This window comes from Procambarus clarkii, chromosome 57, assembly GCF_040958095.1.
Source record: "Procambarus clarkii isolate CNS0578487 chromosome 57, FALCON_Pclarkii_2.0, whole genome shotgun sequence".
Lineage (NCBI taxonomy): Eukaryota > Metazoa > Arthropoda > Malacostraca > Decapoda > Cambaridae > Procambarus > Procambarus clarkii.
Genome location: NC_091206.1, coordinates 10,071,542 through 10,215,720, shown reverse-complemented (window position 1 = coordinate 10,215,720; position 144,179 = coordinate 10,071,542). Strand labels below are relative to the sequence as shown.

At 46.4% G+C, this 144,179-nt stretch overlaps 5 protein-coding genes across 5 annotated transcripts; 3 read left to right on the top strand and 2 right to left on the bottom strand.

Moving 5' to 3' along the window:
• The first annotated feature begins 47,920 nt into the window (after positions 1 to 47,920).
• LOC138353316 (small ribosomal subunit protein bS6-like) lies at positions 47,921 to 88,543 on the top strand. Its single transcript, XM_069306191.1, has 3 exons — positions 47,921 to 47,991; positions 81,103 to 81,763; positions 88,535 to 88,543. The coding sequence occupies exons 1-3, from the start codon at positions 47,921 to 47,923 to the stop codon at positions 88,541 to 88,543; spliced, it is 741 nt and encodes a 246-aa protein (XP_069162292.1).
• Positions 88,544 to 91,398: 2,855 nt separating this feature from the next.
• On the top strand, positions 91,399 to 92,520 carry LOC123744978 (involucrin-like). The gene has a single exon (XM_045725203.2). The coding sequence runs from the start codon at positions 91,399 to 91,401 to the stop codon at positions 92,518 to 92,520; it is 1,122 nt and encodes a 373-aa protein (XP_045581159.2).
• A 5,795-nt stretch (positions 92,521 to 98,315) lies between these two features.
• Positions 98,316 to 115,974, bottom strand: LOC138353315 (prophage side tail fiber protein homolog StfR-like). The gene is made up of 2 exons (XM_069306190.1): positions 115,351 to 115,974; positions 98,316 to 98,336 (listed from the first exon to the last, which is right to left on the bottom strand). Exons 1-2 carry the CDS (start codon positions 115,972 to 115,974, stop codon positions 98,316 to 98,318), a joined length of 645 nt encoding a protein of 214 aa, XP_069162291.1.
• Positions 115,975 to 116,063: 89 nt separating this feature from the next.
• Positions 116,064 to 122,868, top strand: LOC138353314 (uncharacterized). Its single transcript, XM_069306188.1, has 4 exons — positions 116,064 to 116,149; positions 121,240 to 121,420; positions 122,186 to 122,520; positions 122,670 to 122,868. The coding sequence occupies exons 1-4, from the start codon at positions 116,064 to 116,066 to the stop codon at positions 122,866 to 122,868; spliced, it is 801 nt and encodes a 266-aa protein (XP_069162289.1).
• Positions 122,869 to 126,288: 3,420 nt separating this feature from the next.
• On the bottom strand, positions 126,289 to 134,830 carry LOC123744977 (polycystin-1-like protein 3). Its single transcript, XM_069306187.1, has 2 exons — positions 132,880 to 134,830; positions 126,289 to 126,755 (listed from the first exon to the last, which is right to left on the bottom strand). Exons 1-2 carry the CDS (start codon positions 134,828 to 134,830, stop codon positions 126,289 to 126,291), a joined length of 2,418 nt encoding a protein of 805 aa, XP_069162288.1.
• Between the last annotated feature and the right edge of the window lie 9,349 nt (positions 134,831 to 144,179).

Below are 144,179 nucleotides of genomic sequence, written 5' to 3'. Positions count from 1 at the left end.
TCTGCTGCAAGAAGAACGTCCTCTATCCCGTTTTTCCTTTAGTAGGAGGGATATTGGTGCTGTAACGAGGAGGCGAGGTGCTGACGGAGATGCAGAAGAGAAGACTTGGGGAGACTGGAAAAACCAATAAGAAATAGTAAGAAAAGACGAAGAAGGACATGGTGACGAAGCAATCAAAAGAGGGGAGAGGCACTCTGAGGGTCACTTCTTAATTCCCAGTTTCACAAATGCTTCCTAGGATTTGGTTTGTAATTAGAGTTAAAGCTTGTTAACCTCTAGAGGGTTAATACGACCAGAACAAAACCTTAGTGACCAACCAGAAGTATACTTTAGAACGGAACAAACATCAAGACAAAAGAAAACTGGCAATGTATATAACATGAGAAGCAGGGAATATCTTTATGTATACATATATGTATCCCTCGATCCCAGGGAATTCTCTATGGATGACATATTTTAACTTAAATATAAACAAATTTCCTGTCGTTTAAAAAAATATACAATTATATTTACTGAAGAATAAATGTATTATATTTCATATTACATATATTTCGTTGTCCTTTCGATCCTGATTAACAAACACGTATCGTTTAACTATTTGTTCACGTATCGTTTAATCTTGGACACTGTTGAGGGTTACAGTAAACTCTACACAGAGTTTATATGTTAACCAAGAAGAGGGATACCCAATTTCCGATATTGGAATCAAATGTGTGGTTTACTCTAAATATGAAATGCTACAAAAGTATGTTTATAATATATGTATTTAGAACTTTAAAATTCATGATGATGGCAATGGAAAAGCTCTGATATATGCGTTGTTTTATATACATATTTTAGATTAAAGCTTTGACAGGGTATTACCTAGTTCTCAAAAAACTTCAAACAGGCGTATTGGATCTAGCAGATAAAAATATTTGTTTACTGTTTCTAAGTATTTAAGTCCGAATGGGAAACGGTTTCAAGTCGAGTTCCCCGTGGCTCTGTCCTAAGACTGTTGAAGATTACCAAACAATATTTGCAAATTTGCAGACGATCCAAAAAGGAGCGGGAACTAAATTCGGAAGAACACTTTAAATCGTTAAAAGACTATTCAAATTAGCTTTAAAAAATGACAAAAGATTAATTGTGACAAGCGGAAGGCTCTGAACCTACCAAATTATAATATAATTACTCTCAGCTGAACAATACTGAAAGGCCAAAATCTGAATGTGAAAAAGAATAAGAATCTTAGAATTAATAAGAATAAGAATAAATAAGAATAAATAAGAATAAATAAGAATAAAGTCAAAAAATAAATATCTATATAAATAAAAATGGAAATGTTCGTTTGTTCAAAATCGTTAATCTCCGAAAGTTCTTCACCGATTGCTTTGAAATTTTCACACAACGTTCCATTCGAATACGCGTGTTTTTATATACCTAGTATATAGATGCCACACCTGTGACAGGTAAAAATATGTTTGGTTGAAAAACAGCGCCATCTGTTGCACATAAGAGCAACACACGCTATGTTAAACATGTTATGATTCCACTTCAATGTTTCCAGTTATATTGATAAATTGAATTTTCATACATTTCGATTTATTTTCATTTTGATTTAATTATTTTGTGTGACATTGCATTGGAATTGAGCTGTGTTGTTTACCATGCCGTTTATTTCGTAAGTATAAATATTGATGTCACACCTGTGACAGGTAAAACCATACTTAAAAAAAACGACATCTGTTACACATAAGAGCAACACACATTATACTAAATATGTTATGATTCCATTTCAATGTTTTCGATTGCACTGATAAAAATAGAATTTTCATGGATTTTGATTTATTTTTATTTTTATTTAATTATTTTGTGAGATATTGACATGGAATTGAGCTGTGTTGTTTACCATGTATTTCATTTCGTAGGTATTGTTTATTATGTATTTTTTTCATTGTTTTCTTTTATGTTATTCTTATTTTTCAGGGATGGAAACATCAGATCATTTGGTGTTCCCAATTTTCTGATGGGAACATCAGATCATTTGGGAATGCATCGGACGAGGGAGTGGGATAAGGTTGGGAGGACAAGGGGATAGGGGAGGGAGGTAATGGTGGGGAGGAAGAGGGGACAGGGGAGGGGGAAATGAAGGGAGGACGAGGGGACGGGGGAGTGGGAGATGGTGGGGAGGATGAGAGAATGGTGGAGTGGGTAATGATGGGGAGGACGAGGGGACGGGAGAGGGGGGAATGGTGGGGAGGACTGGGGAGCAGGGAAAGGTTGCTGAGCCACAGCAACGCGTGGCCGGGTATAGCTAGTATATTTATATAGATGTACGGAATAAGGGAACTAGAATGCATTAGAAATAAGATATCATCTGCTATTCATCAACTTTAGCTTGCCCTTGTTAGGCTCATTCATTTATTGCAATTTAGGTTTGATCACTGTACTACAAAATGATTATATCCATTCATATGAAACCCTACTGAGAAGGATGATAGAGTTAATTGCAGTAATTTAAAACCTCTCCTATGAAGATGGATTTATATAGCTTAATTTACATTCTCAAGAAAGACGAGGAGTAGGGGAAGAGAAAATTAAATATACAAATGAGATGAAAGGGAATAACAAAGGGGGATATAAATAACTCAATCCACACGTGAAATTCAATGAAAGAGACGTTATCGCTTTCATTGAATTTCACATGTGTGGCTTTTGTCTCCCGTCACGATATTGTTACGGATTGTCTGCAAAAGGGATATTAATATGGTATTAAAAACATCACTCAAAATAGACCACGGAACAATGGATACAAATTTGAAAAAAATGATTAAAGAAAGACCTGGGTAGATATTCGTTAAGAAAATAAGACTGTTGATTTATGACAAAATGTATCAAGTAACACAATAGACGATAGACTGTTTCATGCCCATGTTAGACATGTATATGTATGAGATTGGGTGAAAATACATGGAAGCGGCCTCGACTGAGCCAATATGCCATATGCAGTTTACTTTATTCTCATGTTATTGTTCCTAAATTGCTTGCAGTATTTCTTGACTTTTTTCTTTAAAATATTATTATCATATACAAATAATATTTGCTCACCTTGAATACTGTTTTGTAATGGTAACGATACTATGATTACCTCTGATAAAAATGTTCATAGAACATATTAAATCGATTTTGATATGCAAAATTGCAATTTGTAATGCATAGGCATTTTTGATGATAATCTGTTGGTATATTTTTATTACACAATTCATATTTCCTATTATGTGAATATCCAGCTATGAATATTCGAGTGGATTTAGAAAAAACAAGTCTATCACGTTTCAGGAACATATCTTCTTCATCTTAGACTTCACAACTCTTTACGGGAAGATGTTAGACCGAGTAACCGAGTACTTAACACAAGATATTTATTCATATTTCATTACTTAGTTTATGTTAAGATATGAAAAATGGACAAACAGTATTGGATTATGTTGGTGTTCTCTTCTGCACGGGGAGACAACGAGAGTCGTGCACGGGTCGTCCTCGACCTGTAGCCCCTTCTCGTCACTGTTCCCAACGTCAAGAAACTGTCGTACTAAAATGCCTCATAGTAAAGTGCCTTATCAGACGACCTTCGTAGGTCCTCGGAGAGTTTTCTGACTATCTTCCTGCGTTGATCAGCCAGTCTTCTCTGAGTCTTTGTTTCTCTATGTAGATTTGTCTATCTCTGTGAGTTTGTGTTTATCAGTGTTTCCTCTCTCTCTCTCTCTCTCTCTCTCTCTCTCTCTCTCTCTCTCTCTCTCTCTCTCTCTCTCTCTCTCTCTCTCTCTCTGTCTCTCTGTCTCTCTCTCTCTCTCTCTCTCTCTCTCTCTTTCTCTCTCTCTCTCTCTCTCTCTCTCTCTCTCTCTCTCTCTCTCTCTCTCTCTCTCTCTCTCTCTCTCTCTATCTCTCTTTCTCTCTCTCTTTCTCTCTCTCTCTCTCTCTCTCTCTCTCTCTCTCTCTCTCTCTCTCTCTCTCTCTCTCTCTCTCTCTCTCTCTCTCTGTCTCTCTGTCTCTCTGTCTCTCTGTCTCTCTCTGTCTCTCTCTCTCTCTCTCTCTCTCTCTCTCTCTCTCTCTCTCTCTCTCTCTCTCTCTCTCTCTCTCTCTCTCTCTCTCTCTCTCTCTCTCTCTCTCTGTCTCTCTCTGTCTCTCTCTGTCTCTCTCTCTCTCTCTCTCTCTCTCTCTCTCTCTCTCTCTCTCTCTCTCTCTCTCTCTCTCTCTCTCTCTCTCTCTCTCTCTCTCTCTCTCTCTCTCTCTTACATTTCCTTTCCCCTCACACAAGCCTTTCTCCCCTCCTCCTATGCTCCTTATCACTCACCCAACTTTTCCCATCCCTTCCATCTCTGTCTCTCTCTTTCACCTCTTTTTTCCACCTTCTATCCCTCCCTTCCTTTACACCCTCCCTGCGTCCCTCCGTCACTCCCTTCTCCAACATTGACCGCTTCAACAGGGTGGAAATGTGACGTTGGAGCCAAGTTTCGCGGCGGCGTGGCCGCCTACGACACTCCCGCAGTTTTACGAGGCGGAAGAGATTCTGGCAAGTGACACCGTGACTCCCATCAAGAACCTACTCGATAGAGAAGGATAGAGGATAGGATGGTTGGGAGCGCAAGAGAAGGTTAATGGTGGAAGTCGGATGGGTGTGAGCGGGGAAAGGGTAGGGGAGTGGAAACGTTTAAAAGAGGGGATTGGGATGAGGGTTATGACAGTAGGAACACGGGAGTGAGTGGGTACGTCAGTCGCCCCATAACTGACCCAGACAATCCATACAACTGTCCCAGACAGTCCACACAACTGACTCGGACAGTCCACACAACTGTCCCAGACAATCCACACAACTGCCTGGTGTGTGTATTCACCTAGTTGTGCTTGCGGGGGTTGAGCTCTGCTTTTTCGGCCCGCCTCTCAACTGTCAATCTACTGTTACTAACTACTATTTTTTTCTCCCACATCACACACACCCCAGGAAGCAGCTGGTGACAGCTGACTAAATCCCGGGTAACAGGGGCATCCGGATGAAAGAAACGCTGCCCATTCTTTCTAGCCTTCGGCGGGAATCGAACCCGCGACCACAGGATCACGCGTCCAGTGTGCTGTCCAGTCAGGCACCGGCCCCTGCGTGTGTTTACTAGTTGTGTTTTTGCGGGGTTGAGCTTTGCTCTTTCGGCCCGCCTCTCAACTGTCAATCAACTGTTTACTAACTAACTACTAACTTACTACTTTTTTTTTTCCCCACACACACCCCAGGAAGCAGCCCGTGACAGCTGACTAACTCCCAGGTACCTATTTACTGCTAGGTAACAGGGGCACTTAGGGTGAAAGAAACTTTGCCCATTTGTTTCTGCCTCGTGCGGGAATCGAACCCGCGCCACAGAATTACGAGTCCTGCTCGCTATCCACCAGGCTACGAGGCCCCTACGTTTGTGTGTGTGTGTGTGTGTGTGTGTGTGTGTGTGTGTGTGTGTGTGTGTGTGTGTGTGTGTGTGTGTGTGTGTGTGTGTGTGTAGCATTTTAGCGAAATTAAAATACCGCCATTCTACTATTTTACCTGGTGTGTGTGTGTGTACGCTTGCTGTTGAAAAATAAATACACCTATGTATAGATATAGTCTGGACAAAACATCGCTCACTGGTTTGTTTGTATTTTTTAATGTCGTATTTGAAGTGTCGGTGTGTGTTACACGAGATAAAACACCAGCTCTCTCTCTATTGTTTGCATTGTTTCAGTGTTCCTGTTCAGTGTGTTGTGTTTTTTTTGGTTCAGTATGACTTGTATTTTTTGTTCAGTATATTTTTATCTTTCTGTTCAGTGTAGTGTGTCTTTTTCTTTATTGAGCTGTGTTCTGTTGTTTTTTGGTAAAACATGATTCGCAAAAACTGTTCTTTTTCGTAATTAATTTTTTTTAAAGAACTCTTGTAATTATGGACAATGCGAGAAAATCGAAATGTTTATTTGGTTTCTAATCATTTTTATAGATGTAATTGCATGTTAACATTACATATAAGCCAGACTACAACAACCCGCAGCCACAACACATCATGATACAATATTTATCTCATTCAAAACATTACTCTGACTTCTTTGAGAATCATACTCACCCAGACCCAGAATGAAGGACTGTCAGGGAGTATTTTATGTTAGGAAGTAAACTTATGTGATGAGTCTAATATCAGATTGTGTCTATATTTACATATTTTTGGTCCAGCATAAGAGCGCCTGGTATAGCTTTGTACTATAGTCAGTCGATGTCTCTTTAAAAGTCACATGACCTAATGACCCAGTGAGAGGACACCTATGACGTCACGCAGATGGTTCATGACTGGGATGTGACATGCAATTGGGTCGTCTGACGCCAGACAGAGAGGGTACTTGACCTAGCTGTTCTGCTATAGTTGTGGCTTTGATTAGTTGAAGCCTTATGAACAATACCGACCCAAGCGATCTCATGGTGAGGCCTGAATAACCTGAGGGTCACACCTCCATGCAGACCTGGTTGTTGGTAAGATATATAATGTGTTACACTGACAGGAAGTCGACAGCACAGTCATACGACAGGAATTACTTCCCGGTGACGGTCAATGACCTGTTTTCCTGACATTTTGATTTTGTTTTAATTCAGCAACAAATCTAAAGCCTTGAGGACATTGACTTTGACTTTGAGGACAAGCCTTGCCAGCCTTGAGGGTACCGAGGAATGTGGTCGTATTGAGTTTGGGAGGAGAAGCCCTATTGTTAATGCTTATCAACGTTAGTTGCAACATCTGGATTGCTACCCTGATGTTCATCTGGACGAGAAGAAACAGACCCATCTGGTTCTGTGTCGAGGACCATTGATCAACATGTACTGGACTGACGTGAAAGCTTATTGGGGGTCATGATGAGTGACTCAGAAGTCACCACCATCTACAGGGTGATAAAGGAGGCGCGCTGGTCTGTGGTCAAGTCACTAGACTACCGTTGGTTACAAAGGCGGGGCTCAGAAGCTGAAGCTCGATCCCTCAGTCACACATAGGTGCGTATACACGTAATTTATTTTTAGGCAATTTACAAGCAGCAAGTGAGGCTGAATGCTTGCGAAACCCGATAATTGCTCATTGCTCGCTTGTTGCAGGAGGGGGCATGGAGGGGAGGGAAGTGAGAGGAGGAGGTAGAGATGAGAGGAGTCAGAGAGCGATGTGAGAAGTAAAAGAGAGGTGAGAAAGCGGTGAGTGAAAAGAGAGAAAGGAGAATATGTGATAGGAGTTATAAAAAAGTGAAAGTTCCTTGGCCCAACCGCTTTGACTGGACGGTAGAGAGCCGGTCTCGTTTCATGCAAGTCGGCGTTCAATTCCCGACCGTCCAAGTGGTTGAGCACCATTTCTTCCCTCCGTCCCATCCCAAATCCTTATCCTGATCCCCTTCCATGTGCAATATAGTCGTGATGGCTTGGAGCACTCGCCTCATAATTCTATTCCCTTCACCTGACCCACCATAACGTCAGGAGTATTGAATGATCTGAAAACGGGTTACGGGCTATTCATGCCCGTGCCACCTCTTGGAGTGGCTTAATGTTCATCAATCAATCTGAAAACTGGCACTAATAATAAGTGTTCTCTCCACACGTGCAGCTTGAGTGCTTAGAGGTCTAATCACCTAACAATACTTATGACAGCACTTAACTGGCACAGAGAACACTTAAGAGACAGGAGACAAAATGATAACGAGGAAGGTAGAGAATCAAACTCGGACTGGCGCCGGGAAACACGCGGATTTCCGCTACGATCTGTCCTACGACTTACACTATTTTTCATATATATCAATGATTAAATCATGGCGGTAGATTCTTAGATGTTAATGTTAGCAGATGACGCCATATTGATGAGAAGAGTCGGAACAAAAGAAGATGGCATGAAGGTACAAGACAATATAGACATACTTCAGAACTATACCAAGAAATGGCCTCTAGAATTTCGTATCAGCAAATGCAAGATCGTGAAAATGAAAACAGAGAGCATAAGAACTGCATACCATTGCATAATGACTGGAAGTCACTTGCCAGATTCCAAATCTAAAGGAAAAATTCTTTAGAATATCTGTATCACATTTTCTAGTCCCAGACGCATACAAATAAATAACGTCAGTTCAGTAGCCTAAATAAGCAGGGGAATTCAGTGCACTGTACGCTACCTACGTGAGACCAGTTCTTGAATTTGCAGCCCAGCCCCAGCCTCAAAAACCACGTAAAAATCTTGACCTAGGAAACAGAGTTTGCAACAAGTCGTACGTCAAATGGGGTACAAAGAAAAGTTTTTCGAACCAGACTTAAAGACTAGTAGGAGCCAGTTAACTAGCCGAGAAATAAGTTATAAGCGAGAGAGAGAGAGAGAATAAACAATAAACTTACAATATACTAGGTAACTGATAAGATGGAAACGATAAAAGTATTGCAATGAATGCCATAGAAGGAGAGAATATAGCCGGCCTCTGGAGAGACAGCCGGGCCATAGAGGTGTGAGGAAATCATTCCTTTGCGTACAAGTGACAAAAACCAATTCCTTTCCCATTTTAAAAGCACGTATGATATTAGTCATGTGGGTCAGGAAACACGGAGCCCAAGAGCTGAAGCTCAGTCCTACCGGTGAGCAGAAGCTGGTGAGCACGCGAGCGCGCGCACTCACACACACTGCGCCGCTTAGATAGTCAGCATGCAAACTAAAGTATAATATAATGGACGAGATCACAAAGCTTTAGAAAAGTTATAAAAGTAAAAAAAAAATTCAGCTGTAGTGAAGAATATATGAATATTCTTTACCATATTTTTCCTTATTTAATATTCAGATTTCTTTTGTCACATAAATTATTCGAGGAAATTAAGAACAAATTATGTTATCATAAACCAGTTGTAGACTAAAAATTTCTCTCGTATTATAGAGCTAATTATTAAGTTGAATTAACACGAACAAAAAAAATTAATAAAATTAGTGGACAGGTTTTGGGTGCGGGGAGAAATGGTTGACTGTGGCAGGGAAACTGTCCTGAATTAGAGTGTAAAGTGTCGTATCTCCCCTCCCGGCCTCCCTGCCGAGGCGGACACTCGTCTCTATGACCTCTTCTCCAGAGTCGACTTTGGTTTTTTCTGTGAGCGACGATGAGGAGCAAAGCATACTCTTGCCCCTGAATGTCGGCGGGCTGGTGGCAGGAGGAAGAGAGGGAACCTAGGGAGAGTGGGGGGGGGAACCTAGGGAGAGTTGGGGGAACCTAGGGAGAGTGGGGGGGGAACCTAGGGAGAGTTGGGGGAACCTAGGGAGAGTGGGGGGGGAACCTAGGGAGAGTGGGGGAACCTAGGGAGAGTGGGGGGGGAACCTAGGGAGAGTGGGGGAACCTAGGGAGAGTGGGGGGGAACCTAGGGAGAGTTGGGGGAACCTAGGGAGAGTTGGGAACCTAGGGAGAGTTGGGGGAACCTAGGGAGAGTTGGGAACCTAGGGAGAGTTGGGGGAATCTAGGGAGAGTGGGGGAACCTAGGGAGAGTTGGGGGAATCTAGGGAGAGTGGGGGAACCTAGGAAGAGTTGGGGGAATCTAGGGAGAGTGGGGGAACCTAGGAAGAGTTGGGGGAATCTAGGGAGAGTGGGGGAACCTAGGGAGAGTAGGGGGAACCTAGGGAGAGTGGGGGGAACCAGAGGAAGGGGGAAGGGGAACACCAGGAAAAGAGGCACCAGGGTAGAGTCGGGGGGGATGCAAGGAACATGGGTACACCGGGGAGGGGTACCATGGGGGGAGCCAGGGGGTGGTAGGGGAGGTGGCACAGGGGAAAGCCAGGGGGTGGTAGGGGAGGTAGCACAGGGGGAAGCCAGGGGGTGGTAGGGGAGGTGGCACAGCGGGGAGCTAGAGGGTGGTAGGGGAGGTGGTGCAATAGTGGCGCCTCTGCTTCTGTTCCACAGATATGACACTCTTTAACTATTGGGTTCATTACCTCACAGCAGCACTTGTAACCAAGTCTGAGTCTGTGTATGGCTACTGCAATGTCTCTGGATATCTTTTTGTCAGGCTTGAAAGAGGAGTACCCAGTGGCTTGTTCATACCATATCGCAGTGGATCTTCCATCCGCTACTTTGGCTCTGTGGCGACTTTTGATAGTTGGGAGTATTTTATTCTTGATTTGCTCCTTAATTTGTGAACTTTCTGAACCCTTATGGCTGGTGTTATACTTCTCTTCCTCTTCCATGTTCTTCACCAATCTCTGATTAATTATTTAATTAATAATTAATCAAAAATAATTAATTATTTAATTCTTAATTAATCACCCCACACCCACCACCCCCACATCCACCACTCCCACACCCACCATATCCACACTCACACTCCCCACCACCCCCACACTCACCACAGCACACTCACCACGCCTGACGCCTGACAGCTGGGTGGACAGCACTTCGTATTCGTAGTCCTGAGGTTCCGGGTTCGATCCCGGGTGGAGGCGGAGACAAATGGGCAAAATGTTTCATTCACCCTGAGGCCCCTGTTACCTAGCAGTAGATAGGTACCTGGGAGTTATACAGCTGTTACGGGCTGCTTCCTGGGGGTGGAGGCCTGGTCGAGGACCGGGCCACGGGGACACTAAGCCCCGAAATCACCTCAAGATAATCTCGAGATATAACCCCCACACACCACAGCACACTCACCACCCCCACACCCACCACACCCACACCCACACCCCCCCACTCCTAACCCCCCCACCCCCCCCCACCCACCACTCCCCCCCACCTACCACCCTCCCCTTAACAACGATCCCAAACACGTACCAACTCAGTAATTAATTCTGAAACTTAGCTCCGATATTTTAGGATCAGTTTACGAAGATTTGAGAGCTAATGTAACTGCCGTTTTTATCCCAATTAATCACTTTCCCTTTGTGATATCTGATACTTCCCCCCCCCCTCCTCCTTCCCCTAGAGTGTTGATAATTACTTAGCAAATTTACAATGATTTACACCAGAACTTTATCTTCCTGAAAATTATGCTGTAGGAATAGATTATGTTATATATAGCAACATTGTGTTTAGTCATGACCCGAGGGCCTGTTATCAGGTTATATTTTTGGTGATCTATTGAGACCTGGAGAATTAATTTATATATTAAAAAAAACATGTATCAATTAAGATGTGTGTATATTTACCTGTTTATATTAACCCATTTGTGCCTCCAGGATAGAATTGTTAGCTCCTGGATGAGTCATGGTAAATAGGAATCTTATGTTAAAAAATGTACGGAGTGTACGAAAAAAAAAACAGAACACTGGGATTTGTTCCCGACGTGTACGCAACAATGTGTACAGTTATATTTGTCAGCTATTTATTGGGCTGGACCCATTTGGATAATGAAGTTCAGAGTTGGTCTCCGTACTATAGACTAAACATAAATTCCCTTGAACACGTACAGAGAAGAAAACCAGCGTTATTCCCAGTGTTCAGAACCTCCCATTAGGAAGACAGTTTAAAAATACTTAATTTGCATTCTGTAGAGAGAGAGAATAAGAGATGACATGACTGTAGCGTATAAATGGACGGAAGGTATAACAAGCGGGCTATATATATAAGCTTTTAAATTAATCTCCACAAAATAGAACACGAAACAATGGATATAAATTGAAAAAATAGTTAGATTCAGGAATATCCGGGAAAAATACTGGTTTGGAAACAGGGTTGTTGATTTATGGTACAAATTACCGAGTTGTATAATAGATGTAGGAACGCTGGATTATTTCTAGGGTTGGTTAAATATATATATGAATGAGTTTATGTGGATATAAATAGCTGCCGCGTGTGGGCGAATACACCTTCTGCAGCTTCCTATATTTTTGCGTTCTTTGGTTTGTGTTCTGTATTGGTGTTGCAATCTCTTGTTCTGCCAGTGTTGCAGTCTATTTTCAATTTATATGGTATACTGCGTTCCTGTCCTTTGCTTAGAATGTTTTTAAATAAGTTATATTTTGAATCCACATCGAAATCTCTTTTTACTTCACCTATCGCTAGGTTGACGTCTCGCTCCAAGACCGGCCCACACCCCATGCCCAAGACTTTCCAATCTATTTGACCCAAAAAATATCTTAGGCTATTAAAATCACCTTTCCGAAAATCTGGCACTTTAACAGAATTTACTCCTACAGACCTATTCCATTCTATGCTAAATCTGATTTTTTTATGATCACTGTTCCCTAGCTCACTCCCTATTTCGATGTCATTAATTTGTGTTTCCCTGTTATGTAACATTAAATCTAAAATATTATTTTCCCACGTTGGTTCCCTAATGTGTTGTGAAAGCAAGCAATCGTCAATTAATTCTAACAAATCTTCTGCTTCATTATTACCTGTTCTGTTAAATCAGTTTATTCCACTAAAATTATAGTTACCCATGACAGAAATACTCTTAGACCTAGATGCTCTAGATATTTCATCCCATAGATGTTTTGCTTCCGTCCTGTCTAAGTTTGGTGGCCTGAATATAACTCTTATTATAAAATTATTTGCTTTTTCGTTTAATTCTATCCAAATAGTTTCTGTGTGTGGCTCAGTTTTGATTCCAATGGTTGATCAACCAATTGTTTTCCCTGTTGAACCCAAATCAACAGGGTTGTTGATTTGTGGAACCAATTACCACGTAACGTAGTTGAGGTGGAAACAATCCCTTGGTGGTTTTAAGCGTGGGTTGAACATGTATTTGAATGAGATCGGATGGTTATAAATAAGAACTGCCTCGTATGGGCTAATAGGCCTTCTGCAGTTACCTCTATTCTTCTGTTATTATGAGAGAAACCAAAGCAGCCCAGTAGTTTTTTCAGTGATAGTTCTGCGCGGGCCCCTAAGCCTCTGGCTGGCTCCCTAAGTTTTACTCGTTTCTGTTTTACTTAGGCGGAGTATGAGTATTTATGATTCGTATGGTCGCTTCAGTAAGATTTTGTCCCATATGTTTTAAGAACTTGTTCTGCTCTATTGAATCTAAGTTGAAATGATAATGGGTTTGTAACTGTGCACCGTGTTAGATAATGTTCCAGTAGTCTGGCATTTCTCCACAGTTCTGAGCCCAGTAGTGGTGAGAAGTATTAAGGTCATGAACACAAATACAGATGGAAATACAAATAAAGAGGTAGAGTTACAGGAAAGAGTGATGGAAGATCAGGCACATATTCCAGTTCATTCCATATATTCCGGTTCGTTCAGAACACAGCTTTGAGTACTAACATTAAATATCAACGATACGGCTTATAATAACTACTATCTAGAGCCCGTTGGAATAGATTTTCCAGCGGTCCAGTTCATGTGTTTCCAGTATTACCTTGACGGGTGTTTATCTCCCTCTGATCCCAGTAACCCAGCTCCTCTGCTTCCAGCGTAGCCTTGTCCTTAGGTCGAGCTCCTCGTTCTCCAAGTCAGCCACATCGCAACATCTCCGTGTCTCTACCAATTACAAAACATTATTTGCCTCTAAATATTAACCACAAAACATCCAGGTTTTGAACTCATCTACTCATCGTCGTCATGGAACATGTTGATCTTCATTCACTGTCACCAGGGAACTGTGTGAATGGTAATGGCCGATAATAACAAGGAGATGAATGATAATCGCAGCTTTGGAGAGAGAAAGTGAGGGGAAGTGGGGGTGTGGAGGGAATTGTCATCGTGTGATAGCGTGTGACTGGGGTGATAGCGTGTGACTGGTGTGATAGCGTGTGATTGGTGTCATAGCGTGTGACTGGGGTGATAGCGTGTGACTGGTGTGATAGCGTGTGACTGGGGTGATAGCGTGTGACTGGTGTGATAGCATGTGACTGGTGTGATAGCATGTGACTGGTGTGATAGCGTGTGACTGGTGTGATAGCGTGTGACTGGTGTGATAGCGTGTGACTGGGATGATAGCGTGTGACTGGTGTGATAGCGTGTGACTGGTGTCATAGCGTGTGACTGGGGTGATAGCGTGTGACTGGTGTGATAGCGTGTCACTGGTGTGATAGCGTGTGACTGGTGTGATAGCGTGTGACTGGTGTGATAGCGTGTGACTGGTGTGATAGCGGGTGACTGATGTGATAGCGTGTGACTGGGGTGATAGCATGTGACTGGTGTGATAGCGTGTGACTGGTGTGATAGCATGTGACTGGTGTGATAGCGTGTGACTGGTGTGATAGCGTGTGACTGGTGTGATAGCGTGTGACTGGGGTGATAGCGTATGACTGGTGTGATAGCGTGTGACTGGGGTGATAGCGTATGACTGGTGTGATAGCGTGTGACTGGTGTGATAGCGTGTGACTGGTGTGATAGCGTATGACTGGTGTGATAGCGTATGACTGGTGTGATAGCGTATGACTGGTGTGATAGCGTGTGACTGGGGTGATAGCGTGTGACTGGTGTGATAGCGTGTGACTGGTGTGATAGCGTATGACTGGTGTGATAGCGTATGACTGGTGTGATAGCGTGTGACTGGGGTGATAGCGTGTGACTGGTGTGATAGCGTATGACTGGTGTGATAGCGTGTGACTGGTGTGATAACGTATGACTGGTGTGATAGCGTGTGACTGGTGTGATAGCGTATGACTGGTGTGATAGCATGTGACTGGTGTGATAGCGTGTGACTGGGGTGATAGCGTGTGACTGGTGTGATAGCGTGTGACTGGTGTGATAGCGTGTGACTGGTGTGATAGCGTGTGACTGGGGTGATAGCGTGTGACTGGGGTGATAGCGTGTGACTGGGGTGATAGCGTGTGACTGGGGTGATAGCGTGTGACTGGGGTGATAGCGTGTGACTGTGAAGGCGGTTGTCAGTGTGAAGCTGAAATGCAGCGGAATATATCATGTGGTAATATAGTCATTACTGGCCTTACTGCGGGGCTCATCACGGCATGGAACCCGATAGCAGGAGCCTGAGGTGAGGGTGAGGTAGGAGGGAGGCTCACTGGTGAGGTGAAGAGGGAGGCTCACTGGTGAGGTGATGAGGGAGGCTCACTGGTGAGGTGATGAGGGAGGCTCACTGGTGAGGTGATGAGGGGGGCTCACTGGTGAGGTGATGAGGGAGGCTCACTGGTGAGGTGATGAGGGAGGCTCACTGGTGAGGTGATGAGGGAGGCTCACTGGTGAGGTGATGAGGGAGGCTCACTGGTGAGGTGATGAGGGAGGCTCACTGGTGAGGTGATGAGGGGGGCTCACTGGTGAGGTGATGAGGGAGGCTCACTGGTGAGGTGATGAGGGAGGCTCACTGGTGAGGTGATGAGGGAGGCTCACTGGTGAGGTTTTGAGGGAGGCTCACTGGTGAGGTGATGAGGGAAGCTCACTGGTGAGGTTTTGAGGGGGGCTCACTGGTGAGGTTTTGAGGGGGACTCACTGGTGAGGTGATGAGGGAGGCTCACTGGTGAGGTGATGAGGGAAGCTCACTGGTGAGGTGATGAGGGAGGCTCACTGGTGAGGTGATGAGGGAGGCTCACTGGTGAGGTTTTGAGGGGGACTCACTGGTGAGGTGATGAGGGAGGCTCACTGGTGAGGTTTTGAGGGGGACTCACTGGTGAGGTGATGAGGGAGGCTCACTGGTGAGGTGATGAGGGAGGCTCACTGGTGAGGTGATGAGGGAAGCTCACTGGTGAGGTGATGAGGGAGGCTCACTGGTGAGGTGATGAGGGAGGCTCACTGGTGAGGTGATGAGGGAGGCTCACTGGTGAGGTGATGAGGGAGGCTCACTGGTGAGGTGATGAGGGAAGCTCACTGGTGAGGTTTTGAGGGGGGCTCACTGGTGAGGTGATGAGGGAGGCTGACTGGTGAGGTGATGAGGGAGGCTCACTGGTGAGGTTTTGAGGGGGGCTCACTGGTGAGGTTTTGAGGGGGACTCACTGGTGAGGTGATGAGGGAGGCTCACTGGTGAGGTGATGAGGGAGGCTCACTGGTGAGGTGATGAGGGAGGCTCACTGGTGAGGTGATGAGGGAGGCTCACTGGTGAGGTGATGAGGGAGGCTCACTGGTGAGGTGATGAGGGAGGCTCACTGGTGAGGTGATGAGGGGGGCTCACTGGTGAGGTGATGAGGGGGGCTCACTGGTGAGGTGATGAGGGAGGCTCACTGGTGAGGTAGGAGGGGAGCTCACTGGTGAGGTGATGAGGGAGGCTCACTGGTGAGGTGATGAGGGAGGCTCACTGGTGAGGTGATGAGGGAAGCTCACTGGTGAGATGATGAGGGGAGGGCTCACTGGTGAGGTGATGAGGGAGGCTCACTGGTGAGGTGATGAGGGAGGCTCACTGGTGAGGTGGTGAGGAAGGAGAGTCAAATTATACTGACGACCCCAAAATTATGAGGTCCCAAGAAGTGAAGTTCGATCACTGTAAACAAAGATATAATTTGTACACAAAATCTCTCTGTGTTTGCACTGTATTTGTACTCAGATATGCACAGTGTTACATTACAAGCACCAATCAAGACCTAATTTATTAAATAGGGAAGAAAAGACATATATTCCCGCTTCCTTATTATAATAAGCAGCGAGAATGCTCAAGTAATTGGAGATTATTTTACTAATGGCAGCTCCGTCAATGGATGGTTTTTGTTGTTGTTATTATACGCCTAAGGTAATTATATAACTTGTTATGGTAATAACATGCACCTTGGTTAATGATGCGTCATTTTGGAAACAACAAAATTTGCGGAAAAGATAGGGATAAAATATAATATTATTTTAAGAAATTAAAGTACAACATTGGTCATATGTATATGTATATATATATATATATATATATATATATATATATATATATATATATATATATATATATATATATTATGACCATATGAGTCATAAGTACTCATACTCCGCTTAAGTAAAACAGAAACAATCAAAACTTAGTGGGCCAGCCAGAGGCTTAGGGCCCGCGCATGAATAGCCACGAAAAAAATCACCACCATCACCACATCACCACCACCACCATCACCACCACCACCACCATCACCACCACCACCACCATCACCACCACCATCATCATCATCACCACTACCACCATCATCATCATCACCACCGCCACCGCCCCATCACTATCATTACCACCACCACCATCCCCATCACAACTATCACCGTGACCACCATCACCATGACCACCATCACCACCACCACCACCATCAACACCATGACCACCACCATCACCACCACCACCGCCCCATGACCACCACCATCACCACCACGACCACCACCGTCACCATACAGACGTGAACGTGGTCAGAACAATTCTCTCATCACTAGGAGCCAGGTCTGCCTCCCTACACAACATGGCCCGGGTGCCAATTAAGTGTTACAGCTTCACGACAAGTCCCTAGACAGGGTTAACGAGCCTAGTCCACCTTACTGCTCTGGTAACGCTGAATATGGACCCTGACAATAATAGGTTTGTGAAACAGTGAGTATATAGGGTTCTGGGAACAATGAATGTTGGGTTATGGGAACAATGAGTACGGAGTTCTGGGAACAGTGAAAATAAGATTCAGACAACAGTGTACATTCTGCTGTGGCAACAGTGGATGTTCTCTGATAACAACAGTGAGTATATCTAAGTGGCAACAGTTGATATTCTGCTGTGGCAACAGTACATGTTCTGCTCTGGAGGCAACGGTGGATATTTATTTTTGGCAGCAATGGATATGGATCTTGTGACCCTGCCTGAGCATGGAGCCTTTGCCCTTGCATGAGTAAGGAGCTATTGAGTTCATGTACACGTATGGGGCTCATTTTTTTATTAACACATTTAGGTACATCTGTATTTGTGCAGCTACCCTAGACTATATGAAGGGGAGTAGTGTCAAAAAGCTAGCTACGTGATGCTGAAAATCCCCATCACACAGGATGGTTAGTCATACAGAGGCAAGTGATAAGTAGTCTGCACTGGCAGACTCTTGGTGCATTATGAGGATATCATCATGAACACAAAATGTTCATGATGGTTACCTTACCTTCACCTTGAGGTGCTTTCGGGGCTTAGCGTCCTCGTAACCCGGTCGTCGACCATGCCTCCTGGTTGTTGGATTGGTCGACCAGGCAGTTGGACGCGGCTGCTCGCAGTCTGACGTATGAGTCACAGCCTGGTTGATCATGTATCCTTTGGAGGTGCTTGTCAAGTTCTCTCTTAAATACTGTGAGGGGGTCGGCCAGTTATGCCCCTTACGTGTAGAGGAAGCGTGTTGAACAGTCTCGGGCCTCTGATGTTGATAGTTCTCTCTCAGAGTTCTGGAGGTTAGTCCGAAGGTTAGTCATACAGGGCCATACGTTCATTAGCCAGCATTGACAAATTTTGGGTGCATTATGAGGATATGTTCAAGAACACGAGAGTGAATAAAGTAATTGCAAAGCTCCAGGTACCTCATGCCAATGGGTCTGAATGGTCTAATAACTGGACATTCGGTGATGTAGTGTGGGAGATCATGCCGCAGTTCCTGCTCACAGAGTTTGCACCTGGAGTGCTCAGGATTGGGAGATCCGTCACCTGCAGCCACCTGTCACAGGTGGCATGTGTGCGTATCCTGCATGTATGTGACCGTGTGTGTATCCTGCATGTGTGTGACCGTGTGTGTGTATCTGCATGTGTGTGTGACCGTGTGTGTATCCTGCATGTGTGTGACCGTGTGTGTGTATCTGCATGTGTGTGTGATCGTGTGTGTATCCTGCATGTGTGTGACCGTGTGTGTATCGTGCATGTGTGTGTGTATCTGCATGTGTGTGTGACCGTGTGTGTATCGTGCATGTGTGTGTGTATCTGCATGTGTGTGTGACCGTGTGTGTATCCTGCATGGTGACCGTGTGTGTATCCTGCATGTGTGTGGCCGTGTGTGTATCGTAGGTGAGTGTACGCGTGCTGTGAGTGTTCCTCCCGTGTACACAGGTGAGGACCTACACACAGACGTGAACTAAGTGTCGCGTGGTGTGAGCTCATTATAGCACCTCAGACTACCACTCCCCCCAACCCTTACCCTTACCCTTACCCCTCCCCTTATTTTCGTCTCTCACACCTTTCTCCTCACCCCCATCCCCCTCAACCTCATCACTCATGCCACTACCCCACCTTGACCCTCCCACACCTCTCACCCCCCGCCCCCCCTCCTCCTCAACTCTCACAACCAATCTCTCATACCCCCCCCCCCCCCACCACCCTAACTTCTCACTCTCACCTCACCAAAATTGTCACACCCTTCATTACCTCCCTCAATCCCCTCCTAGCACTTCCCTCACCTTCCCTCACTCACACCCACCTCTCACAATACACCGTCCCCTACCCATTTTCACATCAATCCCTCCCCCCACCTCTCACCCCACTCCACTCCCCCCACCTCTCACAACACCTACTCCCCCACCTGTATAACTGCTGTGCCTCGTCTTCCTGGTTAATCTTTATCTTTCTTCCCTCCCCCCCCCCCCCTCCTCCTCCTCTTCTTCCTCTTTTCATCCTCCTTCGCTCTTTTCTTCCTCGTTTGCCTCTTACTGTTTTCTCTTCTCTCATTTCTTCTTCCTCCTTCTCATTCTGAATCTTTATTCTTCTACAACAATCTCTTCTTTTTCATTATCCTTTTCTGGTCTTTATTCTTTACTATCTTCCTTCTTCCTCCTCCCTTCCTCACTTCCTTCCCTCATATAACTTACTCATTCTCCTCCTCCTCCTCCTCCTTTTTTTTAAACTAAATCTAGGGTTCATTAGGGGAGTCCAGTGAGCTTCCTGGGGAAAACTGCAAGCAAGAGCGGTAATCCTACCTCAGCTCAGTTGAAACCTGCTCCTAGAGACCATTTAGTTCATAAGCCTATTATATGCATCATTAGGAAGAAACTTTATTCATTAGGTAACAGTCATATAAGGAACCGGATGAGTCCATAGTCAACTGTGTTCCAGAGCCTTCATGTGATCAGTTGATCTCTCGTGTATCAACCTGTTAAGTGAACATGTTCCAGATGCGAGTCAGCCTACGAATGAATGATCGCTGATATTCTTGAGAAAGGCAGTTCCAACATGAGACTGTTGAAGGTTGAGAGCCTGGTGCTACGTGTGCCAACTACTGGTTGTCCACGGAGTTGGGCCAAGTGAAGAACTTTGAGAATGTTGGCCTTGTACATGACAGTAAGACCACCAACGTCACGACGGTGTTGCAAGCTGTTCCCACCAGATTTGGTCAAGTCTAGAGATGAGCCTTCTTGCACGGGTCTCCACTTTCTCCAAAATTCTCTTGAATAATGGGTGGCAGGCGATCCAGGAGAGGGGTGCATACTCTAGATGAGAGCGGACGTGTGCTTCATGTAAGGTTCAGCAGCCCGAGCTGTCAGGAAGGTGTGAGATGCGCCGTAGGGCTGTAAGTTTCCCGGCTGCCTTTTGGGCTAGGTAAAGCACGTGACATTTCATTGCCATTGAAGTGTCGAACTTCATTCCCAAAATGTCAGTTTCATCTGGGAACTCTAGGTTTTTTTGCCCCATATTTGCAAGCTTGTCCGGTTTGCCATGTGCAGTTTAGTTATCATCATCGCCTGTGTTTTCTCAGCCACAAATGTGACCTGCCACATCCTACCTCAGGTAAAAGATGGCAGGTCTCTCTCTTCCTCTCTCTCTATCTGTCTTTCTGTTTCTCCGTCTCTCCTCTCAATCTCTCTCTCTCTCCACTCTTCCTCTCTCTTCCGAACGTCGTTTGAGTAAAGGAGAGAGAGGTGACATGATACTTATAAAATACTCTGGATGATTGACAGAGACGAAAAGAGATGTTCAAAGTGAACACCAATTGAAAATAAAGGAATGGATGGATGCTTATCAGAAGAGTCAGGCCAATATATGGAAGTTTTCTTTTAACGTAAGATTAGTGGAAAATGGAGAAAACTTCATGAGCAAAATGTGGAAACGAAATCTATTCATAATTTTAAATTAAACATGACACGAATAAGGCAGAAGTCATTGCATTAGACAACCACCAGCTAGAAAGGCGGTGTCCAAGAGCTTCAGCTCTATCCTGTAGTCACATATAGATGAGTACAAACAGGCAAGTACACTAAACAGGGGTACAGGGGGTCAACGCCCTCGGCTTACAGTCGAGAGACCCGGGTTCATACCCCGGCTTGATCCTGCAGGCATAAATAGTAATTACACAAAAAGTAAGTATACACACCATTGTCAGCCATGAGAGCCTTAGCAACAAAGAAGACGGCTTTCTATCTTATTTTTCTATCTTCTTTCCCTCTTCTTTCTAAGATGGCTACAAAGAAGAGGGAATGAGCTGTAGATGAGACGAAGCGTCACTGGTAAGAAACGGATAAAACAGAGGCAAAAGATATGTAGACATCCATGGGTCGGGAACTACTGTATTATGGGTCGGGAACTACTGTATTATGGGTCGGGAACTACTGCATAATGGGTCGGGAACTACTGCATAATGGGTCGGGAACTACTGCATTATGGGTCGGGAACTACAGCATTATGGGTCGGGAACTACTGCATTATGGGTCGGGAACTACTGCATTATGGGTCGGGAACTACTGCATTATGGGTCGGGAACTACAGCATTGTGGGTCGGGAACTACTGCATTATGGGTCGGGAACTACTGCACTATGGGTCGGGAACTACAGCATTATGGGTCGGGAACTACTACATTAGATGACCAACAGCTGGTGAGGTCCAAACACCTGATGTTATATAGGTCCTGCTGGCACGTTTAGATTAGTACACACACACACACAACTATGTAATTACTCAACAACTATTCTGACAACCTATTTATAAAACAACTTAACTACAATAATACCAGCAATCAAGCTGCATAACTACCTTAACTACCTGTATCTCTACTTGCAAAATTACCATACCACCAAACTCCATACTTGCTCAACTGTCTTATTTCCCATCTTTACTACTTCTTGACAACATAATATCGCGAGTGTTGCCAATTTAACCAACTACTACACACCTAAACTACCCGATTGCCTAATTACCGCCAAACCTACCACATGACTTCCCAGCTCCCAAAATACACAGTCCATTACCAGACATAATTTACACAAATTGCCCCATTAGGCATATTAACATTCACAAACAAAAACATGGTTCACTAATTGCCCATATTCTACTGTTTATCATAGAGAGGTTAACTACCAGCTACAGTAAAATATTTAGGGCACGTAACTATTATAATTACGCATCCAAGGGTATCGTTAACAGGGGAAACAAAGGGTCGTTGATTAATGGACGCTCAATATCAGAGATACGGATAATGGTAGAGACACGGAATCGTTAACAGGAAAACTGTTAGTCCAGAAACGAAGAATCGTTAACAAGGACTCTCATGGGTGTTAACGAAGCATCGGCAATAGGGAATCACATAATCCTGAACGAGTGGCCCGGGCCCGTAGCAGAGCAGCGTGGCCCGGACTCGTAGCAGGGCAGCGTGGCCCGGACTCGTAGCAGGGCAGCGTGGCCCGGACCCGTAGCAGGGCAGCGTGGCCCGGACTCGTAGCAGGGCAGCGTGGCCTGGACTCGTAGCAGGGCAGCGTGGCCCGGACTCGTAGCAGGGCAGCGTGGCCCGGACCCGTAGCAGGGCAGCGTGACCCGGACTCGTAGCAGGGCAGCGTGGCCCGGACCCGTAGCAGGGCAGCGTGGCCCGGACTCGTAGCAGGGCAGCGTGGCCCGGACCCGAAGCAGGGCAGCGTATGGGACCATGAGCCGGGAAGCGCGGGAAAGACAGTGGAGATCACTGGCGGGTTCGAAGCCGAGCCATGAGGTATATCGCTGCTGTGGTCCCCGGCGAGGCCCGCTGGATTAATTTTTCATCTTTGCCAATTTTTGTGGTGAGGTGAGAGTGGTGTAATGGACAGGTGGAGTGACAGGTGATAACGCACCTGAGGGGAGGGTGTGGAGGGGAGCTGGGGTGGGGGATGTGGGGTATCAGAAGTAGGGGAGAGGTTTTACGGGGGAACGGGAGGACAGGAGAGTGGGTGGGACAGGAGTTTGGTAGAGGGAAAGGGGGGAAACAAAATAGGGAGGAGGGGCGGGTAGGGGAACCGGGAAGGAGCGAACATGAGTGGTGGAGGAAGGCGAAGATGAGAAGAACAAGAAAGTGGAAGGGTAATGGTGAAAGAGGTGGGAAGGGGAACAAAAGAGGGAAGGGGGAGGCTGGTGAACTAGCAGGAAGTGGGAGAAGAGAAGTAATGGTAAAGGAGAAAGGAGTTGGGCAAATTGGAATAGTAATTGAGGAAAATAAATTGTATAGTGATAGGGATACAATGAACACGGAGCGGGGAAGAGGTTTAAAAAGAAAAAAATATAAAAATGTAGGGAGAACGAAATGAACTGATGGAGGGGGAGAGAGATCAAACAGGAGAGAGGCGAAGGAACCAGAGGAAGGTGAAAAAGGAACAGGCGAGAGAGGGAAGGGAGATGAGACAGGAAAAGTAAAGAAAGTAAAAGTTGTCTCAACGAGGCAACAAAAGAGACTGACTTTACTAGAAACCTTAGACAACCCGGTTGACAGGAGCCCGCCACACACACACACACACACACACACACACACACACACACACACACACACACACACACACACACACGGATCTATCCTGTGACAAATGGAATGCATTAGGCAGTGATGTGGTGGAGGCTGACTCCATACACAGTTTCCAGTGTAGATATGATAGAGCCCAATAGGCTCAGGAACCTGTACACCTGTTGATTGACGGTTGAGAGGCGGGACGAAAGAGCCAAAGCTCAATCCCCGCAAGCACAAATAGGTGTAGGGAGAAGGAGGCCAGATACATGATACCATTTGGATGATGAAAACATTCAAGAATCAGAGATAGAGAGAAAGACCTGGGGGTTGACGCCAGACCTGTCCCCTAAAGCCCCTATCAATAGTCCATATCTAGTCTAGCATAAGATTAAACTGGGAAAGGTTCAAAGGTTTGCCACAAGACTACCCGAACTGAGGGGTATGAGCTACGAGGACAGACTACGGGAATTAAACCTCACGTCACTGGAAGACAGAGGAGTAAGAAGGGACATGATTACCACATACAAGATTCTCCGAGGAATTGATACGGTAGATAAAGACAGACTATTTAACTTAAGGAGTACATGCTCTAGGTGGCACATGTGGAAATTGAGTGCCCAAATGAGCTATAGACATTATAAAAAACTTGCTTAGTGTCAGAGTAGTTGACAAATGGAATGCATTAGAAAGTGATATGGTGCAGGCCGACCCCATACACAGTTTCATGTGTAGATATGATAGAGCCCGGTAGGCTCAGGAACCTGTACATCTGTTGACTGACAGTTGAGAGGGGGGTCTCAAAAGCCAGAGGTCAACCCCCGCAAGCACAACTAGGAGAGTTCAACTAGGTGAGTACATATACACACATAGGGCGGGGTACAAGAGCTAATAGCTCGATTCTGCAGACACAAATAGTAAATACACAACTACCATGTATTATGAATTAAGCGAACAAGACCGGTGAGGTATATAATAAAGATATAAACTACTTTTTATTCGTCTCGCGTGCTAGTAAGCTGATAAACCTGTCACGCTGAATTAGCTGCGACATGTCACACACACACACACACACCCACACACACACACACACACACACACACACACACACACACACACACACACACACACACACACACACACACACACACACATACACACACACACACATGGACGGGAGGAAGGGAAGAAGGGAGAGAGAATTGGAGGGAGAACGGGGGGGGCGAGAGTGTGGGTAAGAGGAAGGGATGGAGGGAGAATGGGAGAGGAGGAGGAGAGAAAAGGTGGGAGGGAGTAAGAGAGAATGGAAGGGTGAAAGAGTATGGGAGCGAGAAAGGGAGAGAGAAGCGAAGGATGAGCAAACAGAAGGCAGAGAGAACCAGAAGAAGGTTGAGAGAGAGAGAGAGAGAGAGAGAGAGAGAGAGAGAGAGAGAGAGAGAGAGAGACCCAAATTAAACCAGTGGACGGGTTGGTGACTTTTCTTCGTGTATTAGAATTTAAAATCAAGGAAAATTATTAATAAAAACTGCTACATGTATATCAATTGAAAAATAAATAAATTGAAGACAGAAATAAATGCGGTGAAGAATATTTTAACTCACAGCTGTGAAATTAGTAACTAAATTTTCTTCCACAAAAAAGGCAATTAATAGAAAAGACACAGGACACAGGGAGAGGCCTACTTAACTAGGTCATTAGTAATTACATCGTTGTCTACAACAGTAATGATTTATATGATTCTTCCTGATTTTATGTTTATAAATTGTTTACCACACACTCCTCACATCTCCAGCAACCTGTCCTCTTAAAAATAACGTCGCTTTTGGCCGTTTGCCCGTATGGCCGAAAGTGGACGTAATTTGAAATTGAAAATAAAATTGGGATTTTTTTTCAACAACAGATAGTTAAGGGTCCTCTGGTAGGTTAGGTGGGCAGGAAATTCTCATAAAGTTTCAAATTTGTATGAAAAATGTTAATTGAAAGTTTCCTCTCCTAACCTTACCGAGTAGGCCGGACGACTCAAACGGAAATCGGGACAGTACGTCACATTTGTGAGTCGATTTCAGTTCAAATTACGTCCACTTTTGGCCATAGCGCGCATACGAGCGAAAAGCGGCGCTATTTTTAAGAGGACGGGTTTCTCCAGAGGCTCAGAGCCTTACCCAAGAATACATTTCTAGCTTAAAATCTTAAATCTTCCTATTTCCAGGGGAAGCCAATCCAAACACTTCTACATAGTGAACCAATTACATCCTCTCTCAAGGCACTCAAAACTGTGTGAGTGTGCTTGTACATCATGTGTCAGCTCATCAGCTTATGTGAGCGTGTGTGCATGTATGCGGACTTGTGTGTTATAGTAGTATGCTATTGTTTGGGACAGGAAATCTGGTAGCCTTATAAAAGTCCCCTTAGCCAATGGGCTGAAACAGTAAGCGTTGCTTCCCCATCCAGACACTGACCAGACACAGTAGTGTTTAACCTGACCGACTAAGGCGTCTTCCTTTGCATGTATCCGTGCGTGTGAGAGAATTATTTGTTGTGATGACCAAACCACACATTAGAAAATGGGGGAAAACGACGACGTTTCGGTCCGTCTTGGACCATTATCAAGTCATTACACGGCTTGATAAGGGTCCACGATGGACCGAAACGTCGTCGTTTTCCCCCATTTTCTAATGTGGTTTGGTCATCATGTCTTCAGCTCCGTTGTTGTGACTCATCGTCTGTTTGTAGTGAATATCTAAATATGTTTACATATCTGTATACATGCTTGCCTCTGTATATGTATCCAGCTTGCTTGTGTATATGTATCCTTCTTGCTTGCGCATATGTATACTGTTTGTCTGTGTATATATCCAGTTTGTCTGTGCATATGTATCCAGTTTGCCTGAGCATATGTATCCAGCTTGCCTGCGCATATGTATCCAGCTTCCCTGGGAATATGTATCTACTTTGCCTGAGCATATGTATCCATTTTGTCTGAGCATATGTATCCAGCTTGCCTGTGCATATGTATCCAGCTTCTCTGAGCATATGTATCCAGTTTCCCTGGGCATATGTATCCAGCAAACTGAATACATATGTATCCAGTTTGCCTGTACATATGTATCCAGCTTGCCTGCGTTAGCAAGCAATACGCTGTTGCTATAATACATGGTCAATAAACCCTTTCAAGTTCATCGATAGATTACCCTGTATAATTAACTGAGCTTTTGACTCGACATCGTATATTCGTATTTATACAAATATTAAATATGAATTTATTATATTTTTGCAGAATTTCAAATTAAATATTTAAAATTTTACTTCCTGTAGTTTTAGTAGTTTATCTGTTATTAGGTGGAAAACGTGAAATAAATCTACAATCCTTCTTAATACAATATATATATATATATATATATATATATATATATATATATATATATATATATATATATATATATATATATATATATATATATATATATATATATATATAGTAATTGTTCACGTATGAACACGACTATGTAAACGGCTTCTTCACTTTCACAGAAACCAGCAATTATGTTTTTTGCGCCCCAGAATTAGCGTGTCGCTGGATGATTGTGAAGGTGTTGTATTTCTCACAGTCTGGGCGCCCCAAGTTGAGTGTGCAACTAACTGGGTTGAAAAATGAATAGACAAATATGCCGCCGACGAGGGAATGGGTGGTTGGCTGGATGGATGAATCGACATACAGCGAAAAGGGTCCATACGGAAAGATCTTGGCCTAATCATTGGCAATATAAATGGTCATAAATCGTTGAGCCAACGGACTTACCAATCCTCTGGGTTCATCTCTGGACGAGGATTGGTAAAGTTTATATACCACATATATTTCCCCTCGTTCACCCGACGATGACTTGGCCCCCACGAGTGTCTAACTTGACACAATAGGTTTCAGGCCATTTATGCTAAGATCACACTTAACACGGGTATTGAATTATCAGGGGAATGCGCCAAGCAATTACGACTATAAAGCACTGAGAAGGGGTCAGGATAAGGATTTGGGATGGGACGAGGGGAAGGAATTGTGCCCAACCACTTGGACGGTTGGGGATTGAACGCCGACCTTCATGGAGCTAGACCGTTGCTCTACCGGCCAGCCCGAGTGGTTAGACACTTAACATAGGAGATGAAGCCCAAAATGTGTCTTATCCTTTCTTGCCCTTACAGGACTATTAACCGTTATTTCAAGCCAGCGAGCTCACCTCGCAGTCCTCGTTAGTGTCACTTGTGATATTAAACTAGTCACTTGTGGCTGGACGGTAGAGCGACGGTCTCGTTTCCTGCAGGTCGGCGTTCAGTCCCCAACCGTCCAAGTGGTTGGGCACCATTCCTTCCCTCTGTCCCATCCCAAAACCTTATCCTGACCCCTTCCCAGTGCTATGTAGTCGTAATGGCTTCTCGCTTTCTGCCGATAGTTTCCTTTCCTTGTGATACTTGAATGCTTTGTAAGATACTGGAGTGTCTCCTGTGATACTGGAGTGTCTCCTGTGATACTGGAGTGTCTCCTGTGATACTGGAGTGTCTCCTGTGATACTGGAGTGTCTCCCATGATACTGGAGTGTCTCCTGTGATACTGGAGTGTCACTTGTGATACTGGAGTGGCTCCTGTGATACTGGAGTGTCTCCTGTGATACTGGAGTGTCACCTGTGATACTGGAGTGTCTCCTGTGATACTGGAGTGTCACTTGTGATACTGGAGTGGCTCCTGTGATACTGGAGTGTCTCCTGTGATACTGGAGTGTCACCTGTGATACTGGAGTGTCTCCTGTGATACCGGAGTGTCTCCTGTGGAACTGGAGTGTCTCCTGTGATACTGGAGTGGCTCATGTGATACTGGAGTGTCTCCTGTGGTACTGGAGTGTGACATGTGATACTGGAGTGTCACCTGTGATACTGGAGTGTCACCTGTGATACTGGAGTGTCACCTGTGATACTGGAGTGTCACCTGTGGTACTGGAGTGTCACCTGTGATACTGGAGTGTCTCCTGTGATACTGGAGAGTCTCCTGTGGTACTGGAGTGTGACCTGTGATACTGGAGTGTCACCTGTGATACTGGAGTGTCACCTGTGATACTGGAGTGTCACCTGTGATACTGGAGTGTCACCTGTGGTACTGGAGTGTCACCTGTGGTACTGGAGTGTCACCTGTGATACTGGAGTGTCACCTGTGATACTGGAGTGTCACCTGTGATACTGGAGTGTCACCTGTGATACTGGAGTGTCACCTGTGGTACTGGAGTGTCACCTGTGATACTGGAGTGTCTCCTGTGATACTGGAGTGTCACCTGTGATACTGGAGTGTCACCTGTGATACTGGAGTTTCACCTGTGAATCTGGAGTGTCTCCTGTGATACTGGAGTGTCTCCTGTGATACTGGAGTGTCACCTGTGATACTGGAGTGTCTCCTGTGATACTGGAGTGGCTCCTGTGATACTGGAGTGTCTCCTGTGATACTGGAGTGTCTCCTGTGATACTGGAGTGTCACCTGTGATACTGGAGTGTCACCTGTGATACTGGAGTGTCACCTGTGATACTGGAGTGTCACCTGTGATACTGGAGTGTCACCTGTGATACTGGAGTGTCTCCTGTGATACTGGAGTGTCTCCTGTGATACTGGAGTGTCTCCTGTGATACTGGAGTGTCTCCTGTGATACTGGAGTGTCACCTGTGATACTGGAGTGTCACCTGTGATACTGGAGTGTCACCTGTGATACTGGAGTGTCTCCTGTGATACTGGAGTGTCTCCTGTGATACTGGAGTGTCTCCTGTGATACTGGAGTGTCACCTGTGATACTGGAGTGTCTCCTGTGATACTGGAGTGTCTCCTGTGATACTGGAGTGTCTCCTGTGATACTGGAGTGTCTCCTGTGATACTGGAGTGTCTCCTGTGATACTGGAGTGTCACCTGTGATACTGGAGTGTCACCTGTGATACTGGAGTGTCTCCTGTGATACTGGAGTGTCACCTGTGATACTGGAGTGTCTCCTGTGATACTGGAGTGTCACCTGTGATACTGGAGTGTCACCTGTGATACTGGAGTGTCTCCTGTGATACTGGAGTGTCTCCTGTGATACTGGAGTGTCTCCTGTGATACTGGAGTGTCTCCTGTGATACTGGAGTGTCACCTGTGATACTGGAGTGTCACCTGTGATACTGGAGTGTCTCCTGTGATACTGGAGTGGCTCCTGTGATACTGGAGTGTCTCCTGTGATACTGGAGTGTCTCCTGTGATACTGGAGTGTCTCCTGTGATACTGGAGTGTCTCCTGTGATACTGGAGTGTCTCCTGTGATACTGGAGTGTCTCCTGTGATACTGGAGTGGTTCCTGTGGTGCTAATGTCTCGTTATAAATACCAGTGTCTCGTTTAAGAGTAGAGTTCGTCGCAAGAGACTACGAGCACCTCGTAAGAGACTTCAAGCACCTCGTCTGAGACTACGAGCACCTCGCAAAAAACAACGAGCACCTCGCAAAAGACTACGAGCACCTCGCAAGAGACTACGAGCACCTCGCAAAAGACTACGAGCACCTCGCAAGAGACTACGAGCACCTCGCAAGAGACTACGAGCACCTCGCAAGAGACTACGAGCACCTCGCAAGAGACTACGAGCACCTCGCAAGAGACTACGAGCGTCACAAGTTCCCTGGCATCGTCACTATACCATAAATTAAGAGGAGGGAACTGGCTCGCGCTCCATTTGAACTGAATTGAATTGGATCAGATCGGATTACCTTTGAAGGCGGGGTTATTAGGATAAACAGGATTGGACAGGATCATGAATGGCGTCGTTATTAGTAGCTCTGAGCCCCATCCTGTTACCTGCGAGGGGGTCAACACACACATAATGAAAACACACGCGGTTAAACTAGCTTAAACGCCACTTGGAGATCAAAAGAAGTGTTCGAGTAGAGATTATTTAGAGCTACGAACAGCTGTCGTAGCTGCAACTTGACAGCTTGGAGGAAAGTGCGAGCGAGTCCCACAGAGGGACAACCTTGTGACACTTTTTTCTAGTGAATCTTAGGCAAGACAACAAAAAAGTCAACTCTGAAATAATCTCAAGGCGTTGGGAATAGCAATGTATTTTTTTAAGCAAGAAAGTCACCAACCGTAGTAAAACAATGACATATATATATATATATATATATATATATATATATATATATATATATATATATATATATATATATATATATATATATATATATATATATATATATATAATCACTCTGGTAACATTACACAGAGACCGTCAGGTCACATAACATAGATCACGATCCGACTCAATAACAGTAACACAACAGATATCACAAGAGAATCAGGCCTCAGGGCTCAGCTCACAGAATACAGATAACATGATCAAATGTCGAAAAATGTTTGTTAAAACCATTTTCATTTTTCTGAAAGCTGACGTTGAAGTCAAGCGAGGCGAGAGTAACGAGGCCCCAGCATGCCTTGGAAATATATATAAACCTTCCATGAAGTACAGTTTTGAAGCAGGCAGTGGCGCGAGAGGTTGTTATATCACAAAAATAATGTTTAAAAGATTGTTTTGATGTTGAGGGCGGCGAGGAGGGCGGGTACATGTTAGAGAAGTTGGTCTTCTCACCAACGTTCTCGCCACAGTGACTGCTGCCTGGGATAACTACCTCGTGCTCATATTTAATTGACTTAATTATAATGGTGATTCGCTCTCTCGGGGACGGGAAGCTTGTGTATATATACATACTTTAGGGTTGTATCAAGGTCTACTCACACGTGGTCGAACTACAGATCGTTCTCAGGATACAACCCAAAAAACAGTTGCCTCTCTCCCGGGTACTTATTGACCGCAAGGTGAAGTGGTACATTAGCTGAGAGGAGACGTGCCCAAGCATGCGGCCTGTCCCGCCCGATACTCCAACCTGGGATTCCCGAGTGTGAATCAAGAACGAAGCCAACTGTACATAACTCGTCCGTAAAGAGATCCGAATGTTGACCTGAGGGACCCGATACATTTTCTGAGGACCTGACTCTTGACCTCAAGGACCCGATACATTCTCTGAGGGACCTGACTCGTGATCTGAGAGACCTAAAGTGCCTCACATTTCATCTTAAACGTGGAACGGAGCAGCAGCTGATATGGCTGTTACTCCGGGCCTCTCACCAATGAAGGGCTTTGAGTGTTCCATGCTCCCTCTAACATGCTCTCTCTAACATGCTCCCTCTAACATGCTCCTTCTAACATGCTCCCTCTAACATGAATTCCATCTTCAAAGGCTTTCCTGGGAATAGAAGCCCCCCCCCCACAGGCGCCCTCCATGACCCTCCTTCTGAGGTTGTCTGGGATTAATCCAAAGACCTTCCTTGAAACTAACGCACCATGAGGCTGCTTTAAGGACACTACAAGTGAATGGCATCGAGCACTTTTAATTATGACTCCCGAAACTAAACTGAAGGCTGAACATCCACAGTCCGGTGTTCAACAAGATCAGTGAGCTCACTTCAAGTGTGCAGAGTCCATTGTTCCATATGGTCTCAGGGCCAACTGGAACTACCCAAGAAAATCCTCCTGCAAAACCTGTTTTTATGAAACATGAAAATAAGAAACATTGCGAAAGGTCATTTGAAAGCCCCTTCATACCCCGATACCACCTGATGTGATCTTCCAGTATCTCCTGAAAAAGATCATAAGTGAGAACGCTAGATTGTTTCAAGCGTAGGTGAGACAAATACGTCAATGAGTTTGGTGTCAAAATAAACTAGAACTGCCTCACATGGGTCAAACAAGCCTGCTGCTCTTAATTCTTTTGTTCTTATTTCCCTGAAATTACGTGAAAAAATATTGCACTCTAAGGTTCTTCTCTATATTGAAGATCGTTGCTAAAATTAAATTCAAGATATTAGTATTTGTGGACAAATGATTTAAAATTTTAGTAAAAAAGTTAGACAGCTGCTACGGTTTGCTCCTGAGGGTATGTAACTAAAAGGAGGCCTGCTCGAGGACCGGGCCGCGGGGACGCTAGGCCCCGAAATCATCTCAAGATAACCTCATGATAGCAATCAGGTTTACAGCGCTTGAAGGAGCGTATACTAATAAATGAATATTGAGAGTTACGAATATTTCCCAGTGAGAAAGAGTGAAATGAAACGCAACAATTCAGATTGTCTGAATCCATGTTTCCGTTAAAAGGCCTTCCTGAAGCACAACACACGAATGTTGATGTTATTGCTTCATTAATGCCAGTTGGTTTTAGTGCATCATTCATGTCAGGTGTTGTTAGTGTTTCATGTCAGGTGTTGTTAGTGTTTCATGTCAGGTGTTGTTAGTGTTTCATGTCAGGTGTTGTTAGTGTTTCATGTCAGGTGTTGTTAGTGTTTCATGTCAGGTGTTGTTAGTGTTTCATGTATGCTAGTTGTCGCTAGTTCTTCATTCACGACAGGTAATGTTATCGCTTCCTTCATGCAAGTTGTTGGTATTGCTTCAATCATGACAGTTGCTGGCAGAAATGCAGCACGTAGACTGGTTTGTGATAGATCGTGCCACAAGCAGCCAACTTTAGTCAAATGATCTTCCAATTGGTAATAAGCTTTTGACAGAAAAGAAATACCAGGTGTGGACGGGTCTCCATCTCGCTCCATCATGGTACCCGTCAATGTCTAGGGTTTCTGGTCGTTACATTTGATTAGGTTAGATTAGGAACTGTGTGGTTAGGTTAGGTTACTTAAGGATATTTTAGGTCGCCACAGAATTTGAAGAGAAATATCATGACTCTCGTCAACCCCTCGTCAAGATTTTCAAGTGAGGAGAATTGACAGGAAGACTGGTACAGAGATTGACAGGAAGATTGGTACAGAGATTGACAGGAAGATTGGTACAGAGATTGACAGGAAGATTGGTAGGGTGTTAGTGGCCAGAGCCGAGAGGCCTGGGGTCCCATGGGATCTGGGAATGCATACTGACTCCCCACAAAGAAAAGTGCTCTGAATACCTGACACAGTAGAGGACCACTGGTCGGTCATTTTTGAGTTGGATCATAAAGCATTGAAATACATATATCGGCAGTGCAGGATCAGTCGTGGCTCAGGGGGATGGGGTTGAATGGGTGACGATTCAGGGGGAAAGAGTGGTTGAAGGCTCGGGGGGGGGGGAAAGAATGGGTGACGGCTCAGGGAAAGATTGAAAGAGACCAAAAATGTACTTATAGACAAAAAGAATGATTGAAAGGTGTTTGGTGTTTGAGGAAGGAGGGGGGGGGGTAAGGTCGGGGAATGGGGGAGGGGGGTGGAGAGTCGGAGAAATAAAAAAGTTAAGGAGGGGGGGAAAGGGAGGATACATGGGGAGAAGGGGGGGGGGGGGTATACATCGCTAGCCAGTTCATCGACCTCCATGGCTCCTCCCTCTCTCCCTAGCTCCACCTACCACCAATACCATTCACCACACCAACTACCACCACCAATCACCACACCAACTACCACCACCAGTCACCACACCAACTACCACCACCAATCACCACACCAACTACCACCACCAGTCACCACACCAACTACCACCACCAGTCACCACACCAACTACCACCACCAATCACCACACCAACTACCACCACTAGTCACCACACCAACTACCACCACCAGTCACCACACCAACTACCACCACCAGTCACCACACCAACTACCACCACCAATCACCACACCAACTACCACCACTAGTCACCACACCAACTACCACCACCAATCACCACACCAACTACCACCACCAGTCACCACACCAACTACCACCACCAGTCACCACACCAACTACCACCACCAGTCACCACACCAACTACCACCACCAGTCACCACACCAACTACCACCACCAATCACCACACCAACTACCACCACCAATCACCACACCAACTACCACCACCAGTCACCACACCAACTACCACCACCAGTCTCCACACCAACTACCACCACCAGTCACCACACCAACTACCACCACCTGTCACCACACCAACTACCACCACCAATCACCACACCAACTACCACCACCAATCACCACACCAACTACCACCACCAGTCACCACACCAACTACCACCACCAGTCACCACACCAACTACCACCACCAATCACCACACCAACTACCACCACCAGTCACCACACCAACTACCACCACCAGTCTCCACACCAACTACCACCACCAGTCACCACACCAACTACCACCACCTGTCACCACACCAACTACCACCACCAATCACCACACCAACTACCACCACCAATCACCACACCAACTACCACCACCAGTCACCACACCAACTACCACCACCAGTCACCACACCAACTACCACCACCAATCACCACACCAACTACCACCACCAGTCACCACACCAACTACCACCACCAGTCACCACACCAACTACCACCACCAATCACCACACCAACTACCACCACCAGTCACCACACCAACTACCACCACCAGTCACCATGTCATCCCACAACAGAAGCACTTGATTAGCTCCCTCTGGCAGCTGCTGTACTCTGATCTAAAGTGTTCTTCAGCAGTGTGGACACTATGCTGCCAGTCTGGTCTAGACACGGTGCTGCCAGTCTGGTCTAGACACGATGCTGCCAGTCAGGTCTAGACACGATGCTGCCAGTCTGGTCTAGACACGATGCTGCCAGTCTGGTCTAGACACTATGCTGCCAGTCTGGTCTAGACACGATGCTGCCAGTCAGGTCTAGACACGATGCTGCCAGTCTGGTCTAGACACGATGCTGCCAGTCTGGTCTAGACACTATGCTGCCAGTCTGGTCTAGACACGATGCTGCCAGTCAGGTCTAGACACGATGCTGCCAGTCTGGTCTAGACACGATGCTGCCAGTCTGGCCTAGACACGGTGCTGCCAGTCTGGCCTAGACACGGTGCTGCCAGTCTGGTCTAGACACGGTGCTGCCAGCCTGGTCTAGACACGGTGCTGCCAGTCTGGTCTAGACACGATGCTGCCAGTCTGGTCTAGACACGATGCTGCCAGTCTGGTCTAGACACGGTGCTGCCAGTCTGGTCTAGACACGGTGCTGCCAGTCTGGTCTAGACACGATGCTGCCAGTCTGGTCTAGACACGGTGCTGCCAGTCTGGTCTAGACACGGTGCTGCCAGTCTGGCCTAGACACGGTGCTGTCAGTCTGGTCTAGACACGGTGCTGCCAGTCTGGTCTAGACACGATGCTGCCAGTCTGGTCTAGACACGATGCTGCCAGTCTGGTCTAGACACGGTGCTGCCAGTCTGGTCTAGACACGGTGCTGCCAGTCTGGTCTAGACACGGTGCTGCCAGTCTGGTCTAGACACGGTGCTGCCAGTCTGGTCTAGACACTGTGCTGCCAGTCTGGTCTAGACACGGTGCTGCCAGTCTGGTCTAGACACGGTGTTGCCAGTCTGGTCTAGACACGGTGCTGCCAGTCTGGTCTAGACACGGTGCTGCCAGCCTGGTCTAGACACGGTGCTGCCAGTCTGGTCTAGACACGATGCTGCCAGTCTGGTCTAGACACGATGCTGCCAGTCTGGTCTAGACACGGTGCAGCCAGTCTGGTCTAGACACGGTGTTGCCAGTCTGGTCTAGACACGATGCTGCCAGTCTGGTCTAGACACGGTGTTGCCAGTCTGGTCTAGACACGGTGCTGCCAGTCTGGTCTAGACACGGTGCTGCCAGTCTGGTCTAGACACGGTGCTGCCAGTCTGGTCTAGACAAGTCGACTCCGACACATTGTCCGCCGAACACTGTCGAAGGCCCATTAACGGTGATTGGTTGAGGTGAAGACGATAATATCCCCCCCCCCCCCGCACGGGGGGAATGGGGAGGGGTGGATGGGGGAAAGGGAGATGGAAGGGGGGAAGGGAAGGCATGGGGGAGGGAGGGAGCGATTGGGAATACCGCATTCATGACGGTAATATCTGATTTACATCTCTCGTGGTGGTGTAGGTGTCTGACACCCTCAGCTGGTGGTGGTGTAGGTGTCTGACACCCTCAGTTGGTGGTGGTGTAGGTGTCTGACACCCTCAGCTGGTGGTGGTGTAGGTGTCTGACACCCTCAGCTGGTGGTGGTGTAGGTGTCTGACACCCGCAGCTGGTGGTGGTGTAGGTGTCTGACACCCTCAGCTGGTGGTGGTGTAGGTGTCTGACACCCTCAGCTGGTGGTGGTGTAGGTGTCTGACACCCTCAGCTGGTGGTGGTGTAGGTGTCAGACACCCTCAGCTGGTGGTGGTGTAGGTGTCTGACACCCTCAGCTGGTGGTGGTGTAGGTGTCAGACACCCTCAGCTGGTGGTGGTGTAGGGTGTCAGACACCCTCGGTATGTCGAAGTTCCGTTCTCGGTGAATTGTCACACACACACACACACACACACACACACACACACACACACACACACACACACACACACACACACACACACACACACACACACACACACACACACATATACAATGCGTGAACCTCCATAAAGCAAATCAGGTGTGAAGTCCTAATACCATATTCACGTTTTCGATGATGAAGTTAGCAATGACATGAATTTTTGTGTGTACGTGTACGCGCGCGCTCTTGTGTGTGTGTGTGTGTGTGTGTGTGTGTGTGTGTGTGTGTGTGTGTGTGTGTGTGTGTGTGTGTTTACTAGTTGTGTTTTGCGGGGGTTGAGCTTTGCTCTTTCGGCCCGCCTCTCAACTGTCAATCAACTGTTTACTAACTACTTTTTTTTTCCCCCACACCACACACACACACACACCCCAGGAAGCAGCCCGTGACAGCTGACTAACTCCCAGGTACCTATTTACTGCTAGGTAACAGGGGCACTTATGGTGAAAGAAACTTTGCCCATTTGTTTCTGCCTCGTGCGGGAATCGAACCCGCGCCACAGAATTACGAGTCCTGCGCGCTATCCACCAGTGTGTGTGTGTGACTGTGTGCGATGCGACTGCGCATCTGTGTGCGTGTTCACTTCATTATATGCACGCTGGTTTAATCTGTCTATTGTGCCGCACGACTCCACACAAATCATCTTTTCCTCACCAGACACAATACACAGCAATCCTCCAAGCTTGGCACAGCACGAGGATTAACCGAGAATAACCCAGCGAATCCAGGACACAGCTACAGCCAGCATTTGAATGTCATATGTATTTAATCCTTCGTAGTTACATCCCCGCTTCTGTGCCAGGTAAGTCCACTACGGGCTCACCATAGCCCGTGCTACTGGGAACTTTTGTTTAGAGTTGCTGAATCTAAAACAACAACAACAACAACAACATCTAATCCTTCCACTGATTAATCAGAAACCACGAGTATATTCTAGCATACAGATATACGCAGACGGGTTGCGATAGAGATGTACAAACATGAATATATTACATTTGGTCTATGCTAATGCAACGTAGGGAATAACAGACTCAAAGGTGCCTGATAAATGCTCTTCGAAGGGGAATTCCAGCGCAAACACGCTTAAACTGAAGCGATTATATCTACTTTTACGTGAATGTTTAAATAGTAGTTTAGTGATACTAATGGAAACGAACAACGGACAGCTTCCCGTCGTACACAAGCACCTATATTGCACCCACATCAAAAGAATGTGGATCAGCGACATATGCAACATTTGCCAACATATGAACTGCCTTTAGAATCTTATGTAAGGAATCGTTCAGGACCCTGTATACCATCTATGTCAGACTACTCCTGGAATATGCTACTCCAGCATGGAGTCCATACCTAGTTAAACACAAGGCAAATTTAGAAAATATTTAGAGGTATGCCACCAGACCGGTCCCGAAGGTATGAGCTACGAGCAAGAGGCTAAGGGAGCTGAACCTCGGGTCCCTGGAAGCCAGAAGAGTAGGGGCAGACATGATAACCACCTACAAAATTCTCAGGGAAATTGACAGGGTGGACAAAGACAAACTCTTCAGCACGGGTGGAACACGAACAAGGGGACACAGGTGGAAACTTAGTACCCAGATGAGTCACAGAGACGTTAGAAAGAATTTTTTCAGTGTCAGAGTAGTTAATATATGGAATGCACTAGGAAGTGACGTGGTGGAGGCTGACTCCACACACAGTTTCAAATGCAGATATGATAGAGCCCAGTAGGCTCAGGAATCTGTACACCAGTTGATTGACAGTTGAGAGGCGGGATCAAAGAGCCAAAGCTCAACCCCCGCAAGCACAATTAGGTGAGTACACACACACACACACACACACACACACACACACACACACACACACACACACACACACACACACACACACACACACACACACACACACACACACACCGACACACACTTAATACAGTGTTACACACACACTGAACCACGGTCGTATTAAACATTCATGCCAGAGACTCAACCAAGAGCTGGGACTCAGGGCAAGAACAACCCTAATGCCACGACACCATAGAGCTTAAAGCGATAATATCGAATATTTTGTGGTTCGGGTGTATACAGTGGAATGTGTGGCGGTATTGACCATATATCTATTATTGCAGTTATGTCTTAATTTTGCGAAGGAAAATGATCACTAGAGATTGTGTTTGGAGGTAAGAGAAGTGTGAGGTGAATGGGGCTGTGTTTGGGGTAGGGAGGAGCCTTTTTTAGTGGGGGTGGGCAAAGATGAGGGGTTTGGTGGGGGGAATGATGTTTTAAGGTGGAGATGGGTGTTTGCAGCCCACGAGCTGCCTTTTAGCTGCCTAAGAGCTGTTTTCTGGCTGCCGTCTAGCAGCCGTCCATTTGCCTGCAAGCTGCCTTCTAGGTGTCTTCTATCTGTTATCAATATATCATCCAGCTGCCAACCAGTTGCTTACCAACTGCTTAATAACTGTCGTCCAACTGCCTCTTAACTGCCTACTATATTCTTTTCCGCTGCATTCCATCCGCCTCTCAGGTAATTTCCATCTATTGTCCGGCTCCCTCAGGGTTGTCTTCCAGCTGTCTTCCATCTAGCTTACATTTGCTTTCTAGCTGCCAGTAAGCTGCTTTCCAGCTACTTACCATGCAGCTGCCTTCCAGCTGCCGATTGAAATTTTACACAGGCAGACGGCCAGAGCGTCATTCCATTGTCAAGGCACTACGGGCTCACAATAGCCCGTGCTGCTTGGAACGTTGTTCCAGGTAGCAAATCTTTAACAACAACAACAGTTACAGGCGTTCCAACCGAACCCAAAATTGTAGTTCAATCCTCTCCATCCCCTTGCCTTCACCAGCAGCAGACCAGTGCCACCCTCCCTCCCACACCAGCAGCAGACCAGTGCCACCCTCCCTCCCACACCAGCAGCAGACCAGTGCAACCCTCCCTCCCACACCAGCAGCAGACCAGTGCCACCCTCCCTCCCACACCAGCAGCAGACCAGTGCCACCCTCCCTCTCACACCAGCAGCAGACCAGTGCCACCCTCCCTCCCACACCAGCAGCAGACCAGTGGCACCCTCCCTCCCACACCAGCAGCAGACCAGTGCCACCCTCCCTCCCACACCAGCAGCAGACCAGTGCCACCCTCCCTCTCACACCAGCAGCAGACCAGTGCCACCCTCCCTACCACACCAGCAGCAGACCAGTGGCACCCTCCCTCCCACACCAGCAGCAGACCAGTGCCACTCTCCCTCCCACACCAGCAGCAGACCAGTGCCACCCTCCCTCCCACACCAGCAGCAGACATGTGCCACCCTCCCTCCCACACCAGCAGCAGACCAGTGCCACCCTCCCTCCCACACCAGCAGCAGACCAGTGCCACTCTCCCTCCCACACCAGCAGTAGTTTAGTGGCACTCCAGTACTGCTCTAAGTACCATTACGTATCACTCTGGCTGAGGCACTAAACATCGCTCCATAACATAAACACTTGAGGCCTGGATCTGCCACTCAACTGCACATCTCATGTTGAAGATGGAGAATATGCAAATAGAACTATAATGCATATATTTTGTAGGAGTAATATATTTTATTTTATAGGTGGCGCTCAAGAATGACACTCCACTGGTTCTCAAGTGCCATTCCACTAGCTCTCAAGTGTCACTCAACTAGCTCTCAAGTGCCACTCCAAAGTTTTTCTAGTTGTACTTCACCGTCATGCCAGGGAGACGGGGCATATTGCCTACTCCCACTCAGCCTGCTGGGAGAGGCAGTGTTCCAGCTATCGAGTAGCTTTTAAATGGTTCTATATTGGCAGACCTTCGGCCCTCCAGGGAAGCTCCAACTACACACTAATTACACATCACTGTCAATTAAGCCACCAATTAAAGTCGTTGTGCCTCGGCTGTACAACGTCACTATGTACGGCTCGGGCGAGCCTTCACAAAAATTATAAATTCATATTATAATTGCCTACATCGGAAAATTACTCGACTATAGCCTATTAGTAGAACAAAATTCACATACATTTACGAATGTATTAATTACAAAATCCGTAGGAGGAGCAGTGATGTGGGTTCGAACCTATGTGGTGGGTGTTCCCACGCACACGCTGCTACCGACTAGACCACGACGTGGTTGAAGGATATATGGCATGGTATAAGGATACTTTCTCATTGATGTAATTACCTTAGAGTGATTACTGGCTGCGTTATGTATTAACTGTCTCTAGCCTGCCCACCACCACCACCTGGCGACTGTGCTAACATGCAACATTGTGGTCTAGAGGTTGTCCTTCTCCCAAGATGGAAGGTGGGTTGTTGACGGTCGTCTGGGTGGAAAGGGGTCTCCCTTCCGAGGGGAACACGTGTTCTCACTTCCGAGGGGAACACAGGAACCTGTGTAATGTCAAAAAACATGCCTTCTTAAGGCTTTGTAACTCCCACTGGTACAGTTATTACACCACTCTCACTGGTACAGTTATTACACCACTCTCACTGGTACAGTTATTACACCACTCTCACTGGTACAGTTATTACACCACTCTCACTGGTACAGTTATTACACCACTCTCACTGGTACAGTTATTACACCACTCTCACTGGTGCAGTTATTACACCACTCTCACTGGTACAGTTATTATACCACTCACTGGTACAGTTATTACACCACTCTCACTGGTACAGTTATTACACCACTCTCACTGGTACAGTTATTACACCACTCTCACTGGTACAGTTATTACACCACTCTCACTGGTACAGTTATTACACCACTCCCACTGGTACAGTTATTACACCACTCTCACTGGTACAGTTATTACACCACTCTCACTGGTACAGTTATTACACCACTCTCACTGGTACAGTTATTACACCACTCTCACTGGTACAGTTATTACACCACTCTCACTGGTACAGTTATTACACCACTCTCACTGGTACAGTTATTACACCACTCTCACTGGTACAGTTATTACACCACTCCCACTGGTACAGTTATTACACCACTCCCACTGGTACAGTTATTACACCACTCCCACTGGTACAGTTATTACACCACTCCCACTGGTACAGTTATTACACCACTCCCACTGGTACAGTTATTACACCACTCCCACTGGTACAGTTATTACACCACTCCCACTGGTACAGTTATTACACCACTCCCACTGGTACAGTTATTACACCACTCCCACTGGTACAGTTATTACACCACTCCCACTGGTACAGTTATTACACCACTCCCACTGGTACAGTTATTACACCACTCTCACTGGTACAGTTATTACACCACTCCCACTGGTACAGTTATTACACCACTCCCACTGGTACAGTTATTACACCACTCCCACTGGTACAGTTATTACACCACTCTCACTGGTACAGTTATTACACCACTCCCACTGGTACAGTTATTACACCACTCCCACTGGTACAGTTATTACACCACTCCCACTGGTACAGTTATTACACCACTCCCACTGGTACAGTTATTACACCACTCCCACTGGTACAGTTATTACACCACTCCCACTGGTACAGTTATTACACCACTCCCACTGGTACAGTTATTACACCACTCTCACTGGTACAGTTATTACACCACTCTCACTCATATCACACCGAACACTAACATTTTACAGTGGCTTTGCTTCCATGACAGTTCTTGGTAAACTGTTCTAACTATCAATGATTTTCAACATCTTTAACAACTATTTATACATCTGTCAAGCTCATTCATGTATTTGTTGAGGTGGGTCACGTCCGTGCTCACTCTCCGCCTGTCATAGGGATGCAAATTGTGTTTCTTTAGTCTCTCTTCATTAGAGAGGATGCTAATGGGGCAAATTTACTTTGTCAATCCCTCTCCGAATGTCTCAAGCGAATCTACATATATTATATTGAGCGACGCTCTAAGTTGTTGAAGCCTAATCCAACTAAGGTCTTATAGAAGGGAGACAGAGTAGTTCCTATAAGGGGCGAGATAGAGTTAAAGGATATCATTTGAGTTTATATTCTTTATTTTTCTGTACACAATCTAGGAGTTTTTCGAGTAATTCACTACTAAAAATGTCACGCCCACTACACCTGATTAATCTTTGTATGCGCTTCCTTCCCTTTTCCCGCTTTATTCGTCCCAATTTACCTCCCCCATTTATGCCCTATTCTCCCCCCCCCTTAACGCCGTACTCCTCACCAATTTGTATTATGTACCTGATCTCCCTTATGTTATAAATCCAATACGTCCTGTACAGTCCCATCTTATATTACGGGCTATTCCTGCCCGTGCCACCTCTTGGGTGGCTTAACTTTCATCAATTAATCACAGTCCCATCACGTGAGAATTTATCAGGTAGGTTCGAAACGTTGTAAATTTATAATTAGTGTAATACATTCAACAGCTAATTATTTTTTTAATTTACCTCGATCGAAGATAAATTTGGAGAAATCCTCTTCCAAATCCACACCATGTGACGTGATATAATAAATATATATATATATATATATATATATATATATATATATATATATATATATATATATATATATATATATATATATATATATATATATATATATATATATATTGTGACGATAATCTCCTTCAAGAGATTGAGCCTGCTCTTCCCTCCACAATTACGTCATTGTGGTTATATAAAACTACTATGGAAGAAATGTCCAACAACGACAACAACACCCTCAAGGTTTGCCAGAGCGCAAAACGTTGCAGCCAGACACCTGTTCGGACTCAAACCGCCAAACTACCCGTTGATCGCTACCGGCCCCGCTGATTGGTCGCCGGTCTGGCTGCACCTGCACTCGCCCCCCCATACTACTTGATGTCTGGGGTCGCCACGACCTCAGACCTCAGAATGTTCAGTGCTCTCGAAGTTATCACTCCTCCCGGCTAGACGTTAGCGTGTACTGAGAGAGGTGATAGCTTAAAGCCAATATTCAAGCACCTCCCTTTAATTTTGTGTTGCACTTCTTGTTATTTTATCTTAACGTAACTTTTCATTGTGTCATTTAATTATTCTTACTATTTTGATTGATTGATTTTATTATAAGAATTTGTTTGTCCATTTTTTTTCATGTTTTGATTTATTTAACGTAATTAAAATTTCATTGTTAAAGTTTACTTGTGTTTTGTGTGTCTTCTCCTTACCTTACCACAGACGAAGTTCCAGTTTTTCTATTTTTTTTTATAACTATGTGACGAGGCCATACCCCTAGCCTTAAACAGCCGAACACCAACGCGTTACCGTCACAATATATATATATATATATATATATATATATATATATATATATATATATATATATATATATATATATATATATATATATATATATATATATATATATAACTGAAAACTCACACCCCAGAAGTGACTCGAACCCATACTGCCAGGAGCAACGCAACTGGTATGTACAGGGACACCTTAATCCGCTTGACCATCACGACCGGACAAAAGGAAGTGATAGCCGAAGCTATTTGAACCACTTCCCCGCCGGCACTCGGATGGTAATCTTGGGCATAGCATTTTATCAAATCACCTCATTCTTTGGGGCACACGTGAGGAACACAAATGCAAACAAGCCTGAATGGTCCCCAGGACTATATACAACTGAAAACAACGGGGAAGTGGTTCAAATAGCTTCGGCTATCACTTCCTTTTGTCCGGTCGTGATGGTCAAGCGGATTAAGGCGTCCCTGTACATACCAATTGCGTTGCTCCTGGCAGTATGGGTTCGAGTCACTTCTGGGGTGTGAGTTTTCAGTTGTATATAGTCCTGGGGACCATTCAGGCTTGTTTGCATATATATATATATATATATATATATATATATATATATATATATATATATATATATATATATATATATATATATATATATATTTATACTTTTAAACGCCATACAGCTCAGTAACAAATTTTGCCGGGAGGTGAGCTGAGAAAGTTGACGCATAAACAGAAGAGTTTTGCTGCAGCTTCCCAAACTTACCAAACTTAGGCGGCGTCCCCAAGTTACTCAGTGATTATTCATGTCGCTAAACTCGGGCTTATCTAATCTTGATGTGGAGTCTCTGATCCTTTATCTTTTTGTAAGGAGTTTCCACTGCCTAAAATGGGAGATGGAGCTCTGAGAGACGGTCTTGCTCTTACAAGAGTGCATATCATAGATTATTTTGGGCAAGAGTGCATACCATAGATTGTTTTGGGCATGAGTGCATATCATAGATTATTTTGGGCAGGAGTGCATTCCATAGATTGTTTTGGGCAGGAGTACATACCATAGATTGTTTTGGACAAGCGTACATACCATTGATTGTTTTTGGCAAGAGTGCATACCATAGATTGTTTTGGGCACGAGTGCATTCCATAGATTGTTTTGGGCAGGAGTGCATTCCATAGATTGTTTTGGGCAGGAGTGCATTCCATAGATTGTTTTGGGCAGGAGTGCATTCCATAGATTGTTTTGGGCAGGAGTACATACCATAGATTGTTTTGGACAAGCGTACATACCATTGATTGTTTTTGGCAAGAGTGCATACCATAGATTGTTTTTAGTGTGTGTATGTTTGTGAGATAGTTACAATGGTTCCTGTTGACGAAAGTGAATAATTATATCCAGTTCGCGTGAAAAAAGTTAAAAAAAAATTTACAACACAAACATTATGCTGGATAAGGAGCGAGTTTTCAACATTTGAGACATTAAGATACGATAATACACCCACATTAACTTGATGAACGGGAAAAAACACGCTTAAAATCATTCAGAATTTATTAAAGTTCATACATTAAAAGTTTGATAGTCATTTTTTAAATTCAAGCTAAAGCCAAAAATACAACAAGTTTTAGGTAAAGTAATATAGAAGCTGGAAGGAAAATGACAAGAGAATATGGGAATGTGGAAAGACCGTGAAGGGCTGGTATCTCCCCTCCCCCTGGTGTCTCCCCTTCCCCTGGTGTCTCCCCTTCCCTGGTGTCTCCCCTCCCCCTGGTGTCTCCCCTCCCCCTGGTGTCTCCCCTCCCCCTGGTGTCTCCCCTCCCCCTGGTGTCTCCCCTCCCCCTGGTGTCTCCCCTCCCCCTGGTGTCTCCCCTCCCCCTGGTGTCTCCCCTTCCCTGGTGTCTCCCCTCCCCCTGGTGTCTCCCCTCCCCCTGGTGTCTCCCCTCCCCCTGGTGTCTCCCCTCCCCTGGTGTCTCCCCTCTTTCCTCCCCTGGTGTCTCCCCTCCCCCTGGTGTCTCCCCACCCCCTGGTGTCTCCCCTCCCCCTGGTGTCTCCCCTCCCCCTGGTGTCTCCCCTCCCCCTGGTGTCTCCCCTTCCCTGGTGTCTCCCCACCCCCTGGTGTCTCCCCTCCCCCTGGTGTCTCCCCTCCCCTGGTGTCTCCCCTCTTTCCTCCCCTGGTGTCTCCCCTCCCCCTGGTGTCTCCCCACCCCCTGGTGTCTCCCCTCCCCTGGTGTCTCCCCTCCCCCTGGTGTCTCCCCTTTCCCTGGTGTCTCCACTTGTAAGTCCAAGCAGCCACGAAGGAGTACCACCGGATGACACCTTCAATCACCCGAGTTATGGGGGCGTGGCTACAGCTGCCTGCTGTTGTTGCTCTCTCTCTGCTGCTGTTGTTGTAGTTGTAGTCTCTCTCTCTCTCTCTCTCTCTCTCTCTCTCTCTCTCTCTCTCTCTCTCTCTCTCTCTCTCTCTCTCTCTCTCTCTCTCTCTCTCTCTCTCTCTCTCTTATTATCTAGGCTTATTCCCCAGGACGCCCACATGGATAATAATACAGGTGCGGGTCTATTGGTGGGAACAAATAGGGGCTCCCTCGCATGGGCCAATAGGTATTCTGCAGTTCTTATACGGCTCTTATTTGTATCCACCTGGTTCCCATTCATTTTTCATTGTACCTCACCTCACTCTCCTGCCTATATATATATGTCCAATACTTTCCATACCATACAATACTTTATATATATATATATATATATATATATATATATATATATATATATATATATATATATATATATATATATATATATATATATATATATGTGTGTGTGTGTATATCACGAAAATAAACACGTGATTAAGAATGTGACAATGTCAGACCACGGAGGAAAATGAAACAGGAAATTTCCTTAAGTACTTTCGTATATTAAATACATCTTCAGAAGGAATGAAGATTCCTTCTGAAGATGTATTTAATATACGAAAGTACTTAAGGAAATTTCCTGTTTCATTTTCCTCCGTGGTCTGACATTGTCATATATATATATATATATATATATATATATATATATATATATATATATATATATATATATATATATATATATATATATATATATATATATATATATATAGATATAAGGTCATAGTAGTTCCTGGGTTGAATAGCTTTTTAGCATGTCGAAGCTCAGGGGTATTGCTCGCGTCTGGGATTCCCCTGGACGCTGGTTCAATCTCCGCCCTAATACACAGATTTTCTCATTAGCTAATCATAATAATAATAAAATAATATAATAATAATAATAATAATAATAATATTATTATTATTATTATTATTATTATTATTTTTAAGTAATGTTTATTTCTTCTCTCAGACATAATAACGTGGGATAAAAACCCACACTTATGTATTTTGAAATTTATGTAAAGAATTACAGCAAGTCTTTCCCATTCTCCTGAGTGCTTTGTCAAGGTCTGAGTGTGTGGTTAGGACGAGACTTACATATCAACGACTAATCGTTGATATGTAAGTGATAAAGCAACTCTAAATATTAGAAACAGGTAAACTAAGACAATCCACATATCACACATGGCCACGCTGCATAAAACCCTCACTTTTGTTTTTCACCAATACATAAGTGAGAGTTTTTATCCTCTGTTATTATGTCAGTGACAAGGCATTACCATTATTTATTATTGTTATTACTTATTATTATTCAACTGAGCTGTAACTAACGAAGAAGAGTACAACACAATTATGTAGAAGCCTAAGGGATGGGGGATAGGTCAGGGGTCATGGGGGAAGGGTAGAGGGATGTCGGAGGATAGCGGGACTGCTGCACCGGTCAACAGGGACAGCGTCAGTGGGAATTCTGTTGGCGGAGGGTAAGTTGCGTCGTGGTGGAGGGAAGGGGGAGTCAGGGGTAGGGAGAAGTGTAGATGTGCCCACTGGACATTAAAGCCAGCACGAGCAAATAGGGACACAAGCGTACCGTGGAGAGGCCGGATTTAAACCAAATTAACGTCTGGTAGGGACATCTGCTGCGTCTGCGCGTCTGGTAGGCAGAGGAACTTGATGCTCTGGGGCGAGTTACCTCAAGCTGGTGTTTTGGGAAGGACCAGAAACTCTGCACGACTCTCACAGGTTAAATATTATTCTGGAGAAGTGAGAGGAAGTTGGCAGAAGGAACGTTGTCTGCCAAGGAGTAAATTCAAATTTATTCAATTCAGGTGGAGGTTCCTCGCGCGAGCAGGGCTGGGAGAGTGGCCAGGCCGCGAGCAGGGCTGGGAGAGTGGCCAGGCAGCGAGCAGGGCTGACACAGCTTTGGGGAAATCGTGTCGCTCGAACTCAGGACGGGAATCATAAGTTTAGAAATTGTGAGCTCGCCAAATTGTAAAGTTTGGCTCTACATTAACTGACGTACATACAGCGTTATCATTTATTTCTACGTCGGGCTTATCTATGGTCCGTAGTCACGTGTACAGTGTTCCTGTAATGGGAGATGAGGAAGACAGAGGGACAGATGGGAGGGAGAGGGAGCTATAGAAGCTTCAACACTCTACGGACAACACATGTTCGATTTCACCCAGTTTCCATTTCAGATCATGAATATCGCTCGGGGGTGTTAGGTTACAGGTTATATTTCTTTAGGTATTTAGCTTACACCTACCCAGAGCCTCGTTACTCTTACAAATTGAAGTGAGGCTAGCCCCGAACGTCTGGCCTTCGACTTCAGACAGACATATGAGAAATATGGAGGCCAGGTCGAGGACCGGGCCTTGGAGACGGTTGCCCCGAAATCATCGCAAGGTAACTGCAAGGTAAGGTAACATATATGAGAAAATATTGGGACATTTCTGAGAAAATATTGAGCCGGAGGTGGAAACGAGAGATAAGGATCGAGGTCTACTGGTAAACAGTTCTTGTTAAAACTTTGAGCAGTATCAACAGTATCGTCTCATCTCCGCCAGTGGGGGAAGCCGGATAGAAGCTTCAATTTACCTCCTTAAGGTGAAAAGTTCTTGGCCAATCAACTTCTTGTTTAGATGAAGAGTTGAAAAGTAATGGTCACATTCCCCATCCGGCTCAGTCACTCCGGCTATGGGAGGGGTCCCATCCTCTCACCATGATGTGGGAGGGGTCCCATCCTCTCACCCTGCTGTGGGAGGCGTCCGACCTCCTCACCCTGCTGTGGGAGGGGTCCGACCTCCTCACCCTGCTGTGGGAAGGGTCCGACCTCCTCACCCTGCTGTGGGAAGGGTCCGACCTCCTCACTCTGCTGTTTGAAGGGTCCGACCTCTTCTCCCTTCTGTGGGAAGGGTCCGACCTCCTCACCCTGCTGTGGGAAGGGTTCGACCTCCTCACCCTGCTTGATACCTGCTTACCTGCTTGATGGGGTTCTGGGAGTCCTCTCCCTGCTGTGGGAAGGGTCCGACCTCCTCTCCCTGCTGTGGGAAGGGTCCGACCTCCTCACCCTGCTGTGGGAAGGGTCCGACCTCCTCACCCTGCTGTGGGAAGGGTCCGACCTCCTCACCCTGCTGTGGGAAGGGTCCGACCTCCTCACCCTGCTGTGGGAAGGGTCCGACCTCCTCACCCTGCTGTGGGAAGGGTCCGACCTCCTCACCCTGCTGTGGGAAGGGTCCGACCTCCTCACCCTGCTGTGGGAAGGGTCCGACCTCCTCACCCTGCTGTGGGAAGGGTCCGACCTCCTCACCCTGCTGTGGGAAGGGTCCGACCTCCTCACCCTGCTGTGGGAAGGGTCCGACCTCCTCACCCTACTGTGGGAAGGGTCCGACCTCCTCACCCTGCTATGGGAAGGGTCCGACCTCCTCACCCTCCTGTGGGAAGAGATGGTAGGATCTGTTCTTGGCGATAATTATTGATCATCTAGTCCTTTTCGTCTCCTCCTTCTCTTTTTTTTGCCTCTATTCTGCTTCAAAATCATTAATTTTGTCCTTCTAGTTCTATTCTTTTCCCATTATTTGCCTTCTCTCCATCCCATTTATCATCGAATTAATTTTACCAACCTCTCTCCATTTTTATTCTGCCTCTCCTTTCTCTCGTTATTTTTTTTCTTGTACATCTCCTTCTCTCCTTCCCAATCTACTCCTTAATTCTCCCCTTATTTCGTGTCATTTCACTCGTTTCTTCTTTTACATTTCCAACTATAATTTCCCCTTTGACCTGTATATCGCCTATTTCTTTCCAGCTCATTTCTTCACTTCTGTTAAGAACACCCTTACCACCCCATTTCCATATCCGACCATCCTTTACTCCTCTCCATTCCCCATTTTCCTCTGTCATCCTTATCATTCTCAACTTTTTCCCCTCTGTTCATTCCTTCTATTCTTCATTCACCCCATTTCCTATTTCAAACTCTGTTCTCTCCTCCCCCATCTTATTTATATTTTCACCTTAACCTCCAATCCCGTACAAAATTCCAACCATTCGACTAAACCAGACTTGCTCTCCATCTTTTCCCTCACCCGCCGTTTTCCCTCTCCCGCCGTTTCCCCTCTCCAGTATGTGTTGTCATCCTTCGTGTTGATTAAAACTTATCCACGAGTCACCATGTCTGCATCACCGAGGAGCCACAACTTCCCGCTCTCCCAAAACACACCCTCAATTTCGCTCGTGTAACCCAACTAACTTGGTGGAGGGCTTGCAATGGAGAGATAGGCAGAAAGAGAGAGAGAGAGAGAGAGAGAGAGAGAGAGAGAGAGAGAGAGAGAGAGAGAGAGAGAGAGAAAGAGAGAGAGAGAGAGAGAGAGAGAGAGAGAGGAGGGAGGGAGGCAGAAAGAGAAAGAGAGGGTTGCTTGACAAACACAAATGTCCACGATAATCGTCTTAATATTGTCAAATATTTCTATAGTCAATGAACACTTCTTATATATATATATATATATATATATATATATATATATATATATATATATATATATATATATATATATATATATATATATATATATATATATATGTCGTACCTAGTAGCCAGAACGCACTTCTCAGCCTACTATGCAAGGCCCGATTTGCCTAATAAGCCAAGTTTTCCTGAATTAATATATTTTCTCTAATTTTTTTCTTATGAAATGATAAAGCTACTCATTTCATTATGTATGAGGTCAATTTTTTTTATTGGAGTTAAAATTAACGTAGATATATGATCGAACCTAACCAACCCTACCTAACCTAACCTATCTTTATAGGTTAGGTTCGGTTAGGTAGTCGAAAAAGTTAGGTTAGGTTAGGTAAGTTAGGTCGTCGAAAAAACATTAATTCATGAAAACTTGGCTTATTAGGCAAATCGGGCCTTGCATATTAGGCTGAGAAGTGCGTTCTGGCTACTAGGTACGACATATATATATATATATATATATATATATATATATATATATATATATATATATATATATATATATATATGTCGTACCTAGTAGCCAGAACGCACTTCTCAGCCTAATATGCAAGGCCCGATTTGCCTAATAATCCAAGTTTTCCTGAATTAATATATTTTCTCTAATTTTTTTCTTATGAAATGATAAAGCTACCCAATTCATTACGTATGAGGTCAATTTATTTTATTGAAGTTAAAATTAACGTAGATATATGACCGAACCTAACCAACCCTACCTAACCTAACCTATCTTTATAGGTTAGGTTAGGTTAGGTAGCCGAAAAAGTTAGGTTAGGTTAGGTTAGGTAGGTTAGGTAGTCGAAAAGCAATTAATTCATGAAAACTTGGCTTATTAGGCAAATCGGGTCTTGCATAGTAGGCTGAGAAGTACGTTCTGGCTACTAGGTACGACATATATATATATATATATAACTTTAGAACACTTTCCCACCAGGAGACTCGAACCCTAGCCAGCACAGAAGCCTTCCAGCAACTGGCATAACAGGTACGTCTCTGCCTTAAGCAGAGACACTGTGTCTTCCCATATTAACAGGGACTTGATGAAATTAACGTCTAAATGACCCCTCACTTGCTCTGGTGCTCTTGGGAGGTGTTGATCTTTGGGGGATTTAAATACTCCGAAATTACCATCTCTTTTAAGGGTCTGAGCGGTGGTGCAGAGGGTTAAGGCGTACCTGTTATGCCAGTTGCTGGAAGGCTTCTGTGCTGGCTAGGGTTCGAGTCTCCTGGTGGGAAAGTGTTCTAAAGTTGTATACTTAACTCTCGTGTTTAGGAGAGTTGTGCCTTAAGCAGAGACACTGTGTCTTCCCATATTAACAGGGACTTGATGAAATTAACGTCTAAATGACCCCTCACTTGCTCTGGTGCTCTTGGGAGGTGTTGATCTTTGGGGGATTTAAATACTCCGAAATTACCATCTCTTTTAAGGGTCTGAGCGGTGGTGCAGAGGGTTAAGGCGTACCTGTTATGCCAGTTGCTGGAAGGCTTCTGTGCTGGCTAGGGTTCGAGTCTCCTGGTGGGAAAGTGTTCTAAAGTTGTATACTTAACTCTCGTGTTTAGGAGAGTTGTGCCATATATATATATATATATATATATATATATATATATATATATATATTGCTCGTGTTCCTCTGACATGATCCTCGTGGCTCGTGTCCACTTAGTGACCCAATATAGGCAGCTTGTAATTCATCCTCAGTTTTCCCAGATTGAACACTTACCAATGGGATTGTTCCTTTTAAATAAAATCTTCGACATTTTCGTTTTCCTCGACAAATATCTCTGCGACTCGCTTTTTCTCCCCTAACATTTTCCTTGTGGTTCGTTTTCCCCCTGACACGCTGCCGCTCGTGGCTTGTTTCCCTTTGGTCTGGCGGTAAAGTGCAATAGGCGTGAAGTGGCAGTTTACTGGCCGACGCCTACCTCACGTTGATTGGCAGGGAGGGAGGGAGAGGGAGGGGTGTGGTGAGTGAGAGGGGTGGGGGGGGGGTGAGTGAGAGGGGTGGAGGGTGTGTGTGGGGTGAGTGAGAGGAGTGGGGTGTGTGGTGAGTGAGAGGGGTGGAGGATGGGTGTGGTGAGTGAGAGGAGTGGGGTGTGTGTGTGGGGTGAGTGAGAGGGGAAGGGGGAGTGTGGTGAGTGAGAGGGGTGGGGTGTGTGTGTGGTGAGTGAGAGGGGTGGGGGTGTGTGGTGAGTGAGAGGGGTGGAGGATGGGTGTGTGGTGAGTGAGAGGAGTGTGGGTGTGTGTGTGTGGTGAGAGGGGTGGGGTGTGTATGTGTGGCGAATAAGAGGAGTGGAGAGTGGGTGTGTGATGAGTGAGAGGGGTGGAGGGTGGGTGTGTGGTGAGTGCGAGGGGTGGAGGGTTGGTGTGTGGTGAGTGCGAGGTGTGGGGTGGAGTCCAAAATCATTTATTTTTTCCATGATAATGCCTATTGTTTTTTCTTCATGACATTTTTGCTGATGCCTCAGCTTTTGATTGCCTAAGCACTTGGGCTGGACGGTAGAGCGACGGTCTCACATGCAGGTCGGCGTTCAATCCTCGACCGTCCAAGTGGTTGGGCACCATTCCTTTTCCCCGTCCCATCCCGCATCCTTATCCTGACCCCTTCCAAGTGCTATATAGTCGTAATGACTTGGCGCTTTCCTGTGAAAGCTCCCTTCCCTTTATCTTTTGTGTTTTTGCTGACGCCTCATATTTTGCTTCTCATTACTCTTCTATTTCCCCTTCTTCTCGTTATCATTTTCCCTGGGAGAAGATGAGAGTGGATGATGGAGCAAATTTTCTGGCTGAAGAAGAGAAGACAGACTACATGTGTTTTATTATATTTATGGATAACATTTATGTTATTGTTGGGCCACAGAACTTTGTCCCCTCCGGTTTAGCTTATCACTTTGGTGAGGAGAGCTGTAATTTTAAACTAATGTCAAAGGTTCAATAAATTTGGTATCTGTCCGACGCTACTAAACACGCTGATGTTTAACCTTATAATTATGTATTAATTATTCGCACTTCTTTTTGCATCTCCTCATCTTCTTGTTCCCATTCGTCATCTGAAGGCGCTAGAAAAGATGAAATTAAAAGAAAATATCATTAACTGTGTCTACGAAACAATGTGTAAGTAACAGCGTGATGATTCATAAAGTGGTTGCCAACTCGGAGCATCCATATATATATATATATATATATATATATATATATATATATATATATATATATATATATATATATATATATATATATATATATATATATATATATATATATATATATATACATACAGGCGATGAGTCACAATAACGTGGCTGAAGTATGTTGACCAGACCACACACTAGAAATTGAAGGGACGACGACGTTTCGGTCCGTCCTGGACCATTCTCAAGTCGATTGCCAAGTCTCAAGTCGAGTATATATTGAGTTACCTGCACTCAATATATATATATATATATATATATATATATATATATATATATATATATATATATATATATATATATATATATATATATATATATATATATATATTTCTTCAATGAACATGATTTGTTGGTGAACATGACTGCAAAACTCACCTTACATCAGACGCAGACTAGGAAAGCTGCCAGTTATCACAGACACGTGTCAGAGTGGTGAAGGAAGATGCAGTAATCTAGAACAAATCCATTAAACTGTTACATCCCGTAGCCTGGATCGCCACCAGAGAGAAGCCCGCTCTATACAAAACCTGTTTTCTTCGTGGCGTTGATCACGTATTTCCAGATTTGCTCGGATCTGGATACCTTCAAAAATTGGATTGCTTAAGTCTTTCGATAAACTTGAAGAAGGAAGTTATAATACCCAATTCTGAATAGAAAGTTTTATGAATTCTTCGAGAATCACTTTGGCTCATCTGTCTAGTTTAGTTTGGCTGCTCTTGTTGCAAGAAGTTTAATATTCAGCTTTTGTATAATAGTTTAACTCAAAAATATCCTCAGTGGTTGCCAGTAGTATAGTTTCATTAGGAAAGCCACATATGATGAATAATTAATCATGGGGAAATATCCACTACGGTATTTAGGAAAATCAACATGCTAACCTTTCAAACAAGAGATGAAAGAGCAATGTTGGTACCTTTATGACACCAGTGTTCTCTAGAGAGGAAAATTGTTGCACTCTACTAGCCACATTTAAAGCTAGAGTAATTGTGGATCTGGAGAACATGCAAAGATATTTTACTGTCCGAATTCATTAAAAAAAAATCTATATTATTGGCACATATTAAAAAAAATACATTCTCTTCAGCGCAGGCTATACATAATAATTTACACATAAAACATTTAGAAGTGGTTCTAAATCTGCAGAAGAAAATAACTACTTACAAGAACAGGAGGCATGGCAGGAAGTGCAAAATATCCTCTGCTAAAAAAAGAGGTGCAATAAGTGCAGTGTTTCGTCAACATTAGGAGCAGAAGACTAAACACTATATCATTAAACATAAGGGGCCTAATTAGCCGATCTCTCACAGTGTTTACAAGGGAACTTGCCTGGTCAACCAGGCTGCGTCTAACAGCCTGATTGACCAGACCCGCAGTCAGGCGCCCGATTAGAGACCGGGCCGCGGGGACATTGCTCTCTGGAACCAGCTCAAGATAAACACAAGGTAACATAAATGAGCCTAGGAGCTGAATTGCCCCCCCCCCCCACACACACCACTAAATCTAGGTGAATACATGTTCACAACCAAATACGTGTGTGTTTCACGTGTACACGTACGCATGTACGTGTAAAATGCAGTGCTTTACATCCACTAAGAAAACACAAAAATAATGTTCCTTCACACAAGCTTCTTGCACAACCCGGCCATAATTACCTGCACTCTTCCAGCCGCTCCTCTTCTTTCACAGGGATCTACAGGCTGCCTCTCAGTCCTCGTATTTACTCAGCGCTCTCCATGAATACCCAGAACCTTTCTGAGCTCCGACCGTCACTACTGAGGTGTCCTCTGCTGGCGCCACCCAGCTGCTCTTCCTTCTTGTCTGCTGGCACCAGGCGTCATGATCACGCTCCTATTACTTCTGTGCCCCACTCTCTAGCCCACCCACTAGCCCACTCCCTAGCCCACTTCTTAGCCCACTCTCTAGCCCACTGCCATGTCCTCTCACACTGCATCTTCCATGCATTCATTTATTGTTCAATTCAGAAGCTGTACTCCCACACGAACAGCGGCGCTGTACTCTAATAGGAACATAACTGCTGTACTCTCAAAAGAACATCACTGTTGTGCTAACATAAGAACAGTGGTGCTGTACTTTTATTGCAGTACCTCTGCTGTACTCTCACGGGATCACCGCTGCTGTACTCTCACGGTGGCTTTCAATATTCTGAAGACCATTTCAAGCTCCACCGACTTACTTCAGCGAGAAATACAGAATGCCAACAAAAGATATCATAAGAGCGCGGTCGGCCCCGATAGCAGAGCGTTGTTTATCTGTGTGTGCAAGTGCACTCTTAGCCAAGTTGGGGGAGCAAAGATGGTTATGTATACCCTAGTGCCTGGCACAATTGTCGCGGCGTAACCAAAGCTCAAGAAATTGTAATGCAAAGATTGTAAAGAGTTTGGACGACAACAAAAGTTGGTTGATGTCGTATTTTCCCTCAAATGTTTTGTTTACAAATAGCGACTTTTGCGTGTTTTACAAACTTTTTTTAATCATCTCTCCTTCTTATACATCTGAAAAATATATGTATATATTTCTAATATTGCTACAGCAAGTACTCTTTTATTTTTCCTAATATCATAATATTAGGATAATAATGTAATTAATAATGTAATTCCTAATATTATCCTAAATAATATTCCAAATGTTCTTAATATCCTAATTGACATTCTGTCAATTATTGTCGCTCCTACATGTCTTTGGTGTTCATTTTGTGCTTCATCATGTGGTGTGTTCTGACTGTTTTGTGTGAAGTTGTGTTGGTGAGCAGAGTAGCAGCGAGCACCAGCTGAAGCCTGCAGGCTGGTGCAGGGCTGGCAGGCTGGTGCAGGCCTGGCAGGCTGGTGCAGGGCTGGCAGGCTGGTGCAGGGCTGGCAGGCTGGTGCAGGGCTGGCAGGGTGGTGCAGGGCTGGCAGGCTGGTGCAGGGCTGGCAGGCTGGTGCAGGGCTGGCAGGCTGGTGCAGGGCTGGCAGGGTGGTGCAGGGCTGGCAGGGTGGTGCAGGGCTGGCAGGGTGGTGCAGGGCTGGCAGGGTGGTGCAGGGCTGGCAGGCTGGTGCAGGGCTGGCAGGCTGGTGCAGGGCTGGCAGGCTGGTGCAGGGCTGGCAGGCTGGTGCAGGGCTGGCAGGGTGGTGCGGGGCTGGCAGGCTGGTGCAGGGCTGGCAGGCTGGTGCAGGGCTGGCAGGGTGGTGCAGGGCTGGCAGGCTGGTGCAGGGCTGGCAGGGCTGGCAGGCTGGTGCAGGGCTGGCAGGGCTGGCAGGCTGGTGCAGGGCTGGCAGGCTGGTGCAGGGCTGGCAGGCTGGTGCAGGGCTGGCAGGCTGGTGCAGGGCTGGCAGGGTGGTGCAGGGCTGGCAGGCTGGTGCAGGGCTGGCAGGCTGGTGCAGGGCTGGCAGGCTGGTGCAGGGCTGGCAGGCTGGTGCAGGGCTGGCAGGCTGGTGCAGGGCTGGCAGGCTGGTGCAGGGCTGGCAGGGTGGTGCAGGGCTGGCAGGCTGGTGCAGGGCTGGCAGGCTGGTGCAGGGCTGGCAGGCTGGTGCAGGGCTGGCAGGCTGGTGCAGGGCTGGCAGGGTGGTGCGGGGCTGGCAGGCTGGTGCAGGGCTGGCAGGCTGGTGCGGGGCTGGCAGGCTGGTGCAGGGCTGGCAGGCTGGTGCAGGGCTGGCAGGCTGGTGCAGGGCTGGCAGGGTGGTGCAGGGCTGGCAGGCTGGTGCAGGCTGGTGCAGGGCTGGCAGGCTGGTGCAGGGCTGGCAGGCTGGTGCAGGGCTGGCAGGCTGGTGCAGGGCTGGCAGGGTGGTGCAGGGCTGGCAGGCTGGTGCAGGGCTGGCAGGGTGGTGCAGGGCTGGCAGGCTGGTGCAGGCTGGTGCAGGGCTGGCAGGCTGGTGCAGGGCTGGCAGGCTGGTGCAGGGCTGGCAGGGTGGTGCGGGGCTGGCAGGCTGGTGCAGGGCTGGCAGGGTGGTGCAGGGCTGGCAGGCTGGTGCAGGGCTGGCAGGGTGGTGCAGGGCTGGCAGGCTGCTGGCGCCCTTTGCTTCGTCTCCCTTGGCATGTATCCGGTGGGAGGGACACATTGTACCTGGTGGGTGAAACACATAATGGTGGGAGGGACACATTGTACCTGGTGGGTGAGACACATAATGATGGGAGGGACACATTGTACCTGGTGGGTGAGACACATAATGGTGGGAGGGACACATTGTACCTGGTGGGTGAGACACATAATGGTGGGAGGGACACATTGTACCTGGTGGGTGAGACACATAATGATGGGAGGGACTCATTGTACCTGGTGGGTGAAACACATAATGATGGGAGGGACACATTGTACCTGGTGGGTGAAACACATAATGGTGGGAGGGACACATTGTACCTGGTGGGTGAAACACATAATGGTGGGAGGGACACATTGTACCTGGTGGGTGAGACACATAATGATGGGAGGGACACATTGTACCTGGTGGGTGAGACACATAATGGTGGGAGGGACACATTGTACCTGGTGGGTGAGACACATAATGGTGGGAGGGACACATTGTACCTGGTGGGTGAGACACATAATGGTGGGAGGGACACATTGTACCTGGTGGGTGAGACACATAATGGTGAGAGGGACACATTGTACCTGGTGGGTGAGACACATAATGGTGGGAGGGACACATTGTACCTGGTGGGTGAGACACATAATGGTGAGAGGGACACATTGTACCTGGTAGGTGAGACACATAATGATGGGAGGGACTCATTGTACCTGGTAGGTGAGACACATAATGGTGAGAGGGACACATTGTACCTGGTGGGTGAGACACATAATGGTGAGAGGGACACATTGTACCTGGTGGGTGAGACACATAATGGTGAGAGGGACACATTGTACCTGGTGGGTGAGACACATAATGGTGAGAGGGACACATTGTACCTGGTGGGTGAGACACATAATGGTGAGAGGGACACATTGTACCTGGTAGGTGAGACACATAATGATGGGAGGGACTCATTGTACCTGGTAGGTGAGACACATAATGGTGAGAGGGATACATTGTACCTGGTGGGTGAGACACATAATGGTGAGAGGGACACATTGTACCTGGTGGGTGAGACACATAATGGTGAGAGGGACACATTGTACCTGGTAGGTGAGACACATAATGGTGAGAGGGACACATTGTACCTGGTGGGTGAGACACATAATGGTGGGAGGGACACATTGTACCTGGTGGGTGAGACACATAATGGTGGGAGGGACACATTGTACCTGGTGGGTGAGACACATAATGGTGAGAGGGACACATTGTACCTGGTGGGTGAGACACATAATGGTGGGAGGGACACATTGTACCTGGTGGGTGAGACACATAATGGTGGGAGGGACACATTGTACCTGGTGGGTGAGACACATAATGGTGAGAGGGACACATTGTACCTGGTGGGTGAGACACATAATGGTGGGAGGGACACATTGTACCTGGTGGGTGAGACACATAATGGTGGGAGGGACACATTGTACCTGGTGGGTGAGACACATAATGGTGGGAGGGACACATTGTACCTGGTGGGTGAGACACATAATGGTGAGAGGGACACATTGTTCCTGGTGGGTGAGACACATAATGGTGGGAGGGACACATTGTACCTGGTGGGTGAGACACATAATGGTGGGAGGGACACATTGTACCTGGTGGGTGATACACATAATGGTGGGAGGGACACATTGTACCTGGTGGGTGAGACACATAATGGTGGGAGGGACACATTGTACCTGGTGGGTGAGACACATAATGATGGGAGGGACACATTGTACCTGGTGGGTGAGACACATAATGGTGAGAGGGACACATTGTACCTGGTGGGTGAGACACATAATGGTGGGAGGGACACATTGTACCTGGTGGGTGAGACACATATTGGTGGGAGGGACACATTGTACCTGGTGGGTGAGACACATAATGGTGAGAGGGACACATTGTACCTGGTGGGTGAGACACATAATGGTGGGAGGGACACATTGTACCTGGTGGGTGAGACACATAATGGTGGGAGGGACACATTGTACCTGGTGGGTGAGACACATAATGGTGGGAGGGACACATTGTACCTGGTGGGTGAGACACATAATGGTGAGAGGGACACATTGTTCCTGGTGGGTGAGACACATAATGGTGGGAGGGACACATTGTACCTGGTGGGTGAGACACATAATGGTGGGAGGGACACATTGTACCTGGTGGGTGATACACATAATGGTGGGAGGGACACATTGTACCTGGTGGGTGAGACACATAATGGTGGGAGGGACACATTGTACCTGGTGGGTGAGACACATAATGATGGGAGGGACACATTGTACCTGGTGGGTGAGACACATAATGGTGGGAGGGACACATTGTACCTGGTAGGTGAGACACATAATGGTGGGAGGGACACATTGTACCTGGTGGGTGAGACACATAATGGTGGGAGGGACACATTGTACCTGGTGGGTGAGACACATAATGGTGGGAGGGACACATTGTACCTGGTGGGTGAGACACATAATGGTGAGAGGGACACATTGTACCTGGTGGGTGAGACACATAATGGTGGGAGGGACACATTGTACCTGGTGGGTGAGACACATAATGGTGGGAGGGACACATTGTACCTGGTGGGTGAGACACATAATGGTGGGAGGGACACATTGTACCTGGTGGGTGAGACACATAATTGTGGGAGGGACACATTGTACCTGGTGGGTGAGACACATAATGGTGGGAGGGACACATTGTACCTGGTAGGTGAGACACATAATGGTGGGAGGGACACATTGTACCTGGTGGGTGAGACACATAATGGTGGGAGGGACACATTGTACCTGGTGGGTGAGACACATAATGATGGGAGGGACTCATTGTACCTGGTAGGTGAGACACATAATGGTGGGAGGGACACATTGTACCTGGTGGGTGAGACACATAATGGTGGGAGGGACACATTGTACCTGGTGGGTGAGACACATAATGGTGGGAGGGACACATTGTACCTGGTGGGTGAGACACATAATGATGGGAGGGACACATTGTACCTGGTAGGTGAGACACATAATGGTGAGAGGGACACATTGTACCTGGTGGGTGAGACACATAATGATGGGAGGGACACATTCTACCTGGTAGGTGAGACACATAATGGTGGGAGGGACACATTGTACCTGGTAGGTGAGACACATAATGGTGGGAGGGACTCATTGTACCTGGTAGGTGAGACACATAATGGTGGGAGGGACACATTGTACCTGGTAGGTGAGACACATAATGGTGAGAGGGACTCATTGTACCTGGTAGGTGAGACACATAATGGTGGGAGGCACTCATTGTACCTGGTAGGTGAGACATATAATGGTGGGAGGGACACATTGTACCTGGTAGGTGAGACACATAATGGTGGGAGGGACTCATTGTACCTGGTGGGTGAGACACATAATGGTGGGAGGGACACATTGTACCTGGTGGGTGAGACACATAATGGTGGGAGGGACTCATTGTACCTGGTAGGTGAGACACATAATGATGGGAGGGACACATTGTACCTGGTAGGTGAGACACATAATGGTGGGAGGGACACATTGCACCTGGTGGGTGAGACACATAATGGTGGGAGGGACTCATTGTACCTGGTGGGTGAGACACATAATGGTGGGAGGGACACATTGCACCTGGTGGGTGAGACACATAATGGTGGGAGGGACTCATTGTACCTGGTGGGTGAGACACATAATGGTGGGAGGGACACATTGTACCTGGTGGGTGAGACACATAATGGTGGGAGGGACTCATTGTACCTGGTAGGTGAGACACATAATGGTGAGAGGGACACATTGTACCTGGTAGGTGAGACACATAATGGTGGGAGGGACACATTGCACCTGGTGGGTGAGACACATAATGGTGGGAGGGACTCATTGTACCTGGTGGGTGAGAGAATATTTGTTTCTTGCTCCTGTTGTTTATATATTATATAAAATATTCTGAGAATAACTGAGAAGTGTTCTCGCTTCAGGTTTTTAATTATCAGCCACTGTAAATATCTTCCCTGACAGTAACTCTTTTTTTTTGGCATCTGCGTTTGCAGATAAAACACTAAGTTTTATCATAACTGCTCTCGTCACATGTTTTGCATATATTCCCGTCTGGAGCTCGATATTACAAGATATGAATGTTCACGATCAAATATATGTATTACGAGAGCAGACGGTGACCGGCAGGGCGCTCCGGTAACACCATTCCCAGGAGTGAATCTAAAAGTTCTGCCTAAGTTACGGCTTCGACTCATACAGATGGCGGTTGGTTGTCTACGAAAAAGTTTGCATATTAGTGCCACGACGGCTGCGTGTCGCTTTATCTTCTCCCATGCAAACAACTTGCCTCAGGAACCCAAATAATTTAATTCCTGGAGAGTCTGGAAATTCAAGACATTTACAGTACATATATTAGCTGACAAATTATTTTCTTCTCGAGAATTTTTCTTTGTTTACCTGTAAGATTGTATCCCCCTGACGTGGTAGCCATTAGTTAAATTACACCTTCAAGACCCGACTCAAACACACGCAACTCAAGGCAGGCGTCCGAGAAGGGGGGGGGGGGGGGGAGTAGAATCCATTGCTTCCCAAGTACGATGTTGAATCTTCAAATGGAAATATTTTTAATTATTTTACATTTTTGTTGGAATTTGTATTTTAAATGACATAAAAAAGCATTGCATCGTCTGATGCCTCTGTTACCTACCAGTAAATAGGTACCTGGGAGTTAGACAGCTGCTACGGGCTGCTTCCTGGAAGGGGTGTGTAACAAAAAGGAGGCCTGGTCGAGGACCGGGCCGCGGGGACGCTAAGCCCCGAAATCATCTCAAGATAACCTTAAGAGATACTCCTCCGGGGTGACTCTGGGACCAGCTCGACTTAAGAACAAAGTTAAGAACAGTATAATTTCTTGTCATATCTACCTACCTGTTGTCTAACTGTTGTTCCAGGGATTAATGTCCACGCGGCCCAGTCTCTGTTCAGACTTTCTGGTTGGTGGTCTGGCAACCAGACTGTTAGATGCAGTTGCTTGCAGTCTAAGGCTGGTTGATCAGGAATTCTTTATTAGTGAAACGAAACTTTCAAGCAACTTTTTTTACTCGATCTTGCAAGAGAAGATTATGAAACCTTACTATATCACATAGTATATCAATATACCGATAATATACTACGGGATGCCGTATATGTTCCAATTAATTATCGTTATTTCAAATATTTTTGGGGAGATTAGATTGATGATGGATGATGATGCTGGGCCCAGTGAGCACTCACTTACCGGTTCCTGGTTGATACCTGGTTGATGGGGTTCTGGGAGTTCTTCTACTCCCCAAGCCCGGCCCGAGGCCAGGCTCGACTTGTGAGAGTTTGGTCCACCAGGCTGTTGCTTGGAGCGGCCCGAAGGCCCACATACCCACCACAGCCCGGTTGGTCCGGCACTCCTCATTTAACTACAGAAATACAACCGGAATGAAATATGGAAAGCGATGCGTACAGCCGCTATACAGACAAGGACAGGCCGTCGGTAGACCGGTGATGGGAGTAGGTACTTACGCCCCCAGTGGAAAGCCATTTTGGCTTGGTGAGGGGAGAGAGAGTCGGCGTGGCGCCCCGACTGAAGGCACTCTATCCAACTAGCCTTGTTTCCCCCCCTGGCCCGAGGGAAGGCAGGCGTGAGACGGCTGCCTGTGGTCCACATCACACCAGGTGAACGGTAGTGGTGGCTGCCCGCCTCACTGCCCCGTACCTCTCGCCTCCCTCGTGGAGTCCCGCACGCTACCCTCGCGTCCGCAAGTTTACAGCTCTGGCACGGATGCACATGGCCAGGGAAGGTGCCACAGTAAATATATGTGTTTTATTCTGTTTATTATGTTACATAGCGGCATTACGCCTCTTATACTACTCCTGTATTTATCGCTGAGATTTAATAAATAAAGGTTTTCTCTTTTATCATAGACTTACATCAAATATTATCACGATGACTTCCATATAAGTTCTTTCTTCAAAGGAGGCCTATAAGCATTAATTATATATCTACCTATTAGAGGATGTCTGCCTGTCAGACGTTAGACCAAACGCGTGGGGCAAACCTCACCCAAATTTGCAAGGAGAATGATCTCGGGTATGGGACGGACATAGGCTAGTTGCTGTAAGCCTAAGTTAACTGCTTTAAGAAATGCTAGTAATTACAGAGACTCCTCTTAGACTTAGTCGCCTGACAGCTGAGTGGACAGCGCCTCGAATTCGTAGTCCTGAGGTTCCGGGTTCGATGTCCGGTGGAGGCAGAAACAAATGGGTAAAAGTTTCTTTTATCCTGATGCACCTCTTCACCTAGGAGTAAATAGGTACCTGGTCGTTAGACAGCTGCTACGGGCTATTTCCTGGGGGGGGGGATGGTATTACAAAAAGGTGGCCTGGTTGAGAAGCGGGCCGCGGGGATGCTAAGCCCCGAGCTCATCTCAAGATAACTTCAAGATCTTAAGATAACCTCCCATGCGATTTTCGGAGTCAGGTGTGAAATACATAGTGTACTTTCCCTAGAGTTTTTAGTGAACCTAATAATATACTTTCTGACAGACCCAAACATTTGTTTAAGTGCTTCTTAATAATAAACACTCTGATGTAAGGGGAGAGGGGGGAAGCCAAGGAGAAGGGGAGGATGAGAGAAGGGAGGATGAGGGAAGGGGGGAATGGAGGACTATGGGGATGGGGAAGGGGGAAGATGAGGGGAAGGACGAGGGGAAGGACGAGGGAAGGGACGAATTAGGGAATGTGGAGAGGGGGCAGCAGTGATGGGTGGGAGGAATGGGGTTTTTAATATTATTTTTCCAGAGAGAAAGGGAAGATGGGGAAGCAGGTGAGGAAGAGGGGGGGGGGACAAAGGGACAAGGGGAAGATGGGAAAAGAGGGAGAAGGACACTCATGGTGCAGACAGTTACCCCCTATATATATATATATATATATATATATATATATATATATATATATATATATATATATATATATATATATATATATATATATATATATATATATATATATATATATATATATATATATATATTGTGACGATAATCTCCTTCAAGAGATTGAGCCTGCTCTTCCCTCCAAAAATACGTCGATACATCTATATAAAACTACTATGGAAGAAATGTCCAACAACGACAACAACATCTCCAAGGTTTGCCAGAGAGCAAAACGTATGCAGCCAGGAACACCTGCTACACCTCAAACCGCCAAACTACCTGTCTTGTTGCCGGCTCCTCGCTGATTGGCCGCCGGTCTGGCTGCAACTGCACTCCACCCACCATACTACTTGATGTCTGGGGCCGCCACGACCTCAGTCCTCAGAATATTCAGTGCTTTCATACGGTTAACACTTCTTCCTGGTAGACTAAGCTTTGGCTGACGTGTACTAAGAGAGATGATAGCTTAAAGCCAATATTCCTGCACCTCTCATTTTATTGTATATTGCACAGCTTGTTATTGCTCACTTGTCTTAACGTAACTTTTCATTTTTTCATTTAATTATTCTTATTATTTTGATTGATTGATTTTATTATACGAATTTGTATGTCCATTTTATTAATGTTTTGTTTATCTAACGTAATTAAAATTCCATTGTTAAAATTTACTTGTGTTTTGTGTGTCTTCTCCTTACCTTACCACAGACGAAGTTCCAGATTTTCTATTTTTTTTTATTACTATGTGACGAGGCCATACCCCTAGCTTTGAACAGCCGAACACCAACGCGTTACCGTCACAATATATATATATATATATATATATATATATATATATATATATATATATATATATATATATATATATATATATATATATATATACATATATATAGTTTGAGGATAGAGGGGAGAGGGGGGGGGGGGAGGAATCGAAATGGGGGGATGAGGGTTGAAAGCTGGTGGGTGGAGAGGGAGGGGCTAAAACTACAGTAACAAGGGACCCCTAATATGCAGGGGGAGAGGGAAGTACCGTTGGCAGACCTGCCACCTCTCAGTGAGCGGCAGCACATGCCAGTGTTCCACCAGTCTGCCACCTCTCAGTGAGCGGCAGCACATGCCAGTGTTCCACCAGCCTGCCACCTCTCAGTGAGCGGCAGCACATGCCAGTGTTCGAGCAGCAGTGGTGTTCGTCGAGGCATTGACTGTTGTGGTGGAGCGTGTATCACACAATCCCCGCCTCTCCCCTCTGCATTCCTGGTAGTGTGCGGGGCTGCCTCGCCCTCCCCTCACTCTGGCGATGAATCCTCCATGCCGTCCTCTTGTAATGGCTCTGTTGCATTCCTGCAAGGCACTCAAAACAATTTATTTTCTAGTGAGAAGGTTTCCACAAAGAATTATATGATCGGTAAATATATACTACATAATAAAATACATAGCATGAAGTTAGTGTAAATGATTTTCCTAATAATGCGAAACTGTTCAAATTAATGATATGTATATTACCATTGACTCTCAGGGGCTAAACTGTTCAAAGAAAAGTAAATTCAAAAGTATTTCTTTAATGTGAATAAACCCATATGTATATACATGTTCATATTTACATGTATATTTATACATATATGTACTAACATGTATATACATATATATGCACTCACATGTATATATATGTAAATACTTATACACATGTATATGCTCACATGCGTTTTCCAGGGTTGAGCCTTAGCTCTTGTCCTTCAGTAAAGGCGAGGCAGATTGCATAGTTGATTTATTTAATATATTTGTAATATTATTAACTAATTGTTGACTTCACAGAAAAACACTAACTTGAAACGTTTAGGATAAGCGCTGTTATGGACAAGGTGGTCAGGGGATGGTGAGGCTGGTTAGGGGATGGTGAGGCTGGTCAGGGGATGGTGAGGCTGGTCACTAGGGTGGTGAGGGTGGACAGGGGATGAGGTGAAGGTTGCCAGGTGCTAAAAGTATCGTGCCAGGAGGAGTCTCTACATATCTTACTTATTTCACAGCCAGTCACGTGTTAGTCCTCATATATAATAGCCTTGGTCTCCGTTCAGTGGCCTGAACCTGACCTGCACGCTCACAGTGAAGGATCATAAAGTCAATCCCAGAAGTTAGAAACCTTCCTTAATAACAGAGATTTAAAAAACATTATCGAAAGAGAGATAAAGACTATGAGATAACGTGATTGAAGTATAAAAGAGAATAGCATATGGGAGATAAATATAAGTTTACATTTAGCAATGCAATAAAAATGTATATAAATTGACTATCTTTAGATTCAAGAATGACTTGGATAATTACTAGTTTGGAAACATTGTCGTTAATTTACTGAACAAATTACCGGGTTTGCTGAATTGTTTGACGTATAGATTACACATATGTATAGATGAGTTTTGGTGGATAGAAATAAGAACTTCCTGGTATTGGCAAATACGCCTTCTGCAGCTTCCTGTGTTCTTATATCTGATACAAATACATTGTTCAACCCAATAATAATAATATCCATAAACTAGTAAGCAAACAAGAGTATCTGTTAAGGCATTTTTATGAGCTTAAGTAATTGGACAAAATTAAGCATAATTTTAACACATAACCCAATAATAATTAGTGTTAATGCTAATACAACACTCATAAATACCTGCAATAAAAACAAAGATCGTAATTATTGTTGGACAGAATGCATTATTGAGTGCATGTGCAACGCCCTCATGTGCGCCAGGAGTGTGAGTGACAGCAGACACTGAAGCTGCTCTTGACGCTTCGCCTGCTATAATGCACCCATATTCTCCCTGTGACCAGTCCCACAGGACCAGTCCCACAGGACCAGTCCCACAGCACCAGTCCCACAGGACCAGTCCCACAGGACCAGCCCCATAGTACCAGTCCCACAGCACCAGTCCCACAGGACCAGTCCCACAGGACCAGTCCCACAGGACCAGCCTCACAGGACCAGTCCCACAGCACCAGTCCCACAGGACCAGCCCCATAGTACCAGTCCCACAGCACCAGTCCCACAGGACCAGTCCCACAGGACCAGTCCCACAGGACCAGTCCCACAGGACCAGCCCCATAGTACCAGTCCCACAGGACCAGTCCCACAGGACCAGTCCCACAGGACCAGCCCCACAGGACCAGTCCCACAGGACCAGCCTCACAGGACCAGTCCCACAGGACCAGTCCCACAGGACCAGTCCCACAGGACCAGTCCCACAGCACCAGTCCCACAGGACCAGTCCCACAGGACCAGCCCCACAGGACCAGCCCCATAGTACCAGTCCCACAGCACCAGCCCCACAGGACCAGTCCCACAGGACCAGTCCCACAGGACCAGTCCCACACGACCAGTCCCACAGGACCAGCCCCATAGTACCAGTCCCACAGCACCAGTCCCACAGCACCAGTCCTACAGGACCAGCCCCACAGGACCAGTCCCACAGGACCAGTCCCACAGGACCAGTCCCACAGGACCAGTCCCACAGGACCAGTCCCACAGGACCAGCCCCATAGTACCAGTCCCACAGCACCAGTCCCACTTGACCAGTCCCACAGGACCAGTCCCACAGGACTAGCAACTCCAACAATTTCCACTACTGTAACGGGGCGGTGTTGTCATCATTCCAACGTAACGTACAGAGTGAGTAAAACATTAACCACTGAGTCATGTAAAATATTGAACTATTGTCGTATTAAAGTAAGGTCAAGTGTGAATCTCTCGGGGCATTACCTGTGCCAGCCGTCCTTAAAATGGCTTACGTGTGTTACTTAATATGTGAACTTAATTAATGTTCTCATTCCAAGCTACATTGTGTGTATTTCTGTTGTAATAAATTAATCGTCCATTGGTCAGGGCTTCTCCAGCTCTCCTTTGATCCCGAGAGCCCGTAATAACTAGCTAACTGCCGTTCCCGGGGCCAGGCAGAAACGTCAAAGGCAAGCGGCAATTTGATGACACAACAAACGGATTGATATTCACTCAAGAGGATATTTACCTTGATGTAAATACACGAATAGGTTCATGCATCTCCTTCATGTATATACACTGAGAGTATATTTTAGATATACATTTCATTCAGGACTGAAGTATACTAGCTGGTCGGCCAGGGAACCAGTGTCACGGGCTGACAAACGCTTCACGGGTTGATAAAGCCTTCAGCTCAACAAGAGAAGCAAAAGGATGTTGGAGTCAGCTGGGTAAAGGGCCCGTCACACTGTGGTGGAGGTTGTGCGAGTGTCGACGCCCCTATGGTGCACCCTGATGGTATATGGCAGCAACGCTGGCACGTCACAGGTTTCGTGCTAAGGTATCACGGTTCCCATGAGGCGCGGTGCTGTAGCAGTGGGAGTGACCGTAGACTTGAAATTTTTGTAACTGGCTTGTGTCAGGCTGGTTCGCTCTCCTTCCATGGTGCATTCAGCGTTGGCAGGTGGATGGAGGTTCCGCTCCTGAGCCCATTATGTGCCGCTATAACCTTTTCCACTATCTCTCACATGATAGATATGGTGGTGCAAAATATAGGAACCAAATAAACATGAAACATTTACTGTGTGACTAATCATAAGAGCAAATATAACTAACCTTTTCTGCAACTTCGTTGATTGACATATTCGACTTTTTTTATTATTTTTATTTTGCGGAAACCATTTCTTAAGCGAGAGCTTTTCTGCAGTTCGATAGTTAGTCGCACGTCACCAAACGACATCTTGAAGTGTGCTCATTTAGAAGGCGTTGGGAATTTATTAATTGTTTTTCACGTTACTTGGCTTCTCTCGTGGAAGCGTTAAGAAGCGTACATAGTGTTAGTGGAGGACCTGCGACACATGCAGGGCTACATGTAGTCACCCCGGCTTGGTGTCTTCCTTTGATAAATTAACACATGCAGGAGTTGCCTTACATTGCTGTTACTTTGCGATGATTCCAGGGCTTAGCGTCCCCGCGGCCCGGTCGTCGACCAGGCCTCCTGGTTGCTGGACTGATCAACAAGGCTGTTGGACGCGGCTGCTCGAAGCCTGACGTATGAATCATAGCCTGGTTGATCAGGTATCCTTTGGAGGTGTTTATCAAGAACCCCTTTTGAACACTTTGAGGGGTCGGCCAGATATACCCCTTATGTGTAGTGGAAGCGTGTTGAACAGTCTCGGGCCTCTGATGTTGATAGAGTTCTCTCTCAGAGTACCTGTTGCACCTCTGCTTTTCAACGGGGGTATTCTGCACATCCTGCCATGTCTTCTGGTCTCATGTGGTGTTGTTTCTGTGTGCAGGTTTGCACACAGAAATAACCCCTCTAGTATTTTCCTCGTGTAAATTATTACGTATCTCTCCCGCCTATGCTACAGAGAATACAGGTTTAGGCATTTTAGTTGTTCCCAATAATTTAAATGTTTTACTGAGTGGATTATAGCAGTAAAGGATCTCTGCACGCTCTCCAGGTCAAAAAATTTCCAGCTTTGAAAGGGGCTGTCATTGTGTAACAATATTCCATTCTATAGAGCACTAGCAACTTGAAGAATATCAACATTGGTATAGCATCTCTAGTTTGAAAAGGTATTGTTATCCAGCCAATGTCATTTTTCTTGCAGGATGGGAAGCTGTATAGGCTTTAGCCAAATTTAGATGTAAATTTGGCTCTAAAAATTAGCATTGTATTTTTGACAAGAAATAGAAATAATCACTATAGAAACAAAATTCAAAATCTTAATTTGCGAAACTGTTGGCTTGCAAATTCATGAATAATTTCCAGGGAGTCCAGTTTGCTTAAATGTTCTGACTTAAAGTTCGTTAAGGAAAAGTAGTTCAACTTGACTTTTATCTTTGACCTCTGGTAGGTCTTGGTTCGTTTTTGACCAGAAAATGATCTCTCCCATTACAGTTCAATACTGTCAGGCACATGGACATTCGCAGAGAAAAATGTTCATTTGGAAAGACTGAAGACAGGTTGTTTGACCCATTTTGCTTAAACATTTACAGTTCAAAACTGCATTCATTTTCATCATCAGATGCAGTTACATACAGTTTCATGAACTCTGAACGGAATACATATCCAAAGATCAATATGAATCCAGTTGTGTGAGCCATTGTGGCCAGGCCCAGCTGTGTATGTGTAACATTGTGGCCCGGCCCAGCTGTGTGTGTATCACTGTGGCCAGGCCCAGCTGTGTATGTGTGTGTATCACTGTGGCCAGGCCCTGCTGTGTGTGTGTGTATCACTGTGGCCCGGCCCAGCTGTGTGTATCACTGTGGCCAGACCCAGCTGTGTGTGTGTATCACTGTGGCCAGGCCCAGCTGTGTGTGTGTGTGTATCACTGTGGTCAGGCCCAGCTGTGTGTGTGTCTGTATCACTGTGGCCAGGCCCAGCTGTGTGTGGGTGTGTATCACTGTGGCCAGACCCAGCTGTGTGTGTGTGTGTATCACTGTGGCCCGGCCCAGCTGTGTGTATCACTGTGGCCAGACCCAGCTGTGTGTGTGTATCACTGTGGCCCGGCCCAGCTGTGTGTATCACTGTGGCCAGACCCAGCTGTGTGTGTGTATCACTGTGGCCCGGCCCAACTGTGTGTATCACTGTGGCCAGACCCAGCTGTGTGTGTGTGTATCACTGTGGCCCGGCCCAGCTGTGTGTGTGTGTATCACTGTGGCCCGGACCAGGTGTGTGTGTGTGTATCACTGTGGCCCGGACCAGGTGTGGTCACACCTAAAGTGTTACCGACGAAGGCTTCTCACGCTAGACGTTGATGGGGGAAGAAACAACAAATGGGGAACTAATCTAAAGTTTGGGTCGAGAGAGAGATTTATGTAGTGGTGTCGTGAAGGCGTTTCTGGCCCCCTTCCCTTCTGTCTACTCCACTCCTCTCCTGTCTGTCCACCCCCTCTCTCTTGTTGCCTTGTCTGTCCCCTATCTGCTGTCCACAGTCTCTCTCCTCCAGCCTGTCCATCTCCTTCCATCTTGCCTTCCTCTTTCCTCCTGCCTTCCTTCCTTCCCATTTTCTTTGAAGTTACTCTCCTGGCTATCCTCTCTTTGCATCCCGCCCTCCTCGCCTGACCCATCTCGTCTATCATCTTCCCTTCCCACAGACGTCCGAGTTGTCATTCGTTCACCTGCTGTTCCATCCTCCCTTCTGTTTTTCTCCTCCCTGGAAGGGCACTCCCATATTCCCTTCCTGGTGTTGTTCCTCCGTCTCTCATGCTTTAATACCGTATAATGTGTCTCGTGCCCACTCTGTCTCTCGGGTTACAGTTTTATTTGTCATATTAAAGAACCAGTTCTTTAATATGCTGCACCAGTTCTTTAATATGCTGCCCCAGTTATTTAATATGCTGCACCAGTTCTTTAATATGCTTCCCCAGTTCTTTAATATGCTTCCCCAGTTCTTTAATATGCTGCCCCAGTTATTTAATATGCTGCACCAGTTATTGAATATGCTGCACCAGTTCTTTAATATGCTGCACCAGTTCTGTAATATTCTGCACCAGTTCTGTAATATGCTGCACCATTTCTGTAATATTCTGCACCAGTTCTGTAATATGCTGCTCCCTGGAAGAAAGAGTGACCGGAAGAGTGAAGAAACAGGAAAGACATAATAGCCAACTATGAGTCTTAAGTCTTAATACAGGCGTAAACGGCTATTCAACCAGCCCGTACAGTATAAAATGGCTGGTATACGGACACAAGAACACTGTTGAAAGCCAGAGTGAGCGTCAGTGATATACGCAATTTCAACTGTAGACAGACGAGAGTCCCAGCTCATTCCCCACAGGAACAATTGGATGAGTGCTCAGTCGGCATCCCCACCCACCAATAACATCCCACTCACCCAACAAACGGCATACCCCAACACCCCCTCTCTCCCCACCACCACCGCCCCCAGCACCCTTCAGACACTTGTCTTCCCCGCCCGGCCCATTATGCCACGCCAAGGAGAGCTACTCTCGGGTCATAATATACCTCAACCGCCCTTCTGCGATCGAGGCTAATTCATCCCCTATCCCATGAGACAATTAGGATTGTTTTCCCCCTTGACGAGAGCCGTGCGATGCGCGCCCCTTTTGCCAATAAAGGGGATTAAACTGGAGAGCTGCGGTGATGTGCCAGCAGCCAGAGGAACGAGTCTATCTTTGTTGTCACCAGATTTTGTCTCCACGAAAACTTCATGTGCGAGGCTATCTAGTGACGGGCTAATGTGGTGCTGCTGGAGGTGGTGCTGCTGGAGGTGGTGCTGCTGGAGGTGGTGGTGCTGGAGGTGGTGCTGCTGGAGGTGGTGCTGCTGGAGGTGGTGCTGCTGGAGGTGGTGGTGCTGGAGGTGGTGCTGCTGGAGGTGGTGCTGCTGGAGGTGGTGCTGCTGGAGGTGGTGCTGCTGGAGGTGGTGGTGCTGGAGGTGGTGCTGCTGGAGGTGGTGCTGCTGGAGGTGGTGCTGCTGGAGGTGGTGCTGCTGGAGGTGGTGCTGCTGGAGGTGGTGCTGCTGGAGGTGGTGGTGCTGGAGGTGGTGCTGCTGGAGGTGGTGCTGCTGGAGGTGGTGCTGCTGGAGGTGGTGGTGCTGGAGGTGGTGCTGCTGGAGGTGGTGCTGCTGGAGGTGGTGCTGCTGGAGGTGGTGCTGCTGGAGGTGGTGCTGCTGGAGGTGGTGCTGCTGGAGGTGGTGCTGCTGGAGGTGGTGGTGCTGGAGGTGGTGCTGCTGGAGGTGGTGCTGCTGGAGGTGGTGGTGCTGGAGGTGGTGGTGCTGGAGGTGGTGCTGCTGGAGGTGGTGCTGCTGGAGGTGGTGGTGCTGGAGGTGGTGCTGCTGGAGGTGGTGGTGCTGGAGGTGGTGCTGCTGGAGGTGGTGCTGCTGGAGGTGGTGGTGCTGGAGGTGGTGGTGCTGGAGGTGGTGCTGCTGGAGGTGGTGCTGCTGGAAGTGGTGCTGCTGGAGGTGGTGGTGCTGGAGGTGGTGGTGCTGGAGGTGGTGCGGCTGGAGGTGGTGCTGCTGGAGGTGGTGGTGCTGGAGGTGGTGCTGCTGGAGGTGGTGGTGCTGGAGGTGGTGCTGCTGGAGGTGGTGCTGCTGGAGGTGGTGGTGCTGGAGGTGGTGCTGCTGGAGGTGGTGCTGCTGGAGGTGGTGGTGCTGGAGGTGGTGGTGCTGGAGGTGGTGGTGCTGGAGGTGGTGGTGCTGGAGGTGGTGGTGCTGGAGGTGGTGGTGCTGGAGGTGGTGCTGCTGGAGGTGGTGGTGCTGGAGGTGGTGCTGCTGGAGGTGGTGCTGCTGGAGATGGTGGTGCTGGAGGTGGTGGTGCTGGAGGTGGTGGTGCTGGAGGTGGTGGTGCTGGAGGTGGTGGTGCTGGAGGTGGTGCTGCTGGAGGTGGTGCTGCTGGAGGTGGTGGTGCTGGAGGTGGTGGTGCTGGAGGTGGTGGTGCTGGAGGTGGTGCGGCTGGAGGTGGTGCTGCTGGAGGTGGTGCTGCTGGAGGTGGTGGTGCTGGAGGTGGTGCTGCTGGAGGTGGTGCTGCTGGAAGTGGTGCTGCTGGAGGTGGTGGTGCTGGAGGTGGTGGTGCTGGAGGTGGTGCGGCTGGAGGTGGTGCTGCTGGAGGTGGTGCTGCTGGAGGTGGTGGTGCTGGAGGTGGTGCTGCTGGAGGTGGTGCTGCTGGAGGTGGTGCTGCTGGAGGTGGTGCTGCTGGAGGTGGTGCTACTGGAGGTGGTGCTGGAGGTGGTGCTGCTGGAGGTGGTGCTGCTGGAGGTGGTGCTGCTGGAGGTGGTGCTGCTGGAGGTGGTGGTTATGTTGGAAGTGCAGTATTTTGAGCAGTTAGCTAACATCCGACTGGATTTTAATCGAAATCTTTTGGTCAAGTTTCCTGACACCTAATGTATCTGTTCACCCAGTATAAAATTGGTATTCATAACACTTCTGTGTTTTACATCCTGATTAAGACTAGTAGTAAGGGAGAGTATACCTTCACTGACTGTCTCTCCCTGACGACGGGAAAGCTTTTAAACAATAATCAAGTTGTTAGAGATTTCTTCTAATCATTTCGCCTTGGTATTTGTAATTGTAATTCCAATTATAATTCAGTAATTCTTAATTGATAATTTGAGAATTTTCCAGCCGAGATCTTTGTCCTCCTCGCCTACCCTCCCCCCCCCCCTCGGGTCTTGAAGCTCTACTACCCACTCTTCATATTTGGGTTCTGACTTTTGTCTTCAAGAAACTCTCAAGTTAATTTTTCTAATGGAATGGTAAATTGATCTTTGTTTGCTTGGACTTCCCTCTCATGGTGTTGTTAACGAACACCTCACCCGCACGCGCACGCACGCACACACACACACACACACACACACACACACACACACACACACACGCGCACGCACACACACACACACACACACACACACACACACACACACACACACACACACACACACACACATACACACACACACACACACACACTCACACACACACGTATGAGCTACGAGGAGAGACTACGGGAATTAAACCTCACTTCTTTCGAAGACAGAAGAGTTAGGAGGGACATGATCACCACATCCAAGATTCTCAAGGGAATCGACAGGGTTGATAAAGACAGGCTATTTAACACAAAGGGCACACGCACTAGGGGACACAGGTGGAAACTGAGTGCCCAAATGAGCCACAGAGATATTAGAAAGAACTTTTTTTAGTGTTAGAGTGGTTGAAAAATGGAATGCATTAGGAAGTGATGTGGTGGAGGCTGACTCCATACACAGCTTCAAGTGTAGGTATGATAGAGCCCAATAGGCTCAGGAACCTGTACACCTGTTGATTGACGGTTGAGAGGCGGGACCAAAGAGCCAGACCTCAACCCTCATCCCCGACCGTCCAAGTGGTTGGGCACTATTCCTTCCTGCCGTCCCATCCCAAATCCTTATCCTGACCCCATCCAAGTGCTATATTCGTAATAGCTTGGCGCTTTCCCCCTGATAGCTCCCTTCACCCTCGTACCCAGGCAACTGTCATGGTAGCAGAGACGAACTTAAAAATATCGAGTTAAAACCTAAATTAGAGAAATGTTTTAGGCTCGATGGAAGGAAAGATCAAAGCGATTACTCTAAGCACGTCATCGAAACTTAATTACAAGAAATTTTATTGCGAACGAGCGGATTAATTTCCAGTATTTACCAGGTTTTTTTCAGAAGGGGACATATTCGACCTTTTTATTTAATTAATCGCCTTTGTTCTCAGGTTTAATTACAACTTTTTACTTATTTTTTTTTTGCTTTTTCTGCTTTCTTTGATCTTGGAAGCATCGATGTCTTTAAATCATTTCCTGGTAAAATAAAGAAAAATATGTTTAATATTACAGAGATTTTTAATTTTATAAATGATTTTCTGATAATTATAAAAGGCGTAGTGGACGCCTGAGGTACACATGCACATACATACGATTGCACACGTGAGTATGTGTGTGTGTGTGTGTGTGTGTGTGTGTGTGTGTGTGTGTGTGTGTATTTACTATTTGTATTTATTATTTGTGCCTTGCAGAATCGAGCTATTAGCCTTGGACTACGCCTTTGCAATCAATTTATTTTCCTCTTTTATGGCTATTATATATTTCTTCTAACACACGCACAAACATCCCCAGGAAGCAGCCCGTAACAGCTGTCTAACTCCCAGGTACCTATTTACTGCTAGAGGAACAGGTGCACCAGGGTGAAAGAAACCGCCCATTTGTTTTTGCCTCCGCCGGGAATCGAACCCGGGCCCATAGGACTACGACCCCCTAGTGCTGTCCACTCAGCCGCGAGGGCCCGTTGAGTGTGTGTGAACGTGTTTGTGCTAAATGCCTGTGTGTGTGTGTGTGTGTGTGTGTGTGTGTGTGCTTGTCGAGTGTGTACTCACCTAGTTGTGCTTGGTGGGGTTGAGCTCTGTCTCTTTGGTCCCGCCTCTCAACTGAGGCGGGATTTTATATATATATATATATATATATATATATATATATATATATATATATATATATATATATATATATATATATATATATATATATATATAATGGCGCCCTGAGACCGACGAGAGAGGACGTGTTTGTCTCCTCACCAGACTATCTCCTGTGGGTTGTTGCCCCGCTGTTAGACAAATAACAGCTAATTAAGGTACTTTCCAAATCATATCGAACCCAATTAAACACAGCATAATTTGGTTGAATGGAAGGGTGGCCAATTTGTAATTATAACACATACACATGTATGTGTTATTCCGGAAAATGCTGTTCAGTCAGAATGTTACCTACAGTTGAAAATGTTTGTATTTTATAACAGTTGCTGATACTCTGGCTCTTTTCGTCCCCAGCGGCTCTCACATAGCGGCAGATAGCTTTGTTTACCTGCGGATCAATATAAATAATGGCCACTTTCCTCCAAAATATCAGATGTTTGGCCTTCAGTATTTTTGGCGGGAAATAGCTGACATTGGCACTGCTGCCACTGTCAACATAAGCCATAATATCTATAGAACTGGACCCCGCGGCCACTGTTTACCGCGCCAGCACTGAAGCCTCTCTGGCACACTCTGGAACTTCACCGTCTGCGCCTGTAATTGTGCCGTGGACTTCTAGCGGTGGACTAAAGTCCCACTGTAGATCTTAGTCTTAACACACTACCTACAGCCTCATTATCCAAGTTTTGAGTCTCGCTATGGCCGCCTTATGTGTCATTGTAGCTGATGGGATTCTCGTTATGGCTGCTTGGAGTCTCACTACAGCCGCCTGTTGTCTAATTGTAGATGACTGTAGTGTAACCACATCCTGAAGCATGACCACGTGACCATGAAGGGCTTCACCATGACAGATATCACAACGCTTATCAACCAGACGAGAAACGTTGTATTTTCCATCACTGGAAAGACGATTTAAGATAATATATCCCGCGTAAACGGCCCAATCACAAGGATCTGTTTGTGGGGCCAAAATAATGTTATTTTGTGTCGCTCCCTTCACCTTATACAAATAGGGACGATAAGGATACAATAGCAGACCATCGGCGAGCGGCCCCAAAAGAGCGAATCAGAATGAGTGTTTCATTCCAGAAAAGCGTAAGGCGCCCAGGGGTACTCTGGGGCACTCTGGGGAAGCGACCGAGGAGAAATATATCGCATTATCTTTGGTAAATCTGTGTCGTTGTCTGTGGCACTAGCAGGTGTAGTTTTCCTTGGACAGCAAAATTGCTCACATCCAAATGTTATGCTTATTTTTGGAGGAAAAATAATATATATAATTAGATCTGCTGGCTAAAAGACTCTCTCTCTCTATATATATATATATCCATATATATATATATATATATATATATATATATATATATATATATATATATATATATGAATGAAAACTCACACCCCAGAAGTGACTCGAACCCATACTCCCAGAAGCAACGCAACTGGTAACTACAGGGCGCCTTAATCCGCTTGACCATCACGGCCGTCAAAAGGAAGTGATAGCCGAGGCTATTTGAGCCACTTCCCCGACGGCAACTCGGATGGTAATCTTGGGCATAGCATTTCACCAAATCACCTCATTCTTTGGGGCACACGTGAGGAACACAAATTTGTGAATTTTTGTGTTCCTCACGTGTGCCCCAAAGAATGAGGTGATTTGGTGAAATGCTATGCCCAAGATTACCATCCGAATTGCCGTCGGGGAAGTGGCTCAAATAGCCTCGGCTATCACTTCCTTTTGACGGCCGTGATGGTCAAGCGGATTAAGGCGCCCTGTAGTTACCAGTTGCGTTGCTTCTGGGAGTATGGGTTCGAGTCACTTCTGGGGTGTGAGTTTTCATTCGCATATAGTCCTGGGGACCATTCAGGCTTGTTCGCATATATATATATATATATATATATATATATATATATATATATATATATATATATATATATTTGGGGCCATTTTGGGTACCCAAGGCATTATATTAGGTTTCCTACTTATTTATTATTTTTTTATTCGATCATTTATTTCGCTATTATTGTGTTAATTATCGCGAGTTGCTGTTGCCCTTCGCCAAGTGGCAAAGAGGCAGAGGGGGAAAGATGTGGGAGGGGGGAGGTCTTTAAAGGAAAGGTGAGAGGGGGGATTGGCACTATGTGGGCGGCTTAGAATTGCCAGGTACTGGACGGAAAGGAACGGGAGGGATAAGTGTTAGTGGAAAATGTATGTAGGGGAAGAACGAAGTGGAGGGAGTCAGGTACTGGACGGATGGGTACTTGATTAGAACGTTATTGAAAGGGCTAGCACATCCCAAAGTCACAGAGAAGTGCTGGTGGTTAGATACTGAAGGAGAAATACTGGCTAATAATGAAGGGTGTTAGGATGAGCTAGTGGAAAGGGACAGAATATAAATTAAAGTGAGAATGGATGAATCTAAAGTTGCAGCGTAGACGGGGGAGGAGGCGGCGATGTTTGCTGGAAAGACTAGCACCGATTTCCTTAACTGTCTGAAAGTTGTGACAGTGACTGGTAACCGTGATGATGTTTGACAACAGTCACGCAACAGTCTTATGCAACCACTAATTGCATGCATCAGCTATAAAAGAAAACAATAAATTAAACCAAGATATGTCTGACACCTCTCCCTCCCACCTCTCTGTTGACTCCCAACAACCTCAAGTTATTTAAAGAAACAAATTCAACGTTATAAAAAAATTAAGTTCGAGGAGGACGAGTTAAAATATACAGAATAAAAGTATAAATGGAGTTGGCACAACTCGCCATCAAGAGTGAAGCGGAGGGCAAAACTCAGAATTTTATTTATATAAAAATAATTTCCCACACATCCCGAAGCCAGGACTGACGTCATGCTGACGTCATGGACATGTAACATTGTCAGAAGAGGACGGTTTGTAAATTGAATTCTATGAGAGCAACTTTATTCTTCCCTAATCTGCGCATATATATATATATATATATATATATATATATATATATATATATATATATATATATATATATATATATATATATATATATATATATATAATGTCGTACCTAGTAGCCAGAACGCACTTCTCAGCCTACAATGCAAGGCCCGATTTGCCTAATAAGCCAAGTTTTCATGAATTAATTGTTTTTCGACTACCTAACCTACCTAACCTAAACTAACCTAACTTTTTCGGCTACCTAACCTAACCTAACCTAACCTATAAAGATAGGTTAGGTTAGGTTAGGTAGGGTTGGTTAGTTTCGGTCTTATATCTACGTTAATTTTAACTCCAATAAAAAAAAATTGACCTCATACATAATGAAATGGGTAGCTTTATCATTTGATAAGAAAAAAAATTTAGAAAATAAAATAATTCATGAAAACTTGGCTTATTAGGCAAATCGAGCCTTGCATAGTAGGCTGAGACATGCGTTCTGGCTACTAGGTACGACATATATATATATATATATATATATATATATATATATATATATATATATATATATATATATATATATATATATATATATATATATATATATTATGATTTATCAGTTATTCGCTGTGCAAGTTGTAATAATTATCCGATTCCGTCGTCCTATTCTTTTCTTTTAATGGATTAATGCTTTCTATTTTCTTCTCTTCCGGGAAACCGTTATCATTTATCATGTCCTAATTACAGTATCGGGGAAAAGTATTTCATCCTTAATGTTTAGTGGAAAGAGAGAGAGAGAGAGAGAGAGAGAGAGAGAGAGAGAGAGAGAGAGAGAGAGAGACAGACAGACAGACAGAGTGAGAGGGAGAGAGAGGGGGGATGAGTAAACAGGGATACCAAACAGAGAGTGATTGTGCTCATGTCTGTATTGAGAGTGACAATGGTTGGTACCTGAGGCTTAATTACTTCTCTCTTGTACACCTGTTGCTAATAATGGAGCTCCTTTGACAAGGCTCGACCACACAACAACAAGGAAATGAAGGGGAGGGAAGCAAGTGGGAGAGGTGAAGCAAGGGGGAGAGGTGAAGCAAGTGGGAGAGGTGAAGCAAGGGGGAGAGGTGAAGCAAGGGGGAGAGGTGAAGCAAGTGGGAGAGGTGAAGCAAGTGGGAGAGGTGAAGCAAGTGGGAGAGGTGAAGCAAGGGGGAGAGGTGAAGCAAGTGGGAGAGGTGAAGCAAGGGGGTGAGGTGAAGCAAGGGGGAGAGGTGAAGGAAGTGGGAGAGGTGAAGCAAGGGGGAGAGGTGAAGCAAGTGGGAGAGGTGAAGCAAGGGGGAGAGGTGAAGCAAGTGGGAGAGGTGAAGCAAGGGGGAGAGGTGAAGCGAGTGGGAGAGGTGAAGCAAGTGGGAGAGGTGAAGCAAGGGGGAGAGGTGAAGCAAGTGGGAGAGGTGAAGCAAGGGCGAGAGGTGAAGCAAGTGGGAGAGGTGAAGCAAGGGCGAGAGGTGAAGCGAGTGGGAGAGGTGAAGCAAGTGGGAGAGGTGAAGCAAGGGGGAGAGGTGAAGCAAGGGGGAGAGGTGAAGCAAGTGGGAGAGGTGAAGCAAGGGGGAGAGGTGAAGCGAGTGGGAGAGGTGAAGCAAGTGGGAGAGGTGAAGCAAGGGGGAGAGGTGAAGCGAGTGGGAGAGGTGAAGCAAGTGGGAGAGGTGAAGCAAGTGGGTTAGGTGAAGCAAGTGGGTTAGGTGAAGCAAGGGGGAGAGGTGAAGCAAGTGGGAGAGGTGAAGCAAGGGCGAGAGGTGAAGCAAGTGGGAGAGGTGAAGCAAGGGCGAGAGGTGAAGCAAGTGGGAGAGGTGAAGCAAGTGGGTTAGGTGAAGCAAGTGGGAGAGGTGAAGCAAGTGGGAGAGGTGAAGCAAGTGGGAGAGGTGAAGCAAGTGGGAGAGGTGAAGCAAGTGGGAGAGGGGAAGCAAGTGAGATAGGTGAAGCAAGTGGGAGAGGTGAAGCAAGTGGGAGAGGTGAAGCAAGTGGGAGAGGTGAAGCAAGTGGGAGAGGGGAAGCAAGTGAGATAGGTGAAGCAAGTGGGAGAGGTGAAGCAAGTGGGAGAGGTGAAGCAAGGGGGAGGGGGAGAGGTGAAGCAAGTGGGAGAGGTGAAGAAAATAGAATGATGAAGCAAGTAATAGCAGCAGTAATAATAATAATAATAGGTCTAGCAGCAGTAGAATTAATAATAGTTCAGGCACCTGGATGGTGTTCCAGCAGGCACCTGGATGGTGTTCTAGCAGGCACCTTAATGGTGTTCCAGCAGACACCTGGATGGTGTTCTAGCAGGCACCTTAATGGTGTTCCAGCAGGCACCTGGATGGTGTTACAGCAGGCACCTGGATGGTGTTCCAGCAGGCACCTGGATGGTGTTCCAGCAGGCACCTGGAGGGTGTTCTAGCAGGCACCTGGATGGTGTTCCAGCAGGCACCTGGAGGGTGTTCTAGCAGGCACCTGGATGGTGTTACAGCAGGCACCTGGATGGTGTTCCAGCAGGCACCTGGATGGTGTTCCAGCAGGCACCTGGACGATGTTCCAGCAGGCACCTGGATGGTGTTACTGCAGGCACCTGGATGGTGTTCCAGCAGGGACCTGGATGGTGTTACTGCAGGCACCTGGATGGTGTTCCAGCAGGCACCTGGATGGTGTTCCAGCAGGCACCTGGATGGTGTTCCAGCAGGCACTTGGATGGTGTTCCAGCAGGCACCTGGATGGTGTTACAGCAGGCACCTGGATGGTGTTCCAGCAGGCACCTGGATGGTGTTCTAGCAGGCATCTTAATGGTGTTCCAGCAGGCACCTGGATGGTGTTACTGCAGGCACCTGGATGGTGTTCCAGCAGGCACCTGGATGGTGTTCCAGCAGGCACCTGGATGATGTTCCAGCAGGCACCTGGATGGTGTTCCAGCAGGCACCTGGATGGTGTTCCAGCAGGCACCTGGATGGTGTTCCAGCAGGCACCTGGATGGTGTTCCAGCAGACACCTGGATAGTGTTCCAGCAGGCACCTGGAAGGTGTTCCAGCAGGCACCTGGATAGTGTTCCAGCAGACACCTGGATGGTGTTCCAGCAGGCACCTGGATGGTGTTCCAGCAGGCACCTGGAGGGTGTTCTAGCAGGCACCTGGATGGTGTTCCAGCAGGCACCTGGAGGGTGTTCTAGCAGGCACCTGGATGGTGTTACAGCAGGCACCTGGATGGTGTTCCAGCAGGCACCTGGATGGTGTTCCAGCAGGCACCTGGATGGTGTTACTGCAGGCACCTGGATGGTGTTACTGCAGGCACCTGGATGGTGTTCCAGCAGGCACCTGGATGGTGTTACTGCAGGCACCTGGATGGTGTTACTGCAGGCACCTGGATGGTGTTCCAGCAGGCACCTGGATGGTGTTACTGCAGGCACCTGGATGGTGTTACTAACAAAAGAACAAAACTGTGGGTTACATATGGTTATCACATGAAGAACAAACATTGTTAAAGTTTACCAAGTACTGCAGTACCTGAAAATAGTAGTAGTGGGGGCAGTAGCTGTAGTACTAAATGGACCCTGTAGTGTAACTACACAAGAACACCGAGCGGATATTCCTGTAAGTACATAAACATCTTAGCTTGAGGTTATCTTGAGATGATTTCGGGGCTTTAGTGTCCCCGCGGCCCGGTCCTAGACCAGGCCTCCACCCCCAGGAAGCAGCCCGTGACAGCTGACTTAACTCCCAGGTACCTATTTACTGCTAGGTAACAGGGGCATTCAGGGTGAAAGAAACTTTGCCCATTTGTTTCTGCCTCGTGCGGGAATCGAACCCGCGCCACAGAATTACGAGTCCTGCGCGCTATCCACCAGGCTACGAGGCCCCTTCGTAATAACATAGTCATAAAAACAAGATTAATTATGATAATCTGCAATCCGGCCTCTTTTTATTACTCTTCTTTGTATCCTGAAACAATGAAAACTGGGAAATAATTTTCCGGGTAAAAAATATGACAAGATTTTTGTCACACGTTAGCACTGTACTGTACTCACCCAGTTGTTCTTACCTACCTGTGCTCTTATTGGGGAATAAAACCTTAGCTACAGTACTTTGGTCCCGCCTCTCAACACTCAGTCTCCTCAGTGTGCATCCGGAGTTAGGTTTGCTGTTATGTCCACTCTCAGGTCCTTTTCTCTATTTGTTACAAGGAGGTCGTTCTCTTTCATTATATACTGTCCTTTTAGCTTCCTGACTCCTGTTCCCATTACCATCACTTTACACATGCAGGTGTTGAACTCTGTGGCACTTTCTCGGACCATCTCTGCAACTTGTTTAAGGCGTCCTGGAGAGTTTTACAATTCTCTTCTGTCATAACTGTTCTTATCGGACAGTGTTCGCAAACATTGACGTATAAGAGTTAACTTCTGTAGATACAGGAGTTTGCATACAAGAAATAGTATGGGTCCCAGCACAGATCCTTGAGGTACTCCACTTGGTACCCTATGCCTTTCCGACTAGTCTACCTCACTGTTACTCTCTGACTCCTGTCTGCTAGTAATTATTTACGCATATTAGTACTTTTCCGCTTTCTCCTGCCTGCCTCTCAAGTTTGTGTAGTAATCTCTCGTCAGGTACTGTAAGAAAAGGCTCTGTCCTGTCTTATTTTTGTTACTTTATCTTCCACAGAACATCTGACACTCACTCAGCACTATCTTTGCCACACCCTCACCATCATATTTGCCACACCCTACACTGCCATACCCTCCTAACCACCCCTGTTAAGCCCCACTACCTCCTATGCACACCCTCAATTTCTCTTGTGCCTAATCATTCCTCCTATGCCACATCCTCCCTACCAATGCAACACCCTATTTATACCACATTTGAATGTTTAGGTATAGGTATATACCTATCTATATAACACCCTCACCACACCCTCCCACGTCCCCAAACACACCCTGCCACACCCTTCCCCTATCTCTCACACTGAAAAACATCCACTGGTGAGTGGTTTGGTCGTTACCATGACAACCACACCTGTCTCCTCTCTACTCTCGTCCCTCCCCCCCATCCCTTCTCCTTCCCCTTAGTGCCAACCCCTCACATGTCCCCCCTTCCCCTTCTGTCCTCCCACGATGCTCTCTCCTACTTTCCTCGTCCCCAGCCTCCAGGGATGCTTAACCTATGTCACACGTGTGGGTGGCGCATGTTCACACGCATGCGCACACACGGACACACACGCACGCATTCACACATGCACACACATCTGCCTCGCCCCCCAACTCTGCTTCGCCCCCAACTCTGCTCCACCCCCAACACTTCCTACCTCCATCTCTTCCTAAGCAGTCTTAGAGATTCGAGTCTCATTGCTTAGCTTCATTATTTTCAACTCTTTTTTTTTTTTATTTCTGAGCTAATCTTAAACGAATGTGAGGTCCAGTGGTGTATTCATCTAGTTGTGCTTGCTGGGGTAGATCCCTCGCTCTCTCGGGCCGTCTCTCAACTGTCGGTCAATCATTTTTTCCACACACACACACACACACACACACACACACACACACACACACACACACACACACACACACACACACACACACACACACACACACACACACACACACACAGTGTCAGTGTCAGAGTGGTTGACAAATGGAATGCATTAGGAAGCAATGTGGTGGAGGCTGACTCCATACACAGTTTCAAGTGTAGATATGATAAAGCCCAATAGGCTCAGGAACCTGTACACCTGTTGATTGACGGTTGAGAGGCGGGACCAATGAGCCAGAGCTCAACCCCCGCAAGCACAACTAGGTGAGTACACACACATCCACACGGGGACCTGGTTGCCTGGTGGATAGCGCGCAGGACTCGTAATTCTGTGGCGCGGGTTCGATTCCCGCACCAGGGAGAAACAAATGGGCAAAGTTTTTTTCACCCTGAATGCCCCTGTTACCCCTGTGTCATGCCTCATCACCCTGTGTCATGCCTCATCACCCTGTGTCATGCCTCATCACCCTGTGTCATGCCTCATCACCCTGTGTCATGTCTCATCACCCTGTGTCATGTCTCATTACCCTGTGTCATGTCTCATTACCCTGTGTCATGTCTCATTACCCTGTGTCATGCCTCATCACCCCTGTGTCATGCTACATCACCCTGTATCATGTCACATGCATCCTACTCGCCTTTGCTGCACCATATCTCACCCTCACCCCTACCGTCACTCACACCCTCGCCTCTTCCGCCACTGTTCCTCCCAACTCATAACTCACACTAATAACGAGCCTCATGTCTCACTCCCCGCCCCTCATTCCCCTTCACTCATATATCACCTCATATCTCACACGTGGCCCCTACTCATACCTCAACCCTGCTCTCTCTCATATTTATATATTCACTCACATCCCGACTCATGTCACACCCGCCCTCACCTTTCATCCACTTGATAAGTCATCCACCATCACCCGTACCTAACCCCCCTCTCCTCATACGTCACCCGGATCATCCTCAACACCCCACTCACGCCTCACCCAGCCCTCTTATCCTCCTCACTCACGCCTCACCCCGCCTTCTCATCCTCCTGACTCACGCCTCACCCTCCAACAAGGTGGGTGGTGAGGAAGACGCTCGCTAACAGTCACTGGGAAGGCAAGAGCCGCCGGGGCTCGCACCAGAGGACGGGCATATTACTCCTTTATGCCCTCTAATAACCTGTCGACGGTGTGCCAGGCGATCCAGCGCCACCCTTCACCCTATTTTAGACCCCCTTCCCCCTCCTCTTCTCACCCCTTCCCCACATCGTTCCCCCCTTCTCTTCCTTTAGCTCTCCTTCATCATTCCTTCTATAATTTTTCCCTATCATTCTTCATCTATCCATCATTCCTCATCTCTTCACCCCTCCCCCGTTTCTCATTACCTCACCCTACCCCCATCACTCCCCATCCCTTCCCCTTACTTCTCCCTCTCCTGAATGTGATACTTTTTCTATCAGTTTATCTTAAGGATTAATTCCCGAAGGTTGTTAATCCGACTTCATTTTGACTGGTTTTTCAAGAGCAGAAGTGACCATTATGGTAACCTCAGTCGTCCTGCTGGAGTAGGTGGCGCTCGAGTCGTGGCCTTCACGAAGAATTCTCTCTCTCCTTCGGCAGGGAACTCATTTTTGTCCTCCATCTCCCTATGGTTGCATAATTTGTTGTGAGTGATGGTGGTAATATTGTGGTGTTTGGTCAATTATGTCCCTGAGTGATGAGGGCGTCCGGCGGGGCCAGGCAGGTCATGTGTTGTGGGCCCTGGTAATAACTGGCCCTCTCGCCCTCCCTCACACTACCTTATGGCCCTCTTCTCTTTCTTCCTCTCTCTCTCTCTCTCTCTCTCTCTCTCTCTCTCTCTCTCTCTCTCTCTCTCTCTCTCTCTCTCTCTCTCTCTCTCTCTCTCTCTCTCTCTCTCTCTCTCTCTCTCTCTCTCTCTCTCTCTCTCTCATTTATGCGAAACAAAAACCATTATCACAACTGGAACAGTTCCTCTCCACTGGAACATTATCCGTGAAATATAATACATTCCCATCGTCACGCTGAACGGGGGATTAGGTTACTTTAGCAATTTCCTCTCTGCTAAACGAGGAGGCGTTGCCGGTGTCGGGTCTCTTGTGTACACTCCAGGTTACATGGACGTGTGCTCGCCTGTGTTGTATATACAGGTCTGGCCTAGCCTGCTACAGCCCTACCTACCCAACACTGTTGTTCAGTTATACAGGTCTGGCCTAGCCTGCTACAGCCCTACCTACCCAACACTGTTGTTCAGTTATACAGGTCTGGCCTAGCCTGCTACAGCTCTACCTACCCAACACTGTTGTTCAGTTATACAGGTCTGGCCTAGCCTGCTACAGCCCTACCTACCCAACACTGTTGTTCAGTTATACAGGTCTGGCCTAGCCTGCTACAGCCCTACCTACCCAACACTGTTGTTCAGTTATACAGGTCTGGCCTAGCCTGCTACAGCTCTACCTACCCAACACTGTTGTTCAGTTATACAGGTCTGGCCTAGCCTGCTACAGCTCTACCTACCCAACACTGTTGTTCAACTCACTGCAGTGATCAAATTTGGGCATTTAACTAGATTTAATATTTGTTCGTCATTCCACTTGCAACACTCCAGAAGTTCTTCCTGATATCCATGTTGTTCATTTGTATCACTATTTTATATATATTTCCCCTTGATCTGGTATTAATAGCTTCTTTGATTAGTTAGTGGACTAGTTACATGTCGTTATCATGTTCTCCGTTCCCTCGTCTCCTCCAGTGTGGCGGGGCCATGTGACCTCGACCTATCCTCTGAGGTCAGGACTGTCTGCTTATGAACAAGCCTAGTTACATGTAACTTTACCTTTCCAATTCTTATTTTGTGTTTTTCATGATGTTATTCTGCAAAAGTGAGCAGTTAGCATTTGCTTTTTGCTTATATCTTATAGTAAGTTCTCTTTTTCAGATGCTGTAATCTGTCTTCTCTATATTTTATACCGCTGGACGGGTCTCCTGGTTCTATTTTCATTATTTTCTATCTGGCGGGGGGTCTACTTTCTCAGACCATCTGTGGAGTGGGTCAAGGTCTCATTGCTTCTCCTCTCATACGGTTCTTTTCATTAGTTTTGAATCATCGGAACACATTGACATGGAAGTGACAATTTCCACTGCCAGGTTGTTGACATATACTGGAAACAGGATTAGTCGTAGTATAAAATCTTGTGGTACTCCACTTTTCCTTCTTTCTCCTCTCCGATATCTCACTGGAATTCTGTGGATCATTCCTTAGTGTTTTTTTCCGCATCCATTCTCTCTATGATTGCATAATTTGTTGTGAGGGTTAGGTTAGGTTAGGTTAGGTTAGGTTAGGTTAGGTTAGGTTAGGTTAGGTTAGGTTAGGTGGTAATATTGTGGTGTTTAGTCAATTATGTCCCTGAGATGCACTCCTTCAGATACACCATACTGCTAATCAAGCATAAGTTGGAATTTCTCTGTAACATGCTTTTCTCTCCAAGAATTATTTAACCATCGGATATTCCCCTTTAAGGCACGCAAACTTTCATCTCTATCAATTCCTTCGTCTATCTGTAGCCGCCATATTCTAAAACTGAAACCTATTGACTTTTTTAGCGAATGCTTTACGATGTAGTCTCGCTGGTCGATCTCTTCCTTGCCTGCTGGTGTTCTTCCCAGCAGGTTCTTCTCTAACACTTCCACAAGCATTGTTCTCAATTTCTCTTCTCCCTTTTTCAGACCAATTATTTCACAGCCCTTTTAACCGAGATTGAAGTCTTCTATTACTAGCAGCTTTGCTCACAATCTGTGGGATTTTCCTGCCAGTCATTGGAGGAAATTTATGAATGCTCTGCTCATAATATAATATTCTTGTTTCGGCCATTGATTTTCTGGTGCTTGTAAATCACAGCCTCAACCACTTTTATTCCATTCATGGAAATATTTAACACAGTGAAATCCTTAACGTTTCTTGCTTCCACCAAAAGGATGTCGTCACATGTACTCGTCCTCAGTTACGCCTCCCCTTCCACTGTCTTTCTTTTCTCTTTTCATTATCTGGCATTTCCAGGGAAATACCTGATTAGTAATCATTCCTGTTAATTTTGTCTCCAATATTGTTATTACATCATGGTTTATGACATAGTTCTTTTCACAAGTTCATTTGCTTTATATGACAGTCCATCAACATTTGTGTACTAGATTTTCACACTCTTAACTGTTACAATAGACAAGCGATGGTTGGAAAAGCGGGGTCCAAGAGCTGGCAGCTGTCACCTGCCAGCACAAATAAGTGACAACAAGTAGGTGAAAACAGGAGACATTGCCTCATTACCTTTCATCATCACCTAACTCTTCAGAAGCACCGTCTTAAGGAGTGTGCAAGCTCCCCCTTCCCCCTACCTCCAGCAACGTCCCTTCCCCCCACCGCCACCCCCCATTAACCCTCACCCCTCCCACCTGACCCCCACCATTATCCCCCATACCCACCCCTCCCTCCCCCCCTTCTCCCACGTTACCGGCATCATTTGCAACACCTATTTGCATATCCTTTGTGCGCGCTAATTGAACTCATATTGCCATTGTCAAGCACGTTCTCCTACGGTGGGAGAGGGGGAGGTGGAGGTTCATGAGGTGCTCAGTTGTCTTGGTGTTCTTCCTGCTGGCAGCGAGCGTCTTATCGTCTATCTACAGCATTTGCTTGCCTTTATCTGCTGGGTGCAACAAAGGAATGCATTATTGAAAGCTCTGACCAGCAAAATTATATTCACGTCATGATTTGGAGCTTTGGGTTAATCCGTGCAATAATGGAATGAAGATATTGTGGTCTCGTCTGTGTAAAGGTGAAGTGTGAAGAGTGCTTTTGGAAGCAAGGTGGGACTCACTCTCTCTCTCTCTCTCTCTCTCTCTCTCTCTCTCTCTCTCTCTCTCTCTCTCTCTCTCTCTCTCTCTCTCTCTCTCTCTCTCTCTCTCTCTCTCTCTCTCTGTAATATTTTTTTTGTATACACGTGGTGCATCACTGAGTGAGACATTCAATTGTAAAAGTACAGACATGCCACCCTGTCTTACACTGGCACCAATGAGTGCCTTGCAGATCCTGCTTCAGTGGGAACTTCCCTTATATCGAGTTCATTCTTGAAAGTAATGACAATTAACTGACGCCTGAAATTCTTGTGTGTCATGAAGATCATTGACATTGACACATTGGAATAACGAGAATATCAGCTTCCTTTGGTGAGGTCCCACAAGGCAGCATTGGTGTTTACTAGTTGTGTTTTACTAGTTGTGTTTTTTTTGCGGGGGTTGAGCTTTGCACTTTCGGCCCGCCTCTCAACTGTCAATCAACTGTTTACTATTTTTTTTTTCTCCACACCACACACACACACCCCAGGAAGCAGCCCGTGACAGCTGACTAACTCCCAGGTACCTATTTACTGCTAGGTAACAGGGGCACTTAGGGTGAAAGAAACTTTGCCCATTTGTTTCTGCCTCGTGCGGGAATCGAACCCGCGCCACAGAATTACGAGTCCTGCGCGCTATCCACCAGGCTACGAGGCCCCTACGAGGCCCTAGTGGGTGTGGACCCACTAATGCATAAGCTGGAGATACAGGCAGGAATAAAAAGGAAGGTGCTCCAATGGATAAGGGAGTACCTAACCAACGGAAGACAACGAATCCTTGTGAAGGGTGAGGTCTCAGAGTGGCGAGATGCACTAATAGAGTCCCACAGGGTTCAGTCTTTGGTCCTTTCCTGTTCCTGATATATGTCAACGATCTATTGTTTATACCTGATATATTTATGGGACGGGGAAAGGAATGGTGCCCAACCTGTGGTTGGGCACCATTACTACGAACTACTGCATCAACACAGGTCACCTGGTGTATGAACTACAACAGCCAGGTCACCTGGTGTATGAACTACAACAGCCAGGTCACCTGGTGTATGAACTACAACAGCCAGGTCACCTGGTGTATGAACTACAACAGCCAGGTCACCTGGTGTATGAACTACAACAGCCAGGTCACCTGGTGTATGAACTACAACAGCCAGGTCACCTGGTGTATAAACTACAACAGTCAGGTCACCTGGTGCATGAACTACAGCAGCCAGGTCACCTGGTGTATGAACTACAACAGCCAGGTCACCTGGTGTATGAACTACAACAGTCAGGTCACCTGGTGTATGAACTACAACAGCCAGGTCACCTGGTGTATGAACTACAACAGCCAGGTCACCTGGTGTATGAACTACAACAGCCAGGTCACCTGGTGTATGAACTACAACAGCCAGATCACTTGGTGTATGAACTACAACAGTCAGGTCACCTGGTGTATGAACTACAACAGCCAGGTCACCTGGTGTATGAACTACAACAGCCAGGTCACCTGGTGTATGAACTACAACAGCCAGGTCACCTGGTGTATGAACTACAACAGCCAGGTCACCTGGTGTATGAACTACAACAGCCAGGTCACCTGGTGTATGAACTACAACAGCCAGGTCACCTGGTATATGAACTACAACAGCCAGGTCACCTGGTGTATGAACTACAACAGTCAGGTCACCTGGTGCATGAACTACAGCAGCCAGGTCACCTGGTGTATGAACTACAACAGTCAGGTCACCTGGTGTATGAACTACAGCAGCCAGGTCACCTGGTGTATGAACTACAACAGCCAGGTCACCTGGTATATGAACTACAACAGTCAGGTCACCTGGTGTATGGACTACAACAGCCAGGTCACCTGGTGTATGAACTACAGCAGCCAGGTCACCTGGTGCATGAACTACAACAGCCAGGTCACCTGGTGTATGAACTACAACAGTCAGGTCACCTGGTGTATGAACTACAACAGCCAGGTCACCTGGTGTATGAACTACAACAGCCAGGTCACCTGGTGTATGAACTACAACAGCCTTCGTCTACCTCCATGTAACATAATCCAGCAGAACTCCTCTTCATGAATTACCAACTTTTCATTTTAAATTGAAGTGTATTCATTTAATAAGTGTTAAATAGACAACAGTTTATATTAACATTTTTATACTTTTTTATTAGTAATGTTGACGTTGGTAACGCTTCAGTGAATAACAAATATTATTATATTTTATATTCCTTATGACCCATCAGCAGGTTGTCTGCTGCTTATCACTTGTTGCGCTTCTGCTTCCTTTCCTTCCTTCACCCGTTGTTCTCCTCCCCTTCATTATCTACTACTTTTATCCCCCATCCTTCCATCAACAGTTGCTCTTCACCTCTTCCATCTGTCACCTGTTTCTTAACCCTTATTTCCCACCCCATTAACCCCCTACCCTATTCTTCCCTATTGACGAACAACACACAGCTTCCCTCTCCCTGCACCTGTGTTACCTTTGTATCAAGATGGTCGAAACCCCGCTGGGGAGCCACGGTGACAACGTCCATAGTTGTGGAATGAATAAGCCGTCGATAATGTCCTTGTTGTCCTTGCGTTGACGGCGCTTAATGCAGCGGTCAAGGAGCGCTCCGGCGCGGCCAGTATGTGTCAAGGAGCGCCCCGGCGTGGCCAGTATATGTCAAGGAGCTCCCTGGCGTGGCCATTATGTGTCAAGGAGCGCCCCAGCGAGGCCAGTATGTGTCAAGGAGCGGTCAGAGGTAGCTTACCTGTAGCTGGAAGTGGTAAGCACCCGCGGTCCCACACACACACACACAAGGAGGAGAGGCAGATGCTCAGAAGACGACATAAACACACACACGCACACAACAGCCATAACACAAGCAACAAACTGACAGACACAGACAGACTGACATAAACAGCATTACAAGGCTGTCCAATAACGAAAGATTCCGACCCAAACTTGCAGCATAAATACCAGACAAAACTGGCGAGGAAGTTAACTATTTTCCTCCCGAGTTCTCCTGAACAATGAAAGATGTAGAGTCGTAAATGTTGGTTGTAAAGTTTGTGCTGAACTTAATAAGTGAACAACGCAACTTTAAATTACTTATTTTAAGTGCAACTCATTGATCCCGGCCAACGAAAGTTTAAACATTGACCTTTCGTGTGATGGACAGTTAGGCGTATGCTCAGACTGTATAACATTGTATGAGTGTATTGTATGATGTGAGGGTGTAGTGTATGTTGGGAGTGTGTAGTGTATGTTGGGAGGGCGTAGTGTATGTTGGGAGTGTGTAGTGTATGTTGGAAGGGCGTAGTGTATGTTGGGAGTGTGTAGTGTATGTTGGGAGGACGTAGTGTATGTTGGGAGGGCGTAGTGTGTGTTGGGAGGGCGTAGTGTATGTTGGGAGGGCGTAGTGTATGTTGGGAGGGCGTGGTGTATGTTGGGAGGGCGTAGTGTATGTTGGGAGGGCGTAGTGTATGTTGGGAGGGCGTAGTGTATGTTGGGAGGGCGTGGTGTATGTTGGGAGGGCGTGGTGTATGTTGGGAGGACGTAGTGTGTGTTGGGAGTGTGTAGTGTATGTTGGGAGGGCGTAGTGTATGTTGGAAGGACGTAGTGTATGTTGGGAGGGCGTAGTGTGTGTTGGGAGGGCGTAGTGTATGTTGGGAGTGTGTAGTGTATGTTGGGAGTGTGTAGTGTATGTTGGGAGGGCGTAGTGTATGTTGGGAGTGTGTAGTGTATGTTGGGAGTGTGTAGTATATGTTGGAAGGGCGTAGTGTATGTTGGAAGGGCGTAGTGTATGTTGGGAGGGCGTAGTGTATGTTGGGAGTGTGTAGTGTATGTTGGGAGTGTGTAGTGTATGTTGGGAGTGTGTAGTGTATGTTGGAAGGGCGTAGTGTATGTTGGGAGGGCGTAGTGTATGTTGGGAGGACGTAGTGTATGTTGGGAGTGTGTAGTGTATGTTGGGAGTGTGTAGTGTATGTTGGGAGGGCGTAGTGTATGTTAGGAGGGCGTAGTGTATGTTAGGAGGGCGTAGTGAATGTTGGGAGTGTGTAGTGTGTGTTGGGAGGGCGTAGTGTGTGTTGGGAGGGCGTAGTGTATGTTGGGAGGGCGTAGTGTATGTTGGGAGGGTGTAGTGTATGTTGGGAGGGCGTAGTGTATGTTGGGAGGGCGTAGTGTATGTTGGGAGGGCGTAGTGTATGTTGGGAGGGCGTAGTGTATGTTGGGAGGGCGTAGTGTATGTTGGGAGGGCGTAGTGTATGTTAGGAGGGCGTAGTGTATGTTGGGAGGGCGTAGTGTATGTTGGGAGGGCGTAGTGTATGGTGGGAGGGCGTAGTGTATGTTGGGAGGGTGTAGTGTATGTTGGGAGGGCGTAGTGTATGTTGGGAGGGCGTAGTGTGTGTAATATATTCTCAAATTTTCTAAACTTTGTAACAAACGTGACCTAACATGAGCCTACCCTTCCTTACCCATCCCAAATCATTATCCTGACTTCCTTCCCAGTGCTATATAGTCATAATAGCTTGGCACTTTCCCATGACAGTTCCATTCCCTTCGACCACAAGCTTCCTGTGCCAGACAAGAACCCTGAAACAACATGCAAGTGAGCTCGCAAATACGCAGCAAATCACTCTTCAGCACAATCTACATAGTGCGTATTTACGCAGCCTCCATGCAATATATATCGCTTTCCAATATTTATTTTCCCCACTAGTCATCCTTCAGCACTTAACACCCGTGAATGCCATTCTGCTGAACGTAAATGTAAAGATGTATAATTCTTGGTTTTTTCCGATCTAATACACTGGTGCATTCTCGAGTCTCGGGCGTTCACATGCAGGTCACCGCGCGGAAAAGGTAATACGCATTTACATCAATGCGATGCAGTTTCCCGGGAAATTGTGGTACGTTCGCAGGAGTAAATTACACGAATTCCTTTTTTCCTGTGTGTTGATATGGGTCTATTTGAGTCGTCGGGATCTGTTCAGCATTATTTGCCGGCGTACATATATATATATATATATATATATATATATATATATATATATATATATATATATATATATATATATATATATATATATATATATATATATATCATAATATATTTTTATCTTCCCCTCTCTCTCCCTCTCTATTTAACCTAGACTAGGGTTCATTAGGAATGGTATTGATGTTCGTAATTAAACTGCGAGCTAAGAGCTCTTATCCTACATCAGCTCATCGGAAACCTGACCCTGTAATTAGTTTCCATTAGGAATAAACGGTATTTAGTGCGAGTTTACAGTCATGATAGGTACTGGATGAAGCCGCCAGAGTGGAATAACTCTTCTACAGTCGGTTGACATGATTTCCCGCGACTCTGCGTGTTGTGAGAACTTTCAACTGTGAGGTATACAAGGAATCAATGATCACTGATGAAGTAATGATCGCTGCGTCAACCAACGACGTCCTGGTGCCACAAGATACGATCCAAAGTCACTCACTACGACTCAACGACTCATCGTCTCGTCCACCAACTGCGACCCGCAGTCTCCTTACACATACATGACACTGCTAGCTACGACCCGACGCCACCAACTACCTGACGCCACCAACTACCTGACGCCACCAACTACCTGACGCCACCAACTACCTGACGCCACCAACTACCTGACGCCACCAACTACCTGACGCCACTAGTTCCGACCTAACCCAAATGAGAAGCCAAGTCCTGGCTGGCGTCTCACGTGACCCGAGGCTGTTGACATCGCCCGAGGCAGTTAACGCTAATGACGTGATCGCATGGGAGTGTCGGTCCTCCACTCAATTAGTAATCAGCGTTAAGAGCTAATTGTGAAATTAGGGAGGAATGAGCTACCTGGCTGCTCGTGGAGTGGGAGACCTTGGGCAGTTCTGCTTCCCTCGTGACTCTCGGGGGCGGGGTGGGGGGGAGAGAGAGAGAGAGAGAGAGAGAGAGAGAGAGAGAGAGAGAGAGAGAGAGAGAGAGAGAGAGAGAGAGAGAGAAAAAAAAAATTAAATCCATTTGTTCTCCCTTATTACTGTACGGGGGATGTTTACTCCTTGATGTAAGCATTATGTCTTTTAAAATTCCAAGTTTAGGGGTTCTTATCTCTGCGTGTGTGTGTGTGTGTGGTGTGTATGTGTGGTGTGGGTGTGTGTGTGGTGTGGGTGTGTGTGTGGTGTGGGGGTGTGGGGTGTATGTGGTGTGGGGGGGGGTGAGAGGTGTGGAGGTTTGTGTGGTGTGGGGGTGTGAGGTGTAGTGTAGGGAGGGAGGTGTGAAGGGAGAGGGTGTTCTCCAGGTGAACACTACTGTCAATTGATCAGTTGTTGATTCAGTGGAACCCCCCCCCCCCATCCCTCCCTCTTCCCCACCCCCACTCCTCTTTCCACCTCCCACCTTCCCCATCCCATTACCTTCCTCTCGTTTTCTCCTCTTCCCTTCCTCTCCCCCACCCTTCCCTCCACCCCACCCCCCCAACACACACAACAGCCCTAGAGTTCCAGGAATCTGAAAACATTTCAGTCCAGACTCGGGCCTTCATTAACATCGATAGCAGATCATTTTCTGACAGCAACAACGAATGCTAAATTCTCTGACAGGCTGGCTGATAAGTGCCACAGGCTGGTCTACCTTGTCAGTACCACAGGCTGACCTACTTTGTCAGTACCACAGGCTGGCCTACCTTGTCAGTACCACAGGCTGGCCTACTTTGTCAGTACCACAGGCTGGCCTACCTTGTCAGTACCACAGGCTGGCCTACCTTGTCAGTACCACAGGCTGACCTACCTTGTCAGTACCACAGTCTGACCTACCTTGTCAGTGCCACAGGCTGGCCTACCTTGTCAGTACCACAGTCTGACCTACCTTGTCAGTACCACAGGCTGACCTACCTTGTCAGTACCACAGTCTGACCTACCTTGTCAGTACCACAGGCTGGCCTACCTTGTCAGTACCACAGGCTGACCTACCTTGTCAGTACCACAGGCTGACCTACCTTGTCAGTACCACAGGTTGACCTACCTTGTCAGTACCACAGGCTGACCTACCTTGTCAGTACCACAGGCTGACCTACCTTGTCAGTACCACAGTCTGACCTACCTTGTCAGTACCACAGGCTGGCCTACCTTGTCAGTACCACAGGCTGACCTACCTTGTCAGTACCACAGGCTGACCTACCTTGTCAGTACCACAGTCTGACCTACCTTGTCAGTACCACAGGCTGGCCTACCTTGTCAGTACCACAGGCTGACCTACCTTGTCAGTACCACAGGCTGACCTACCTTGTCAGTACCACAGGTTGACCTACCTTGTCAGTACCACAGGCTGACCTACCTTGTCAGTACCACAGGCTGACCTACCTTGTCAGTACCACAGTCTGACCTACCTTGTCAGTACCACAGGCTGGCCTACCTTGTCAGTACCACAGGCTGACCTACCTTGTCAGTACCACAGGCTGACCTACCTTGTCAGTACCACAGTCTGACCTACCTTGTCAGTACCACAGGCTGGCCTACCTTGTCAGTACCACAGGCTGACCTACCTTGTCAGTACCACAGGCTGACCTACCTTGTCAGTACCACAGGCTGACCTACCTTGTCAGTACCACAGGTTGACCTACCTTGTCAGTACCACAGGCTTATAAAAAATAAGTGATAATTCAGAGCAATGTTATAGATTTGTTTGTCTGCGGATGGAGAGCCGAAGAACTCTCGGAATCCTCTTCAAGTAAACTCCAGGCAAACATTACACGATATCTGAGGCTCACGTCTGGAGCGAGGCGCAAGCATCAGCTAGCTCTCTCGCTCTCTCCTAACTCCACGGTATTGTCAGCTTGTTCACGGAGACAAGTCAAGGCAAATGATCTCGTCTCTGTTTAAGAAAAGAGTATTATAGTACCTTTCTCCATAGGACATTATGGGGTGTAATCAGGTAATTGATTTAATTTTCTTTTTCCCCTTTTAAATGGGGACACAAACGAGGCTCTTGCAGTTAAAATGACTTTTAATGGTAGCTCGCCTTAAGTTTTTCATTAGGAGAAAGTTTGCCTGAATCTTACAGTCAAGAGGACTAGTATATACATTTTCTTGTAGTTAAGATTGGTGCTTGTATCAGTTAGGAGGATTGTCAAGGTAAGAAATTAACAGATATTCTTGGTATAATCACTTGCATTACCTTCTACCACACCTACAGTCTCTAGCTGCCTCCACACCTGCAGCCCCCAAGCTGCCTCCACACCTGCAGTCTCCAGCTGCCTGTACACCTGCAGTCTCCAGCTCCCTCCACACCTGCAGTATCCAGCTCCCTCCACACCTGCAGTATCCAGCTTCCTCCACACCTGCAGTATCCAGCTCCCTCCACACCTACAGTTAGTTCTCAGCTGCCTCCACACCTACAGTTAGTTCTCAGCTGCCTCCACACCTGCAGTTCCCAGCAGGTGTGGAGCATCTCAGCATTACCGTAGACCAGAGTGTGGTCGGGTTGGCTGTAAAAAATACCCTGGTTGGGCCTCGATTTAGTGCCTCCAGATCCAACCTGTCCTCTTAAAAAGAACGTCGCTTTTGGCCGTTTGCCCGTATGGCCGAATTTGGACGTAATTTGAAATTGAAAAAAAAAAATAAAATAAATGTGGGATTTTTTTTTTCAACAACAGTAAGTTAAGGGTCCTGTGATAGGTTAGGTGGGCAGGAAATTCTCATAAAGTTTCAAAACGTTATGAAAAACGTTAATGTAAAGTGTCCTCTTATAACCTCTGCGCGTAAGCCGGACGACTCAAATAGAAAACGGAACAGAACGTCACTTTTGTGAGTCGATTTCATTTCAAATTACGTCCAAATTTAGCCATATCGCGCATACGAGCCAAAAGTGACGTTCTTTTTAGGAGGACGGGTTGCCAGATCGCCCCAGAGAACTCAGTAGAGTTCTGGGATGGTTTACCTTTGTACCACCATCATGGCTGAGTCGATTAAGGCAGGCGTCTGGGAATCACAAGATCCTGAGTTAAAGTCACTTATTGCCTCAAAAATATTTTCATTGATATATATATGAAAATAAATTTGAAAATTAATTTGGTTTAATGGAGTTGGCAGGAGAGAAAAGATAGCCTGAGGCTTGCCATGATTACGTCAAGAGTAGCTGACAGAGGTTCCTGCCTAGTGCGGTGACACTGGTCTAGAGGGTATACAACAACAGACATGATTTGCCTGGAGTTGCAAGATTGCAGCCAATGAGCAGGAGACTAGTTTTGACGTCACCAGTAAACTCTGTTACGGGAGGTTGGAGAGGCGAGGTGGGTCACTGACCCTGCCACCTTGTTTGGGTGTTGACGAGTGCATCACCACTCCAGGACTTATCGCCAGATTCAGGACTGTGTGGCAAGTTAAGTTTACTAGTAGCAGGAAGAGTACTTTCCAATAACCAGAGGAGCAGCTGACAGCCTTTGGACAAGGTAGATGTGCGAAAAGAGATTGTATGGAACGACTGCTGTAGTAAGACCTAGCACGGCGCCCAGGGTACTAAAGTTGGGAATAGTGTGTGTGTGGGGGGGGGGGGAATTAGTGAATTATCAAGGGAAAGCACCAAGCCCTTACGACTATATAGCACTTGGAAGGGGTCAGGATAAGGATTTGGGATGGGACGGGAGGAAAGGAATGGTTCCCAAACACTTGGACGGTCGGGAATGGAACGCTGACCTGCATGAAACGAGACCGTCGTTCTACCGTCCAAGTGGCAGTTTAATAAGAGTGGTTTAATAATCAAACAAAAACCCAAAAGGGATTCCATGCACCCGCCAAATTCCCTGTTTATGAATGGAAAACGGTTTACACACGACTCACAACTGATGACGTTCGAAGATATCCGGAACAAGTGCTTCACTAACGACTTTTGCTCGAACCACAACGCAGGTAAAGGATTCACCCACGTACTTCAAATACAAATAATCGCCAACAGAACCTAAACACCTAACCTAACCTATGCCTACATATGCTATGCTAAAGTAGGGGAGTCATCCCCTTTGACGCTGGCATATAATGTGAAGAGTGAGAGCCACCTGGCAGGTGTCTGAAGCACTCCCGACTTGACAAGCTGGTCGGTAAGTCGATCCAGTGATGGATACCAGTTAGTGAAGTAAGGGAGAACCTTTTCCTCGAGAAGCAGGGCCAGTGATTACTGTGAGTGTTTGACCTCTTAAGCTCCAAGAATATTAATCTACAGTGACAGTAAGTGATTAATGTTGGCCCAGTCAGTAGAGACGGTGGTCGTGACTCAAAGCCAGCGTAGTCTATCAGTGTAGACGACAGCGTAGTCTATCAGTGTGGACGACAGTGTAGTCTATCAGTGTGGACGACAGTGTAGTCTATCAGTGGGAACGACACTTCTCAGACACCAGAGACGAGAGGCAGGATGGCCTGCGGAGCGACGCACCCTTGCAAGAGTCCAGAACACTTCAAGGTGGGAGAGCACCCTGTCAACACAATCCCATATCACTCTCAACGGAACGAAGCTAATCAAGAATGTTGTTGGAAATTAACTGTAGTGAACCAGCGGCATCGCCGAGGCTGTGTGTGGGAGGAGAGGAGTCTAGAAGAGACATCCAACGTCACAAGTAGGAGTGACGTCAACAAAGTGGCAGCCAAAGTAGCGATGCAGAGTGACTCGAGAATAACTCATCGCCCCTATTGGATACGTCAGCTGTTCTAGCTAAGTAACTTACCTTAACAGTGGCTTCATTAGTACGTGTAAATCCTGTCGCTACAATTGAACATTTATGTTCTTTGTACACACATTGTTTTGAATACAAATTATTATTAATATTATAGATTATTCGTCAAGGATTATTGTATGGCAGAACTTCAAGTACGATTTGATTATCAAGCCTCCAAATTTTTTGAGAAAGTAAGTTTGACCTGCATAAGTAATCAATATATGATGTTATCCAGTGTGGCTGCATGTCCAAATCCGCCACAATACTAAAGCTAAGGCTTTAAGAATAATGGGAAACAAGCGCTAATGGGAAAAATTTATATTTCCTAATAGACAACTAGCTTAATTATCCTTTCTGCTGAATAAGAAATTATTGGATAAACGTTTTTGCTCATTAATATTTAAAATAATTAATAGAAGCATCATCTGACTTCCTCGAACTGTGAACATTTTAAACATTTCATATATCAGAGTTTAGTCTGTCGACGCTTTTATAATATATTCATCTTAAAGCTGAGGCCTCCTTGTTAAAGTGATTTTAAAGTGATAAAGTCATTTGGTGAATAGTCCGGACACATCACGACGAAACTACCACGTTGCTACAACGTGCGAACAAATGTTAACACATAACAAGTTTTAACAACCAATATATCAAGTTGTAACAACGTTCTAATTCGTCATAAAAACGTTATAACAAGATGTAACAACTTTATTACAAGTTGTAACAAGCGGAAAACAGGGACAGTTACGTTGTGTGTTTACAGGGGTATATTACGTCGATCATTGGCTGGTCGACTAGAAAGGATTGGAACTCTTTCATGTGTAAACGTGCAGGCAGTCATAGGCCTATTGTGAGACAGCATTCATAGACACAGTGGCTTATGTAATGTGTAGGCATACTCACTCAACATGTAAGCTATCGACTCATGACTGAATCAGTAATGTTTGTTCAGTAATCAGATAAAATTTAATCAGCTTTACTTTGATGATAATAACATCAATAGGAATATATTATTAAAGAAATAATGACATTGAGAGTAATAATAATAATACTGCAATAAAACATTAAAATTGTAAAAAAGTATTAGTTAAAACAATATATATTAGTTATAATAATAAAATATGTATATAAAAGAGAATGTTTGCTGGTTTGTCCAAAGTTTGGGCCCAGCCTCGTTTCAACTGGGCAGGATGACTGTCATAGGCTGATTGGGGTCGGCCCTATGGCCTCGCTGTAAGAGAAGTCGGGTTCCATGGCGACCACCATGAAGTCAGTGGAGATGAAATGTGGGTGTCCGAGTCTATAGAGTTTCATTATTTCAAGTAACCTCGGAACACGACACAGTGGTTGCCAGGATCAGGTTAGGTTACCGTTACCTGTGGCAGGTGGCTGCAGGTGACGAATCTCCCAATCCTGAGCACTCCAGGTACAAACTCTGTGAACAGGAACTGCGGCATGATCTCCCACACTACATCACCGAATGTCCAGTTATTAGACCATTCAGACCAGTTGGCATGAGGTACCTGGAGCTTTGCAATTTATTCACTCTCGTGTTTTTGATGATATCCTCATAACGCACCCAGAGTCTGCCAGTGCAGACTACTTATCACATGCCTCTGAATGACTAACCATCCTGTGTGATGGGGATTTTAGCATCACCTAGCTAGCTTTGTGACACACTGTACTCCCTTCATATAGTCTAGGGCAGCTGCACAAATTCAGATATTCCTAAATGTGTTAATGAAAAAAAATCGGAACACGTGTGGAGTAGAGCAAACTTAGTTATATGAAGTAAAGATGTGTAGTGTGTAATGATGACAATATGCAGTAAAAATAGTTTCGGTGATGGGGGGAGGCGGGGTTGGTATATGTTGAAGATGATATGGTGTGTGAGGGGGAGTGTATGTGGGTGTGGGAGGCCTGGTCACCCTGTCGACCTGTAAGCTTAACCGAGAGGATCTTCGTGGAAAGAAAGAAGGTAACGAGACCTGGAAGGTTCGGTAATGTTAGGGGAAGAGAGGCAAATATCAGGGAGAAGCGCCAAGCCATTACGTCTATATAGCACATGGAAGGGGTCAGGATAAGAATCTGGGATGGGACGGGGCGAAGGAATGGTGCCAACCACTTGTGGACGGTCGGGGATTGAACGCCGACCTGCATTAAGCGAGACCGTCGCTGTACCGTCCAGCCCAAGTGATTGGGCAATGTAATAGGAGGGAAATGAAATTGTTGGAGGTAGAATTGACGAAAGAGAAAGGAAGATCCTAATAAAACTAGGCACAGACAGACACTTAGGAAATCATACATGGAGACGGAAAACTAAAGAGAAAGAGAGCCCATAAAAAGGAACACTTTTGTATACAGTGGCCACACGTTTTCAGCAGCATTTAAACTTTAATAACTTTCAATGCAAACTTGAAAGAAAAACTGTAAACACCGTATGACAGCCTAATTCACGAAGCTCTTTAATGTTGATGCTACCCATTTTTATGTCAATGTTTTCTAATTTATTTTTAATTACATTTGCTCTGAAGCCAATGGAAAATAGCCGTACTATATGAGAACGTTTAAGTGAAAGGGAAGGTTTTCTCAAATAATATATATATATATATATTTTTTTCTACCACAAACGTGGCCACACATTTACAATGCTAACCAGCATATATACATTTTCTTCTGTCCTCCATGGACAGGGTTAGTGATCTGTTAAACATATAGTTCAGTGATTTATTGAACAATCAACCACATAAGGTGATTGTTGTGCTTATAAAATGCTAATCTAACCTACATACAGAAATACATAAACACAGATTTACGTCAGTCCTAAATAAACAGTGTTCGGTGTGTCTTTTTACATAACGTCATTAATGTGCGTTTACAAATGCGAAATGCAATTCTGACCAACATCCACATATCCTATAAACACCTACATACATACATAGATGTATGTAGGTGTTGAAAACTGAAGGTGATTAAGGTGCTTTTACAAGCTCAGGTTATAGTTACATCACAAACACTGTATAACTAATGCGTTTCATAGTCAATCTCAGGTACAAGTCCTATATATCATCAAGTATTTTCCCAGTATTTATATAGTATTGGTAAGAGGTCACCTAACAGACAAGAGTTAGAGCCACAGTGAGGGGGCGAGTAGTTGAACTGGTGTTGAGTAAATACTTCATGGGTCGGTGTTGGGACCCATGCTAGTTATCATTTATGGTAATGACCTAACCATAGGGGGTGAGTCCTGTATGTCGATACTTGCAATGGATGCAAAATTAATGAGAGTCGAAACAGATAAACATTGTAAAATGTTCCAAGGTGACTTAGACAAGCTGTAGAGCTGGTGCGAGAAATGACTGTTCGAATGAAACACAAAGTGATATTAGGTATCAGGATCCCAGAAGGAACGAACACGATGATCGGAAACTTCCTCCCAGAAACGAGTAAAGAAAAAAGACCTGAGAGTGGATATAACACCAAGTTTAACCCCCAGAGGCCCATATAAAGAGGATACCATCAGCAGAATACTCTACAATGGAAAAAGATTGAATATCGTGTATGAACCTAACAAGGAGACATTTAGATCACTGTAGACCGCTAACCTAAAGCCAGTCATAGAGTATGCCACTACTCCAAGGACCCTTCATGAAATAAAACACATATATGAAAACTAGAAAAGGTTCAGAGGTTTGGAACGACCTGCGAGGGATAGGCATATGAAGAAAGACTAAAAGAACTAGACCTGACGCTTAGTGGGAAAATGTAATGAGCAAATTGTAAAAGCGAACTCTATTAGTAATTCAAAAGAAGATATAATATAGAAATAAAGCAAGAGTCATTACATTAAACAACCAGCGGCTAAAAAGTCGGGATACAAGAACTAAAGCTCAACTCTACATGTATAAACTGGAAAGCACAAATAGGTGAGTATGCACACACTCACCCTCCCTCACTTCCTCTCTTTTGCTCTCGCTCTTATTCTCTCTCTTTCGGTCTCTCTCTTTCTCTCTCTTTCTCTCTCTCTCTGTTTGCCGTTTTCCATTAGAGATTGTTTAATTCACCCAAAAATTAACCAACAAATTTTGAAAGAAAAAGAGCGACAGGTGTCAACAAGGAAGACCCAGAAGCATTATAAGCGAGTTGAGGAGTTAATACCAAGCGCTAACACGAGGCCTGGAATTAAAATTATGGTAATGAAGATTTAAAGAAAAGACTAACAACTTTATTAAATGTAAAACAAACGATGTAAAAAAAAGAGAAAACAAATGAGAAAGTGAGTGACGCTTATACAGAAAAAAAGTTAAAGGTCAAGCTGAGGAAGAATTATAAAAAGAGAAGCGCCATAGGCTTGAGAGTCGACTAACACACAGGCACTAATGAAGTCAGGAGGAGGAGGAAGAGGAGAGGTGGAGAGAATAAAGGGAAAGTGATGGAGGGGAGAAGAGAAGAGACGGCTGAATGTTAGGCAAGGGGTAAGGACGAGCAGGGTACATGGGACACCAAAGGTGGAGAAGGAGAGAGAGAACGAGAAGCCAGTGGAGGGAGACGGAGAGGAAGTAGAGATGGATGAGGTAGGAGGAGGTACAGGAGAAGGCAGAAGGAACTAAGAGTGCTTAGAAGTATTTGAAGGAAAAGATAAATGAAGGTATGGAGCTAAAGTTGACAAGTTGACTAGTTTGGTGGCTACCAGAGAGGAAGGTAGTTTAGTGGTTACCAGAGAGGAAGGTAGTTTAGTGGTTACCAGAGAGGAAGGTAGTTTAGTGGTTACCAGAGAGGAAGGTAGTTTAGTGGTTACCAGCGAGGAAGGTATTTTAGTGGCTACCAGAGAGGAAGGTAGTTTAGTGGCTACCAGAGAGGAAGGTAGTTTAGTGGCTACCAGAGAGGAAGGTAGTAAAGAAATATAACAATTCTAGCCCCTCACCTCTCCAAGGACGAGACGAAGTGTTTGTCAGGAACCAAAACTACATAAAAGAGAGCTTAACAACCACAAGGAGCGTCAGAGCTTGCTTATGTACCGGTTTTTATAGAGGGAGATAAGTCACCTGCGTACACCTGTGGTCCAGTTAGCTTAACGTCTATTGTAAAACTTGAACCGATAATCGCGAAAGCCATTCGCCTACATTTTGAAAAACTCAAATTAAGGAAGAATTCACCCACATGGTTCTGTAAACGACAGAGGAAAGGATTACGTTATTTAATACCTTTGATTCTGTGCATCACGAGAGACTCATCTCAAGTTATAGTGAGCTATTCAGATGCAGTCGATGAGTCACAATAACGTGGCTGAAGATATGATGACCAGACCACGCACTAGAAGATGAGGAGACCACGACGTTTCGGTCCGTTCTGGACCATTATTAAGTCGAGTTATTCAAAGCTGAAGTAGGGCGAGGTTACGGTATTTACAAGAAAGCAAATGGCTAGTACAATAGGAAGTTAAGTCCGAGTGAAAAAGTATTGTAAATGGAGCGGCCCACGTCTGACCAGCAATATTTCCAAATCTGAAGACGATACCAAAAGTTGTGCAGCCAATCAATTTAATAGATGACTCAGAATCGCTACAAGACGGTCTAGATAGCCTTTTAAAATGGACAAAAGACTGGCAGATGCAGCTCAATGCAGAAAAATGATACGTTAGGAGAAAGCGGGTCAGAAGGAAAAGGAAAAAGGCAACGACGAAATGGATAAGGCGGAAGAAGCTAAGAAGAATGAAGAAGAATGAAGGAAGACGATATCGAAAGGAAGAGAGAGACTGAAGAGAACGAATTCTAATTATTCCGGAAGAGAGAACGTAAGAACAAACATGTGAGAGTGGAAGCTGAGCTTTGACAAACATGGACCAGAGTAGAGACAACAAAATTAAGGTCTAATTATATATAATACATAAATTTACATATGAGAGAGAGAAAAAGAGAAGGGAGAGGGAGAGAGCTAGAGAGAGAGAGAGAAGGGAGAGGGAGCGAGCCAGAGAGAGAGAGAGAGAGAGAGAGAGAGAGAGAGAGAGAGAGAGAGAGAGAGAGAGAGAGAGAGAGAGAGAGAGAGAGAAGGGAGAGGGAGCGAACCAGAGAGAGAGAGAGAGAGAAGGGAGAGGGAGCGAGCCAGAGAGAGAGAGAGAGAGAAGGGAGAGGGAGCGAGCCAGAGAGAGAGAGAGAAGGGAGAGGGAGCGAGCCAGAGAGAGAGAGAGAGAAGGGAGAGGGAGCGAACCAGAGAGAGAGAGAAGGGAGAGGGAGCGAGCCAGAGAGAGTGAGCAACAGACCAGCCTGCAGGCCAGGTACCCGTGTACCCAAGCTTCACAACGCCACTGCAGTTGCAGGATAAATCCTTCCGTCATATTTCTCTCTCCAGCAATTATCCTGATGCTTAATGCACTTTTATGACCTGGCTGGAGTGTGTTAAACGCGCCCTTCAAATATCCATCCCAGTTCGTATCCCTTTTAAAACCAGGAGGGCAAAAGTGCACACATAACATCGCGGGGTTAGACTCAGGTGTGGGGAGGGAGGAAGGATGAATGACAAGGCAGGTGTGTGGTGAGATGGATGAAGGACAGGGCAGGTGTGTGATGAGATGGATGAATGACAAGGCAGGTGTGGGGTGAGATGAATGAAGGACAGGGCAGGTGTGGGGTGAGTTGGATGAAGGACAGGGCAGGTGTGTGGTGAGATGAATGAATTGCAATGCAGGTGTGTGGTTAGATGGAAGAAGGAAGAGCAGGTGTGGGAGAGAGAGGATGAAGGAAGAGCAGGTGTGGGAGAGAGAGGATGAAGGAAGAACAGGTGTCTAATACATATATTTCTCTCAAAAAAACACACACACACACGTGCTCGCTCGCACACACACGCACATCCCCAGGAAGCAGCCTGTAGCATCTGTCTAAGTCACAGGTAACTATTTACTGCTAGGTGAACAGATCATCAGGTGAAATAAACTTTGCCCCTTTGTTTCTGCCGCAGACGGGAATCGAACCCGGGCCCTTAGGACTACGACCCCACATTGCGGAGGGGAGAGGGGTGTGTGTGGTTTGGGAGAGGAAGGTGTGTGGTGGGGGAGAGGCAGGTGTGTGGTGGGGAAGAGGAGGGTGTTTTGAGTGCGGGTGCAAAGTGTCTTAAGCTATTTTCTGTCAAGTATTTTGTGAAGCATTTTTCCTTTGCTGCTTCTATATCTGTGTCTCTCTCTCTCTCTCTCTCTGTGTTTCTCTCTCTCTCTCTCTCTCTCTCTCTCTCTCTCTCTCTCTCTCTCTCTCTCTCTCTCTCTCTCTCTCTCTCTCTCTCTCTCTCTCTCTCTCTCTCTCTCTCTCTCTCTCTCTCCCCCCACCTCCTTCGATGTGTAAACCGTGGAGGCGATATATATATACAACCATCGGGGGTCGTGTTGGTAATGGCGGCCGGGGACAGGCTGGCCCTCAGCCTCCAGTAGCCATACACTCCATGATGGGCTTCCCAACGACCTCGGCCAGGCAGGGATTAATTCCCCGCTCGCCCGATGACCCCTCGGCCAGGCGAAACAATTAATCCGTCTGTCACAACTCGGCCCGGCCCGGATAGCTATCTCTCTCACGACTCATTAACAGATGCTCTGGTTGAACGGTGGCCGGGGGCGCTCTTTGTGAGGGGTGGGGGAGCAGGATGGGGTGGGAGAGACGTGGGGGAGAGTGAGGGAGAGATGAGGAAAGGAGAGATGAGTGAGGGAGAGATGAGCGAGGGAGAGATAAGTGAGGGAAAGATGAGTGAGGGAGAGATGAGACCAGACTAAACTGAAAAATGAAGTGACTTTTATGTCCTATTGAAGAATTTTATTCTCATCCTCATGTCGAATAATAAATTTAGTTTTATTTAACATTCTAAAGCATGAACCTCGTTTACTTATTTCCATAATATTTACAGTTACGAATAAAATAGAAGTTATAATTTGATTTGATTTACAAAAATATCTCTGATTACAATTGTTTTAGATCACATTCACCAGAGAAACTTGTAACAATAGTTGAAGAAAACATTAAATATGATACAATACGTGTAAAGTTTTGGATAAAAATTGCTGAATTTTCAAAACCCTTTATAATTAATTAATGTGTTTACATTGAACGTTAGAATCATACAATAAATTATTTGTCGGAAATGATCGAACATAAAAAAATTCTAGTTAATTTGGTGGTGCTTAATTATATCGTCAACGAGTTTGAGGGGAAATGCGATGGGTTGAGTTACATTCATCGTTTCTCTCTAATTGTTTGTTTAGAATCTAATTTGTAATTCCTTTCAAAAACATGTTGTGAGCAATTTGTCTTATGACCATTGTAATAAGTGCCTGATATGACCTGTTTCTGTTGTGAGCAGATCGAGTAGTTTCTATTATGAGTGTTGAGAGTACAACACCTGTTCAAAGTTTTTTTATTTTAGCAACGCCTGTTGTGAGTGTTAGGTGCTATAACTGTTGTGAGCAGAAACTTGTTAGAGCGACATCTGTTGTGAAGAATGTACATTAGGACTAGTTTTACGTCAACCGTATATGTTGTGAGGAAGATCTGTTGTGAAGAACTAGATTATCGCGATTGTATATTGTCAATATTTTTACGAGCAAGTACTATTACTACTAATACTATTGTATGAGAAATATATTTTACGAACAATATATTGTATGATCAATATATTTTACGAACAATATATTGTATGATCAATATATTTTACGAGCAATATGTTGACCAAACTACACACTAGAAAGTGAAGAAACGACGACGTTTCGGTCCGTCCTGGACCATTCTCAAGTCCATTGTGATGAGGAAAGGAGGCAAAGGCAATAAATAGGCAAGAGAGAACAATATATTGTATGAGCAATATATTTTACGAACAATATGTGCTGTCCAGTTGTATTTACCCCCAAAAAGTATGCTGTGAGTTTATACAAATATTCTGATAATTCGTCTTGATCGATAGTGACATTCTAAACTTTTAATTTGATTTCCAGAGTTCGACAAACTTTTCATTTGAAAGCATTAATTAGTAATGCGTGTGTGTGTGTGTGTGTGTGTGTGTGTGTGTGTGTGTGTGTGTGTGTGTGTGTGTGTGTGTGTGTGTGTGTGTGTGTGTGTGTGTGATTACCTAACAGTGCACACAGAAATCACAATAGAGTGATATATCAGATATCACCCAAACCATGTCGTGGCACAGTTGACAAAGGCGCAGCTGGGAACATCCCGTTCGTAGGTTCGAACCCTCATCACGGCCCTTGTGAATTTGTTCATTATGCCCCGCCTACGTTGTACCTGTTGCGTTACAACACAGGTATATTGATCAAATTCTTTGTCGAATCTGGCTTTAAAGTTATGGAGCTCTTGGACCCAACCGTACTAACCAATCAATTTTTCTCTATTATATCTTTTTCATAAATCTCTCTCTAAAACACACACACACACACACATCCTCAGGAAGCTGCCCGTAGCAGCTGTCTAACTCCCAGGTACCTATTTAATGCTAGGTGAACCGGAGTATCAGGCTGAAAGCAACTCTGCGCAGTTGCTTCTGCCTCCGCCGGGAATCGAACCCGGGAGATTACGACCACGACCCCCAAGGGCTGTCCACTCAACCGCGAGGCCATATGTATAAGTGTATAAACAATAAGTCGTGAAGACTGTTTAAACTAAATTCAGTGTATAAATAATAAACGAATAAAGATCAAACTAACATACATGGAAAGTGGAAGAGCAACAAGAAACACCACACCAATTACCACCAACAACAGATAAAAGAGTCAACAGTGGTAGTTAGAAGAAGCGAGAGTTGGAGAAGGTGCATGGGGGAAGGGAGGCTGCTGAAGTATGCATGGGTCGGGCCTGGTCACGAAATTAGTTTCGTCTGTTATTGTTTAATGTCACTCACCAGCAGCTGCCCTTATAGACAACCCGGGTTCAGAGCCAACGCACGTACTTGGCATATAATCAATGATCTCACATAACCAATGATCAATAATCACATTGCCCATGCAAAGGAAGATATAGTTATAGTGTTTGTTCATGTAAGGTGTGTGAGCGTATATATGATGACCAGACCACGCTCCAGAAGGTGAGGAGACGACGACGTTTTGGTCCGTCCTGGACCATTATCAAGTCGAGTGTAGACTTTATATTGGTCCAGGACGGACCGTCGTGTCTATCTTCTGATGTGGGGTTTGGTCATCGTATCTTTAACTACGCTATTGTGACATCGTCTGTATGTGCGTATATATATATATATATATATATATATATATATATATATATATATATATATATATATATATATATATATATATATATATATATATATATATATATATATATATATATATATAATATGTTCTTCGGTCAGACAGTGTAATCAAGTTAGTCTTTGCATTTTTAAAATGTGTTAAATAATCAGTGAGACGGTGATGCTGAGTGACAGGTGTCTGATCATTCTTTGTCTGACTTACCTATAAGCCTTCCCTGCCTCGCTGTATGACGTCCCTGCCTCGCTGTATGCCTTCCTTGCCTCGCTGTATGCCTTCCCTGCCTTGCTGTATGACGTCCCTGCCTCGCTGTATGCCTTTCTTGCCTCGCTGTATGCCTTCCCTGCCTCGCTGTATGACGTCCTTGCCTCGCTGTATGCCTTCCTTGCCTCGCTGTATGCCTTCCCTGCCTCGCTGTATGCCTTCCCTGCCTCGCTGTATGACGTCCCTGCCTCGCTGTATGACGTCCCTGCCTCGCTGTATGACGTCCCTGCCTCGCTGTATGACGTCCCTGCCTCGCTGTATGCCTTCCTTGCCTCGCTGTATGCCTTCCCTGCCTCGCTGTATGCCTTCCTTGCCTCGCTGTATGCCTTCCCTGCCTCGCTGTATGCCTTCCCTGCCTCGCTGTATGACGTCCCTGCCTCGCTGTATGACGTCCCTGCCTCGCTGTATGACGTCCCTGCCTCGCTGTATGCCTTCCCTGCCTCGCTGTATGCCTTCCCTGCCTCGCTGTATGACGTCCCTGCCTCGCTGTATGACGTCCCTGCCTCGCTGTATGACGTCCCTGCCTCGCTGTATGCCTTCCTTGCCTCGGTGTATGCCTTCCCTGCCTCGCTGTATGCCTTCCCTGCCTCGCTGTATGCCTTCCCTGCCTCGCTGTATGCCTTCCCTGCCTCGCTGTATGCCTTCCCTGCCTCGCTGTATGCCTTCCCTGCCTCGCTGTATGCCTTCCCTGCCTCGCTGTATGACGTCCCTGCCTCGCTGTATGACGTCCCTGCCTCGCTGTATGACGTCCCTGCCTCGCTGTATGACGTCCCTGCCTCGCTGTATGCCTTCCCTGCCTCGCTGTATGCCTTCCCTGCCTCGCTGTATGACGTCCCTGCCTCGCTGTATGACGTCCCTGCCTCGCTGTATGACGTCCCTGCCTCGCTGTATGACGTCCCTGCCTCGCTGTATGCCTTCCTTGCCTCGCTGTATGCCTTCCCTGCCTCGCTGTATGCCTTCCTTGCCTCGCTGTATGCCTTCCCTGCCTCGCTGTATGCCTTCCCTGCCTCGCTGTATGACGTCCCTGCCTCGCTGTATGACGTCCCTGCCTCGCTGTATGCCTTCCCTGCCTCGCTGTATGCCTTCCCTGCCTCGCTGCATGCCTACCCTGCCTCGCTGTATGCCTTCCCTGCCTCGCTGTATGCCTTCCCTGCCTCGCTGTATGCCTTCCCTGCCTCGCTGTATGACGTCCCTGCCTCGCTGTATGACGTCCTTGCCTCGCTGTATGCCTTCCTTGCCTCGCTGTATGCCTTCCCTGCCTCGCTGTATGACGTCCCTGCCTCGCTGTATGCCTTCCCTGCCTCGCTGTATGCCTTCCTTGCCTCGCTGTATGCCTTCCTTGCCTCGCTGTATGCCTTCCCTGCCTCGCTGTATGATGTCCCTGCCTCGCTGTATGCCGTCCCTGCCTCGCTGTATGACGTCCCTGCCTCGCTGTATGACGTCCTTGCCTCGCTGTATGCCTTCCTTGCCTCGCTGTATGCCTTCCCTGCCTCGCTGTATGACGTCCCTGCCTCGCTGTATGCCTTCCCTGCCTCGCTGTATGCCTTCCTTGCCTCGCTGTATGCCTTCCTTGCCTCGCTGTATGCCTTCCCTGCCTCGCTGTATGCCTTCCCTGCCTCGCTGTATGCCTTCCCTGCCTCGCTGTATGACGTCCCTGCCTCGCTGTATGACGTCCCTGCCTCGCTGTATGACGTCCCTGCCTCGCTGTATGCCTTCCTTGCCTCGGTGTATGCCTTCCCTGCCTCGCTGTATGCCTTCCCTGCCTCGCTGTATGCCTTCCCTGCCTCGCTGTATGCCTTCCCTGCCTCGCTGTATGCCTTCCCTGCCTCGCTGTATGCCTTCCCTGCCTCGCTGTATGCCTTCCCTGCCTCGCTGTATGCCTTCCCTGCCTCGCTGTATGCCTTCCCTGCCTCGCTGTATGACGTCCCTGCCTCGCTGTATGACGTCCCTGCCTCGCTGTATGACGTCCCTGCCTCGCTGTATGACGTCCCTGCCTCGCTGTATGCCTTCCCTGCCTCGCTGTATGCCTTCCCTGCCTCGCTGTATGACGTCCCTGCCTCGCTGTATGACGTCCCTGCCTCGCTGTATGACGTCCCTGCCTCGCTGTATGACGTCCCTGCCTCGCTGTATGCCTTCCTTGCCTCGCTGTATGCCTTCCCTGCCTCGCTGTATGCCTTCCTTGCCTCGCTGTATGCCTTCCCTGCCTCGCTGTATGCCTTCCCTGCCTCGCTGTATGACATCCCTGCCTCGCTGTATGACGTCCCTGCCTCGCTGTATGCCTTCCCTGCCTCGCTGTATGCCTTCCCTGCCTCGCTGTATGCCTACCCTGCCTCGCTGTATGCCTTCCCTGCCTCGCTGTATGCCTTCCCTGCCTCGCTGTATGCCTTCCCTGCCTCGCTGTATGACGTCCCTGCCTCGCTGTATGACGTCCTTGCCTCGCTGTATGCCTTCCTTGCCTCGCTGTATGCCTTCCCTGCCTCGCTGTATGACGTCCCTGCCTCGCTGTATGCCTTCCCTGCCTCGCTGTATGCCTTCCTTGCCTCGCTGTATGCCTTCCTTGCCTCGCTGTATGCCTTCCCTGCCTCGCTGTATGCCTTCCCTGCCTCGCTGTATGACGTCCCTGCCTCGCTGTATGCCGTCCCTGCCTCGCTGTATGACGTCCCTGCCTCGCTGTATGACGTCCTTGCCTCGCTGTATGCCTTCCTTACCTCGCTGTATGCCTTCCCTGCCTCGCTGTATGACGTCCCTGCCTCGCTGTATGCCTTCCCTGCCTCGCTGTATGCCTTCCTTGCCTCGCTGTATGCCTTCCTTGCCTCGCTGTATGCCTTCCCTGCCTCGCTGTATGCCTTCCCTGCCTCGCTGTATGCCTTCCTTGCCTCGCTGTATGCCTTCCTTGCCTCGGTGTATGCCTTCCCTGCCTCGCTGTATGCCTTCCCTGCCTCGCTGTATGCCTTCCTTGCCTCGCTGTATGCCTTCCTTGCCTCGCTATATGCCTTCCTTGCCTCGCTGTATGCCTTCCCTGCCTCGCTGTATGCCTTCCCTGCCTCGCTGTATGCCTTCCCTGCCTCGCTGTATGCCTTCCTTGCCTCGCTGTATGCCTTCCCTGCCTCGCTGTATGCCTTCCTTGCCTCGCTGTATGCCTTCCTTGCCTCGCTGTATGCCTTCCTTGCCTCGCTGTATGCCTTCCCTGCCTCGCTGTATGCCTTCCCTGCCTCGCTGTATGCCTTCCCTGCCTCGCTGCATGCCTTCCCTGCCTCGCTGTATGCCTTCCTTGCCTCGCTGTATGCCTTCCCTGCCTCGCTGTATGCCTTCCTTGCCTCGCTGTATGCCTTCCTTGCCTCGCTGTATGCCTTCCTTGCCTCGCTGTATGCCTTCCCTGCCTCGCTGTATGCCTTCCCTGCCTCGCTGTATGCCTTCCCTGCCTCGCTGTATGCCTTCCTTGCCTCGCTGTATGCCTTCCCTGCCTCGCTGTATGCCTTCCCTGCCTCGCTGTATGCCTTCCTTGCCTCGCTGTATGCCTTCCTTGCCTCGCTGTATGCCTTCCCTGCCTCGCTGTATGACGTCCCTGCCTCGCTGTATGCCTTCCCTGCCTCGCTGCATGCCTTCCCTGCCTCGCTGTATGCCTTCCTTGCCTCGCTGTATGCCTTCCCTGCCTCGCTGTATGCCTTCCTTGCCTCGCTGTATGCCTTCCTTGCCTCGCTGTATGCCTTCCCTGCCTCGCTGCATGCCTTCCCTGCCCCGCTGCATGCCTTCCTTGCCTCGCTGTATGCCTTCCTTGCCTCGCTGTATGCCTTCCTTGCCTCGCTGTATGCCTTCCCTGCCTCGCTGCATGCCTTCCCTGCCTCGCTGTATGACGTCCTTGCCTCGCTGTATGCCTTCCTTGCCTCGCTGTATGACGTCCTTGCCTCGCTGTATGCCTTCCTTGCCTCGCTGTATGCCTTCCCTGCCTCGCTGTGTGCCTTCCTTGCCTCGCTGTATGCCTTCCTTGCCTCGCTGTATGCCTTCCTTGCCTCGCTGTATGCCTTCCCTGCCTCGCTGTATGACGTCCCTGCCTCGCTGTATGACATCTCTGCCTCGCTGTATGACGTCTTTGCCTCGCTGTATGACGTCCTTGCCTCGCTGTATGCCTTCCCTGCTTCGCTGTATGCCTTCCCTGCCTCGCTGTATGACATCTCTGCCTCGCTGTATGACGTCTTTGCCTCGCTGTATGACATCCCTGCCTCGCTGTATGCCGTCTCTGCCTCGCTGCATGACGTCCCTGCCTCGCTGTATGACGTCCCTGCCTCGCTGTATAACATGACGTCTTCCTGACTCTCGGGACATTACTCGTTAGGGCTGTTGACTCAACCATACAACGCCGCTCAATACTAATGTTTGCCAGCTATAAATGGTAAAGACCGTAGTGTTTGGTCGTGATGTTGGGCGCGTCGGGTTGGGTCTGGTCGGGACGGGTCGGGACGGGGATATAGACAGGTTGGTCAGGACTGTGCCTGAGACTAGCAGGAGCGAATCCGGAACAGATGCAACAGGGAAATTAGTGAAGCCAATTTCCCTATACAAGTGGGAATGTATCTTCAGGCAAATAATCACACAAAAGCCACTACTTCACTATCTCCTGGAATGTGAAGCAAACAACGACCTTAGAAGAGCTTTAAGAGTCCCTGAATCTTGCAGTAACCCAGCCTGAAGCCATCAACACTGCCACTCGTCTGGTCAAAAAAGGTGTCCAGCAGCTGGAGACCCTCATAAATACTGTCAAAAGTATCTTTCCCCCCGCGATATCACCCATATAGTAAGGACTGACGATTTAAATGCGACCTCAGCACACAGTATTTAGTCACTTAAAAAATTCACCAGTTGCGGGCTGTTCATGCCCTTGCCACCTCTTGGGCAGCTTAATCTTCATCTTCCTCACATAAAAACGTTGAACACCGGGCTTTCTTGCCATGGAAATCACTTAGTGTACAAGTGTAGGTGTTCACACAGGTACTCAAGCAGCCTCGTTTACCAGTTGAATGACTGTTGAGAGGCGGGACCAAAGAGCCAAAGCTAGACCCCCGCAAGCACAACTAGGTGAGAAAAACTAGGTGAGTACAGGTGCTCATACAGACTGGCAAACAGTTCGTCTCACAGTCTCTCACACAAGCACTCACACACAAGAGGATTCTCACACCCAATCGTACTCTGATCTACACGCTCACTCACGCGCCAAACAACCTTCATGAAAGGTTCCCAGCACACACACACAGTGACAAGAACAAGTATGTGTTCATTTGGTACTCGGTTGAACATCACTTGATCATGCACACATTATTAAACCATGCACTCACGTACTCGTCGTACACACGCATATGAACGCATCAAGTGCAAACGCGCACACACACACACACACACACACACACACACACACACACACACACACACACACACACACACACACACACACACACACACACACACACAATCTTCTTAAAGAAAATATGGTGAGAAAGGCGGGGGTTTAAGTCCGCCTGGCAATTTGCATATCAATTTTGAGAACGCATCGGAATTTAAGGCTACGCCGCGTAATGTAACAGGAAGCGACGTTTATTGAGACATATACATTAGAGTCGAGGCTCATGTTTGTCCGAGATGCTGGCGTGGAGGTGTTAGTCTGGGAGGCTGGCGAACCAGACGAACCAGCCAGTGGTTCATCCTAGACGCCGAGCGGAAGTCTTGGCACCTGCTCCACCTGGGACCTCCGGAGAACGTGTCGAGAGTTTGAGTACTGGGAATGTGTACTGCCGTCACGCATTCCTCGTCAGCGGCCAAGACTGATACACAGGCCTGGTGCACTTATAGCTTTGGTTTGTTAGTTGATAGTTTCAATTTTCCGGTTGGATCATAGGCAGGGACCAGGTGGCCACCGCCGGCTAGACTAGCTAGCTGGTGCCTGTTGTGTAATACTCGTGGCCTCCTGTCGTGCTTTTTTGGGTGCCATGGGCGTCTGGCTGTCGCTCCGGCAGTCACTAAAATACGTTGCTGCGTATTTGGCTGACTGAGTACGAGTTCATGAAGGGCCATCCCAACTTTGCCGTTCGGCCGCGACTTTCTCCCGCTGCCCACGGGCTGATTTCGTCAGGGGCCACTAGGTGTCGGTAGTGTTCCGGTTGGTCTTTTGTATGGGGTGGGGCTCCAGTGCCAGCCTCCTCGGTGCAGTAAGGCTTCGGGTTTTTTTCGGACACCAGAGCACATTAGGCACTTGAACCGCCGTCGTCCTGAAATCAACAAGAGTAAGTTGATATACAACGTGTAAAGACCACTTATGGTCGGTATCCTATAGGTCGATTTGCTGACTAACTCCCGATTACCTATTTATTGGAAGAGGAACATAACCATTAGGTGATAGAAACAGTGCCCAAGTATTTATGTCCCGCCTGGAATTCTAACTATAGGATTACCGATTGTGAGTCTAGAACGAACCCAACTATACTACCGAGACCCGGTACGGAATCCCACTTGATTACAGCGAAATTCTCAAGCTCATCTTCGTTTTCTGCCATGATCCAAAGCAATCAGCGCCAAAGGCAGATACCAGGAGCTAGAACCTCAAATATAATTCCCCAAAAGCTGACTACTGTCTAACCTTGGCATCATTAATAAACACACAAAGCCTGGAGGCTCTGCAGTCAACCATGTGGAGCTGAAGACCTGAACACATGAACACTTCTTACTAGAATATAGAAAAACAATAAATATATTGTATATGTATTTGTAATTGTGGAAAAAGTCCACCTGTAATTTATTGGCCAAAATGTCGCCACATGCGACATTGTGGAACTTTACTCATTTACTCGCATTAGTAAGAATTCTTTCAGCCAATGTTAGTTTCCGAAGTTGAGATGAGGCTGAAATTTTTACATTCTGTGAGACTCGACTGAATATCTGAAATTTCTCGTTCATACTTTGGGTGTTGTAGTTGTGAAGGGTGTTCAGTGGTTGTGAGAGGTGTTCAGTGGTTGTGAGAGGTGTTCAGTGGTTGTGAGAGGTGTTCAGTGGTTGTGAGAGGTGTTCAGTGGTTGTGAGAGGTGTTCAGTGGTTGTGAGAGGTGTTCAGTGGTTGTGAGAGGTGTTCAGTGGTTGTGAGAGGTGTTCAGTGGTTGTGAGAGGTGTTCAGTGGTTGTGAGAGGTGTTCAGTGGTTGTGAGAGGTGTTCAGTGGTTGTGAGAGGTGTTCAGTGGTTGTGAGAGGTGTTCAGTGGTTGTGAGAGGTGTTCAGTGGTTGTGAGAGGTGTACTGAGATTGTGAAAGAGTGCCTTTCGTAGTTGTGAACAAGTGGTGTTCAATAGTTGTGAACGAGTTGTGTTTAGTAAGTCTTAATGAAGGGAATTTATCACCTGCAGTTCCTGTTCTAATGCTATATGGTCATGTCCAACATAATATTGATTGCATGCTATACAGGGAATTTTGTAAACACAAGTATCACACTTACCAATAATTGCAACTCTACTAATGGTAGCATTTCAATCTATTGGTTACAAAATTGATTGAATAAAATACAGAAACACACACACAAAATAGTTCTTACGAGCCATAGATATCTTACAGCTCCTGGGCAGCTACAGGAAATTCTTTTCATCGGCTAGCAAGACGGAGGAAATAGTTCTGATAGATATAACTGAAAGAAATGTAACCCTGAGCAACACTAACCACAAGATACAGCAGCTCACCTTCTACTACGAGGGTACGGAGACCGCTAACTTGCTCGTGAATGGAATGGAATTATCAAGTGAAAGTGCCAAGCCATTGCGACTATATACCACTTGGAAGAGTGGTATAGATATACAGGATATAGATTTGGGATGGGACGGATGGCATAAAGCGAGACCGTCGCTCTACCGTCCAGCCCAAGTGGTTGGTCCCTTGCTCGTGAAGAACTCTCCCGATATCAAACTGGTTGACTTTAAAGAGACAAAATGTGTTATGAGCCTTGACATGCCCACTTAAAGACTGTGAGCACCAACGGTGTCAGTTTATAGCCAAATAGCTTGGGTACCCGGCAGTGCCCGGATGCCCACGAAAGATTGTGCCATTTAAGTGTTGGGAGCCCATGAATAATTATTTTTTAATAACATATTAAGGTACGTCTACATCTATACAGCTACCCTCGAATGTATGAAGGGTTACATACTTTGTGACGTACTTGAGGTAAAATAATTACATTGAGAGACTGTGGATTCTAGTCACAATCGACTTGAGAATGGTCCAGGATTGACCGAGACGTCGTCGTCCCTTCACCTTCTAGTGGGTGGTCTGATCAACTGTGGATTCTACCCTGAACATTTCACCAACACTGACTTCATGAAGGCTGACACCTCTTCGAGCGGGGCACCTGGACTACTTTATGACTAGTCACCCTGAAAAGTTCATTGAGTCAAGGCCAAAGCATTTTGCCTTAAATCTAGGACAGATAAACAAAAACAGATGATATTCCATTTTGTAGATATAGATATGACATCTTTTGTAAGACTCCCTAGCAATGCTTTAACCATAACGTTCAGTCAAAGGTTCACATCATTTCTACACACAACCAGCCCGTCACCAGAGACACCCTGACTAGCGACACTACAATATTCGACAGATACAGCGACAATATTCGACAGATACAGCGACAATATTCGACAGATACAGCGACAATATTCGACAGATACGGCGACAATATTCGACAGATACAGCGACAATATTCGACAGATACGGCGACAATATTCGACAGATACAGCGACAATATTCGACAGATACAGCGACAATATTCGACAGATACAGCGACAATATTCGACAGATACGGCGACAATATTCGACAGATACAGCGACAATATTCGACAGATACAGCGACAATATTCGACAGATACAGCGACAATATTCGACAGATACAGCGACAATATTCGACAGATACGGCGACAATATTCGACAGATACAGCGACAATATTCGACAGATACAGCGACAATATTCGACAGATACGGCGACAATATTCGACAGATACAGCGACAATATTCGACAGATACAGCGACAATATTCGACAGATACAGCGACAATATTCGACAGATACAGCGACAATATTCGACAGATACGGCGACAATATTCGACAGATACGGCGACAATATTCGACAGATACAGCGACAATATTCGACAGATACGGCGACAATATTCGACAGATACAGCGACAATATTCGACAGATACAGCGACAATATTCGACAGATACGGCGACAATATTCGACAGATACGGCGACAATATTCGACAGATACGGCGACAATATTCGACAGATACAGCGACAATATTCGACAGATACAGCGACAATATTCGACAGATACAGCGACAATATTCGACAGATACAGCGACAATATTCGACAGATACAGCGACAATATTCGACAGATACGGCGACAATATTCGACAGATACGGCGACAATATTCGACAGATACGGCGACAATATTCGACAGATACAGCGACAATATTCGACAGATACGGCGACAATATTCGACAGATACAGCGACAATATTCGACAGATACAGCGACAATATTCGACAGATACAGCGACAATATTCGACAGATACAGCGACAATATTCGACAGATACAGCGACAATATTCGACAGATACGGCGACAATATTCGACAGATACGGCGACATTATTCGACAGATACGGCGACAATATTCGACAGATACAGCGACAATATTCGACAGATACAGCGACAATATTCGACAGATACAGCGACAATATTCGACAGATACGGCGACAATATTCGACAGATACAGCGACAATATTCGACAGATACAGCGACAATATTCGACAGATACAGCGACAATATTCGACAGATACAGCGACAATATTCAACAGATACGGCGACAATATTCGACAGATACGGCGACAATATTCGACAGATACAGCGACAATATTCGACAGATACGGCGACAATATTCGACAGATACAGCGACAATATTCGACAGATACAGCGACAATATTCGACAGATACAGCGACAATATTCGACAGATACAGCGACAATATTCGACAGATACGGCGACAATATTCGACAGATACGGCGACAATATTCGACAGATACAGCGACAATATTCGACAGATACGGCGACAATATTCGACAGATACAGCGACAATATTCGACAGATACAGCGACAATATTCGACAGATACGGCGACAATATTCGACAGATACGGCGACAATATTCGACAGATACGGCGACAATATTCGACAGATACAGCGACAATATTCGACAGATACAGCGACAATATTCGACAGATACAGCGACAATATTCGACAGATACAGCGACAATATTCGACAGATACAGCGACAATATTCGACAGATACGGCGACAATATTCGACAGATACGGCGACAATATTCGACAGATACGGCGACAATATTCGACAGATACAGCGACAATATTCGACAGATACGGCGACAATATTCGACAGATACAGCGACAATATTCGACAGATACGGCGACAATATTCGACAGATACAGCGACAATATTCGACAGATACAGCGACAATATTCGACAGATACAGCGACAATATTCGACAGATACGGCGACAATATTCGACAGATACGGCGACATTATTCGACAGATACGGCGACAATATTCGACAGATACAGCGACAATATTCGACAGATACAGCGACAATATTCGACAGATACAGCGACAATATTCGACAGATACAGCGACAATATTCGACAGATACGGCGACAATATTCGACAGATACGGCGACATTATTCGACAGATACGGCGACAATATTCGACAGATACAGCGACAATATTCGACAGATACAGCGACAATATTCGACAGATACAGCGACAATATTCGACAGATACAGCGACAATATTCGACAGATACGGCGACAATATTCGACAGATACGGCGACAATATTCGACAGATACAGCGACAATATTCGACAGATACGGCGACAATATTCGACAGATACAACGACAATATTCGACAGATACAGCGACAATATTCGACAGATACAGCGACAATACTCGACAGATACAGCGACAATACTCGACAGATACGGCGACAATATTCGACAGATACAGCGACAATACTCGACAGATACAGCGACAATATTCGACAGACACAGCGACAATATTCGACAGATACAGCGACAATACTTGACAGATACAGCAACAATAGAACATTAGAAATAGCCAAAGGGTCCCGCCCTGACCGGACGAGAGCAGTCTCTGTCCGCCGGGTGAGAAGAGTTCCCTCTCGGGTGACCAGTTCCCCCTTCACCGGGTGAGAGGAGTTCCCTCACCGGGTGAGAGGAGCCTCCTCCTGAACACCGCAGCAGCTTCCCGAGAAGAGAGATGCGTATAACCACAAGACAGGTATTTCCCACCCCAAGCGCGGAAACGCTTTTCAAGATAACATTTTTTCTCTGGAGATATCCCCCTTAGTAAAACTTTTTCTTCTTTTTTACTTATATCTCAAAATTATGTCCCGAATCTCCATATCTTTTATAAATTTTTTCAGCATATTGCAGGCAGCGGGAGACCATCAATCATAGCGAACCTGACGTGCAAAACCCTGGTGGAGGGAGGGGACGGGGAGGGGGAAATGTGTGGGTGGAACAGATACGCTGGGAAGAGGACCGAATATTATGGGAAAGTAACGAAGAAGAAAGTAAAGGGAAAGTAAGGAAGGTAAGGGAGAGGAGGGCGTTGCTCCGCAGTCCTCTGCCATCTTAACAATATTCATCCTTTACTGTGATACTCACATATAACTGACATATAGGACTGTCAGGGGATATTTTATATATGCGAGGACACATATAGTGACCCGCAGCCCTGCCTCCCAGTGATATAGTGACCTGCAGCCCTGCCTCCTAGTGATATAGTGACCTGCAGCCTCCCAGTGATACAGTGACCTACAGACCTGCCTCCCAGTGATATAGTGACCTGCAGCCCTGGGTCCCAGTGATATAGTGACCTGCAGCCCTGGGTCCCAGTGATATAGTGACCTGCAGGTCTGCCTCCCAGTGATATAGTGCCCTGCAGCCCTGCCTCCCAGTGATACAGTGACCCACAGCCCTGCCTCCCAGTGTTATAGTGACCTGCAGCCCTGCCTCCCAGTGATATAGTGACCTGCAGCCCTGCCTCCCAGTGTTATAGTGACCTGCAGCCCTGCCTCCCAGTGTTATAGTGACCTGCAGCCCTGCCTCCCAGTGATACAGTGACCCACAGCCCTGCCTTCCAGTGATATAGTGACCTGCAGCCCTGCCTCCCAGTGATACAGTGACCCACAGCCCTGCCTTCCAGTGATATAGTGACCTGCAGCCCTGCCTCCCAGTGATACAGTGACCCACAGCCCTGCCTCCCAGTGTTATAGTGACCTGCAGCCCTGCCTCCCAGTGATACAGTGACCCACAGCCCTGCCTTCCAGTGATATAGTGACCTGCAGCCCTGCCTCCCAGTGATATAGTGACCTATATAGTGACCAATATCACTGGCAGGAAGGGTTGAACACTTTGAGTTATTCTTTAGATATTTGTTAATGAACACTTCTCGTAATGCAACCTGATAAATATTAACATGGCATATAACCCCCGTGTTCACCTGAACAGAGGTTTCACAAGAGGAACATCACGAAGAACCTCAGGACGGAGAAATGTAGATAATATGGAAGTATTTGACACAGGGAAGGAGGCAAGCACTATACTGCCGGGATTAATGTGGAAAGTTTTCACCTCCTTGGTTCTGTTTTCAGCGATATTTTCACTCGTAATGCCATTTCGATTCAGAGTCAGAGTGAGCAAAAAGAAAAAAAGGTGAAGCTGATATCAACTCTCAACTTTTAGTGGGAGTTGAATAAAAGTTTTAGAGCGTAATTGCTAGACACTTTTTTTTTTTTTGCCACTATTTTTTTCTTCTTTTTAAGTATTTTCTTTATAGATTTGTAACTGTTTTCTCTCTCTCTCTCTCTCTCTCTCTCTCTCTCTCTCTCTCTCTCTCTCTCTCTCTCTCTCTCTCTCTCTCTCTCTCTCTCTCTCTCTCCCTCTCTCTCTCCCTCTCTCTCTCCCTCTCTCTCTCCCTCTCTCTCTCTCTCTCTCTCTCTCTCTCTCTCTCTCTCTCTCTCTCTCTCTCTCTCTCTCTCTCTCTCTCTCTCTCTCTCTCTCCCTCTCTCTCTCCCTCTCTCTCTCCCTCTCTCTCTCCCTCTCTCTCTCCCTCTCTCTCTCTCTCTCTCTCTCTCTCTCTCTCTCTCTCTCTCTCCCTCTCTCTCTCCCTCTCTCTCTCCCTCTCTCTCTCTCTCTCTCTCTCTCTCTCTCTCTCTCTCTCTCTCTCTCTCTCTCTCTCTCTCTCTCTCTCTCTCTCTCTCTCTCTCTCTCTCCCTCTCTCTCTCCCTCTCTCTCTCTCTCTCTCTCTCTCTCTCTCTCTCTCTCTCTCTCTCTCTCTCTCTCTCTCTCTCTCTCTCTCTCTCTCTCTCTCTCTCTCCCTCTCTCTCTCCCTCTCTCTCTCCCTCTCTCTCTCCCTCTCTCTCTCCCTCTCTCTCTCTCTCTCTCTCTCTCTCTCTCTCTCTCTCTCTCTCTCTCTCTCTCTCTCCCTCTCTCTCTCTCTCTCTCTCTCCCTCTCTCTCTCCCTCTCTCTCTCCCTCTCTCTCTCCCTCTCTCTCTCTCTCTCTCTCTCTCTCTCTCTCTCTCTCTCTCTCTCTCTCTCTCTCTCTCTCTCTCTCTCTCTCTCTCTCTCTCTCTCTCTCTCTCGCTCTCTCTCCTGTACTTTCTCTCTAAACTACTTTTTCTCTCTGTAGTTCTACTAAAACTAGAAGAACATCTGGAGAGAGAATATTGTAACACATCACTAGCATGGGTTCTGGTATGGCAAATCTTGCCTCTCAGCTTTAATAGAATTGTATGACCAGGCAACAATAATTTAAGGAAGACAAAGGTGGGCAGACTGCATAATTCTGGATTGTCTGAAAGTCTTTGACATAGTACTCCATAAGAGACTAGTGCATAAGGTGGAAGTGCAGGCAGGAATAACAGGGAAGGTACTCCATTGGATAAGAGAGTACCTAAGCAACAGAAGACAGCGAGTCACTGTGAGGGGTGAGGTCTCAGAGTGGCGAGACGTCACTAGTGGAGAACCACAAGGTTCAGTCCTTGAGCCTATCATGTTTCTTATATATGAAAACGATCTCCAAGATGGAATAAATTCGTTCCTCTCAATGTTTGCTGATGATAATGCGAAAATTATGAGGAGGATTAAGACAGAAGAAGAGACCGTTCTATAATCAAGGGGGGGTTGGGGGGGTTCCTGAGCCCAATAGGCTCAGGAACCTGTATATCAGTTGACTGACAATTGAAAGGCAGGACCAAAGAGCAGAAGCTCAGCCCCTGCAAGCACAATTAGGTGAGTAGACACACACATACACATGAGCATCAAAGCAGGCACACCCCGGCCCAAAAAGTATACTCCAGTTACCCGCTCACCGGCATAGAGTTTAATCCTCTCCCAGCAAACGGAAATTGCTTGGGCGTTAATCCCATGAGGGAGGGAGGCTGGTCGTCACAGGCGCCTTCTGGCACCGCCAGCCACCCCATGGTAACTACTCCCTCGCTGTTGCTATACGGTGCCACCTCCAGACCCACTTGTTCCTTGTCCCGACCCACCTGTATCACGACCCGAGCCACCTGCCTCACGACCCGAGCCACCTGCCTCTGGACCCGAGCCACCTGTCTCACGACCCGAGCCACCTGCCTCACGACCCGAGCCACCTGCCTCTGGACCCGAGCCACCTGTCTCACGACCCGAGCCACCTGCCTCACGACCCGAGCCACCTGCCTCACGACCCGAGCCACCTGCCTCACGACCCGAGCCACCTGCCTCACGACCCGAGCCACCTGCCTCACGACCCGAGCCACCTGCCTCACGACCCGAGCCACCTGCCTCACGACCCGAGCCACCTGCCTCACGACCCGAGCCACCTGCCTCACGACCCGAGCCACCTGCCTCACGACCCGAGCCACCTGCCTCACGACCCGAGCCACCTGCCTCACGACCCGAGCCACCTGCCTCACGACCCGAGCCATCTGTCGGGTGGCCTCCAACGCTTCATTTTTTTATTTTGTTTATTTTCTGAAAATAGTTTATACTTTTGATAAAAATATTAATGGTATTATATATTTTATTTTACGTTTAGTTGTATTTGTATTCCGTATCTGGTTTTTATTTTATTTAGGTATGTATTTTTATTTATTTACTCACACATCACCTTTAGTATAAAATATCAATGGAATGTTGGTAAAGAGTCAGTTATAGAGAAATTGTATTGTACACAGAAAAAACTGGGCGTTTTAGGTAACCTCTGTGTGTGTGTGTGTCCACCTAGTTGTGCTTGCGGGGGTTGAGCTCTGCTCTTTCGGCCCGCCTCTCAACTGTCAATCAATCAACTGTTGTAAGTAGTCAGCCGTGTTTATACTCAGGTGCATGATATCCCCCAGGGTGAGTGGCAGTGGGTGGCTCTCCTGGTGTTACTCAGAGTGACAGTGGGTCCTTCTCCTGGTGTTACTCAAAGTGACAGTGGGTCCCTCTCCTGGTGTTACTCAGAGGACCCGGCCTCTTTTACACAGCCAGCCAGGCTTACTATCATCACTTAAGTTGAAGTAGTATATGTGATGGAATACATTGCTAAGGAGTGTATACTTCTAGCCACATGTACGGTGATATTACCTCAGGGTGCATTAACTACTGTCTGATGGTTAGGTTAGGGTCTGATCAAGTGTAGGGTGTAGCCCTGCTAGACCCGACAATCCTCTCTACTGCAGCGGGAAATACTGACACAGTTTTGTGAAGTTAGTGTTAATTCACAACTCTATAATAATTTAATGTTTTGTTTAATATTTTCTTTAGTTTATATAATGGTTTTAATATCCTTATCCTTCTAGATAATCTGCTAGATACAGACCTTAAATTTTTAACTGTCATTTTTTTCAGCATCAGACTGAAATGGGGTGGAGTTGAGGGGTGGGATCGAGCCCTAGAGGACAATACGACTCTTAAGAGTCAACTATGAAACAATAACAGACAGATATTAGCATATGATTAACGGTAGGGAGCAAAGTGCAGATCTAGAATATATTGTGTTTAAAATTTTAGCTCCTTGTTCATGTGCCATGAGTTGACATAGGTTAGAAATCTGTATCCTAATGTATCGCTCACGGTGCTGAAGGAGTTATGAACAGCCGAGCTTGAAGAGCCCAGAGGTTGAATCCAAGAATGCAACTTGCAGCCCGTTAGCCTTTCTTATCTACGTAAAATGACATTAAAATATTAAAGATTTTAATTATTTAGTATTTTTGGGAGAATTTACCATGTCAGGGTTCAGGCCTTGTGTTCAAGGACTGAATAATTATTTACAATTAAATTATATGACGCTACACGCTACGTTTATGGAAGTAATTTACCATTTAAGATGTCTACACATTAAAATAAATTTGCACTCCGACCCGCTACTAAAACCCATCCGTCATACTCTTTTGTAACTACGAAACCCTTGTTTGGACTGTCGAACGATCGATCTGCTGTGAACCAGATGACAAAGCTTTTTACGGTCTATTCCTCAAGACACCTCCACTCGCCTGCCCTCCCTCCCCCCATCCACTACAATCGCTGCCGTTAAACCTTAACACCATTATCACCACAATTAACTCGCATAAGCCCACCAACCGCACTGTGCCAGCCAGGTCACCACCCTCACCATACCGACCATCACTCCAACTACAACAAGCACTACTGTGCCTACCATTCTCGCCATCTCCACCACACCCACTGCTGCTGACATTCCACTAGTGTAGACCTTAAAACTGTAGACCTTAAAACTGTAGACCTTAAAACTGTAGACCTTAAAACTGTAGACCTTAAAACTGTAGATCTTAAAAAATGTCAACTTATTAGATGGTACCGTGGTACCTTAATATGTGTGTATTACTAGCCCTTTTAATCCCACCAATACCTGAGTATAAGCACGAAGCCTTAAGCTTCTTTATGTTAAACTCACCTGGCCACCGTTGACTGCCAGTTCAGAACTGTAAAAGTTTAAAATTATGTTTAAAATTTTAGCTCCTTGTTCAGGTGCCATGAGTTGACAAAGCTATTCTCATATCGCTTGCTTATATATTCTGACTACACCTCAGCTCCCTCCAACAGGATGAAAAGAGCATTACCTGTAATTGGGAAAAGGATTGTAGCTTCAGTAATTAGTGCTAATTAGTTATGCCAGTAAGATAATGAGAGACTGGAGCGAGAATAATGTTTACTCGCTTCAGAACTCCCCCTGCTAGGGAATGAAAGAAAAGCAATAGAACAAAAAATACAGTTCAGAATTGTGTATATGTCAATGGTTGCTATTGAAATATGATAATTTACTGCTTCATAAGGAAAGTGAAGTGAGAATAAGTCACAGTTTAAATAAAGTCTTGTTGTCATTTTCATATAGAGATATATTTGCACAAATCTAATTAATTAGAAGAGAAGGGGGTTGGTGTCACTTAAGTTTCAAGAAAGATTGATTGGTACCGATTTCTACAGAAGAATTTCCCCGGGTCCAATGGATGAATATAACCCGGGGAATGATTGACACTTAACGCTGTCTCTATTGACACTGCAGCAAATGTTGGAACAATGGTGGTCCTCGGGCACAGAGCCAGATATATTCAGTATATCTAGATACAGTCGGTATATCCAGATATAAACAAAGCCTGCACATAATAAGTACATGTGGAGTCAGGAAACTCAGTTTATCTGAAAAGACATCACATGCATTGTATGGCATTGTAAACACCAAATATTATTTATATGTGTATAATAGTTACAAGAAATATTCGCTCTGCAGCTTGATCAGCAGAATGGCTGAATAATTTATCTAGTCGCATGCTCAGAGAATTTTTATTTTTTTATTTTTAATTTTACATGCAGAGCATGCGAACAAGTACAATACAAATTTCTACAGTCACAATACACAATATACAAGACACAAAAAGACCACAAACAATATACAAAATACTGTAGCCCTACACCTGAGCAAAGCACTGAACACATAGGAAAGACACACACAAGTACAAAACATGGAAAACATGATAATTAAGAAAAGTAGCATAACAGAGAAACAAAACAAAGAACCAAACAAGGTCCACATAAGGTAGCAAGTAACACTGAACATGGTACATGAGCAGAAACGTAAAAACAGTAACCTAAGAATATTACAAGCACATAGCAGTAATTAGGACACAAAACAGGATACACAAACACACTGCACAAAGGTAATACACAAAACCAGTCATGTGTCACAAAAGGTCACACACAACAAACATACGAAGCAAAGAGGACAAATCAAGCCAGAAGGGCCACACGGAAAATACAAAAATCAACACAGACATGCATACAGAACCGGAACACACAGGAACCGGGGAGGACGTAACACACAAACACACATACAGACACATAATCACTGGCAAGAGGGGAACTGCCAAGAATTTGGAAAGCGGCTAATGTAGTCTCGATATACAAGAAGGGGGAAAGACAGGAGGCACTGAACTACAGGCCAGTGTCCCTAACTTGCATACCATGCAAGCTGATGGAGAAGATAAGTGAGGTAAGTGAGGTAAAGTGAGTGAGGTAAAACACACTCCCTGCTCAGAGAATTGGTAAATACACAACTCTACAGACTCAGTAATTAGCTGATAATGGTATAGTTTCACAGTGGATCGCGACTGGGAACTCATTGTTCCACACACAAGATTTCAGTAGCATATGAGCTGTAGCTCATATCGACACTCTGTTGATATTTTACATCATAACTTACATGGATGATGAACAGATAAGTCTAGCTATGAATGGATCACAATTGTTGGATGCCTGTAGACGCAGTGGTAGCTGGTTAGGTGAGAAAACTGGTGGCTCTGAGGCAGTTGGTGGTGAGGTTCAGGTCGCAATGTGAGCTACCTTGCTTATGACACACGTACACAGAGCCGACAGTACACTGCTTGGGTTCAAATATGCTCTTCACTCCACCTGGCTGAGAAATCTATCAAGTAAACCTTTCTGTGGCTTGTCATTGGTGGCTTATGTTGGACTTACTGCTGTGATGTTGCAGTAGGTGATTTCCTCGGTTTACTTACTATACATAACGGCTGAGTATATTCTGATGTCTTGGCCACAGTCTGAGAGGCGACGATATAATGGTTATCGTCCCACGATTCCCACCACCAGCTAAAGAATAACGAAAGCTGTTGTATCAATTAATAGGGGAGAAAACGCTAAGAGACAAGGAGATCAAGCTGAGAAGACAAAGGGGGTACTCTCACAGAGAAAAAGTAGGAAGCGAGCAAAGAAGTCAGGAAGAGATTTCAAGAGTTCTAAAAAACTTACCAGTGTGAAGAGCCAAGGGAGCGAGACGTAACCAGACCACAAAAGACTATGCAATAATACAAGGACAATAACAGAAAGAGGAAAGAGAAAAGTACTTTGGAAATTATCAAACTCAAATATTACAAGAAAGGCACATATAAACAGCATCATTTAGACAACATGTGGAAAGTTGACAAACACAACCTGTCATTTAAAAAATCTAAATAAAGGCTCAAATTAGCTCAAGTAAGATCAATAAAATATGCAGTTCTGGCCTGGAATCCGCTCCTTGTGAAGCACAACACCAAGACTTATAACGTTTAAGAGAATTGTAATAGAATTTGTGCCAAACCTACGAGAGCTAAGCTAAGAGCTGATAAGCTGATTAAAGGAACAAAGTCTCACAACCGTAGAGGATAAAAGGAACAGAGAGATATGATCACAATATACAAGATACTGAGGGGGAAATAGATATAGTCGACAAGGATAGCCTTTTAAATTTGAAAGAAAGTACGATGGTAGAATACAGGAGGAAGCAAGAAACACAAATGAGCCTGTTTACTACCTGTTGATGATTCCAAGGATCAACTTCCCCGCGGCCCGGTCTCTAACCAGGCCTTCTGATTGCTGGTCTCATCAACCAGGCTGTTATATGCGGCTGCTATGGAAATATTCGTACCCTGTACGGGTGATCAACAAGAGGAATGCACTTAAAGAAGTTGTGGAAGCCATCTCCGTCAACCGCTTTAAGGCCAGATTCGGCAAAGAATTTGATAATAGTTAAATTGCAAGGCAAAAGGTTCCTCAAGGCTGGTAGGCGAGGCACAATGCGTTACACCTCACTCTCTCGTAGACATTGTGAGGTAACTACCCATTCCATGCCCACAACTACCACCCTCACCTGCCTCACCACCAACCACTCATTGTCCACCACAACCGCCTTCATCCTCATCAACCTCGAACCACCAACAAAAGTGTTAAAAGAACACGTTGAAAAAAAAATCATGATAAATTAAGATTTTTTCTTATTCTCAAGTCAAAAGTTTGGCGGCAGTTTTGCGTCTTATCCAGAGGACGAAGAAAAACTCCTCCCATCCTCCCGACGTGAACCACAAACTCCACCTAGTTCTTGCCGGGGTGAGAGCAATTCTGTCCTCTCCACACCTCCCGTTAAGGACAGAATTCCACTCTCTCTTATTTTTTCTTGAAGGACAGCAGCTGTCTCTCCACGTTTTCTTTGCAGGAGGGAAGAGGGGAGAGGGAGGGGGAGGGAAGAAGACCCTTTCTTCAGGAGTTCTGGCCGGACAACGTCACATTCTGCTTGTTCTCTCGATGGGTAGATACTTTTTAGATTTCTTCTTGGGACCGGAGCTGTCTATACACGTTTTCCAATCAAATTTCTACATTTTTCCTTTTATACACCTAATTCTTTCACGTTACCCTACATAATCTCTCTATCTTTTTACCACAAAATCTCTCACTTTTTCTCAAGTGAGAAAATGTCGCTCTTTCTCACTTGACTTTGACTCTGTCGCTCTTTATATTTTGTAGGAGTTATGAGGCACTATCCGCGTCGTCCCTCACCAGAGAAGCCCTCCACGTCACTCTTGACACAAGACCTCACTCTTCCACACATTTCTTAAAAGGTAATTTCTCGCTCGTCACACATACTTTGATGGGCAAGATTTCGCTCTCCACAAATTCCTGGGGAAATATATCTCTCTACAAGCGTTGCACCGGGGCGCTGACTGCTGCACCGGGGCGCTGACTGCTGCACCGGGGCGCTGACTGTTGCACCGGGGCGCTAACTGTTGCACCGGGGCGCTGACTGCTGCACCGGGGCGCTGACTGCTGCACCGGGGCGCTGACTGCTGCACCGGGGCGCTGACTGTTGCACCGGGGCGCTGACTGCTGCACCGGGGCGCTGACTGTTGCACCGGGGCGCTGACTGTTGCACCGGGGCGCTGACTGCTGCACCGGGGCGCTGACTGTTGCGCCGGGGCGCTGACTGTTGCACCGGGGCGCTGACTGTTGCACCGGGGCGCTGACTGCTGCACCGGGGCGCTGACTGTTGCGCCGGGGCGCTGACTGTTGCACCGGGGCGCTGACTGTTGCACCGGGGCGCTGACTGCTGCACCGGGGCGCTGACTGTTGCACCGGGGCGCTGACTGTTGCACCGGGGCGCTGACTGCTGCACCGGGGCGCTGACTGTTGCGCCGGGGCGCTGACTGTTGCACCGGGGCGCTGACTGTTGCACCGGGGCGCTGACTGCTGCACCGGGGCGCTGACTGTTGCACCGGGGCGCTGACTGTTGCACCGGGGCGCTGACTGTTGCACCGGGGCGCTGACTGCTGCACCGGGGCGCTGACTGTTGCACCGTGGCGCTGACTGTTGCACCGGGGCGCTGACTGTTGCACCGGGGCGCTGACTGTTGCACCGGGGCGCTGACTGTTGCACCGGGGCGCTGACTGCTGCACCGGGGCGCTGACTGTTGCACCGGGGCGCTGACTGTTGCACCGGGGCGCTGACTGTTGCACCGGGGCGCTGACTGTTGCACCGGGGCGCTGACTGCTGCACCGGGGCGCTGACTGTTGCACCGTGGCGCTGACTGTTGCACCGGGGCGCTGACTGTTGCACCGGGGCGCTGACTGTTGCACCGGGGCGCTGACTGCTGCACCGGGGCGCTGACTGCTGCACCGGGGCGCTGACTGTTGCACCGGGGCGCTGACTGCTGCACCGGGGCGCTGACTGCTGCACCGGGGCGCTGACTGTTGCACCGGGGCGCTGACTGTTGCACCGGGGCGCTGACTGTTGCACCGGGGCGCTGACTGTTGCACCGGGGCGCTGACTGCTGCACCGGGGCGCTGACTGTTGCACCGGGGCGCTGACTGCTGCACCGGGGCGCTGACTGCTGCACCGGGGCGCTGACTGTTGCACCGGGGCGCTGACTGCTGCACCGGGGCGCTGACTGCTGCACCGGGGCGCTGACTGTTGCACCGGGGCGCTGACTGTTGCACCGGGGCGCTGACTGTTGCACCGGGGCGCTGACTGTTGCACCGGGGCGCTGACTGCTGCACCGGGGCGCTGACTGTTGCACCGGGGCGCTGACTGCTGCACCGGGGCGCTGACTGTTGCACCGGGGCGCTGACTGTTGCACCGGGGCGCTGACTGTTGCACCGGGGCGCTGACTGTTGCACCGGGGCGCTGACTGTTGCACCGGGGCGCTGACTGTTGCACCGGGGCGCTGACTGCTGCACCGGGGCGCTGACTGTTGCACCGGGGCGCTGACTGTTGCACCGGGGCGCTGACTGCTGCACCGGGGCGCTGACTGTTGCACCGGGGCGCTGACTGTTGCACCGTGGCGCTGACTGCTGCACCGGGGCGCTGACTGTTGCACCGGGGCGCTGACTGTTGCACCGGGGCGCTGACTGTTGCACCGGGGGGCTGACTGTTGCACCGGGGCGCTGACTGCTGCACCGGGGCGCTGACTGTTGCACCGGGGTGCTGACTGCTGCACCGGGGCGCTGACTGTTGCACCGGGGCGCTGACTATTGCACCGGGGTGCTGACTGTTGCACCGGGGTGCTGACTGTTGCACCGGGGCGCTGACTGTTGCACCGGGGTGCTGACTGTTGCACCGGGGCGCTGACTGTTGCACCGGGGCGCTGACTGTTGCACCGGGGGGCTCTGACTGTTGCACCGGGGCGCTGACTTGCACCGCGGCGCTGAATACTGCACCCTCTTGTAGCCCCTCTGCTCATGCTGCACCCATTCCTCGCACCCTGTGGTCATGTTGAAGGCGTGCTGAGAGTCCCTGGGGCTCCAGCCGTCTATTCCTGCTCGTGTTTAAACGCGTATTGGCAATCAGTGATCCCGACACTCCCTAGCGGCCTAGCCGGGCAGCGGGAGAGCAGGAATGTATATGTGCTGACGGGGATTGGAAGGGGAGGTGAGGGAGGCGATGTATCCCGGTCTATGGTCACTGGATGGGAAGGGAAGGGATGGGGGAGCTCTTGGGTGGAACAGAGAGAGAACGAGAACTGGAAAGAGGAAAAAAGGATGTGTAAAAGATAATGTAGGATGGAGCTGGGAGAGGAAGTATGTACACCTACTGAGAGGCTACAAGTCAATAACACAATTAGGTTGGTCATACAAGTGACCAAATGGCACTCAGATGTTAATTCTTGTCGCTGAGCTCCGCTGAAGTGTTTGGAAGCAATCAGAGGGCCAGATTCATGAAGAAGTTACGCAAGTACTTACTAACGTGTACATCTTTCCTCAATCTTTGACGGCTTTGGTTACATTTATTAAACAGTTTACAAGCATGAAAATTGCCAATCAACTGTTATTATTGTTATAAACAGCCTGCAGGTGTTTCGGAGCTTATTAACTGTTTAATAATTGTAAACAAAGCCCCAAAGATTGAGATAAGATGTACAGGTTCGTAAGTGCTTGCGTAACTGCTTCGTGAATCCGGGTCCTATGGTGCTTCATCTGCGTCATGTAAGATGCTGTCATATTAGCGGGGTAATAACATTTCATTAACTTGGATCACCTGGGACGCAAATAAAAGAATATTACCCACAGTGTTGTATATAGCGTCAGTACGTACATATAATACAAGAGAATGTTTGTCTTTCTTTCTGAGGCTGGAGGCTTTCCAAGACTACTCAAGGGGTAGTTTGGGAGAGTTATAGGGCGTCAGGGTTGGCCCTAGTGCCACATTTTAAGAGATATCGCCAAATATAGCAACACACCCCACTCCTTGTAGATTTCAGAAAGTCGAATCTGATATAAAGTTTGTGCTATCCATAGACGTATTTAGCAATTTTTGTGCTTTTTTATATTGATGTTTACGAAAGAAAGAAAGAGAGAGAGAGAGTTTAGCCTTGACAATTCTAAATTAATATTTATTCTGCTTTATCTAACTAATAAGGCCAATTCAAACATGCTAAGCGTATCATCTCCAAATCTTCCTTAGCTTAACTCGGAGGTGTGTCCATGACTAGCCACGATGAGGTAGATCATGTTGGGTTAGATTAGAGTTGCCGCTGTTGTAAAGTCATTCAAGAATGACTAAATAGGCGTGTTGGACTGCTAAGAGAGAAGGATGGAGCACGACGACCAGACTCAAGATGGAACGGAAACAGTGATGGAGATTGAGACGGGAAGCAGATGGAGACTGATGTGACGGCGGCGAAAATGTAGACGAGAGGCAAAGGTCTGTCGCAGCGAGGGAAATAGAAAGTGAGATAGCAGATCAGGAAATTAAAATGAGCTTAGCGAAGGGCAACTCTCTCAGCTTGGAGCGGCAGCACTCTCTGTTTCTTCTTCAACTTTCCCTATATCAACCTCCTCTCCAACTCCTTTCCTAAAAAATAATTTTCCCTTACATTCCTACTTTCTCTCAAACATTCTTTCTTTCTCTTCCACACGGGAAAATTAACATCATAAAGAGGCCTGAATTGGGCTGGGAGGAGCAGTTTGATCTCCCCGACGTCAGCTAACTGGTCCCTCCCTCTTGCAGGCCGGACAGGTCGACGATGTACAAGCCTAAAACAGGCCGCTCTTGGCGGTACAGTGTACACAACTGTACTCATTGTGTACGCATGTAAGAGGCCGGGAACTGAAATTCATATTAACATTCACTCTTTCCTCATCCTGTGTCTGCCTATCTGCATGTACAAGTCTGCTGCATGAGATTAGAATGTACAGTGTGTGAGGAAGAGGATCAAAGTAAGGATTGATATACAAGTCATACCACAGGTTCGTATGTCATCGTGTATACCCGTTTGTTGAACGAGAGAGATTTGTTTTTCTTTTTTATTGTAATTACCACAGACACGGACATGTTAAACAGCATACATATAAACAGTATATACATTTTCATCTGTCCTTCATAGAGTTAGAGAGCTGTTACAGTGCATAGTGAGCTATGGCGCACCCAACTACAGAAGGTGATTGAAGTTCCTTTGTAATACTAACCGGCATGGCTGTGCTCAGTGAACTCACACAGCGAGGTGAGTGAAATATGCAACGGAAATATGTATATTTTACATGAAAACTGCTGAAACTAATGTTAAAAAAAAAAGGGACGCCTGGATCAGATAACATTATATGAACTAAAGTTTTGACAAAAATAATATGAACGCTAAAAAACATAAAGGTATGCATGCAGACTTTTAAAATTGCAGATTACGAAAACTGATCATATAATCATGCAATATTATGATTACTGTCGTCACGTACCAACTTTTCAATACTTATATAAGTATTAAATAATTATAGTTGCTTGTGGATATCTTTTTAAGTAATGTATAAACAATTTAACATGTATATATATATATATAATATTTTTTTCCGGCAGGGTTTGTGGAAAACCCGAATTATTGTCATTTTGTTCAAACAAACATCATCCTTTTCGTTGGGTAAAGGAAACGGGAAAATTTCGTATTATGAAACCCCAGAATTCTTAGTAATTGTAAAAATGGAAAAAGTTCTGGTTCTGTATCCTGGACTCTGAACTCACACCCCAGGACTAGACTGGGGTGTGAGTTTTCAGTTGCATATATGCCTGAGGACCATTCAGGCTTGTTTGCATTTGTGTTCCTTTGTGTTGAATTGCGTTCCTCAATTCCAAAATTGTGTTGGAATTGAGCTGCGTTGTTTACCATGCCATTCATTTCGTAAGTATAAGTATAGATGCCACACCTGTGACAAATAAAACTATGCTTTTCTTGAAAATATGTTACAATTCCATTTCAATGTTTCTGATTGCACTGATAAATTGAATTTTCAAAGATTTTTATTTATTTTCATTTTGATTTAATTATTTTGTGTGAATTGTGCTGGAATTGAGCTGTGTTGTTTACCGTACCGTTCATTTCGTGAGTATAGTTTATTTTTGTATTTTTTCATATTTTCATTTCATTTTTTAACTGTTTTTCTTATATTTCAGTGTTGGGAACATCAGATCACTTGATGTTCCCAATTTTCTGATTTCACTTCACTGTTTCACATCACGCCTCACAGTGACTCATCTCATCTCACTTCGACTTACTACTATTCTCACTCGATTTCACTGCACCTCCATTTTGCCCACTTCACCTGCCAGCACATCTCCTCGCCGTCAGCCGTAAACAACATTCCACGCTCAACAAACACGATCATTCCCCCAGAGACTAACAACAGGAAATTGATAGAACCAATGACTGGGATAAACGTATTGTGAATATTAAATACTTACTTATATAGCTTAATGAAAACGTTAACAATGAAGCATTGTTAAATTTCCTTGTAAAAAGGGCTGTTAAAATCAACTAATTAAGATTGATTGAAGTCATTAAGCCATACATGTATGGAATTGTTCTGGTAATTAAACTCTAATAGAGAGTAAATATGGAACACAAATTTGCTGTGAACGTACAATTATCTCTCGTTTTAATGGTTTCAGTTGGAGTTAAGGCTTATGTATTATTACCTAAATTTAGATTTAAACTTGGTGCATATGAACATGGAACAGCGAATAGAAAAGATTGAATTATTAAATAATACAAATCAGGTGATAACTAAGGAAGTGGCTATGGGAAGGTGAGTGAAGTGTTACGTTACAGAGACTTGTTCAACACGTAATATGCAGGTAAATGGGAAAAGTTGCGCGATCACATTTTCATTAAAGATTGATTTGAGGATGGGCTGCCATATGTCAGATTATATTCCCCAAAAGCTCTACAGTAATCAAATTGTTTCTTGTCAGGCGTGATGTGGTTCTCTGCTGGATATGCTGTTGTGCGCATCACACCGTAAGAGTGAAGAAGAGTTCAGCCACACACCTATTACGATAGACTATGTGTGAAGCAACAACCCCTCACTAGGATGATTGCCACTGCCTAATCTGGTGCCCAATCGATGTGTGTACTGCCGTCTGTCATTGTTGCTTACCACAACCACTGTAGCCGACAATATATACATGTCACCAAGGACATGTGTTTATTATTGCGAGTAATGTTCTTTAGAACATTACTTTAGAACATTTAGAACATCTGTAAGTACTAGTCCTCTTTGGAGCTGAGGCTTAACTGTTGATTAAATTTTACAGGTATTGAGCCACGGGGTTCCCAGTAATGACTTGTAGTGCGGCGTACATCCATCAGTCTCGAAACTGATGGATGTAGATTTTTGCTCCTATCAGGCATGCAGCTACTGCAACTTCTCATGTCACTTTCTGAGTGAAGTAATAGTGTGAGATTTCGCTTTTGAGGTATAATTTTTCCAAGTATCTATAATGCTTTCAAAGATAGAGTGCTCTAGAGTCTACATTTCATTATTGTGTTAGTTATTATTCAACCCAGCTAAACCTGTGCTTTTTGTCACTACGAGTTCCTATCTATATGTTACAGTGCCTCTAAGAAGCAACATTGTTAAGTGTAGACATCATTCCACCACAAATCAGCTGATATCAGTCGTCAACTGTACCTTTTTTATTGTTGCCACCGGCTAGTTTATTGTGCACCCCATACATATCCTGTGAGTGGTAGCGCAAAAAGCATTACAGAAGGCACAAAAGGTCTTTATCAGACCTCAACTTAGATTATTACATAAACAATTTCATCTATCCTTCACACCTTATAACTACAATGTCAGCTAGTTACAGAGAATGTTCTATTTCAAGAGCTAATTCGGCTGCCAGAGATCGTCGGGTGAGGGGTGTACTTTCCGTGAAGCTCCCAGTGTTGACCCGATAGTTGGTGTGTCCGGACCGGGCACACGAACCCGGTCGGTGTGCTCGAGTTGGTGTCCAAAGCAAAGCTTTGTTTGGCGTCATGGGGACCCTCCTTCCCGCTATCCGCCGTTCGGAGACGGTTGGCGGCCTGGAGTTTTCGGGCAGCGCGTCGTACCTTGCCATGTAAGTACTTATGTTGGATATGTTCATTGTTAAAATGTTTGATGTACAACTCCTCACGGACCACCGGGCGCTCGTTAAGTTCCATTCGCCGGCTGTTTATATAGACTTCGTGGCCCGTTATGATGGGCGTTCGTTTACCCTCCCTGATGACGGTGGTACTGTCTCTGTCTCCGACCGGTGCTGCTCACTCACGTATGTGGCGCTGCATGGGATACCTTTTGAATTCTCAGAAGACCTGGTTTGGCGATATTTTGGAAACTATGGGACCGTGATGTCACTTCGATTGAATACCATCTCTTCCGGTAGGTGGAGGGGGGTTTCGTGTGGTACCCAGACCCTCGCTCTGGCTCTTTGGTCCCGCCTCTCAACTGTCAATCAACTGCTGTACAGATTCCTGAGCCTACTGGGCTTTATCATATCTACATTTGAATGTGTGAGTGAGAGTGTTTGAGTGAGAGTGTGTGAGTGAGAGTGCATGAGTGAGAGTGTGAGAGTGTATGAGTGAGAGTGAGTGAGTGTTGGCTATGATGGGGGGGGGTGTATGTATGTGCGCGTGTGTGTTAATTTTATATGAAACAGTCGGCACATGTATGCCTCTGATCTCATTCATATACACATTTAAATTTAACATACGTAATTTTGCGCCTTGTTGGAGAGGAGGACGGAGAGACAGTGGCGTCAGCGTAGCCATGGCAACACCAGTCACCTGTTGACACCTGGTGGAGCGTTGTTAGCTTGTCTCAGGTGTGAACCAGGCCTACCAACCTCTCTTGTTTATTGGTGATCTCTCCCTGGCTCTCTCTCTCACTCTCTCTCTCTCTCTCACTCTCTCTCTCACTCTCTCTCTCTCTCTCTCACTCTCTCTCTCTCTCTCTCTCTCTCTCTCTCTCTCTCTCTCTCTCTCTCTCTCTCTCTCTCTCCACACGCACGTGTGTGCTAGATCTAAGATATTTATATATGTAGTGGATGTAATAGAGGAAAATAGTTCGGTTAGAAAGGCAGGGTCCAAAAGCTAATAGCTCGAGTCTACGTTCACAAACAGTAAACACACACATATACACACATTGAGTTAAATCTCCCACTGTAACCGGGAAACACCTTACAACACCTTAATCCTGTAGGGGGGAAGGGGGGGGGGAATATTTATGACTGTATGAGGCTAACAATCAATGATCACTTCCCCCACTAGCCCCTCCCCCTATCACCCACCCACTCGGGGAGTGAGGGAGGTAGGTATGGATGGAGTAGGTGACGGAGAGGAGGGAAGGAAGGAATGAAGGTAGAGGAGGAGAGGAGAAGAAGATAGGCGGTCAGAAAGAGAGAAGAAGGGGAGATAAGGAAAGAGAGAATGTAGTTAGCTTCAGCCTCTCCGTCTACTCTTTGTGAATTATGTATGTCCATCGAGTGTTGCCCTTTGTGAGTCTGGGGTGTGTTTGTGTTGTGTGTATAGGTGTGTTGGGTGTAGAGGTGTGTTTGTGTTGGGTGTAGAGGTGTGTTGGGTGTAGAGGTGTGTTTGTGTTGGGTGTAGAGGTGTGTTTGTGTTGGGTGTAGAGGTGTCTTTGTGTGTGTAGAGGTGTGTTTGTGTTGCGTGTATAGGTGTGTTGTGTGTAGAGGTGTGTTTGTGTTGGGTGTAGAGGTGTGTTTGTGTTGGGTGTAGAGGTGTGTTTGTGTTGGGTGTAGAGGTGTGTTTGTGTTGGGTGTAGAGGTGTGTTTGTGTTGGGTGTAGAGGTGTGTTGGGTGTAGAGGTGTGTTTGTGTTGTGTGTATAGGTGTGTTTGTGTTGGGTGTAGAGGTGTGTTTGTGTTGGGTGTAGAGGTGTGCTTGTGTTGGGTGTATAGGTGTGTTTGTGTTGGGTGTAGAGGTGTGTTGGGTGTAGAGGTGTGTTGGGTGTAGGGGTGTGTTTGTGTTGTGTGTATAGGTGTGTTTGTGTTGGGTGTAGAGGTGTGTTGGGTGTAGAGGTGTGTTTGTGTTGGGTGTAGAGGTGTGTTTGTGTTGGGTGTAGAGGTGTGTTTGTGTTGGGTGTAGAGGTGTGTTTGTGTTGGGTGTAGAGGTGTGTTTGTGTTGGGTGTAGAGGTGTGTTTGTGTTGGGTGTAGATGTGTGTTGGGTGTAGAGGTGTGTTTGTGTTGGGTGTAGAGGTGTCTTTGTGTGTGTAGAGGTGTGTTTGTGTTGCGTGTATAGGTGTGTTGTGTGTAGAGGTGTGTTTGTGTTGGGTGTAGAGGTGTGCTTGTGTTGGGTGTATAGGTGTGTTTGTGTTGGGTGTAGAGGTGTGTTGGGTGTAGAGGTGTGTTGGGTGTAGGGGTGTGTTTGTGTTGTGTGTATAGGTGTGTTTGTGTTGGGTGTAGAGGTGTGTTTGTGTTGGGTGTAGAGGTGTGTTTGTGTTGGGTGTAGAGGTGTGTTTGTGTTGGGTGTAGAGGTGTGTTTGTGTTGGGTGTAGAGGTGTGTTTGTGTTGGGTGTAGAGGTGTGTTTGTGTTGGGTGTAGAGGTGTGTTTGTGTTGGGTGTAGAGGTGTGTTTGTGTTGGGTGTAGAGGTGTGTTTGTGTTGGGTGTAGAGGTGTGCTTGTGTTGGGTGTAGAGGTGTGCTTGTGTTGGGTGTAGAGGTGTCTTTGTGTGTGTAGAGGTGTGTTTGTGTTGGGTGTAGAGGTGTGTTTGTGTTGGGTGTAGAGGTGTGCTTGTGTTGGGTGTAGAGGTGTGTTTGTGTTGTGTGTAGAGGTGTGTTTGTGTTGGGTGTAGAGGTGTGTTTGTGTTGGGTGTAGAGGTGTGTTTGTGTTGGGTGTAGAGGTGTGTTTGTGTTATGTGTAGAGGTGTGTTTGTGTTGGGTGTAGAGGTGTGTTTGTGTTGGGTGTAGAGGTGTGTTTGTGTTGGGTGTAGAGGTGTGTTTGTGTTGGGTGTAGAGGTGTGTTTGTGTTGGGTGTAGAGGTGTGTTTGTGTTGGGTTTAGAGGTGTGCTTGTGTTGGGTGTAGAGGTGTGTTTGTGTTGTGTGTAGAGGTGTGTTTGTGTTGTGTGTAGAGGTGTGTTTGTGTTGTGTGTAGAGGTGTGTTTGTGTTGGGTGTAGAGGTGTGTTTGTGTTGGGTGTAGAGGTGTGTTTGTGTTGGGTGTAGAGGTGTGTTTGTGTTGGGTGTAGAGGTGTGTTTGTGTTGGGTGTAGAGGTGTGTTTGTGTTGTGTGTAGAGGTGTGTTTGTGTTGTGTGTAGAGGTGTGTTTGTGTTGGGTGTAGAGGTGTGTTTGTGTTGGGTGTAGAGGTGTGTTTGTGTTGGGTGTAGAGGTGTGTTTGTGTTGGGTGTAGAGGTGTGTTTGTGTTGGGTGTAGAGGTGTGTTTGTGTTGGGTGTAGAGGTGTGTTTGTGTTGGGTGTAGAGGTGTGTTTGTGTTGGGTGTAGAGGTGTGTTTGTGTTGGGTGTAGAGGTGTGTTTGTGTTATGTGTAGAGGTGTGTTTGTGTTATGTGTAGAGGTGTGCTTGTGTTGGAGAAAGGTGGGTCTGCCAGGCAACAGCTGCCGCAGCATTCACAGGAAAGATAGACAACCATGCAGCAAACATTGGAGAGCGAGGCAGTAGCATACACTGGATCAAGAGGAAGCAGCATACACTGGAGCAAGAGGAAGCAGCATACACTGGAGCAAGAGGAAGCAGCATACACTCGAGTAAGAGGAAGCAGCATACACTGGAGCAAGAGGAAGCAGTATTCACTAGAGTAAGAGGAAGTGTTTACATTAGGGCCCAGGAAGGGTGCCTCTGTGGTACATGCTTGGAGTTGCTTCCTAAGAGTGCCTTCAGGGGTGACAAGGGCAGTACAAGCTGGACCTGTAATACTCTGGCCATCACTATTCATCATCATATGTCAATTACAAGAGAATTAGCTTACTGAGCGTCGCATGAAAGCTACCTTTACTCATTTGAATCGTGAATAAACACCACTGCGAAGTGTCGTAAATCATCACCACTGCGAGTTGTCGTAAACCATCCCCACTGCGAGGTGTCGTAAAGCTCCAAACGTTACTGGAAGCAGCAGAGCCGACACAGGTGGCTGGCGGAGGCGGCGTCACCAGAAGCCGCGACTGTGTTAACTAACTCGTGTATAAAGTCTTAAGCCAGCGAGAGAACGTCCTCGAGTGTGGCGGGTCGGCCAGCGGGTCCCAGAAGACTGAGGCAGCGCCCTCAGGAATACCAAGTTGTGGGAGGGCAAGGGTGCCCGGCACAGGTGACGGAAGGG

Coding starts and splice junctions, on each gene's coding strand:
- LOC138353316 (XM_069306191.1), top strand. CDS start 47,921: ATGTCGGAGGATAGCGGGACTGCTGCACCGGTCAACAGGGACAGCGTC. Junction 47,992..81,102: donor GGGAATTCTGTTGGCGGAGG/GTAAGTTGCGTC, acceptor AAGGAAATGAAG/GGGAGGGAAGCAAGTGGGAG.
- LOC123744978 (XM_045725203.2), top strand. CDS start 91,399: ATGGTGCCCAACCTGTGGTTGGGCACCATTACTACGAACTACTGCATC.
- LOC138353315 (XM_069306190.1), bottom strand. CDS start 115,974: ATGTTATACAGCGAGGCAGGGACGTCATACAGCGAGGCAGGGACGTCA. Junction 98,337..115,350: donor CAAGGAAGGCATACAGCGAG/GCAAGGAAGGCA, acceptor TTTCTTAAACAG/AGACGAGATCATTTGCCTTG.
- LOC138353314 (XM_069306188.1), top strand. CDS start 116,064: ATGGTAAAGACCGTAGTGTTTGGTCGTGATGTTGGGCGCGTCGGGTTG. Junction 121,421..122,185: donor GACAATATTCGACAGATACA/GCGACAATATTC, acceptor AATATTCGACAG/ATACAGCGACAATATTCGAC. Junction 122,521..122,669: donor GACAATATTCGACAGATACA/GCGACAATATTC, acceptor AATATTCGACAG/ATACAGCGACAATATTCGAC.
- LOC123744977 (XM_069306187.1), bottom strand. CDS start 134,830: ATGAGCAGAGGGGCTACAAGAGGGTGCAGTATTCAGCGCCGCGGTGCA. Junction 126,756..132,879: donor GTCAGCGCCCCGGTGCAACA/GTTAGCGCCCCG, acceptor GCCACCCGACAG/ATGGCTCGGGTCGTGAGGCA.